This window comes from Oryctolagus cuniculus, chromosome 2 (assembly GCF_964237555.1).
Source record: "Oryctolagus cuniculus chromosome 2, mOryCun1.1, whole genome shotgun sequence".
In the NCBI taxonomy this organism is placed as follows: Eukaryota; Metazoa; Chordata; class Mammalia; order Lagomorpha; family Leporidae; genus Oryctolagus; species Oryctolagus cuniculus.
Genome location: NC_091433.1, coordinates 32,528,951 through 32,640,734, shown reverse-complemented (window position 1 = coordinate 32,640,734; position 111,784 = coordinate 32,528,951). Strand labels below are relative to the sequence as shown.

Below are 111,784 nucleotides of genomic sequence, written 5' to 3'. Positions count from 1 at the left end.
CGGAAGAAGCTCCTGGCTCCTGGCTTTGGATCTGCACAGCTGTGGCCATCTGGGGAGTAAATCAGCGATGGAAGACCTCTCTCTCTCTGCCTCTCCTCTCTTTGTGTAACTGTGACGTTCAAATAAATGAATCTTTTTAAAAAAAGGAATTAAGGTGACTGAATTTCTTTAATTCTAATTTCAAACATCTCAATGCTGTCCAACTTAGAAATTCTACTCCTGAGAGCTTATCATAAGGAAATAATCAGAGGTATGTGTAGAGATGTGTATAAAGGTATGAACTGCAACATGTTAAAGACTGAAAAATCATAAAAACCCAATAATAAAGAATTGATATAGTCATTCACCAAAAGGCAATTTGTTTATTAAAAGTGATTGTATATGTATCTTCTATGTATTTGTCTATTTTCTAATTTTTGTCTATCTCAAACATTGTATTTAGGTAAATAAAAGTGAGAAAATTTACCTAGCTCAGTGCTTTGTCAAATACAATGTTCTTTATTTGTTTTTCTTACGCTTTTTTTCACATCGACAATTTTTTAAAAAGATTTTTTTATTTATTTGAAAGGCAGAGTTACAGAGGGATAGGGAGAGACAGAGAGGGAGAGAGAGATCTTTTATTCACTGGTAGCCACAATGGACAGGACTGGGCCAGCCTGAAGCCAGGAACCAGGAGCTTCATCTGGGTCTCCCAAGTGGGTGCAGGGACCCAAGCACTTGGACCATCTTCCACTGCTTTTCCCAGGTCATTAGCAGGGAGTTGGATGGAACGTAGAGCAGCCGGAACAGGAACCGGAGCCCATATGGGATGACAGCATTGCAGGCAGTGGCTTAGCCTGCACCACAATGTTGTGCCCGTACTCTTGACAGTTTTGATTAAAATAACTTGATAGCCAATCGAAGTTCAGTATATGCCAATTCTATATTTTATATTTTATTTTTAAATTATTTACTTTATTTGAGAGAGAGAAAGACAGGGATGTACTATCTGCTGGTTCACTCCCCAGTTGCACCAGCTGGGGCTGGGCCAGGCTGAAGCTGGGAGCCAGGAACGCAAAATCGGTCTCCCACATAGCTGGCAGGGAACTGAGTACTTCAGCGTCACCTGCGGCCTGCCTCCCAGGAATGCCTTCCTGTTGGAAGATGGAATTGTGAGCAGGGTCAGGACTCAAAGTCCAGATCTTAAGCACTAGGCCAAACGCCTGTCCCTAAGTTTTGGGTCGTCTTTTTTATTATTTATTTTAATTTCAACATCTTCAACTTTATGTAGTTTCTCTTAACTTTAATACCTGAAAGTGAGTGCTGTAAATCACACACAGTCATTTGCGTTTTGAACATTGCCACTCCTACAAGGTCCTATTGGAGGCCTGCACATTCTAATTAAACATCAACAGGGCAAGGATCACCAACTGAAAGGTCTAGAAAACCTTTGAAGAAATCAGAGTCTAAATAATTCTTTCTCTAGATGCAATTGCATCTCAGCTCACAGCAGGAATGTTGGCCATGGGTTTGCCAGGGAAAGAGTGCCCTTAGTGTCACCAGCCCCGGAGTGCTCCCCTCGGGAGAGGAAGACAGCAGGTGCCTGATGACGTCATAGCCATGCCTGTGTGTGTGTGTGTGTGTGTGTGTGTGTGTTTGGGGGAAGAGGTGCAGGTGTCTTCAATGCTGTGTCAGGTTGCTCTTTTAGAGCTCTTACAGCCTCCAGTGGTGCTCCTTCCTGGTAATTGTTCTACTTTTAAATAAATAATGAGTTGTTCAATGCCCAACTCTAGTATGTTAGAGACATGAGGGCAGGAGCCATGTCCTCCCCTCAAATCCACCAACTTCCCTGATACCTCGCATGGTGCCTTTTCTTCATTAGAGAGGATTTATGAAAATTTTGGTTGAATAAATGCCCGAATGGGTCTTAAATACCCTTCCTTCCCTTTCCTCCTTCCCTCTCAACCTCCCATCCTCCCTTCTTTCATTCCTTTATTTAAGGCTAACAGCTTTTATGGCTGCTATAGCTCTCCTTCCTTCCCCCAGCTGCTGAGTGGACAGTGAGAGAGAGAGACAGAAAGAGAAAGGTCTTCCTTTTCCTTGGTTCACCACCCCCTCAATGGCCGCTGCAGCCGGCACACCGCGCTGATCCAAAGCCAGGAGCCAGGTGCCTCTCCTGGTCTCCCATGCGGGAGCAGGGCCCAAGGACTTGGGCCATCCTCCACTGCACTCCCGGGCCACAGCAGAGAGCTGGACAGGAAGAGGGGCAACCAGGACAGAATCTGGCGCCCCGACCGGGACTAGAACCCGGTGTGCCAGTGCTGCAGGTGGAGGATTAGCCTAGTGAGCTGCGGTGCTGGCCACCCAGCTCCTTCTTAAAGCCATTCTGGAAGGGACCAGTTGTCAGCCTCCATGAGGTGGCTGTGGCCTCTTTGTCAGCAGGAGGACAGGCCTGGCCTCCACCCTCTGCCCTGCACCCCATCTGAGCCTAACCAGGCTGTCAGACTTGGCATGTGCTCTCCTCTTCCAAGCTGCCTCCTCTGAGCTCTGTGGCAGAGCCAAGCGCTTGTCTCCAGGTCTGCAGTATCACAGGGCTGCACTAAACACAGTTGCCTTTTTAGGACAACTCCTTTGGATTGGAGCATCGCTGTGGGGAACTCCCGCTCCTTCATCAGCAATATATGCACCCATCGCTGTGCAGTCAACTTGCTCTTCTGGAAGAGAGCTTGGGGAAGGCAGAGACTATCACTTACTGTTTCATTTGCATCCCTCAGGACAGCAAGTGAGTGGCCACTCGGGGGACGCTCAGTAACTGTTGAGTGAGCCGACCAAGGATGACATGTCCTTAACGGCTGTTGAATTTCATCTGTGTTTGATGTGCTATCACTCACTCGGCTAAAAGTTTGAAACATTGTACTGCTTATGAAGAGGGTGGCCCTTGCTTCATTCAGCCCTCAAAATCATAGTCTCAGTGCTCTGCCACAATCCTTGTAAACTGGTGCCAACTTTCCCACTTCCCTTCACTAAACATGCAACTGACTGCTACTAGCAGCCGTGAGCTCGATGGAGTGCTGTCAGAAATATCCCAATCCTCTGATCAACCAGACTTTGCAAATACAGCAAATCAGATTATTATTTTTTGTATAACACTATACATTTTAACCAATATTTTCTGTAAGCATACTTGTTTTCCACTACCTTTAGAAATTAGAGAACAGGGGACAGCATTGTGGTGTAACAGGTTAAGCCACCATCTGGGATGCTGGCATCCCTTGTGGGAGCTGGTTCCAACTGCTTCGTCCATCCATTTATCCATCCATTACAGGTAGAGAAAATGAGACAAAGCTGGTGTGTGATGGATCTAGATTCAGATTCTAGCCATCTGGCACTCCAAGTTCTTGCTTCTAGTCTATGATGGGGATAGAGGAATTTTTTTTTTAAAGAATCTAACCCAGGGCAGGTATTTGGCACAGCAGTTCAGTCACTGCTTGCCTTCCACATCTGAGTGCCTGGGTAAGTCCAGGCTACTCCACTTCTGATCCAGCTTCCTGCTAATATGCACTTTGGGAGGCAACAGGCACTTTTGGGATGGCTAAGCACTTGGGTGCCCTGGCTGTTGCAGGTGTTTGGGGAGTGAACCGGTGGACAGATTTCTCTCTGTCTCTTTCAAATAAAATGAAAATAAATACATATTTAAAAAAATCAAGCCTAACCAAAGTGCAAAATTGTACAGAGCCTCTAGTCCAGGAACCTGTGTTTTGTTTAATTAATGGATCATCGAAAGATGAGATTTTTGTCAATCTTTAGAGTGCAGGCACGCTACAGGCACTGTTCAAAGGCCTCACTGGAGAGGGGAGGAGTTCAAGCACAGAGCAAGGGCTCAAAGTGGGACCCAGACTTGGAGCTTGCGTCTGATACCCAAGGAAAAGAGCCCGACCTGGGCGGGGTCGGGCGGGAGGCCGTGGGGTTGAAGTCCTGTTTGGCCAACTCGATGTGGGACAAATCTGCATTCTCACAGGAGTCCTGCTGGGCTTCATTCATGGCTTTCACAATATAAGAAAGTAGGTTTTGTAACATGGGTGTCCTTATAACACTGGCCTGACTGTTTACTTCTGCTCAGTCCCTGAGCGTATGAGCAAATACTTCAGGCACCATAACGAGCAGAAACTTGAGACAGAGCTTATCTTGTAATGCTGGGCTTTGCATCATATCCAGGGTGTGGTGCGACTTTAGAAGGCAGGTTAAATAATTACGTGTTTACAGATTGGGCCAACCGAGCACATGTGCTGTGAGGGCTGAGGATCCAACCTGATTTAGCTGGGGAGCAGCCTCAGAACCCGGCTGTGGCACATGGTCTCAATATATTGTATATTGCATGCACACACACACCTATACATATGTAGATCTATGTATGGAGGATCTTGGAAAAGTTTGTGCAGGAAATGGAATTAATGGATGTTTATTTTGGTGAAAACAATTTTGAGAGACATAATTTTCCCATAATTTTGTCTAAAGAAAACAGATGGGAGAAAATAAACTTCCATGAATTTTTGAAGACCCCTTGTATGCATGTATACATATGTATGTATGTGTACACATACATACAAACATATATACATACATATATATATATATACACACACACACACACCCATGAAAGCACTTCAAAAAATTTATGGGAAATGTATATTATGAAAAAACATAGACTTGAAAAAATTTTTGCACCAAAATAAACTTATTTTAAAGTTCTCTTGTCCTTGAGTTTTTGGAAGTCCCTTTGTGTCTATGCTTGTATTGAATATTTATGAATCACCTTGTATGAATCACATTTATTTCCAAAATAGCCCAGGGAAGCTTGCAGACGTTAAGCCCAGCTCCTTGATCACTGGGTCCCTTCTTGGTTATATGTGATATATTAAGCTTAATGCTTTGTGTTTTTGATATTCTCTAACAATATAATGAAGAGACAAAAAGTAACATATAAGCATTAGTGCCACCCTAAGCTGTCCTCTTTAGAAAAGAAAAATGCAGGGGCCAGCATTTTGGAGCAACAGGTTAAGCAGATTTCACGAGGGCTTGGTTTCAAGTCCCAGCTGGTCCACTCTAAATTCAGTGCCTTGCTAATATGCTTGGGAAAGTGGCAGCAGATGTCCCAAGTGTTTGTGCCCCTGCACCCACATGGAGGACCCAGAGGAAGTTCTAGGCTCCTGGCTTAGGCCTGGCCCAGCCCCAGCCATTGGCCATTTGGGGAGTGAACCAGCAGATGAAAGACTCTCTCTTTCTCTTTCTCTTCCTTTGTAAATGTGCCTTTCAAATAAGTAAAATCTTCCCCAAAACAACCCCAGAAGATAAAAATGCAAATTAGGCTGTTACATGTTTTTATTTTCTTACTCCACTATTTCTCTCTTCTAGAAGAGAGATTGGAACTGTATTCAGTTCTTGGTTTTTGTTTTTTTAATTAGTAAATTCACTTGAGAGGCGGAGAGAATGAGAGAGAGAGGGAGACAGAGAGAGAGTGCTCCCCTCTGCTGATTCACTTCCCAAAGAGCCTTGACAACTGGGACTAGCCCCGGTTAAAGGTGGGAGCTGGGAACTGAATCCCAGTCTCCTATTGTGTGGCAAGGATTAAACCACTTGCATTATTGCTGCTGTCTCCAGGGTCTGCATTAGTGAGAAGCTGGGATTGGGAGCAGAGCAGGATTCGAACCCAGGTACTCAGATATGGGTATCCCAGCTGCTTAGGTCAAACATCTATTGCCTCCATCCCCCTCATCTTTTTTTTTTTTTTTTTAATTTTTTTTAAAGGCAGAGTTACAGAGAGGGGGAGAGACAAAGGGAGAAATCTTCCATCAGCTGTTCCACTCCCTAGATGGCCACCAAGGATAGAGCTGGGCCAGACTGAAGCAGGGAGCCAGCAGCTTCTTCAGGAGCACCTGGGCCATCCTCTGTTGCTTTCCCAGGCTCATAAGCAGGGTGGAAGAGGATTGGAAGAGGAGCAGCCAGGACTCGAACTGGCACCCATATGGGATGCTGGCACTGCAGGCGGTAGCACTACTTGCTGGGCCCCAGCCTCCCCACCTGTTACTAAGGACTATTCAATTGTCATACACTAAAGGTCCATAAGCATCGGTAATAATGATCCACACTCCATACCCTCTCTGGTTTACTGCTTAGTTTATTGCTTTCAGATAATTTCTCTTTTTATGTTTGCATTTTCAAGGACAATGCAAGGCATACTGTTTATCTGATTCAGGGCTTTTTACATACATTTAAAAAGAGGCAGTCACTTGTCCTCCAAGCTTGAGTAATAAACCTAAATGCCAACCATCAGTTGCTGATTTGTCGGTCCTCTGCTCATTACAGTTACTGTGGACTGAAAGTGGAGCTCTTGGAAGTTGTCTGTTTAATTGCGTTGCATGTCACTGCAGTCTAGGTGGCTTAGGCTGCAGGATCTTTGCCGTCCTTTGCTGTGATTCTACAAGTCTTATTTTTCTTCCTTTTTCTTTTTTTTTTTTAAAGATTTATTTTATTTATTTGAAGAGGAGACAGAGAAAGAGAGAGAGAGAGAGAGAGAGAGAGAGAGAGATCTTCCATCCACTGGTTCACTCCCCAAATGGCTTCAATGGCTGGGGCTGAAGCCAAGAGCCTGGAACTCCATCAGGGTCTCCCACGTGGGTGCAGAGGCCCAAACATTTGGACCCAGGTGCATTAGCAAGAAGCTGGATAGGAAGTGGAGCAGCTGGGAATCAAACTGGTGCTCATAGGGGAATGCGGGCGCTGCAGGTGGCGGCTTTACCCGCTGTGCCACAAAGTGGGCCTTTCTGGTTTTCTTTGTTGTGCTAAATTCCTAGACCCAGCAACACCCTTGCCTTCCCCTGGGGGCCAGCAGCGAGGGACTCCTCTGGAATGGCTGTATCTCTCTGAGAGAGCTGCCGCCTGCACTTGGCTCCCTTTGCTCTGGTTTTCAGGTGTTCTGCACTGAAGGTTTTACTTTTGGAATAGTCATCAGTTATCTGCTTAGAGCCTTCTGGTGCATGCAGTGCTGTTAGGGAGAGCCTGAAATGACTTCCCAAAGGCTGTGTTTCCTGGCCCCTCTGCGCCGGAGCCGGGAAGGCCACAGCTGGACCAGTATCCCACTCCATCTGACTCTGTTTCCTTCTTTGTGAAGTGTGAGGGTCAGACAAGACTGCCTGCAAGATCCTTTCCTGTCAGTGTTCTACGGGCCAGAGAAGGCCACGAGCACGTGTAGACGGACTATCCTGTCATTTCAAGAGTCAGCTGGCGGGGCCAGTGTTGTGGCGTGGCGGGTAAGGTTGCCACCTGTGATCTGACTCCAGTTCAAGCTTTGGCTGCCCCACTCCAACCCTGCTAGTGCATCTGGGAAAGCATCGGAAGATGGCCCAAGTGCTTGGGCCCCTGCACGCACGTGGGAGACCTAGAAGAAGCTCCTGGTTCCTGGCTTCAGCCTGGCCCAGCCCTGGCCGTTGCAGCCATTTAGGGAGTGAAAGACAGATGGAAAATCTCTCTCTCTGTAACTCTGACTTTAAAATAAATAAATCTCTCTTGCGCTCTCTCTCTCTCTTTTTTTTTTTTTTTTTTTAAGAATGAGCTAGAAAAATGGGACTCTGGCACAGCCCTGAAAGCTGAGATGAAGACTTTGCAGACGGTTCCTGGCTCTCAAAAGTCTTGCAAGTCACTTCTCTCTGAGCCTTAGGTTTCTCATCTTTTTGTTAAAGATTTATTTATTTATTTGAAGGGCAGAGTTACATAGAGAGACAGAGACAGAGACAGAGAGAGCAGGATCTTCCATCTAGATGCTGGTTCACCCCCCCCTCCCCCAATGGCTGCAAAGCCTGGGGCTGGGCCAAGCTGAAGCCAGGAGCTTCTTTCAGGTCTCCCAGGCGGGTGCAGGGGCCCAAGCACTTGGGCCATCTTCTGCTGTGTTCCCAGGTGCATTAGCAAGGAGCTGAATTGGAAGAGGAGCAGCCGGTAGTAGAACCAGTGCCCACCCAGAATGCGTCGGCTTTACCTGCTACACCAGGGCACCGGCCCCAGGTTTCTCATCTCTGAAGTGTAAATTCTACTATCTACATGGCAAGATTGTTGTGAAGATTCAATACCCGCACATAACCCATCTTCAGAGCTACAGGCCTAGTTGGCACACAGCAGTCACTCTGCAATGATACAAGTTACTGTGGTTTTTAGGTTTGAAGCAGATTGGAAGTAGGATGGCATGCAGAAGTCTGAAATTGAAGAATGGCTGAGAATGACTTTGAGGATAGAGGAACTCACAAAAGAAAGGATTTGGTAAAAAAAAAAATTGAGGGAACGGGGCTGGCGCTTTGGCGTAGTAGGTTAAGCTTCCACCTGCAGTGCCTGCATCCCATACGGGCACCTGTTTTAGTCCTGGCTGCTCCTCTTCTGATCCAGCTCTCTACTATGGCCTGGGAAAGCAGTAGAAGATGGCCCAAGTCCTCGGGCCCCTGTACCCTCATGAGAGACCCAGGAGAAGTTCCTAGCTCCTGGCTTCGGATCAGCTCAGTTCCAGCTGTTGCGGCCATCTGGGGAGTGAACCAGCGGATGGAAGACCTCACTTTCTCAATCTGTAACTCTGCCCTTCAAATAAATAAATAAATCCTTAAAAAATTGAGGGGAAGGCCTCTGATAGGCAAGACCATTTATTACTTTATTCTTGCGATTGTTACTGGAGCAGGTTTTTTTTTTTTTAATTTTATTTTTAAAGATGTATTTATTTGAAAGGCAGAGTCACAGAGAGTCAGAAGCAGAGAGAGAGAGAGAGAGAGAGAGAGAGGTCTTCCATCTGCTGGTTCACTCCCCAGATGCCCACAACGGCCGGAGCTGCATTGATCGAAAGGCAGGAGCCAGGAGCTTCTTCCGGGTCTGCCTTGTGAGTGCAGGGGTCCAAGGACTAGGGCCATCTTCTACTGCTCTCCCAGGCCACAGCAGAGAGCTGGATCAGAAGAGGAGCAGCTGGGACTTGAATTGAGGCCCATATAGGATGCCAGCACTGCAGGTGGTGGCGTTATCTGCTATGTCACAGCACTGGCCCCAAGTTGCAGGTATTTTTGATGAGAAAACCTCATTGACAGCCCTGATCTTCCAGACACAGCTGTTCTTTGTATTCAAAGACAAGAGTATGCCGATGATTACTGTCTTACTGTCAGTCTTGTTACCTGTACTAAATATGGGTGTATCTGAAAGGACTGCCCAGGAGCAAGTTTTTTCACCAATAACTAAATATAGATTGGCCTGATTTTGTAGCTCCTACCCATGTTTACAGCACCTGTCACTTTTACTGTTTGTGCAAATATCTGGATTCTAGGCTCCCCACCTTGCTCCAGTTCTCTTTAACCTGGGCTCTCAAGGTCTCAGGGGATTTTTGAAGTCCTTGAGGTGCTTTGCATAATTGCATGTATATGTGAACATATTTACATTTTAGGCCAGAGCCAAGGGGTCACTCTGGCTGAAAAAAAAAAAAAAGCCAAGAACTGCTGCTAAGAGTGGCTTGGACTACAACAGAATTAAAATGGCTTCACAGGGCGCCTGGCGCTGTGTCATAGAGTACCGCTGGCACCTGAGCCTTTGGATCTCTGCCACTCACATGGGAGACTGAGAAGAAGCCCAGGATTTTGAGGCCATTTGGAGCTTCCACCAGCAAATGGAAGATTTCTCTCTTTCTCTCTCTCTCTGTAACTAACTCTGATTTTCAAGTAAATAAATAAAGTCTTTTAAAATAAATAACTAAAATGGCTTTGCATGATGAAAAAGGAACCCGCCACTCACAGAGCGGCCTCCGCACACCTACCGGCCTCGGCAGCGCTGGTGCTCCCCCAGTTCCCCTTTCTCCGCCCGCCAAGGAGGCGGAGTCTCTCGGCCACGGGTTTCGAGAGTTCAGACCCGCTCTTTCTGGCACGGCCGTGGGTCTGGTTAGGCGGTCTGGAGGGCTTCTGATGAGGGCAGGAAGAGATCGCGCGCTTTCTGTTTTTTCGCCATCCCCCACTGCCCCTAAGCCTGAAGTGTTCAGGGGAAGAAATGAACACTGGTTTTGACACCAGCAGCCCCAAAGTGCGAAGTGGTAGGATAACATGTTTTAGAAGAAAGCCTAGGAAAGCACTTGTTTCCCAGCTTTCATTTGCAATTAGAATAAGTCTTTTGTGCTGGCCTTCAGCCTCGGGCCAGCAGGGCCACACCCCAAGGTGGATTTTGGCTCCGTTCACTTTCCTCCTCCTCTTCCTCTTCCTCTTTCTTCCTTCTTTCTCTCCTTCCCTCCCAACCCCCCCACCACACCCCCCATTTCTCTCTCAAAAGAGCAGTCCTCATTATCACACTAATGTCAAGATTTGGAACATCTTAAAGAGATGTTAATGGCCATAAACCAAGTTTGGGAAGGGAAGCGGATTTTAGCTGCACCGTGTTGAACATACAAAGCTTCTAAGAAAGGAAGGAGATAAATCGATAGAATTTGCTGAACCTCATTTGAACCCGAAACTGCCGCGAAACTTCCTGAGGCAGTTAAAAGTCCAGTCTTTTGATTCCGACATTTATTACGTTGTGCATGTCCATAGCTGGACGTGGAGTTCTGGAAGTTTACCTGCTGGACTGGGAGACAGATTTCCTACACCTGAAACAGTCAAGGAGCAATTATGTGCAGTTGGACTTCTGGGACTGGAAAGATTAAGTGGGCTGGGAAATGTACCAGATCACCAGCGACAAGCGCGCATGTCCATCAACAGTGGAACAGCTCAGTAGAGCCGGGGCTCTCCAATGGTTCAGTGCTTTTCAGCACCCAAAAGTAATGAACTGAATCTGTGCATTGCCACATGGACAAGTCTCCAAATCTTTGCTGAGTGCATAAAACTAGTTGTCATACGTGTATAGTATCATTCCCAATATGTGAAAGACACATAAAATAACGTCATTTATTTTATGTGTGTGTGCACGTGTGTGCTTACAGATTTGGAAGGGGGGCTGCATTGTTGAACAGCAAATTAAGCTGCCGTCTGTGATGTCGGCATCCCATATGGGCGCCAGTTTGAGTCCTGGTTGCTCCACTTTGGACCCAGCTCTTTTCTAATGGCCTGGGAAAGCAGTGGAAGATGACTCAAGTCCTTGGGCCCCTGCACCCACAAGGCAGACCTAGAAGAAGCTCCTGGCTTTGCCCTGGCCCAGCTGTGGTGCTTGTGACCATTTGGGGAGTCAACCAGCTGATGGAAGATCTCTGTGTCTCTCCCTCTCTCTGTAACTCTGCTTTTCAAATAATTAAATATGTCTTTTAAAAAAAATAAAAGGATCTGGAAGGAAACACACTGAAGTCACGATCATGATCGCCCTTCGGGGAGAGAGAGGTGACCAGGTCTCGGCTCAGTTGTGTGCAGGTGACGGCACTCGTATTTAGTGATTGGCACTGGTGTTGGGGTCTGGGGTTGCAGCTTTTCTCAGCAGAACACAGTGGAAGTTTCCGTCTATACCCTGCTTGCTTCAAATAAACCACTTGGCTCCCAGGTAGCCGAGGCCCTCTGAGGTCCAGAGAATGGGGTCCATTGTTTGGAAATTTCTAGCACAGTAAAAAAAAAAAAAAAAAAAAAAAAAAAAAAAAAAGACTGTTATAGCCAGAACAGTCTAGTTTGAGTGTTTATATTTAGCCATTAAAGTTGTGTGAAGAAGTCTTCCCTTTTACTCTGTCTACATCCATCTGTGATACCTTCCCTCCTTTATTTCCTCCGAAGAGCTTTCCTGCTGGCCCCAGGGTAGAGAAAGCCTTGTACAAAACAGGCTGGCGGATGAGCAGGCCATTGGAGGTAAATGTCGGTGCCTTCAGCCTGTTGCCTGGGCTGTAAATTCTCTCACAGCCTGGCAGTTGGATCAGCAGCTTCTCTCCTGCAAAAGGGTTGCAGAACTATACAGTGGTTCACGCCAGCGCTGTGGTGTAGTAGGTTAATCCTCCACCTGAGATGCCGGCATCCCATATGGGTGCTGGTTCTAGTCCTGGCAGCTCCACTTCCGATCCAGCTCTCTGCTCTGACCTGGGAATGCAGTGGAAGATGGCCCGAGTCCTTGGGCCCCTGCATCCACGTGGGAGACCTGGAAGAAGCTCCTAGCTCCTACCTTCGGATCGGTCCAGCTTCTGCCAGTGCGGCCATCTGGGGAGTGAACCAGCAGATGGAAGACCTCTCTCTCAGTCTCTCCCTCTCACTGTCTGTAACTCTACCTCTCAAATAAATACATAAATACAAATCTTAACAAAAAAATATACAATTGCCCTGCAATATTGCATGAAGGACGCCTTACCTTTGCAGCCAACTTCCCCTTCCTCCTCTGTCCAAGGCATTTGAGGTCAACGTGCTTTCGGCACACACCCAGTGCCAGCCCAGCCCAGCCCTGCCTCCCCATGCCCAAGGAGAGAGCTGGGGCCAAATGTATGGCCACGGTTTAATAGCCCTGAAAAATACAACCATTTTATTTTTTGAGTAGGAAGTGTTCATCCAAAGACAATTTGCAGACAGACATAAAATATTAAGATTGTGCCTTTGTTTCACTTTTTTGAAGGGGAATGAATGTCATTTTAAAGTCTTTACTTCTGTGCCTGGTGAAATTCTTGCATACATATCTGGAGGAGTTAGCAGCTTTAGCCAATTATGAACACACTTTAAAAATGTTTCAGAGAGGTCTGTCCCTCCAGTCTCCCTCTTTTAACATCATATTAAGAGTTTTGTACAAAGCGCTCCACGCTGTCATTTAAAAGAATACATTCATCTAAACAAACACACTCCAAAGGGAACCAGTCGCTAATGCACATTTTATTGGATGAAAAGACAAACAATATAATTATGCTTGAATTTCAGGGGATCAAAGGTAGTCAAACAAAGTGTGCACCAGAGCCCAGTGCAGGCCTTGTCAGCCACGCACGCACGCACGTGGTCCCTCTCCCAAGCTTGGAAAGTTTGTTAATGTGAGCTCAGGGCTCCTGAGCCAGGCGAAAATGAGGAGAATGTCAACCAGTTTTTCTTTGTTCTCCCTGATGCTGTTCCTGTGTACGCTGAGCCGGCATGTTCAGCGCAGAGCTGTGGAGCATTTGCAGGAACACGGCACGCGGGGTGGATTTCTCCTGGAATGTCGCCAGGGATTTTGATGCTTCTGTGCTGGGCACTTCTTGAAAGTTGTCATTTAGTCAAGCGAAGAGTGTTTGCCTAAAAGATAGGAAACATTAAAAAAAAAAGTTCTCATTTGTTGAAAGCTGGTTGAGTAGATCTCTCCGATGAAGGCAGAGAAAAGCATTGATTTCCCTAAGTGATCTGAATAGACTATTTAATTTTTTCCCTTTAAACAGACTCATGGATTTCCCCAACATAGTGATATATTAATACAGTCTTTTGGAAAATATCCTACTGCATACTTCTGTTTGATGTCAGCTGTTTTCCAAAGCTGAATTTTCTTTACAGAGATTTCTCCTGTTTGTGTACATCAGGGCACTAGTAATAGCTAAGAAAGTTTTGAGGTATAGAGAAAATGCTAAAATAGAACTTCTTTTTCACTTTTAATTCCAGAACTCTGCTGTAAAAAATAAAAGAGAAAACATTAACATGCCTTTATATTAGGCAAATAACATTTTCAATGTTAAATTCAATTATAAATTCCTAGCTTCAAATTTGACACCTAAAAATACAACACATTACTATCTTCCCAGAAATTATTCTTTAACAAATAGTCAAATCTGACCACAGGACACCTTGCTGTAACAACTTTCGGTCAGTACCAAGTTTCTTGTATTTGCTGTGATACCCGTCTCTCTAAATATGGGAAGAAAAAACTCCTAAATAGAAGAACTTGAATCTTGTCTCTGCCTTTCACAAACTGTGTGATCTTGGGTAAGTGACTTAGCTGCTCTGAGCTTCAGCGTCTTACACTGTCAGACAGGAATGATATGGTACCTAGCTAACGGACAGCCGTGAGGATCACAGATGTCTGCGAGGTATCTCACTGATGTCTAGACTAATGTGAAGACTGAAAAGGCATTCGTTTCTTTTTCACTGGCCCCAGTTTACTCCACCAGTACAATTCAATCTGGAGATTAAAGTAAGCAAAACTGGGATCTGCGTGAAGATGGTGTTGTTTTAGTGTTAGGGCATCTCTGACTGCTTCATTTTATGCTTGTACTTTACAGAAACAAGTTTCTGTAAACATCCTTTGAACAAAACAAATCTGCTTTTATTTTGATGCACACTGGCCTGACTCTGGTATAATGTTTGGAGAGCTCAACTATATGTAGAAGGATTTTGTTTCTGCAGAGCCGACGCTATCATGAACGTGTACCCTGTGAAAAGTATGATGCTATGCTACTCTTTCCAAGTCAGTATTTAAATGAACGCATGCGGGGAAACCTGGCAGTTTCCCTTCTGGGTTTAAATCCTGTGGATTTGCTGCTGCCTCTCCTCGAGTTCCGGGTTGTGAGCGATTCAGCTCGGCTCCGCTCCCTTCAACTGAGGTTTGTTAGGTACTTGGCGTGTTCCCACCCACGGACTTGCCATCTGTGGCCTGCACCTGCAGCCCGCTCGCCCCGGAGTCAGCCGAGAGGGCTCTGTGCTTTGGGGCCATCAGGTACCCACAAGTGCCGGCTGTTAGACTAGAACCCTTGGCTTCTTGGCCAGTGTGGATGTTGCACAGCTACTGGGTGTTGCCGATTCCGGGTTCTTTCAAAGCAGTTCTTCCCCTAGCCCTGGCACGTGCGATGGGAACAGTGTGCCTGCCATTTGCGTTCCAGATTGGCACTCCCAGAGTTCAGATTTTTACAACCCTCCCCACCCCCATACCACGGCAAACAAAAGAGGGAATGAGATGATTTTTTTAAAATGCAGAAGTGGCGATTCCAGGAGATGCTGAGTTTCCCTCAAATTTCCTTCAGAGTTGTTTATAGCAATGCTGGCCCTGATCTGTAAAAGATAGGAAGAAAATATGAATTTGGTCAGGGCTGGCACTGTGGCAGAGCGGGTAAAGCTGCCACCTGCAGTGCCAGCATCCCCTCAGGGCGCCGGTTCGAGTCCCGGCTGCTCCACTTCTGATCCAGCTCCCTGCTGTGGCCTAGGAAAGGAGTAGAAGATGGCCCAAGTCCTTGGACCCCTGCACGCATGTGGGAGACCTGGAAGAATCTCCTGGCTCCTGGCTTCAGATCAACCCAGCTCCGGTTGTTGTGGCCATCTAGGGAGTGAACCAGCAAATGGAAGACCTGTGTGTGTGTGTGTGTGTGTGTGTGTTACTCTGACTTTCAAATAAATAAATAAATAAGTAAATTTTTTAAAAAAGGAAAATATGAATTTGGTGAGGATGGGGGGAGGTGTGAGAAAAGGACTTCTTTCTCATTTCCCATGAGGCACCGAATTCCAGACTTTGCGTTGTGGGTGCGTGCCGGGTTAAGTCGTGGAGCCGCCGGAGGTGCACTTATGCAGACCTAGCGCTGTCAGCTTTTGTGGCTCCGCCCTCACCCCCGGTTCAGTGTGGGTACTCTTCCAAGGCAACTGTCACTCTGTGATCCTTACCAAGGGACCAAGATCGCTGGGTAAAGATGAATGAATCTGATAAATAAATTCATAGCTGTGAGCAATTTTATAGTAATTAATTTGAAAAACAGAGCAATTGAGAGAGATAGGGGGAGAGACAGAGAGAGAGAGAGAATGAGAATTTTCCATCCAATGCTTCATTTCCCAAATTGCCTCAAAGGCCAAGGCTGGGCCAAGCTGAAGGCAGCAGCCAGGAGCTCCATCCAGGTCTCCCACATGGGTGGCAGGAGCCCAGGCACTTGGGCCCTCTTCTATTGATCTCCCGGAAGTATTAGTGAGGAGCTGGATCAGAAGCAGAGCATCAGGGACTTAAACAGCACCCAGATGGTAAACCGGTGTCACAGGCAGCAGCTTAACTCACTGTGCTACAACAATTTAATTAAAAAAAAAAAAAAAGTTCTAATAGAGAATGTCAGGAGAAGGTGTGGCCAAAACAGCGGTCTCGCTCAAAGGAAATCTGGGTTGAGGCAGGTGTCATACAGCATACATGGGAGTTCTTAAATATTTTGACATATTTCTTGGGAAGAGAATTCCTAGGTCAACATCTACAGATTCTTTGATACCCAGAGGACAGGTTAGGGCTGGGGAGTTTTCAGTTCTTCTTCCCTTCTTTCTTCTCCTCTTCTCTTTTCCAGTGTGTATGAGGCTTGTCTTCTTCAAGATGCAAACAAGTGCAGGTAGCTCCGAGTGGAAGGGGCTATAGAACGGGAATGCACCTGCCACCAAGGGAATTCAGAACAGTCCGTCCGGAAAGGCTTCACTGAGGGGGTGTCCTATAGATGAGCAAACAAACAGGAAGCCAGAAAGCAGTGGTGACAATGGGATCACGCAGGATGAGTGCAGGCGTAAGCACAAAGCATGTGGAGAGAAATAATAAGGGGCCCTGGTATTTGTTGAGAGAGTACTAGGCACAGCTGCTTCGCTAACTATTGTACCTGGGCTATCTCATTTAATTCTCACAAAATGAAAGGAGGCAGTGAGACAGAGATATCTCTCTCTCGCATCACTTATTCATTCCTCAAACACCAGCCAGGGCTGGGCCAGGAGGAAGCCAGGAGCTGGGAACCCCTTCCGGGTCTCCTACATGGATGGCGTGCACTGAATTACTTGGCCCCTCACCTGCTGTCTCCTGGGGCGTGCATTAGCAGGAAGCTAGAGTTGACCGGACTTGGACTCAGCCACTCTATATGCACTTTGGTGTCCCAAACGGCTGCTTGACCAAGCTAGACCAAATGCCTGCCCTGGGGCCGATTTTTAAATTCCCACAACAATCAAGAGAGAATGGAGGCAGAGCAAGACTCTGCTCCTTACTTACAGTTGCCTGGCTAATAAGTGGTAGAACCAGAATGTGACGCTGGGAGTGCAGGCTCGAAAATTGTTTGCAGAAAGGATGTGCTTTGTTTGAGTAATACTGAGTGGCCACTTCCTGAAGGTGTGGCCGGGCACTGTTGTATTTTTGCCTGGGAAGTGACAGGTTTCTCAATCACGAATCTGATCAGAATTCACAGCTGGGGTTTTCTTCAGCGGAAGGAGAACAGTGCAGTTTGGGCAGTGTGGGTGGACTTTTAGTGAGTGACTGTTTTCCCCCTTTGCTTATGTTTTGCAGAAGGGGAATTTTTCCTGAAGTCTCCTTTGTTTTTCTTCTAGGCCTGTATGTTTGTGTGGAAGGTGACTTGTGGGTGGCCAGGGTAACTACTTGTGTGTGTGTGTATGTGTGTGTGTCTGTGTGTGTGTTGGGGGGGCATGCTTGGGGTGATATGAGCACTTACCCACAGTGAAACTCTTGTGCCACTTGTGTTCTTGTTTAATTCTCTCCACGAGAGGACAGGTTCTCAGAGGTGAAATGACTTGTCCAAGGTCACACTGCAGGCGAGAGGCAGAGCCAACATATGGATACAGGTCTGTCTGATTTCAGAATCTTAAACCTTAAAAGCAAACAGCAAGGGCCGATGTTGATGTGCCATTTTCAACAATGGCAAATAAAGAAATAAAGGCAGAGAGAGAGAGAGAGAGAAAGAGAGAGAGGGAAAGAGAGAGAGAGATCTGTTGGTTCACTTCCTAGATTTCTGCAACAGCCAGGGCTCCTCAAGCCAGGAGCCAGGAACTCCATGTCCAGGTCGTCCATGTGGGTGGCAGGGGCCCCAGTACTGGAGCCACCCTCCACTGCCCTCCCAGGCACATTAGCAAGGAATTGGATCAGAAGCAGAGTAGCTGGGACTTGAACTGGAGCTCATATAGGATGCCAGCATCACAGGTGGCAGCTTAACATGGTATGTCACAATGCCAGCTCTAGTAAGTCTTTAAAAAATGCTGAAAACATTCTGTAGAGAGAGAAGCAGGTATATCCATGGAGGTGTGAAGATTCTTGTGGTGTGTGGGCATGGAGATGTCTAGGGAAAAAATATTCCAAGTACAGGTTCAGTATCCTTTATCTGAAATACTTAGGACCAGAAATTAATTTAAAGTTTTAGAGTTTTTTTTAATTTTTAGAATATTTGATAGAATTGATGCTCAAAAAGTTTTGGACTATTTTGGACTATTTTGAAGTTTCAGATTAGGGATATTAAACCTGTATATACCTTGGACAACTTGGGATTGGGCACGTGACAGCAGAGTGTCTGGGACGAATGTTGGATGAGGATGGGGCCCTGGGGACCAGGCCATGGAGGGGGAAGACGCTGGGAATCAAATCGCTTTGGAAGTGCAGATGGGAACGAAGTCCCTGGTTCCGGCTCTACCACTTACCCACCCTCTGTGTCTGCATCTCTGACACTGAGGACAATAATCTATTTTCCCAGATGACCTCCTAAGACGTGGTCGTCATCCACGAGGTGTGCTTTAAGAACTACAAAGTCCTTCACAATATAATGTGGAGGAAGGTGGCAAGGGAGCAGAGCAGGGCTCTGAGCCCAGCTAGTGGGGCTGGGGAGGCTGAGGACCACAGGGCAGTGAGCTTATGTTAATAAGATGCTCCTGTGGGTGGGGCCTGGATGGAGACCTTGGAGGAAATACTCCATTAGAAAGGTTCAAAGAGAAGAGGGAGACACAGAAAGAGCTAACCTCTGAGGAACGTAGGTCAAGAGCTCTGTGCCAGTGGGGCCCTGTCTCACCTGTCAGTCAGGGATCCCTGCCCCAGCTCGGACCCCAACAGGTTCTTTGACCTTCACCACGTGGCTTCCACTTTCTGGGCCTGTGTTCACCTTTGCGGCTGAATCCGACAGCCCTAGCTGGGAATGACACATCGTGGGTCTCACCCCAGGCCCAGGGCTACGTGGGAAGAAGTGTTCAGAAGAGCATGAGGCCAGAGGAGCAGGTGTTGGGGCGATGCGTGGAATATGCCGGAGGTGGTGTGTGATGATGCGGGAGGTGTCTCCTCTGGGGCTTGCTTTTGTCTCTTCTGAGCCTAGCCTGAAAAAGCAGGGGGCTCCCAATCCAGGGGGCCATGAGGGTCAGAGGCAAGGCCTTGCCGGTGCCCTGCAACTCTGGGGCAGGCCCGGACCCTGCTTGGTGAGGAGGCTGAGAGAGGACCAGCAGGGAGTGGCAGGAAGAAGAAAGGTGACTCCCAGGGTCTGGGCCAAGGAAGGATATGGGACAGGAAAGGGGATTCTCAACAGGGCACGCTTGAGGGAATTTGTTTAGGGCTTTAAACGCTTGCCAGGGCAAGTAACCTGAGATGGGACCTGTGAGTTACTTCAGCTATATATATAGTGTGTCACCTGAAAATGCCTCCCCCGGCAGCACTTGTGTTTCTGGGTCCCCGCTGGGGAGGATGGTGCGGGAGGACGGATTCTGCTGGGGGACAGACAGAACTGGGGGAAGTGTTGGCTTTGAAGCATTCGCTCACTCTCTGGGCCCGAGGTGTAACCAGAGACCAGTGTCAACAAGGAATCTGGCTGGGGAGCGCTTTTGTCTGCAGCCCTCCTTGGGCCTTGGCTCGCTTTGTCCGCTTTGTCTGCGCTCAGTGAATTGTAAATTGTGTGATTTCAGGTTTGGCTGAAGTGGGGGTAGGGGAAGACTTTGAGGGGGCAGGTGGGAGGAATGGTGGGTGGGGGTGTCGCTCAGGCATCTGGGAGAGTGAGCCGAGAATATACAGGGACTTGGGGTGTTCCTGTTGAAGGTGCTGCAGCAAATGATTGGAAGTCAAATCTCAGAAATCAGGGAATCGCCTAAATTTGGAGGAGCAAAAGCAATGGAATCAGTCATTTGGTGCACTGAGGACACATCTGTTGCCACTGCTTATGTTTGTTGTGGTTCCTGTAGGAATCCGCTCTGTGCCAGGGGAGAGGTACCCATATGGGAGCTCCAAAAGGTTGGTGCTGAGTCTCAGACTTTTTTTTGTTTGCTTGTTTAATCTGCATTTCCCTTCCCCCACACTGGACTGAGCAAAGGGCCTGCCTTTTAATCATGCACTCAGCCAAACTTTCGTGGGCATCTGTCTTAGTCTGGCTACCTCGGTTAAGTGCTAGAGACACCGACGGGCACGAACCAAACACGCTCTCCTCTCTCAGGACTTACAGGGCTAAGGGGAGGCACAGAAAATATGAACGTATTGCATTATATATCAGGCAGTGGGATTCACTCCAAAGAAAAACAAAGAGGGGTGCCGGAGATGGAGAGGGGCATGGCGGGGAGCAGCATGAAGCAGTGGGCCCTGTGGCAGGAAGCATCCATGGCTGAGGGGGTGTCACCCAGAGGCTGAAGGGAAGTGGTAGGAGGTGAGGTCAGGGGCAATCAGAGGCAGAGGCCCTGCAGACTGGGGTGGGGGAAGGGGGTCTGTGCCTCACTTCCAGGACTTTGAACTGTGCTCTGGACAAAAAAGGAAACTTGTGCAGGGTTTTCAGGAGTGACATGGGATTCTTCAGGCTGCTGTTTTTAAAATAAATTAAGAGGGGCCGGCGCTGCGGCTCAATAGGCTAATCCTCCGCCAGCACCCTGGGTTCTAGTCCCAGTTAGGGTGCCGGATTCTGTCCTGGTTGCTCTTCTTCCAGTCCAGCTCTCTGCTGTGGCCTGGAAGGCAGTGGAGGATGGCCCAAGTCCTTGGGCCCTGCACTCCATGGGAGACCAGGAGAAGCACCTGGCTCCTGGCTTAGGATCAATGCGGTGCATTGGCCACAGTGCACCGGCCGCAACGGCCATTGGAGGGTGAACCAACGGTAAAAGGAAGACCTTTCTCTCTCTCTCACTGTCCACTCTGCCTGTCAAAAAAAAAAAAAAAAAAAATTAAGAGGGCAAAGATGAACCCATGGAGACAGGTACAACAATCTAAGCCAGAGGTGGTGGTGGCTTGGACGAGGGAGATGTTTAGGAAGAATAGCTGGCAAGATGTTCTGATGGATGGGAAGCAAAGCTGGCCTCAGTCAGGGCAGCTGGGGGATGGGGTCCTAACCCACTGGTTGGCCTGGAAGCAGGGAACAGAGTAGGGCCAGATCTCAAGGAGGGCAATGCCATTTTGTCACAGTCACTGTTGAGAGCTGAGTTTCACCCAGATCCGGAGAAGAGAATGGAGGCCACATTCAGGCTGTCAATCCAGCTCCCTGCTAATGCATTCTGGGAAAGCAGCAGAAGATGGCTCAAGTGCTTAGGTCCCTGCACCCACATGAGACACAGATGGAGTTCCTGACTCTGGTTTTGGTCTGGCCCAGCAGCCAACACTGCAGCCATTTTGGGGAGTGAACCAGGTGATAGAATGTTTCTCCTCTCTCTCTCTCTCTCTCTCTCTCTCTCTCTCTCTCTCTCTTTGACAGGCAGAGTTAGATAGTGAGAGAGAGAGACAGAGAGACAGAGAGAAAGGTCTTTCTTCTGCTGGTTCACCCCCAAAATGGCCACTGATCCGAAGCCAGGAGCTAGGTGCTTCCTCCTGGTCTCCCATGCAGGTGCAGGGCCCAAGCACCTGGGCCATCCGCTACTGCCTTCCCAGGCCACAGCAGAGAGCTGGACTGGAAGAGGAGCAACCAGGACTAGAACCTGGTGCCCATATGGGATCCCAGCACTGCAGGCAGAGGATTAACCAAGTGAGCCATGGCACCGGCCTCTCTCTCTCTCTCTCTCTCTCTCTCTCTCTCCCCCTGCTTTTCAAATACATAATTTTTTTTTTAAAAAATCAATCAATACAAGTTCCATAATTTAAAAAATGCCGGACTCCTCCATAGAGTTTGTTAGCATCTTTTCACCGTGTAAGGACACAGTGAGACGGTGTCACCTATGAGGAAGCCGCCCCTCCTCAGACCCTGACAGTCCCTTTGTCTTGGACTTCCCAGCCTGCAGAACAGTTAGAACTCAGTTTCTGCTCTCTGTAAGTTATCCAGTCTAGGGTACTTTGTTTTAGCAGTGTGTGCATAATAACACACTGACTGTAACTTCAAGGTATACCAGGTGACGACTGCAAATCGTTCAGTCTCCCAGGAGAAAAGAGAGAGCACTACAGGACTGGTAATTTTGTAACTCTACTTTTCCCATCCTAGGTCCTGTTCCCACCACATACCTCTAGGTCCATAAACACATCTCTGCCGTGCAGTGTATTAGTACCTGTATTACACTTTTAGTGAATTACATAGCTAGAAGTAGAATTTTTGGTTATACAGGATGCATGCATATGTGTGTGTGTGTGTGCACATATATGTATATATGCTCATGTATATATGCATGTTTAGTAGACACCACTGCTTTTCCAAAGTGATTGCATAATTTATATTTCTACCAGCAGTGTGGGGCCTGTCATCCCCATTACCTTCTGGGATTGTCAGTCTTGAGTTTCAGTTATTATTGTGAATTTGCATACTGTGAAGTGTAACCTGCCTGCACTTGATTGTTAATGAGAACGAGCACCTAATGTAATGAGTAGAATATAATAAGTATCATACTTGCCATCGGGTTTGTAAAGACACTTTCAGATGAAGGGAGTTCAAGGCTCTCCAGTTTCTTAGCTCAGCTATAGCTTCAACAAACAAATTTTGATTTGTCATGCTTCATAATTCTGAAGTTCAAGATGCTCTCTAGCTTCCATTGCAATATTTTTACAGAAACAGTGGGTTTATTTCAAAGTATATTTTTAAAATTCCAAATCTATGAATATTTTCTGAGCATCATTTTGAAATTGACTTCTACCCTAAATTCCACTGTGACTGAGTAACTTACTCTGCATGATGTCATTGCTTTGAAATGTGTTGAACTTGCACTTGGGCCCAGTGTTTTGTAATTTTGATGTGTGAAATAAGTGTGTATTCTGCAGATGTTGAGTGCAGTGCTCTCACTGTAACGAATTACATGAGATAGGTTATGGCTTATTTAGCTCACAGTCTTGGAAGTTCAGAGACATGGCACCGGCATCAGCTCAGTTCTGGCAGCCTCCATCCCGGCTTTGTCTCAGCATGGTGGATGGTGATGGGGGGAGCGCGTGTTGGGGAGTGAGTGATCACATTGCCAGGCAGGAAGCAAGAGACTGGGTAGAGCCTGCCTCAGGCTTTTGTAACAATCTTCTCGGGATCCCAGGAGAAAGATCTCAATTCCTTTCGAAGGCACACCCCAGTCCATCCAAGGCCTCACCTCCCAGAGGTCCACACCATCTCTGACCCTGGGAACCAAGCCTCTAACACATGAACCTTTGGGAACACTCAAACCATACCCAACCACAGCACAGGCCCAGCACATCAGTCTTATAAATGTACGCTTGTGCAAATACGAACTGACTTCTGTTTTTATCTTTTTTTTTTTTTTTTTTTTTTAAGATTTATGTACTGGGACCCAGCACTGTGGCATAGTGGATAAAACCACCACCTAGGTTTGAGTCCTGGCTGCTCCACTTCTGATCCAGCTCTCTGTTATGACCTGGGAAAGCAGTAGAATATGGCCCAGATCCTTGGACCCCTGCACCTGCGTGGGAGACTCCTGGCTCCTGGCATCAGATTGACTCAGCTCTGGCCATTGCGGCCATTCGGTGAGTGAACCAATGGATGGAAGACTCTCTCTTTCTCTCTCTTTCTGCCTCTACTTCTCTGTAACTCTGCCTTTCAAAAAAATAAATCTTTTTTTTCTAATAAAAAGATGAATATGTTGTTTGAAGGAAAAAAGTAAAATATTTTGTTTAAAAAAGTTATGTATTGACTTGAAAAGCTGTTACAGAGAGCAAGCGAGCAAGACAGCACAAGCTTCCATGTATTGGCTCAATCCCCAAATGTCCACAACAGCCAAGGCTGGGTCTGACTGAAGCCAGGAGTCCAGAACTCAGTCCAGGTGTCTTATGTGGCTGGCAGGGGCCAACTACTTGAGCTGTCACTGCTGCCTCCCAAGGTGTGCATGAGCAGGAAGCTGGAATCTGAAGTGGGTTTGGGAGTCAGATCCAGGCACATTGATTCAGGACACAGGCATCAGGCAGTGTCTTAACCACTGTGCCATACGCCCACCCCGACTGAGGATTTTAAAAAGTTACTTCAGTCCTGTAAATTCTTGTAGTGAAGACACTAGGTAGTGCAATACACATATCTGACATAAGAATACAATATTAGGTGGTTATTTTTTCTCTTCCTCAGCAAGGTAAACACTTTAAAACAGTATCATTCTATTTCCCTCTTACTTAATGTGCTTTCATAATTACATATCTTTCTATATAATTCTCCACATTATTTTTATTGTCTTACGTGTAGTCAACATCTACTTATATTTATCATTCCTTTCTGCATTTCTGACCTTCTTCCTTTTGCCTGAATGACGGCCATATATATCCACATATTTATGTGTATGCCTCCTATGTCTATCTATTTATTTATCCATCCACGCATCTATACTAATACATATTGGTTCAGGCATACTGGGTCTGAATTCTTCCAGTTTTGGTTTGTCTGAACATGTTTCTATTTATTTCCATCCTTTTTTTTTAAAAGGATTTTTATTTATTTATTTGAAAGGCAGAGTTATAGAGAGGTAGAAACAGAGAGAGAGAGAGAGAGGTCTTCCATCCACTGGTTCACTCTCCCAGATGACCACAACGGCCGGAGCTGCACCGATCTGAAGTCAGGAACCAGGAGCTTCTTCTGGGTCTCCCACACGGTTGCAGGGTCCCAAGGATTTGGGCCATCTTCTACTGCTTTCCCAGACCATAGCAGAGAGAGTTGGATTGGAAGTGGAGCAGCTGGGTCTCGAACTGGCGCCCATATGGGATGCCAGTACTGCAGGCCAGGGCGTTAACCCACTGTGCCACAGTGCCGGCCCTTGCTTTCTTTTTTAAAGATTTATTTAATTATTTGAAACTCAGAGTCACACACACACACACACACACACACACAATCTTCCACCCACTGATTCACTCTCCAGGGGCTCAAGCACTTGGGCCATCCTCTGCTGCTTTTCTAGGCGCATTAGCAGGGAGCTGGATCAGAAGTGGAGCAGCCAGGTGTTGAACCGGCACCCATATGGGATTCCAGTGTCACAGGTGGCGGCTTTACCTGCTCCACCACAGTGCTGGCCCCAGCTGCGTTCTTTCTTAATAATAATAATAATGGTTGGAGCTATTATTCCAGTGTGTCTTCTAGTTGTTGAAGAAGCTGTAACTCTAATTATTGCTCCTTTGATGGCAATCTGTCTTATTTCTCTGGTTGTGTTTAAAATATTTGTGGTTTTTTTTTACAGGTCTACTCAAAAGTGCCTCTGTTTTACTTTATTTAACCATTTTTTGGTTATTTGGCTCTGCCAATTGATGTATTTAATTAGTTTTGGAAATATCTCAACTAATTACTCTTCAAGTCGTATTCCTGTTCCTTTATTTCTGTCCTCAAAGAAACTTTATGGATCTTTTATGTCAGTGCCATGGTATGAAAAAAAAGAGAAGCACAAAAATTGAGAGTAAGGATTTTGGAGGCTTTATAGCAATTGGCAGAGTAATTTTTTTCTTTGAATTTAACAAAAATTTGGGCTTATATTTGGTACGACTTTGTATAATTTCATTGTTCTACTAATTGATCCAAATTGCATTTTATAAGTGCGTCATTTATGAAATTCTGGATATTTCAGTTGTTTTGGATGTGCTTTTCTATGTCTCACATACTTTTATGATTTTTCCCTTTGCTTTCTTCCCATGCATCATTCTGGATATTTTATTTCATATCACAAATTCTCTCTTCAGCCATGTGAAATTAACTATGAAACCCATTTTTTATCTTAGTTGATAATTTGTATTTTTTATTTTTTTAAAGATTTATTTATTTATTTAAAGTCAGAGTTACACAGAGAGAAGGAGAGGCAGAGAGAGGGAGAGAGTCTTCCATCTGCTGGTTCACTCTCCAAATGTCTGTAACAGCTAGGGTTGAGCCAGGCCAAAGCCAGGAGCCAGCAACTTCATGGGCGTCTCCCATGTGGGTGCAGGGGCCCAAGCACCTGAGCCCTCATCCACTGATTTCTCAGGCACATTAAAAGGGAGCTGGATCGGACCAGTGCCCGTATGGGATGCTGGTGCTGCCTATGAAGGCTTACCCAGCCACACCACAGCACCAGCCTCTATTTTCACATTTTATAACTTGCTTTATTTATTTGGTTTACTGTTGCATATGCCATGAAAGACAAAGCTGTCTGCAAGGCAGACTTAGCTGCCTTGGTCTCTCTCCTCCCCCAGATTCTAAACCAGCAGTTCTTCCATTATCTTATTATCAAACAGTTAAAAACTTTTTCTTTTGTTTTACTAATTGTTCTCAGTGGGAGAGTTAGTCTGAATTACCTTGTTCTCTATTAGAGCAGGAAATCCCAAATAATCTAGATTTAATGAAACATCTGTCTAAATGGATAAATAAAAAGATGTTTTAAACAGAGAGACTAAGTCCGGAGATTTCCTTGATACCAACTCGGTTGAACAACAAGAAAAGACAGAGCTGACACTTCTCTCGCTTCTCAGGTGTCTTCAGTCCCATATCTAGAGAAAGCCATGGACAGAGGGATCTGGCTCTGACAACATCCAGATAGAGGTGATCCTTCAGCAGCAGGTGTGGAAGTAACTTTTTAATGCTGCTATGGTGTGTGTGAATGTGTCTCCCCAAAAGCAAACTTAATCCCCAGTGCAGCGGTGTTGGGAAGTGGGGCCCAGTGGTGGCGTTTAGGTCCTGAGGGCTCCACTGGTGTGAGTGGATTAGCGCTGTCAGAGGGCTTGAGGTGGTGCCTCTGGCTCCGGCTCTCTCATCGCCCTGCGATGCCTCCCACCCTGCTAACAATGCAGCAACAAGGCCCCTGTTGCATGCAGGACCCATGACAGACTTCCTGGCCCTCAGGACTGTAAGAAAAACATCTCTGTACTTTATAAGTTTCCCAGCATAGCAGCACAAACAGACTAAGACAAATGCATTTGGAAAATAGGTATTTAGAAAATTGCAATAGTTATGCAACCCTATTGCCAAAAATGTGGTAAGTACATCTCTTTAAAAACTCTTTTTTCTGCATAGTTATGTTGGAAGCAGAATTTTTAACCTTTCAAAAACTATTAGAAAGTACTTCCAAGGAGCTTTGCATCCATTTCTTAGTCACTTCTATGAACAACTAAATGACACTAAGGAAAGATGGAAATTTGCCAGTCCTTTTTTTCTCACTGGAAACTACCAAATCAGTAGATTCAGTTGAAAAACAAGTATCTTGCTTTCATAAGATAAGCCAATAAGACTCTTCTCTCATTATAATCAAAAGGTATTTTTGAAAGATATCTTTTCCATGTCTGATAGCTATTAAAACTAAGCATTGAAATCATCGAATTTAGAATCAGACTTTTGGGGTGGAGTTGTGCGGCGGTTAAGCTGCTGCCTGCGATGCAAGCATACCATATTGGAGCACTGGTTCAAGTTCCAGCTGCTCCACTTCTGATCCAGGTCCCTGCTTATGTGCCTGGGAAAGTAGCTTGGGCCCTGCTACCTACACGGGAGACCTGGATGGAGTTCTAAGCTCCTGGCTTTGGCCACTGCATCCATTAGGGGAGTGAATCAGCAGATGGAAGACCTCTATCTCTCTCTGTGTCACTCTGCATGTCAAATAAATAAATCTTTTTTTTAAATCAGACTTTTTATTCACAACGGATTAAAAAATGAAGCACATTCACATAGCTCCATGAAAATATTATTAAGAAGAATTTCAAAGGTGAGAGCAAAATCATTAAGAGCTTTATACAAAAAATTTTTAAAAAGATTTATTTATTTATCTGAGAGGCAGAGTTACAGACAGAGAGAAGCAGAGAAAGAGAGAGAGAGAGATCTTCCGTTCGCTGGTTCCCTCCCCAAATGGCCACAATGGCCAGAGTTGAGTAGATCTGAAGCCAGGAGCTAGGAACTTCTTCCAGGTCTTCCATGTGGGTGCAAGGGCCCAAGCACTTGGGCCATCTTCCACTGCTTTCCCAAGTGCATTAACAGAGAGCTGGATTGGAAGAGGAGCAGCCAGGACACGAACTGGCACCCAAATGGGATGCCAGCACCACAGGTGGAAGCTTAACCCACTATGCTATGGCGCTGGCCCCTTTATGCAAATTTCAAAAATTTTATTTTTCAATTCTAGTTCATCTTTCTACTTTTCAAATTTATAAATTTATCTTTTACCATTTATATTTTAAAATATGTGTTATATAGCTCATCTTCCTCTATAGGAAGCACATAGTGCTTATATTGTGCATCTATGTATATGTACAAACATACTTCTTTTTTTAAATTATTTTTTATTTTTTATTTTTTGACAGGCAGAGTGGACAGTGAGAGAGAGAGAGACAGAGAGAAAGGTCTTCCTTTGCCGTTGGTTCACCCTCCAATGGCTGCCGCGGCCGGTGCGCTGCGGCTGGCGCACCACGCTGATCCCATGGCAGGAGCCAGGTGCTTCTCCTGGTTTCCCATGGGGTGCAGGGCCCAAGCACTTGGGCCATCCTCCACTGCACTCCCTGGCCACAGCAGAGAGCTGGCCTGGAAGAGGGGCAACCGGGACAGAATCCGGCGCCCTGACCGGGACTAGAACCCGGTGTGCAGGCACCGCAAGGTGGAGGATTAGCCTAGTGAACCGCGGCGCCGGCCTCAAACATACTTCACACACACACATATATATAATATAAAGCTAAATAAATATATATGTCTTGGGGCGACTGCTTAAAATATGTGCAGAAAGTTTGGAGCCTCTTATTGAAGGTTGTCTCTAGAAGGTGACTTTCTGGTCTTCAGCACTGTGGACAAGTAGGTCTCTACCACCCACTTCCATTTTCTTTCAAAACACTCTGATTATTGAGTTAATAGTCTTAACCATAAATTATATATTTATTTGTTTGCTGACTTATGCAATAGATTATAAGCTCCAGGAGGACAAAGAGTACGTTTATTTACTTACCAACAATACTCAGGGCCCAGGACAGCATCTGGAACTTGCTAATTACTCGCTATTTATTGCAGGAATAGATAGAGTTGTATGTTTCAAAGTGAGGCTGACTTGGTGTGTCTCAGCAATTCAACCTCCTGATGCCCAGGAGTTTCCCCCGGGGTTGTATTAGGGTTGGTGTAAATGATCAGAAGAATGTAGTCAAAGTGGTCGTCTGTTACTTCAAGGATCAGGTTAGGTAAGACACTGGGTGCTTCCAAGTTGGTCTCTCTGTCTCTTTCCCATCACTTGCCCCGAGGGAAGCCAGCTACCATGGCACGGGCTGCTTCTTACGGATGGAGCTGAAGACTGCCAACAGCCATGTGCATGAGCGTGGAGGGGGTCGTCCAGCCCGTCCCGTGACTGCAGCTGGACACCGTCGATGAGCGACCCTGAGACAGGGCACAGAGCGAAGCCACTCCTGGATCCCCGACTCTTAGCAACTGTGTCAGGTCATCAATGCTTGCTGTCTTAAGCTGCTTAGCTTGGAGCCATTTGTTACTCAGCAATTGCTAACCAACACACTGCATGTACTTGGACATATGACTTCATCTCTTGGAGCCTGTTTCTTTTTTTTTCCCCCAAACTGTAATAATATCCTCTTACAGTGCTGTTGAAGCATACTCCCTACTTTATTACGTTTCTTAAGTAAAGGGAAAGCTTAAGAAGAAAGCTACAGAGCAGCTGTAACAAGCAGGCACACAGAATGGGCGCTTGTTAAACTGCTAAGCCCCTGCTTAGACAACCACATCTCACGTCGGAGTGCCAGTGCCTGGGTGTGAGTCTGGCTCTGCTCTCCACGCCAGTTTCCTGCTAACGTGCATCCTTGGAGGCAGCAGGTGATGCATCAAGTTCTTGGGTCCTGGCCACCCACCTAGGAGATTCGGATTGAGTTCCTAGCTCCTGGCTTCAGTCTGGCCCTGCTCTGGCTGTTGTGGGCATTTAGGGAGTGAACCAGCAGATGGAAGATCTGTCTGTCTCTCTGGAGTATGATATCCTCAGAGAAATAAATATTCAAGTAAATAAATAATGTTTGAAAAAGCAAGCAGGGAAAAAAAATTAGAGAATAGCCATGTTGGGCCCATTAAGTGTAGGGACCACTGCCTCTATCTGCTTTTGTCCTAGACCCTAAGAGTATCATGGTGTCACAGCCCACAGAATGAGGGTCACAGGTGTGAGACATATATCCTTGTCTTCCTTAAGAGCACGTTTGCATTTAAGGAGGTTGCAGCAATCCAGAAAATCCTTTCCTCTGGAACAGGGGCTCTCAAACTTTACCAAGCATCAGAGTTAAACACCAATTGCTGGAATTCAAAAAATTTCAAGCCCCAGAGTGGTGGGGCCCAGGCCTTCCAACTTTGTTTTTTAAAGATTTATTTTATTTATTTGAAAGACAGAGTTATGGAGAGAGGTAGAGACAGAGAGAGGTAGAGAGGTAGAGAGGGAGAGAGGGAGAGAGGGAGAGAGGGAGAGGGAGAGGGAGAGGGAGAGGGGGAGAGAGAAAGAGAGAGAGAGAGAGAGAGAGAGAGAGAGAGAGAGAGGTTTTCTATCTGCTGGTTCACTCCCCAAATGGCCACAATGGCTGGAGCTGAGCTGATCCTGGCCAGGAACCAGGAACTTCTCCTGGATCTCCCATGTGGGTGCAGGGGCCCAAGCACCTGGGCCATCCTCCGATGCTTTCCCAGGTGCATTAGCAGGTAGCTGGACCGGAAGTGGAGCATAGTGCCCACAGGGGATGCGGGCACTGCCGGCCAGGGATTTAATCCGCTGCAGCACAGCGCAAGCCTCCTTCACATTTTTAACAGCTTCCCAGAGTGGTGCTGATGGTGACCGGTCAGGGGACCACTGCTTTAGAACACTGTAGTTTCTGATCAGTGAAGCATCATAGTGCAGGATAACAGGGAGTACTAAAGTTTAGGCAAAGTGTGGGGTAAAAACCAATTCCAAGTTCTTTACTGTAATAAACAATGCCCTGCATGATGTAACCCCTCTTTGCCTCATGCTGGGTTTCGTTTCTCTCTCTCTCTCTCTCTCTCTTTTTTTTTTTTTTTTTTTTTTTTGTGGGTATCTGTTTGATTTAATGAGAAAGTGATCATAACTGCAAGAGAAACAGGGACACTTGGAGGAGGCTCAAGCCGAGCCCATTTCTTAATCCTCACTGGGAGAGGGTTAACAACCATTGGACAGATTCCGTAAACCAGCAAATCAGCGGTTCCACTGCAAATGAGCAAAAAGGGGGACTGTCACCTGCCCCAAGGCCAGGGTGAGTCTGGGAGGTGGAACCCTGCCAAAGGCAGCTGTGACCCGGGATTCTGGGTTGGCCCCGCTCCCTTCCCAGGCTCTGTCTGGGCAGTGAGGGATGGCGGGAAGTTGGCTCAGGAGAACACTGGAGGTCCCCAAATTGGGGCTGGAGCCTGCTGAGGGGCAGTCCTACTTAGAGCGTTTGGAGGAAAGCTTCCTCATGGATGACCTGCGGCTGCTGCCCCACGGTGAGGGTGATGTTCGCCTGTCACAAACAGGTCATCCAGCTTGCCCCATGACCCCAGCGGTCTGTGCGGGGAACCTAGGCCATCTGCTCAGCCATTCATGAAAGCACCGACGTTGTCTGTGCGTCCGTGGGCCACACTCTCGTCCCGCAGACCACAGTGGTCACCCGGCCCTGTGGTGATGGAGATGGCCGGCTCTTTCACTGAGTGGCTCACTGTCATTTTTCCACACCAGCAGCTGACGGCTTGAGAGCAGTGGGTACAGTGATGCTGCACTTGGTGCGTGGAGAAGACTTGCATCAGCCCTCTCCCCCTTCTCGCCCCCTGGCCTCCCGGGATTCACGGTCCTCCATGCCCCGCCCCCTGACCCGGATCTGCTGCATCGGTTTCCTTCCGGGTCAAGATGGCTCCCGGGCTAGCCTGCGCCCAGCCCGGCTTCCTCCCCGGGGCTGCAGTGGGCCTGAGAAGCTATGCAGCCACATCCCAGCGGCCAGGAAGTGCAGACACGAAGATGACCGAGGATCCCAAACTTTTTTTTTTTAACCTTCTCCCAGGGAGGATTATAAAATGGGATCAACTTGCAATTTTGGATTTTACCGTGGCACAAAGGTGATATGTGTTTGAATTTTGATCTTATCCTGAGCTAGTGGAATGCAGTCTAATACTCTCTCGGGATGCTGGGCAGTGACCGCAGCCGCAACAGCTACAGGGACTAACAGCTGACTCTGCAGTGTGCCGAGTTGTTGAACGACGATATTAGGTAGGCCGGATGTAGTAAATGCATTTTAACTTAACGATGTTTTCAACTTGTGATGGGCTTATCGGTAACCCAATAGTAATTTGAGAAGCAGTTCTATTCACTTTGGCTTGCTTTCTGTTCTTCAAAAACACCCAGCCTATTTCTGTCTGTGCACTTGTCTTTCCAGCTGCCTCCGGTGCTTCTCGCCTAGGTGATGGCAGTCCGTGTGTCCTCATGACGGCCCAGCTGCAAAGGACTCCTTCCTGGCTTCCCACCCGAAGAAGCCATTCTCTACTACACTTGCCGCTCACCTTACTTATCGGGACCTGAAACTGTCTCGTTATTTGCTTTTGTTGGAAAATTCCAATGTAGCAGCTGCCTCTTCTCTTGGGTTCTTTGCTGTCTCCTGCACCTGACACAGGGCTTGGTATATGGAGGCACCCACTAAATGTCTGCTGGTTGGACGTGTGGGTTTCTGGTGTGGGTCTCTTGCATTATAACCTAGTTTTGGGGGAAAATAAAGAACATGGAGAAAGGAATATGGTAGCCCGGTGACTGTGGCCCCGCCCCTACCTGCCTTCCCACATAGTATGGCTGCTAGGGTTCTGCCTGGCTTGTGGTGTGTAGCAAAGGGGTTTGCACTCTCCCCTGCTCCCTGTCTTCCGCACCCTTGGTTGCCTCATAGGAAGACAACATGGGGACTTGGGCAATGCTTTTCACTCTCGGGATTCCAGAGAGTTGTTATACCGGTCAGTTGTTCATGCATCTGGAACACTCTTGGCTTGTATGAGTTATTCCCTTGGGACTGGCTGGCATGTGCCAAGTTGTCCTTGGCTATGGCAAGGGAAGGAGAGCGGCTCCTCCACTTCGTCAGGTGTCCGGTGGGCTCTTGTCTGTATGTTTCCCCAGGGATCTCCAGCGGTTGGAGGTTCCTGGTTAGTAATGGAGCTGATACATCTCATCAACAAGGATGTGCAGACACTAAGATGAACAGAGAAGCAAACCTACTTAGATAGCTCCAAGTTATATTTGTTTTCCTCTCAATGGTTTACTCATTAAAAGTTGAGTTCCTGTGCCAATGTTGGCAGTACACAAGGCATGGACATTCTCTTCGCAGACAATTGCTGGTGGTCTGAGTGACTCACCCTACACTCTCACCTCCTCCTGGTTCTGCCCTTGGCGCCTGGTCTTGGGAGGTTTGCATTCTTGTAGTAATCTCGGGCTGCTGCCCGGGGCCAGGGGCAAAAACAACAGGACTCTCTCCAGGGCATTTGGGAGTGAGCCTCATTGTCTGGTCCTTGCTTTGACTGTTGATTGCATGAGGCTTGGGGGAGGGTTTCCCAAATAAGGAGACTGGAGCGGCCTCTTGGTTGGGGATGCTCCTGACCTCCTCAGCAGTGGGCTGGAAATATTTACATAGACACATTTCACATTTTATCTGTCCTTTGGCTGGGCACGTAGAACATTCCAGCTATACTAACTTCTTTCACTTCTGCCCTTTATCCATAGTAAAGCCAGGTCGAGGCACTGATACTTGATTAGTGACTTTGGCATTGCTTGCACACCTTGTTGTGCCAGGAACACACTAAAGATGGATTTGACAAGAAGCAGAGGTCGTGGGCGGGGAGGCTCTGACAGCTCCCAGAGGAGCTGCCTAGGGGGTTTTGTCAGGACAGCTCCTCCTCCTCTACAGCTTTGCCGTGTTTGTGTGGGAGTTCAGTTCAACAACAACTGCGGAAGCACCTAACTCCATAGCAGGCACCATTCCTAAGTGGCTACGGGGGATACCAAGGCTAATGGAATTCTGTCTTTGCCTTCAAAGAGCTCGGAATCTTGTTGGGTGAGGAACATGTGATGGTGGCTTGAAGATGGCCACAAATTCTTCCTACTCTTTTCTTTGAATTGAGGCTGGCTGTGTCACTGGTTTTGGTCCCCAGAACATGGTGGAAGCCATGTTGTGTAATTTCTGAGTTTGGGCCTTAAAAGTGACACAGCTTCTGCTTGTGTCACTCTTAAAATACTTCTTCCAAGGAGCGTTTGTCGCCTTCTAAGGAGTCTGACGTCCAAGAAGGCCACCATGCTGTGAGGAAGTCCAGGCTAGCCACAGGGACTGAGAATGCGAGAGGACACTGAGGCACTGCATGTGTGAGTCCAACCTTCAGGGGCCGCCTTAACCCCGGCTATGAGCTGAACGCAGCTGAGTGAGGAACCTCCTCCATGCTGCGTGGAGCAGAACTGCCCAGCCAAGTTTGCCTCAGTTCTTGAGTTATGAGCAAATAAAATGGATTTTGCTTTAACTCATCAAGTTTTGGGATAGTTTGTTATGCAGCGATAGGTAATGAAACCTGCACATGTATTCTTAGATCCTGATGGAGGTGTGTATGGGCTGCCATAGGAGCCTGGAAGAGAGGGCCCTGGTCAGCCTGTAGCGATGACACATGGTTATGGAATGCTTCCCAAAGGCTTGCTTGTGCCGAATACCCTCCCTGAAGATCTGATGTGAGCCAGGGGAGTAGAGCAAGAAAGCCTGGAGGTGATTACCAGCGTGGCACACGGGAGAGGGGTCTTCAGGCAGGTGTAAGAGATGACGTAATGGGTAAATTTGCAAAGGTGTTCATAATAATAATAGTGATAATTAATCTGAGTGCGGACTGCATGACAGATCAAAAGTCTTATACGTATCAACTTACCTGATTCCCTTATTATCTTTTTTCCTTTAGAAGAAAATGAGGCATGAAGAATTTAAGCAACCGGCTCAAAGGCACTGAGCCAGCCGGGCAGGGGAGGGATTTGAACCAAGGCAAGGGCTTGAGGCGCTTTGAGTGCCCCCTTCAACAGCTTGGGATTTGTTCTACAGATAATGTGGAGTGACTGAAAGGTGGTAAGTCAGGGAGTGGTGGGGTCACAGCCAAAGATTGTGTAGTTCTGTAATTTACCCCGCTTTGTGCATTTGCGGGTCCAAGGCCCATTTCTCAGCAGTGCCCGTGAACTCCTCTTGGTGCTACAGGGAAGGAGGGTGGTATGGGCGATGCGTGCTACTCTGCATCTGGTCGTGGCGGTGGAGGGGAGAGCATGGGTGTGGCGGCCACCGAGAGGGGAGAGTGGGTCACATCCTTGACCTCACGGAAGAGGGGAGAGTGGGTCACATCCTTGACCTCACGGAAGAATGTGACGGGAAGCGGCAGCATGTGGGAAGCAGCCTGTCGGGAGGTCTGCTGAGCCGAAGCACAGACAGGCTCCTGGGCTTCATAGACATTCTGCCTTTTCCTTCTTCATCCTCCCCATGGCCATTCAAGCGATTAGCATCAAATTATTGAAAACAGCTGTCGGGTTCCTAGGAGCCTTCGGCAGCCAAGAGAGAATTCACAGAAACTCAGAACCACTCGTCTGGCCCTAGCTTTGGCTTTCTGAGGGGCTCCCCGTGGGCTGACCGCGGGGGAGTTGCTCCGGCACCTGTCTGCTTCCTCTGTCCCCTGCACCCTCTGCATAGCTAAGGGCAGCCAGGCAGACTCAGGAGAGCCACAGCCTCACTCTAGCAGCCTTGTGTGTAAAGAAGGTAGCAATCGAGTGTATGAGGGCTCTTCATGGAAAACGTGCTTTACGAAAAAACTGCGCATGGATTTCTATTTCTTTTTTTACATCAAAACACACTTACCTTTTAATTCCGTTTACAGTGAGCCCTCATATAACCCATTTTGAAGGATCCCCATATAAAAAGAAAGAGGCCTGGCTTAGGGTCCAGGAGAAGGTGGGCGATTCGGCATTAGACTTACCTTGCGGGACGCTTGCGCTGGGTGCTGTGTGCAAGTGTCCGGAGTTTATCAATTCCCAAGGTTCTCCTCTGTACTATGAGGGTGTTGGATGAAGGGTAGTTTCATCTCCAATAACAAAAGCAGGCATCCTGAAGGTTAACTGCACATGGACCGAATGTCTAACCCTGCGCCAGGGCCTATGTTCATGTTATTTATTTAATCCTCACTGTAACCCGATCTCAGGGATGCTCTCTGGAACCTTCCTTTTCCTAGTCAGAGCTTTCTGTATGCACGATCTGTTGCCGTGTAGCACATGGTCTCGAATCTTGGCAGTTTAAACCAACAATCCAGGCTTAGGTGTCACGGTTTCTGTGGGTCAGGAATTAGGAGCAGCTTGGCTGGGTGGTTCTGGCTTGGAGTCCTTTTGTGAGTTTGCTGGGGCAGCACTCAGCTGAAGCCGTGACAGAGGTTGGGGGATCACCTGAAACATGGCAGGGTGGCATTGCCTATTGGCAGGGTTGGTGCTGGCTATTGGCAAGAGGCCTTTTGTGTTACTACCTTGCCAGAGGGCCGTCCGTGGGATTACTTGAAGGTCCTTACCACGTGGCAGCCGGCTTGCTCCAGAGTGAGTGATGTGGCAACTGCTGTGTTTTTTGCGCCCTGTCCTTGGGAACCACACCCCACCATTTCCACAGTATCCTGTGGTTACCTTGATCAGCCTGTTCAGTGTGGAAAGGATTCATAAGAGAACATGAATACCAGGAGGTGAGGAGCATGAGAGACTGTCTTTAAAGTCGCCTCTTACCTCTTTCCCCTAAATTTCTACCATGCTAATGTCTTATGTCTAATAGTACTTACCTGAAATTATCAGATTTTTTGTTTGTTTGTTTGAGACCCATTTTCCTCCCTGACCAGAAGGTAAGCTTCCTAAGGGCCAGAATTTTTTTTTTTTTTTTTAAATTGCTTTTCCCCCTGCACCTGCAATAATGCCAAGTGCAGTCCATGGTCAGTATCAAGTGTGATGTAGATACTGTTGTTGTGCCAGTTTCAGGTGGAGAAAAAGAGGCCCAAAAAAGTTAATTTGCCTGACATCATTTTAGAGAGTAACCGATGGAGCTGGGGTTCCAGCTGACGCGTAGCTTATCAATAGCTTACCTGGGTAACGCTCGTTGACGCCAGTGCTGCCGTTATGGTGGAATGATGCCTGGGTATAGAGGGTGGGACAGCAGCCAGCAGAAGGGCTGGGAGAATGCCAGCACCATTGGGAAATAGCAGGAGGAAGTGTGTGAGTGAGGGAGTGTGTGTATGAATGAACATGATGGTTGAGCATGTGCACCTGTGTGATGGAGCGAGCGAGGAAGAGAGAGAGTGTGAGAATGTATGATGTGTGGGTACAGTTGCTGGATCTTTGAAGGGAAGATAATGTATTCTGGACAACTCTTCTGACACAGACCTGGAGATAATGCTTTGACCTTAGTCTTTTTTCCCCCTCTACGTTCTTGGAAAAATTTGTCTCTAAGGAATATCCTTATTAAAATGACTAAGTAGATTTTCCTTTTAAAAAAATCCCATGAGCAATTTAAGTCATTATTTGACTAGCAACCATACTGCCAAATTGCACATGGATTGCTAACTTGATTATGTTTGTGGGAATTAGCCATTTTCTGGATTATTTACCAGCAAAAGAAAAGTACTATGTTTTGGCCACCCACTCTCCATTCTCCTTTGCAGCCTCCTCTGGGAGGGTCCCAGCTATTCATCAAACAACAATGCCTTACCCACCCATTTTCCTGGCCTGGGAGGTAGAAATTTGGGGGAGGAGTGGAGGGACAAGGTTAGGGAAAGTTGCTCACTTATTCTCCCTCCATGAGGCGTTCTGGGTGCTGAGGTTGGGAGCAAGGGGTGTGTCTCTGTGTGGGAGGGACCTTTGGTCTTTGAGTGGGACCAGTGGGACACCCATGAGCAGGATTACAGAAGCCAGCTGCTGGGGAGGCTCTGATTTCGCTCTGAAGAGAGGGTGATGATGGTTTCTGAGTTTCTTTCTTTCTTTCTTTCTTTCTTTTTTTTTTTTTCTTTTTTTTTTACAGGCAGAGTGGATAGTGTGAGAGAGAGAGACAAAAAGGTCTTCCTTTTTGCGCTGATCTGAAGCCAGGAGCCAGGTGCTTCTCCTGGTCTCCCATGTGGGTGCAGGGCCCAAGCACTTGGGCCATCCTCCACTGCACTCCCGGGCCACAGCAGAGAGCTGGCCTGGAAGAGGGGCAACCGGGACAGAATCCGGCGCCCCAACCGGGACTAGAACCCATGTGCCGGTGCCGCAAGGCAGAGGATTAGCCTGGTGAGCCACGGCGCCTGCCGGTTTCTGAGTTTCTTCAAAGCTTATCTCAGTGCACCAGGGAAGGAACGCAGAGGGACACTGTACACAGAAGGCCTACTGAGGAAAGAGGCAGGGTTCCCATTTAGCTTGAAAGTCTCCCCAGGGACCTGTGGATGCTCAGCTGGGCCGAACCTACACCTGGCTGCAGGATCCAAATGAGCTTGGCCCTCCGCTAGGAAGCATGTCTTCATCAACAGTGTCTAGACAGGGAGTGCAACGCAGTACGTCAAGGAAACTGGCATTCTCCCTGTGCTCACTGAGCCGGCCAGAGTTCACTGGGGCAAGATTCTGCTAGAGCCTCATCTTCCTTGCCCCACCCCGACCCCCCTTTGAGGGGCTGTAGCATAGTAGTTAGGGCACGGATCTCGGAGTTTGTTTCAGTTTGTGTCCTGGCTCTGGCACCGACTGTGGCTGTAGGTCCTCAAATGTAAAATGCAGGGGACCAGCGCCGTGAATCCCATGTGGGCGCCGGGTTCTAGTCCAGGTTGCTCCTCTTCCAGTCCAGCTCTCTGCTGTGGCCCAGGAGTACAGTGGAGGATGGCCCAAGTGCTTGGGCCCCTGCACCTGCATGGGAGACCAGGAGGAAGCACCTGGCTCCTGGCTTCGGATCAGCGCGGTGCGCCGTCCGCAGCGGCCATTGGAGGGTGAACCAACGGAAAAAGGAAGACCTTTCTCTCTGTCTCTCTCTCTTACTGTCTATAACTCTACCTGTCAAATAAAAAAAAATGTAAAGTGCAGATAACTATTCTTACTTCAGAGAGTAGTTGTGAACATGAAATTGGGGCCAGGCGTATGTTGTATTCAATAATTCTTTCCACACATGCACTTGGAACAATGTCTGTGGAAAATATAAATTAAATTTGTGGAAAGTGGGATTAAAAGATAAGTTATTTTGGTGTAAATTTTTTTTGAGCCTTATACATGAGGGGATACCTGCATGCCACATCAGAGTGCCTGGGTTAGAATCATGACTGTGCTTCCGATTCCAGCTTCCTGCTAGTGCACACTCTGGGAGTCACGTGGTGATGGCTCAAGTACTTGGATCCCTGCCACCCACCTGGGGGACCGGAATTGAGTCCTGGGCTCCAGACTTTGGGCTGGCCTAGCCTTGGCTGTTGTGGACATTTGGGGAGTGACCAGTAGATCTTTCTCTGCCTGCTTCTAACTCTCCCTTTCTATCCCTCTGCCTTTCAAGTAACTAAAATGAATACATAGAAACTTGTAAAAATGGATGGAAAATGTATATTATGAAAACACTATGCATGGATTTCAAAAATGTTTGTACCAAAAGAAACTTATCTTTCAAATCTATTTGCCGTGAACATTTTGAAGTAACTTCATACATTGCTATGCACCAGGCATGGGAGGGTGGTGAAGAATACTTGGTCCTGGCCCTCATGAGACTTGCATTCAAGTGTATGTGTATATGGGGTAGCAGGCAGGGTATTGGTATTCCAAAGACATCCATGTTCTAATCCCTGAAAACCATGAAGGTGTAGGTTACATGGCAAGAGGAACTAAGGTTGCAGATGGAGTTAAGGTGGCTCATAAGCTGACTTGAAAGCAGGAATAGTATCCTGAAATACCCAGGTGGGCTTGTACAATCCCAAGAGTCCTTAAGAGATGGAAGAAGGAGGCGTAAGAGTGAGTGCCAGAGAGAGGCCATGTGTGGAGGGGTTGGCCTGCTACGTTAGTCAGTTTTCCATGGCTATAACAAAATATCTGGGGCTGAGCAACATAGGAAGAGAAGAGGCTTATTTAGCTTACAGTTTTGGAAGCTGGAAGTCTAAAGAGCATGGCATTGGCTCTTTTTGTTTTGTGTTTAAAGATTTATTTATTTGAAAGGCAGAGTTAGAGAGAGAGAGCGAGAGAGAGAGAGCCTCCATCCACTGGTTCACTCTCCACATGGCCAAAATGGTCAGCATTGGCCAGGCTGAAGCCAGAGCCCAGAGCTTCATCCAGGTCTCCCATGTGGTTTGCAGGGGCCCAAGCACATTGGCCATCTTCTGCTGCTTTCCCAGGTGAATTATCAGGAAGCCGGATTGGAAATGGAGCAGTCGGGACTTGAACCGTCCCCCACCCTATGCCACAGTCCTGGCCCCAGCATTGGCTCTTGTGGGGACCTCATGGCAGGGAGTGTTACGGTGCAGAGATCACATGGCATGACAGGAAGCCAGAGAGCTGGGGAGGGACCAGGCTTACTCTTTTTTTTTTTTTAAGATTATTTTATTTGAATGGCAGAGTTATAGAGAAAGGTAAAGACTGAGAGGAAGGAAGGGAGGAAGGGAGAGTAAGAGAGAGAAATCTTCTATCTCCTGGTTCACTTCCCAAATGGTCACAATGGCTAGAGCTGGGCCTGACCAAAGCCAAGAGCTTCTTCTGGGTCTTTGACACAGGTGCAGGGACTGAAGCACTTGGGCCATCTTCCACTGCTTTCCCCAGGCATGTTAGCAGCGAGCTGGATTGGAAGTGGAACAGCTGAGACTCAAACGCGCTCATATGGGATGCTGGCGTTGTAGGCCAGGGGGCTTTACTCGCTATGCTACAGTGCCAGCCCCAAGGCTTACCCTTTAGAACAACCTTCTTATGAGAACTCAGCACAGTCTCCAGAGAACCAGCTACTACATAAGGAGCATGCCCCTGGCAACCTGATGACCTCACACTAGGCCACACCTCCTAGAGGTCCCACTATTTTTTTTAACCCAAAAACCTTTTACTTAAGGTATACAAACTTAGTGCATTTCGTAAGTACAATTTTAGGAGCATGGTGATTCTTCCCACCCTACCAACCCTCCCACCCTTCTTCCTCCACCCTCTCCTATTGACATTTTAATTTTTTTACTAAGATCTATTTTCAATTAACTTTACATACAGAAGATTAACTCTAAATTAAGTAAAGAGTTCAACAAATAGTATTAAAAAAAAAGATTGGCTGGTGCCGTGGCTCATTTGGCTAATCCTCCACCTGTGGCGCTGGCACCCCGGGTTCTAGTTCTGGTTGGGGCACCGGATTCTGTCCTGGTTGCTCCTCTTCCAGTCCAGCTCTCTGCTGTGGTCCGGGAAGGCAGTGGAGGATGGCCCAGGTGCTTGGGCCCCTGCACCCGCATGGGAGACCAGGAGGAAGCACCTGGTTCCTGGCTTTGGATTGGCTAGCGCCAGCCGTGGCAGCCATTTTGGGGGGTGAACCAACAGAAGGAAGACCTTTCTCTCTGTCTCTCTCTAACTCTGCCTGTCCAAAAAAAAAAAAAAAAAAAAAAAAAAGATGGTTCCTCAACAATTGAGACAAGGGCTGTTCAAAGTCATTGCTCTCAAAGTGTCAATTTCATGGCTACAGATCACCTTTTAGATGCTCTCCATTAGTTACCACAAATCAGGGAGAACATATGGTATTTGTCCTTTTGGGACTGGCTTATTTCTTTATTTTCTTTATTTTTTTTAAAGATTTTATTTATTTATTTGAGAGGTAGAGCTACAGACAGTAAGAGGGAGAGACAGAAAGATCTTCCATCTGCTGGTTCACTCCCCAGATGGCTGCAAAAGCCAGAGCTGTGCCAATCTGAAGCCAGGAGCCAAGAGCCTCCTCCCAATCTCCCATGTGGATGCAGGGGCCCAAGGACTTGGGCCATCTTCTACTGTTATCCCAGGCCACAGAAGAGAGCTGGATTGGAAGAGGAGCAGTCAGGACTAGAACCGGTGCCCATATGGGATGCCAACACTGCAGTTGGAGGATTAACCTACTGTGTCATGGCACCGGCCCTGGGACTGGCTTATTTCAATAAGTATAATGTTTTCCATTTGCATCCATCTTGTTGCAAATGACAGGATTTCATTTTTTTTGTTACTGCTGTGTAGTATTCCACAGTGTACATATTCCATAAAGTCTTCAGTTGATGGACATTTGTGTTGATTCCATATCTTAGCTATTGTGAACTGAGCTGTGATAAACATAGGAGTACAGGTAATTTTTCATATGCTGATTTCATTTCTTATAGCTAAGTTCCCAGGAGTGGGCTGGCTGGGTCATATGGCAGGTCTATATTCACATTTCTGAGGCATCTCCATACTGTTTCCACAGTGGCTATTACAGTTTACATTCTCACCAACAGTGGATTAGGGTACCTTTTCCCCCACATCCTTGCCAGCATTTGTTGTTTGTTGATTTCTGTGTGAATGTCTTTCTAACTGGGGTGAGGTGAAACCTCAGTGTGGTTTTGATTTGCATTTCCCTGATGGCTAGTGATCCTGAGCATTTTTCATGTGTCTGTTGGCCATTTGGATTTCTTCTTATGAAAAATGCCTATTTAAGTCCTTTGTGAATTTATTAACTGGGTTGTTTGTTTTGTTGTTGCTGAGTTTCTTGAGCTCTTTATATATTCTGAATGTTAATCCTTTATCAGCTGCATAGTTTGCAAATAATTTCTCCCATTTTGATGGTTGTCTCTACTTTGCTGAGTGTTTCCTTTGCAGTGTTACCTATGCAGAAGCTTCTCAGATTGTTGTAATCCCATTTGTCAATTTGGGTTTTGATTGCCTGTACCTGTGGGATCTTTTCCAAGAACTCTTTGCTTATGCCAGTGTCTTGCAGGGCTTGCCCAATGTTTTCTAATAATTTGATGGTATTGGGTTATAGATTTAAGTCTTTGACCGATTTGGAGTGGATTTTTGTGTAAGGTGTAAGAGAGGGGTCTTGCTTCATGTGGAGATCCAATTTTCCCAGCAGTATTTGTTGAAGAGACTGTCGTTGCTCCAAGGATTGACTTTGTCAAAGATAAGTTGGTTATAGATGCATGGGTTGATTTCTGGAGTTTCTATTCTGTTCCATTTGTGTATCCATCTGTTTTTGTGCCAGTACCAGGCTGTTTTGATTATAACTGCCCTGTAGTATGTCTTGAAATCTGGTATTGTGATGCGTTCAGCTTTGTTTTTGTTATATAAGGTTGCTTTAGCTATTTGAGGTCTCCTGTGTTTCCATATGAATTTCAGGATTGTTTTTTCTATATCTGAGAAGAGTGTCCTTGGTATTTGGTTTGGCATCACATTGAATCTGTAAATTGCTTTTGATGATATAGATTCTTCCAATCGTATGCATGGAAAATTTTTCCATTTTTTTGTGTCTTCTTCTATTTCTTTCTTTTTTAAAAAATATTTGTTTATTTATTTGAAAGTCAGAGTTACACAGAGAGAGGAGAGGTGGAGAGGCAGAGAGAGAGAGAGAGAGAGAGAGAGAGAAGTCTTCCATCTGCTGGTTCACTCCCCAGTTGGCTGCAATGGCCAGAGCTGTGCCAATCCGAAGCCAGGAACCAGGAGCCAGGAGCCAGGAGTTTCTTCTAGGTCTCCCACATGGATGCAGGGGCCCAAGGACTTGGGCCATCTTCCACTGCTTTCCCAGGCCACAGCAGAGAGCTAGATTGGAAATGGAGCAGCCAGGACTCAAACCAGCACCCACATGGGATGCCGGCGTTTCAGGCCAGGGCATCAACCCTCTGCGCCACAGCACCAGCCCCTTTTATTTCTTTCTTTAATGTTCTGTAATTCTCCTTGTTGAGATCTTGATGTCCTTGGTTAAATTTATTCCAAGGTACTTAATTTTTTTGCAGTTATTGTGAATGGGATTGATTTTAGAAGTTCTTTCTCAGCCATGGCATTGTCTGTATATACAAAGGCTATTTATTTTTGTGTTGATTTTATATCCTGCCACTTTACTAAACTCTTACGAGTTCCAATAGTCTCTTAGTGGAGTCTTTTGGATCCCCTAGATATAGGATCATGTCATCTGCACATAAGGATAGTTTTGCTTCCTTCTTCCCAATTTTTATCCTTTTGATTTTTTTTCTTGCCTAATGCCTCTGGCTAAAACTTCCAAGACTATATTGAATAGCAACGGTGAGAGTGAACATTCTTATTTGGTTCTCGATCTTAGAGAGAGTGCTTCCAACTTTTCCTCATTCAATAGGATGCTGGCTGTGGGTTGGTTTAAATTGCCCAATTGTGTTGAGGAACGTTCCTTCTATACCCAATTTGCTCAAAGTTTTCATCATGAAAGGATGTTGTATTTTATCAGATGCATTCTCTGTATCTATTGAGATAATCATATGGATTTTGCTCTTCGTTTGTTAATGTGATGTATCACATTGATTGATTTGCAAATGTTGAACCATCCCTGCATACCAGGGATAAATCCCACTTGGTCTGGGTGAAAGATCTTTCTGAAGTGTTGTTGGATTTAATTGGCTAGAATTTTGTTGAGAATTTTTGCATCTATGTACATCATGGAAATTGGTCTATAATTCTCTTTCTCTATTGTATCTTTCTTTTTCAGGTTTGGGAAATAAGGTGATGCTGGCTTAATAGATGGAGTTCAGTAGGATTCCCTCCCTTTCAGTTTTTTTGAATAGCTTGAGAAGAATTGGAGTTAGTTCATCTTTAAATGTCTGGTAGAATTCAGCAGCGAAGCCATCTGGTCTTGGGCTTTTCTTTGCTGGTAGGGTCTTTATTATGGATTCAGTTTCTGTCATGGTCATTGGTCTGGGTTTTCTGTGTCTTTATGGCTCAATTTAGGTAGGTTATATGCGTCCAGGAATCTACTAATTTCTTCTAGGTTTCCCAACTTGTTGGCACACAGCTCTTTGTAGTAATTTTTGATGATTTTTATTTCTGTGCTGTTTGTTGCTACATTTCCTTTTTAATCTCTAATTTATTGACTTGGTTCTCCCCCTCCCCCTTTTTTTGGTTCATTGGGCCAGTGGGGTGTCAATTTTGTCTATTTTTTCATAAAACCAGCTCTTTATTGCTTGTGGATTTTTTTTGTTTGTTTCAATTTTGTTTATTCTCTAATTTTAATTATTCCTTTTCTCCTACTAATTTTGTGTTTGGTTTGCTATTGTTTTTCTAGGTTCTTAAGATGCATTGGTAGATCATTTATTTGTGCGTTTGTAATTTCTTGATTTAGGCACTGATTGCTATAATCTTTCCTCTTCACACAGCTTTTGCTGTATTCCATTAAGTTTTTATATGTTGTATTGTCATCTTCATTCATTTCCAGAAATATTTGATTTCTCTTTTGATTTCTTCTACGACCCACTGTTCATTCAGAAGCATGTTGTTCAGTTTCATTGTGTTTGCCTATGTTCTAGAGATTCTTTTATTTTTATTTTTTGACAGGCAGAGTTAGACAGTGAGAGAGAGAAAGAGAGAGACAGAGAGAAAGGTCTTCCTTTTTCTGTTGGTTCACCCCCCAAGTTGCCACTACGGCCAGTGTGCTGCGCTGATCCGAAGCCAGGAGCCAGGTGCTTCCTCCTGGTCTCCCGTGCAGATGCAGGGCCCAAGGACCTGGGCCATCCTCCACTTCCTTCCTGGGACACAGCAGAGAGCTGGACTGAAAGAGGAGCAACTAGGATAGGATCTGGCGCCCCGACTGGGACTAGAACCTGGGGTGCCAGTGCCGCAGGTGGAGGATTAACCTAGTGAGCCACAGCGCCGGCCTAGAGATTCTTGAGTTGTTTATTTATAGGTTCATTCAAAAGATGCATGGTATGATTTTGATTTTTTTGAATTTGCTGAGACTTGTTTATGGCCTAGCATGTGGTCTATCCTAGAGAAAGTTCCATACATTGGTGGGAACAATGTGTATTCTGCAACTATAGGATAAAAAGTTCTGTAGATATCCTTTGGGTCCATTTCGTCTATAGTGTTGATTAACTCTGTTGTCTCCTTGCTGATTTTCTGTCTAGTGGATCTGTCCATTGCTGGAAGTGGGATATTGAAGTCTCCCATTACTAATGTATGGGAGTTTATGTCTCCCTTTAGATCCATTGACATTTCTTTTAAATAGCCAGGTGCCCTGTAATTAGGTGCATATACATTTATTATAGTCACATCTTCCTGTTGAATTGATTCCTTAATCATTGATAGTGCCCTTCTTTGTCTCTTTAACAATTTTCATGTTAAGCTCTATTTTGTCTGATATTAGGATGGCTATACAGCTCTCTTTTGGTTTCTGTTAGCATGGAATATCTTTTTTCTATCCTTTCACTTTCAGTCTGCATGCATCTTTGTTGGTGAGATATGTTTCTTGTAGGCAGCATATAGGTGTGTTCTGTTTTTCAATCCATTCAGCCAGTCTGTATTTAACTGGAGAGTTGAGGCCATTTGCATTCAAGGTGTCTGTTGATAAATAACGACCTGACCCTATCATTTTTCCATAAATATTCCTATTGTTTACTTTGGATTTCCTTTTTACTTTTACTGGGAGATTTCTGCCTTCATCTTCTTGTATAGTGATGACCGTGTTTCTGTGTGTAGAACATCCTTAAGCATCTTTTGTAAGGCTGGCTGAATGGTGACAAATTCTTTTAATTTCTTTTTGTTATGGAAGATCTTTATTTCACCTTCATTCATAAATGAGAGCTTTGCAGGGCATAGTATTCTGGGTTGAAAGTTTTTTTTTTAAAGATTTTATTTATTTATTTGAGAGGTAGAGTTACATACAATGAGAGGGAGAGACAGAGAAAGATCTTCCTTCTGCTGGTTCACTCCCTAAATGGCGTCAACAGCTGGAGCTGCACTGACCCAAAACCAGGAGCCAGGAGCTTCTTCCGGGTCTCCCATGTGGGTGCAGGGGCCCAAGTACTTGGGCCATCTTCCACTGCTTTCCCAGGCCATAGTAGAGAGCTAGATTGGAAGAGGAGCAGGCAGGACTAGAACCAGCACCCATATGAGATGCTGATGATTCAGGCTAGGGCTTTAACCTGCTGTGCCACAGCACCAGTCTCTTTTTTTTTTTAATTTTTTATTTTTGACAGGCAGAGTGGACAGTGAGAGAGAGACAGAGAGAAAGGTCTTTCTTTACGGTTGGTTCACCCTCCAATAGCCACCACGGCCGGCGCACTGTGCCGATCCGAAGCCCGGAGCCAGGCACTTTTTCTGGTCTCCCATACGGGTGCAGGGCCCAAGCACTTGGGCCATCTTCCACTGCACTCCCTGGCCACAGCAGAGAGCTGGCCTGGAAGAGGGGTAACTGGGACAGAATCTGGCACCCCGACCGGGACTAGAACCCGGTGTGCCGGCGCCGCAAGGTGGAGGATTAGCCTATTGAGCCACGGCACCGGCTAATACCAGTCTCTTAAGACTTGGGATATATCTTGCCATTGTTTCCTAGCCCAGGTTTCTGACGAGAAGTCAACTGCAAGTCTAATTGGAGATCCTCTAAAAGTAATCTGGCATTTCTCTTGTGCACATTTTAGAATCTTTTCTTCATGTTTTACTGTGGAAAATTTGAATACAATGTTTTTGTTGTGAAGATCTTTTCTGGTCATGTCTGTTAGGAGTTCTATGTACTTCCTGTGCTTGGATGTCTTTTGCTTTCTCCAAATTAGGGAAATTTTCGGTAATTATTTCACTAAAAACCCTTCTAATCCATTCTGCCTTTCCATGCCTTCAGAAACTCCTTAGACCCATATGTTGGGTCATTTGATAGTATCCCATAAATCTCCATCACTGTTTTTCAGTTTTCTAATTTCTTATTTTCTTTCTTTCTTTTTTTTTTTTTGGGGGGGGGTGTCTGGCTGTAAAATTTCCAGGGATTTTTCTTCTATTTTGGATATTCTTTCTTCTGCCTCAATGAGTCTGTTGTTAAGGCTTTCCATTCCATATTTTATTTGATCTATTGAATTCTTCATTTCCAATATTCCTTTTTGATTTCTCTTTAAAATCTCAATTTCTTGGGGAAAATTTTCATTCATGTCATGTATGGGTTTCTTTATTTTCTTATTTTCTTTATTCAAATATTTGTTTATTTATTTGAAAGGCAGAGTTACAGAGAGGCAGAGTGGGAGAGAGAGAGAAAGAGAGAGAGAGAGGTCTTCCATCCGCTGTTTCACTCCCCAGATGTCTGCAATGGCTAGAGCTGTGCTAATCCAAAGCTAGGAGCCAGGAGCTTCTTCTGGGTCTTCCATGTGGGTGCAGGGGCCCAAGGAATTCGGCCACCTTCTATTGCTTTCCCAGGCCATAGCAGGGAGCTGGAACAGCTGGGACTCAAACTGGCGCCCATATGGGATTCCGGCACTGCAGGCCGGGGCTTTAACCCACTGTACCACACTGCCAGCCCCCTGGATTTCTTTAATTTGTGGGTTTGCTTCTGATTACTTCTAAGTAATCCTAAGACCAATTTTTTGAATTCCATTTCTGGAATTTTGTCGATCTCTTCATCTTCACATTCTAGTATTAAAGTGTTGTTGTGTCCCTTTGGGGGCATCATGTTGTCTTCCTTATTCTTGTGTCTTGAATTTCTGTTCTTATTTTTTAAGATGTATTTATTTATTTATTTGAAAGGCAGAGTTACACAGATATATAAGGAGATAGAGATAGAGATAGAGATAGAGATAGAGGGAGAGAGAGAGAGAGAGAGAGAGAGAGATCAACCTTCCATCTGCTGGTGCATTCCCCAAATGGGTCTAACAGTCAGAGCTGGACCAATCCAAAACCAGGAGCTTCTTCCAGATTTCCTACATGGCTAAAGTGCCCCAAGTACTTGTGCCAACTTCTGCTGCTTTCCCTGGTGCATAAGCAGGGAGCTGGATCAGAAATGAAGTACCAGGACTCGATCTGACACCCATATGGGATGCCAGCGCTGCAGGTGACAGCTCAACCTGCCATGCCACAATGTTGGCCCTTCTGTGTTTATTTTTAGGCATTTGTGGAAATACTTGTGGGTTTTGTTTTTTTCCCCTGTGATGGGTTTTATCTTTGGACTGTGCCTATGTGGCTTAGTGGAGTATCTGCTTTTTCAGTGTATATTCAGAGGCGTATGCTGAGTATGGCCTGGGAGCTCAGTTCAGTGCTCCAGAGTGAGGGGAATGTCCAAGGTGACACTCAAGTTTAGCATGGTAAATCTCTTGCTTTTTTTATTCAGAGGGGAGGGTTTGATCAGCTCTGTTGGCATGATCTCATGCTCACCTCCTCTCTTCCAAGGAGACCATTGCCTGGGCGTTAGCCCCAGTGGATGCAATATTCATCTGCACTGCCACAAGAACCACACAAAGGATCTATGCAGTCCTCAGTGTGAGTGTGGATCCTGCAGCAATGACTCTCACCAGGCAATCAGGGAGCCCTGAGTGTGTGGAGTTGCCCACAGTGACTGCTCAGAGACCTAGCCACGCCCTGCACCCTCCCACGCAGCCACAGTGTTTGCACAGTCCCAGCACACAAGGCTCCCACAGTTGCGAGTGCCCAGCCCCCTGTGAGTTCTCCCAGCCAGACTCAGGCGTCTCCTCTCAGCTGGTTGTTGGGCTCGCAGACACAAGCTGGCCCAGCTGTTAAGTATGTCCACAATGGTACCGGTACCTGCCCTCTCTCAGCCAGTTACAGGATGCCGGCACTGGGTGGTCCGAGAGAGAGAAACATGCTTTCCCCCTTTTTTCCCTCTAGGTTGTCAGGTACACTGTCCCCCTCTGGGCTCTAAGCCAGACTCACACCAGGCTCTGCCCGCAGCTTTATTGCCAGTGGCTTGGGCTGCAGCAGTCTGGTCTCACCTCACTCCAGAGCTGGTACTAAGGCTCTCGCTTTATGGGGTCCTGTGTTGTGTCTGTTTGTGCTGGGCGTCCACACCCTCCATGTGGATCCGCAGTGTCCCTCTAATTCGTGTGGTGTTTCCTCTGCAGTTTTTTCCCTAGCTCTGCCTGAGTTTGCGCTCTCTCCACTTTAAAAAAAAAAAAAAAAAAAAAACTGTCTCTCTTGCACTAGAGCGGTAAGCTCCCTCTTTATTCTGCCATCTTGGAATCTCTCCCACCACCAATAATTACCATCAACACACTGGGGACTGAGATTCTGACCCATGAGTCCTTGGTGGAACCCATCAAGACTGAAGCACCTGCTGCAGCTGACATTGGAGAAGGCCGAGGGGATGCCAGGAATGTGGAATTCCTTTCCAGAAGATGGAAAAGGTGAAGAAACTCATGTCTTCAGGAGGCTGGCCCTACTGAGAGTGATTTTAACCCCTTGATGGCCATTTCTTTCTTTCTTTTTTAAAAAAGATTTACTTACCTATTTTGAAAGAGTTACAGAGAGACAGAGAAAGAGAGAGAGAGAGATCTTCCTTCTGCTGGTTCATCCCCATTTGGCCATAGCAGTCAGCACTGGGCAAGCCAAAGCCAGAGCCTGGAGCTCCATCTGGGTCTCCCATGTGGGTGGCAGGGACCCAAGCTTTTGGGCCACTTTCTGCTGTGTTTCCCATGCCATGAGCAGGGAGTTGGGTCAGAAATGGAGTAGCCAGGACACGAAATGCTGTCCATACGGGATGTCTGTGTCTCAGGGAGCAGTTTTACAACCTACACACAACACAAGCCCTGAGACCCATTTCTTGAAAAATTTTTTTTTAATTTATTTGACAGGTGGAGTTAGACAGTGATAGAGAGAGAGAGAAAGGTCTTCCTTCCATTGGTTCAGCCCCCAAATGGCTGTCACGGCTGGCGCGCTGTGCCGATCCGAAGCCAGGAGCCAGGTGCTTCTTCCTGGTCTCCCATGTGGGTGTAGGGGCCCAAGGACTTGGGCCATCCTCCACTGCCCTCCTGGACCACAGCAGAGAGCTGGACTGAAAGAGGAGCAACTGGGACTAGAACCAGCGCCCATATGGGATGCCGGTGCCGCAGGCAGAGGATTAACCAAGTGAGCCACAGCACCGGCCCCCCTGAGACCCATTTCATGACCTCCAGAACCGTAAGGTGTTAAGTGTGTGCTGTTCAAGTCACTATGTTTATGGCAGCAGTAGGAAACTAACACCAGTATGGACAAGAAATAAGTGAACACATGGATCTGTTGTGTAATTTCAGGCACTTAGCAGAGTACAGGAAGAACATGAAGCAGGAGAAGGGGACAGAGAATGATGGTCAGGGAAGTCACCTTCAGGGAGAAGACATTTGAATGAATGAGAAGGCAGCCATGGTTCCCCATGCTAGACAGGGGCAATAGGGCCCACAGAGCACTTCTGGAGGGAAAAGTTTGGCAAGTTAACTAAGCGTTAAAGGTCAGTGTGGCTAAGGCACAGCAGGCAAGTGAGACAGAAGTGAGAGACGAGAGCACACAGTGCAGAGGTGGGTCCTCCAAGCCCTTGGAATTTGGATTGCATGCCCAGCCTGCCAAGAAACCGCTGGTGGTCCCCTTCTGTGGAGGGCTGTTGGAAATCAATTTAGGTTTTGCCAAGCTCACTCAGGCTGCCATGTGGAGAACACACTGGGGAAGGTTAGGAGTGGAGGTGGCCACACACAGAGAGGAGAACACTGGGAGGACGTGGACCAGGCTCAGCTGGTGGTGGTAGAGGAGGTGACAAGGAGCTGGACTGTAGACATAGCTTGGTGGTTAGAGCTGGCTGGTCTGTACGATGGTTTGGATAGAGGATTTAAGGGAAGGAAGGCAATCAAGGCCATGCCACTTACGAACATGAAGAAGGAAGGAGAAGGCCATATTTAGAAGTGAAAAATCAGAGCGTTCCCATAGTGCATACTTACAGATTGTTATCAGTATCTGGTGCTCCTGGCAGGCTGGTCTGTTGCTTCTCACCTCCGTATCTGTGCTCATGAGATTTCCTCTACCTGACACTTCGTCCTCCCACTCTGCTGTTGAGGGGTTAAGTCATATGCATCCTTCAATGTCCCATTCCCACCCCAGGACAGATCTCGGTTTGCTTTCACAGAGTCTAGTATGTAAGTCTTTTTAACAGCTTACTTTCAGACTGCATTTATTTAAGCACCTCAGCTTCCCCACTGGGTGGTGAGCGCCTTGAGTGCAGGTGTATTCACTGCCCTTTCTGAATCTCCTGATGCATAGTGAATGGAACATTATGAAGAAACTGACTATGTTATGTGGGGATTTGAACTCTCCTCTGAGGCTAATTTCTGCTGTAAAATTTTATGATTGATTTGACTTCAAATTAGTTTCTCCCACCACTTCTTACAAGACTTCCAAGTTGCCTAGTTCTGCACTAGATTATAGACAGCATGAGGAATACAGTCCGCCTTCTATGCTAGCCCAAGGGAAGAAGGAAGATGGGGTTTATGAATGGATACACAGTTTTCTGATGGGGAATAGAAATGGTTGCAGACCGTGCACAGTTTTACACCACCCATCCTTACTTCCCATTCCTTCCTGTCAGTTATTGATAAAGACAACCTTACGGTAGATCAAGAATAGGAAATGATGGTGGGATGCCAGTATTGCCTTCAGTTATTCCATTTTCACAACTGTGCAAATATCTCACTTATGTATTTATTTTTTAACTTTTATTTAATAAATATAAATTTCAAAAGTACAATTTTTGGATTATAGGAGCTTCCTCCCCATAACTCACTTATATATTTAATGACTGAACTTTGGCAGCACAGATATGTATGTATGTAAAATGCTAAGATATATGTATGTATATATATATGTATATTCAATGATTGCAGAATGAAGCATAAAGTTAAGGGAGATTGTTGATCTTAGCCATCGCCTGTATTTTTACTTTTATTTATGTATCTGTTAGCTTTTGCTATGTAACAAATAATCCCACAACCTAGTGGCTTTAAGTGACAAGCATGAATTTAACTCTGAATTCTGTAGCTGGGCATTTTGGGCTGAGATTCCCTGAGCAGTTCAGCAGTGGACTGGCTGGACTGGTATTGGTTGTGTTCCCTTATGTGTCTGTGATCAGCTGGTGCACTGACGGGGCTGGATGCTTTGTTGGCATCCGCTGAGGAGCTGGGAAAACTGGGTTACTCTGCACAGGGTCTTCCCTTCATAGTCTAGCACAGTCTTCTCGATGGAGGCATCAGGATTCTACAAGGGAGAAAGGAATGATGCAGACCCACACACTCGATTTTCCAACATTGCTTCTACCACATTCTACCGCTCACCACAAATCACAAGCCCAGCCCAGATTTGAGGGATGGCTACATTGCCTCTCTCTCTCTCTCTCTCTTTTTTTGACAGGCAGAGTGGACAGTGAGAGAGAGAGACAGAGAGAAAGGTCTTCCTTTTCCCATTGGTTCACCTCCCAATGGCCGCTGCGGCAGGCGCGCTGTGGCCGGCTACATTGCCTCTTGATGTCAGGGCAGCCAAGTTGCATTGCATGCACTGTGGATACAGGGAGGGATGAAGAGCTGTGGCCATCTTCACAGCGTGTCACAATGAATTCAGGTGCCTCTGGCTTAAGTAACAGAAAATTTACGTTGTAAGAATGGTAAAGACACAGAGCAGTCTGGAGGAAAACTGATGTCAGTGTTTCAGTGGCTCAGCATTGCTGTTGTGGTCCTGGGTTTTCTTCCATCCAACTTTCCATTCTTTCACTCCCAGCATGTTAGTCTTTATCCACATTTTAACAAGATGTCCAAGGCCATTTCAGGCTTTACTTATACATGACAAAGACCAGAGGAGAAAAATGGAATGTCTCTGTCTTGTGTCTTCATTGTGAAATGAAGAAAATCTGCCTAGAAGCACTTGCAGTATTCCCACTGGGTCCCATTATATCAAATACCTGCGTTTGAGCATAAATGGGTTGAAAAACTCACCTTGACGGCATTTGAGGTAGGAAGGTAGGAACAGAGGTGAGGAACTGTGTCTGCATTTCTCTCAAGAAATCTAGCAGCTTGGGAGGGTTGAGTGTTGGCTAAGTAGCCCTACTCAGGGCAGTAGCTTTGTGTTTATCCTCGATGTTCCTATGGTTTGCAGTATTTTCTCTGATGATGATAATGACAAGAACAGCAGCAACAAGAATAGATGGCAGGAATCAGTGCAAACATAACACTAAATCACCTAGCGGGAGATGATTCAGGTGGAAGAATTTCAAGTATTGTAAATTAAAACAAATCATTCAAAAAATTCCCATTGCGTGATTCTTCTTTTGACTTCTTATGTCTGCTGCTTGAGCCATGCAGGGCACAGCATATTTCTTTAAATCTTAGTGGCCACTGTGAAATCTGACTTTCATAGTTTAAATGGTCAAATAAAGAGTAAAAGGATGAAAAACAGCCCCCAGCCAGAAAGCTTTAAAGCTTTTGCTTACGGAGTATGTTTGTTCTTAATTAAATTAAGCCTCACAAAATCTATTAGTTCTCCTGTCTTTAAAATCTGACCTGGACTGACATATATGGCAAAGGCAAGGATCATTTTTCTAGAAATCTCATGTAGAAAGTGACCCTCCTTTAGCTCTTCTCCATAAACAAAGTGTCTTGTAAAAAGGCCGTCACCTTAGCAACTGTCAACTAAATCAGCTTCATGAAGACAAAGCAAAACTTGGAGTCACCCAGTGCGCAGGGCCTGAGTAATTATACTCTTGTGAAAGAAAGTGAAATTTTAAGAAAGGAGACTTCTGACCATGTTTTGAGAAAGATTAAACTATGTAAATTTGAAACAAACAGTTTAAATGAGAAAAAGAGGAAGTTGCTTTGAAAGGCAAGTTTGAAAATTGCATTGTGCTATAGTTTCCTTCCATTTATGATTTGTTTAAACATCTATTCTCTCTTCTTGTTAAACTGCTTACACTTCAAAAGCTTTTCCTCTTTCTCTAAGTATCACTATTACGGTGAAGTCAGCCAATGGGTCTAGTGAATTCCACACCCTGGGTTTCTCTTAGTGTATTTTTGCTGATCCTTGAGTAGGCATCTGTCCTCAGCATGTGTGTGGGTGTGGGGGTTTGATTGTCAATCTTCCAGCCTCCAGTAACTTAAATAGCCACAATAGGATTCTCACAGGCAAGCCGGAAAGAGATTTGAGAAGAGTTAGTAGAGGAGATGATTGGTCACTGTCTGAATGTTGATAATAAAAGCATACGTTTAACATGTGATTAGTAAAAATGTTTCATTTCCTGGAATTAGCGGTGATGTAGGTCAAATATCAGGGCACCATGCTGGTTAGAAGTTTGGAGTACATTTTACCTTAGCATGCTGGGTATTTTCTATGAACCAAAAAACCATCCCAAGAAACATGAAGTCATTTTTGTACACTGACCCAATATTCTGCATGGAAGAAAGCCTGGAGGGAGTGCTTCCAAACTGTGCTAATTGTGATGATCTCTGTGGTGGCTCCTTTGTGGGGGCAGTCTGCCATTGTGTGCTGTCTTGGCAGAGTGCCTTGCCCCAGTTGTCTGTGGGAGCTGAAAGGGGAAACCCTTCCTTGCTCACTGCATAGCAACTTTACATGTGGTCACTTGCTCTAGGCTTGGACACTGATGCTGCCCCCTGAAACACATGGGTAGATGGCACAGGACCTGGACAAAGTGAGGCAAGTCCGGTATCCAGAGTTTCAGGGTGTGGATTTTAAGGAGGCAGCCATCTCAGATCATGCAACTGCTGCTCGGGCCTTTGTGCCAACCTGAGCGTGAGTGCCTCCTTAAACACTGTGTCCTAGGTTGCTGTCTTGCCTCTCTGAGTCCCATGGTATGACACTTGGGAAGTCAGCAAGCTGATCATCACAGTGGCAGTGCAGGTGAAGGTGGCACAGGTGTTAGGGACAGCGGAAGCAGTGTCAGTGGTGGCAGTAGCTGTGCTCCTCTGATTTGATGGTAGCACCTTCACTGCCCTTCCACACTAGGAGGCTTGGCTCTGGTTCCCATGGGAAAGTGCCCTTGGAGTTTTGCCAGCTCCTTGAGAAACCTTTCAGTGCATTCTTTTTTTCTGCCTAAGTGAGCTTGAGTTGGGTTCTGTTGCTTGGAACCAAGTACATTGACTAATACGATGGGGTTGTGAACAGTTCTATTTTGCTCACTTTTATCCTTTCCTGTGTTTTTGACTTTCACATATCTATAAGCAGGCTGTTTTTTCAAGGGGGGCCAAATATTTCTGTCCACAGATGTTAAGTAGATCAAAGTGTACAAGGTGGTCTCCAGACTGAGTCAAGGCAGCAGTTCGGTGGCGTTAACATCAAGGACCTGGATTCTTTCCATCTCTCCACTGTTCCATCATTGACACTGGCTTTATCCTAGGGTTGGTATCAACCTGGCTGTGGCAGTTCTAGAAGTTACATGCGGGAATGACAATGTCTAGGAAGATGAGAAAGAGTGTCTTCCTATGAATGCTTTCTTAAGAACAGGAACAACTTCCCAGGAGCCCTACTATAGATTTCCTTCAAATTCCACTGGCCAAAATCAGGTCACCTGCCTAAGATGGGCAGAACCACTGACAAAGGCAATGGAATTTTCTTTAGATCAATCAGATCTATTCCTAGAGACTCATTCCTTGAAAGACATGACTCTGCAGGGAAGAGGAGACCATCTGAATAAAATTGGGGTTCTCTTGAGAAAAGAAAAGAACAGAAAGGAGGTTGGATAATCAACCTACAGAATCCATAAATTATTTTGGTTGCTTAGAGAGTGTTTTTGCTCACTTTTGGGTGTCTGTCGATAGGCTGTGTACTAATGTATATAATTGGTTTACTGCTTTTTAAAAAAGATTTATTGTATTTATTTGAAAAACAATTAGAGAGAGAGAGAGAAGAAAGAGAGAGAGAGGAAAAAGAAAGAGACCTCCATCTGCTGGTTCACTCCCCAGAAGTCCATAATGGCTCAGGCTAGACCAGGCTGAAGCCAGGAGCTAGGGGCTTCTTCTGGGTCTCCCACATGGGCGCAGGGATCAAATTACTTGGGCCATCTTCTACTGCTTTCCCAGGCCATTAGCAGAGAGCTGGACCAAAAGTGGAGCAGCCAGGACTCAAACCAGTGCCGATGTGGGATGCCAGTGTCACAGGTAGACACTTTACCTGCTGCTCCACAACACCGGCCCCTCCCGAGTGTTCTCTAACTCAAGTCTGCAGTTTGCTTGCCTGCCCTCTAAATTTTGTACTTTCAGCCCCTGTAACCCCATAAGCTTATCCCTTGGTGTAGTAAATTTCTCTCTCTTGCTCTTGTTCTTTTTCCATTTTTATTGATTCTCTTTCTCTGGAGATCCCTTATACACCCATGTTTCTTTTTTAAATAAGCATTATATGATATCTACAAAAATCTTATCATTAAACAAACGTGCTATTCTTGGTACCAGAGGATGTGGGAAATCTGACGTCTCAAAGCTGTTTGTTGGACAGCAGCCCTGGACCAACTAGATGTTCATGGAGTAGGTGGAAGTTGTACAGGAATAGCTGAGGACGTGTAGTGTTGGGAAAACCCCACAAAGCTTTTCTCTTGGCTTGGAATTCTCTTCCCCTACACAGTTCCTGGTTTATTCTTTATGAAACCACTCAAAACAATGACTAGTACCACAAGCACTCTAAACACGATTCCTGATGCCAGCACTGTGGTGCAGGGAGCTAAGCTGCTATCCGTGAAGTGGGCGTCCCATTTTGGAGCACCAGTCTGAGTCCTGGGTGCTCCGCTTCCAATCCAGCACCCCGCTAATGTGCCTGGGAAAGCTGTGGAAGATGGTCCAAGTGCTTGGGCCCCTGTGCCCATGTGGGAGACCCAGATGGAGTTCCAGGTTCTTGACTGAGGCCTGGGCCAGTCCTGATTGTAGTGGTCACTTGGGAGTGAACCAATGGATAGAAGATCAATCAATCAATCTCTCTCTCTCTCTCTCTCTTTGTCACTCTCCCCTTAAAATAAAAAAAAAAATCAACAAACTTTTTTTTTTTAAATCACTGACTTTATTTATTTTTTTAGTGGAATATGTGCCTCCCCCACATTGAATGTTTCCTTGCCTGTGGAGGAAGCCTCACCAGGGGAATATTGTTGCCTCCTCCTCCTGTCTCTACTTAAAGCTTGCTGGGTTCTGGAGAACCCGAGTGTTTTAGTTTCTTAGGGCTGCCATAACAAGTGACCACAAAGTGGGTGTCTATAAAATAATACAAATGGATTCCCTTGCAGTTCTGGAGGCCAGAGCCTGCAACCTAGGTGTGCGTAGAGCTGGTTCCCTTTGCAGCCTACAAGGAAGCACCCACTCCATGCCTCTGTCCTGGTTTTGTGTGGTCACTCCGAACCCTGCATGGTCCTTGGTTTGCAGATGTATCCCTGCCATCTGCTCCCACCTCCACATGGCTTTGAAGAACACTCGCCATTGGTGTGGAGGCCATGCCGATCTGGGATGGGCTTATCTCAAGATCCTTAACCTGACTACACCTGCAAACCCCTTTTTCCAATTCAGGTCACATTCACAGGTTCTAGGTGGACATATTTTAGGGGAGCCACATTCAACCAGGTCACTACCCTGAGCCTGTACGTTCCGGCTTCTTCTTTTCTTCTTGGAGTGAGCCTGCCTTCTGAGCACATGTGCCCTGCTCTGATTCTCCTGCATGGCTTTCACTGGAGCCTTGGCCTCCCTCAGATAGCTTGCAGTGGCCTAGCAATAATTGTGACTGCATGGATAAATCCAAATGTGGGTTCAGAATTGGAGACCCATTATTCACCTGCAGCTGCAAAGCCTACTGTTCGCTATCAGCTGTATCAAGTAAAGGTGATAGTTCGGTTTTCCATCTGCCCTGTTTTTGGATATTATTTCTCAATTAGTTGAGAACTCAGGGATGTGAGAAAGATGGCTTTTTCTTTGACTCCCTTGAACACTGAATAAACAGTACTTAGAGCCCAGCTCCCTCATACTCTTCTCTTCCCCACTGTATCACAGATGTCTAAAGGCCACGTCCCATTTTTGCCTCCACCTGATGGAACCATGGCTTCACAACTCAGACATCCTCAGCACAGGAACCACAGCACAGGACGCGAGACGAGGCACCATGCGTCCGTTACTCTGTCTTGCTCTTGATTTCATCTTCATCTTTGTGTTGTTTGCTATTATGGATCATGAATAAGAAAGGAAACATTGCTTCTCCACTGGAAGTAGGATCCAAAGTACCTTATGTTTTTTCTTTCCATTTTATTTTTTAAAATATCATTTAAGGTATGCACATTTCCTGAATTTCATACATACAGAATTAGGAACCTAGTGATACTTCCCACCCTACCCCTCTCCCTATCTTGTGCTTTTTGTCAAATTCATTTATGGTCTTTGTCTACTAAGAAAAGGTGTTCTTATATACTGCTTTATCTTATAATTAGGAATTATTAGTATTTTCACTTCTGAAAGGTTAAGCAAGACACAGAGTGAATAAGAAAGTACGTGAGACTTACACCTCATCCCACCACCAAGAGTTGCTGTCAGCTTACCTTCCCAGCTTAGTCTCGCTCAGCTCCACATGTGAGCGTGCGCGGCTAATTCACTAATGACACTAGGTAGTCTGTGTGTACTGATTTTTATTTCCCATCATGTAAGGGAGCATTTCCCCCTCTGGTGATAGTCTCCAAGAGATTATTCTTTTGGAAGGCTGTATAACAATTCTTGTAAATATATCATAATTATCTCAAGTATTTTCCTTTTGTATGGGCCTTGTATTGAATGTGTGGTTATTTTAAATAACTTAGGCAATTTGTTTTCAAAAATCTGTTATAACTTGGACATTTGTAGCAAAGTTGAAAGGTTGGCAACAGTCAAAGTCAAGAAAATACAGTGGGACATGGTGTTGGAAAAAAGGCTACAATGGTCAGCACCAGCCCCAGCCCAGCCCTCTCCTGAGGAGAGCTGCTGTGGACAGTGCTCCAGGCGTGGGCGATGGTCTCTCCCAGAATCCTGCTCCCCTGGCTGTTGCGCTGAGAACGATGCTGACCCACAGGCAGCCACAGAAGAGATCCAGATGCTGATGAGGGAGGCTGTTCTGAGAGCTCCTCCCCAGGTGGCCCCGGTATCCTAGGTGACGACCAGCCAATCAAACAAAGCTTCTTTCACAGAATTTGAATTTGAGACCTACTGGGGGACTTAGACAAAAGCCTGGGCAGAAATGGGCAGACAGCTCCAAAGGCCATAACCACAAGGCAGTGGGCGTCGCGACAAGGCGGGATTCATGGAATAAGGGGGAAAAAAATGCAGGGAAGATTTAGCAGCCTGGGCAAGGGCGGCAGAGCCAAGTGTGGCTGAGTCATCACGCCAGCAGAGCACCAGGGCAGGAGCAGCAGATGCCGGCTGCTGAAGCAGTGTCAAGAGGAACAGGTGGCCTGAGGTATCCTGTGTCCTGAGCGACATTCCTGGCTCTGCCGGGCCGCCGGGCAGCTGCTAACACTGCTTCCTGCCCTTCTCTACTTCCTCGCGTAGCCTCACAATGAACCACAGTGACCCAAGTCACCAGAGCACGGCTCCTTTCATGGCAACTTGAAAGAGCCTCATCAATGCCATGTAATATTCATGGCTCCGTCACAGCACCTGTCACATGGCGTGATGCTGATCCACTTTTTATAATTTTGTTTTTCCGTTTTTAAAAAATTTATCAGACACACACACACACACACACACAAGGCCAGAGACAGCCCCCTTCCACTGGCTGATTCCCCAAGTGCCTACGAGGGCCAGGGCTGGACTGGGGTCAAAGCCAGGAGTCAGGAACTCAATCCAGGTCTCCCACAAGGGTGGCAGGGACCTGACTCCCTGAGCTACAGTGGATGCACTTTTTTATGATTCTCCCTGACCAGATTCCTTGAAGTCTATTTAAAAATACCAGGGCTGGGGCCAGCGTTGTGGCATAGCAGGAGAAACCACCACCTCTGATGCTAGCACCCCATATGGGTGCCTGTTTGAGCCCCGGCTGCTCCACTTCCAATCTGGCTCCCTGCTGGTGTGCCTGAGAAAGCAGCAGAAGATAGCCCAAGTGCTTGGGCCCCTGTACCCATGTAGGAGAACGGATGGAGTTGCAGGTTCCTGGCTTCGAACTGGCTTGGCCCTATCTATTACAGCCATTTAGGGAAGTGAACCAGTGATGGAAGATACCTCTCTGTAACTCTGACTTCCAAAATAAATCTTAAAACAAACAAACAAAACCAGGGCTGTTGTGAGCACTGGATGAATGAGCTACTGAATGGGAGCTCTTTTCCTGTCTCTCTATCTCTGTCTCCTTGTCTCTCAAAAATTATCTTTATCCACTGGGTCAGTGTAGTAACACATAATATGTATGTACTAACTATATTGTGAATGGGTAAGAAACATGTGGTCTTACAGCCAAAACAGCAACTGGAAAACATTTTCTTAAAGGAGATAAGTTTTTGATTTATTTTTGTTTGATAAGAATTTTATTTGAAATGATGGTTTGGTGAAAATCCCCCTTTAATTTGATTTTTTTAAAAAGATTTATTTATTTGAAAGTCAGAGTTACACAGAGAGAGGAGAGGCAGAGAGAGAAAGAGAGGTCTTCTATCTGCTGGTTCACTACACAGATGGCAGCCAGGTCTCGAACCGGGGCCCATATGGGATGCCGGCGCTTCAGGCCAGGGTGTTAACCCACTGCGCCACAGTGCCAGCCCCTAATTTGATTATAAATTAAATGGTCAAACACGAGCTCTTGTGTACCATACAAATTACACCATTAGTAGACATCCCTTAGATTTAAGGGGAAAAGCACAGAGGGTAAGAGTCCTAGCCCTCTGGGGACTTTCTGCCGTGCCAGCTGCACCAAGGAAAATAAATGCAGGATACCCACAGCGGTGCAGAGGGCTAGGGAATTTGGTTGCTGAAACGTAATTTGAACAAGACCCAGCAAGCTGCACAGAGAAGCAATAGCTATCAAGGAGATGTGAGCATCATTTAAAATAGCAGTTGGGGCAGGCATTTTGCACAGCTGTGAAGTCACTACTTGGGATGACCGCATTCCATATCATAGTGCCTGGCTCCGCTTCTGATCCAGCTTCCTGTCAGTGTGCACCTGGGAGGCACAAGATGGTGGCTCAAGGTCTTGGTTTCTTGCTACCATGTGGCAGAACTGGATAGAGTTCTGGGATCCTGATTTTGGCCTGGCCCAACCCAGGCTGTTGCAGGCATCCGGGGAGTGACCCAGTGGATGGAAGATCTTTCTGTATCTGCCCTTCAAAAAAGAAAAAGAAAAAGAAAAACAAAACAAAAAAAAAATGGGTGGCCAATGATGCCTGTTACATTGGAAACTTAATAAGACATGTTCTTGAGACTTTTTCCATTTTCTGAAATGTAATGGGAAGTGAGTTTCAGAGTTTACTTTTCCCTAGTAGCACTTATCAACTGTCTTAAGGCAAGGTGTTGTTATTACTATTCCAAACAAGACAAGGAGACTAGAACTCACTAATTGTTTTTTTCCAAAACAAGACTTAGCAAATAGTACCCTGATATGACAGAGTTGCCTCAGCTTGCAGATGTTTTTTAATAAGCCGAATGAGTTCAGTTTGGCAATTGGAGTTGCAATATCACCATGCTTACACTTGCTGATAACATGTCAGCAATTAAGTTCAAACTTGACTTTGTGATTCAAAGAGTCACACATGTATCTTACTATACGCACGCCTTGGCCATTGATTATGGAGGTGTCCAAGTTTTTAAAAATGAGATTGTTAAACTTCTCGTCATAAATTACAGATATATCCTGGTCTGGGACATGGACAGAAAGCTTGGATGATATTCTTTGCTTCCCTCAGCCACCCAATTCCTGAACCCCAGAACCCTCCTGGATTTATATGAGTAAAAATCTCCTAACTTTTTTTTGCCCAAGTCAGTTAGAGTTGGGTTTTTGCCACTTCCATACCCACTCTCCCTGAATCTTGAGTAATCTGCAGTTGATTAGAATTGCAAGGTTTAATTTAAGAATGTGCCCGTGTGATGAAGCTGAGATGATAAAAGTCAGCTTGTGCTAACCCAACACTGCTTCTCTTTGTCCTGCACATTAGTTTTCCATGTAACAGTTCCTTGGAAAAAAATACTGTTGAAATATAAACATTTAAAAAAATATTATCTCAGAAAAATATAGAAGTTTTTCTTTTTAAAGATTTATTTTTATTTTGAAAGGTGGGGGCGGGTCTTCTGTCTGCTGGTTCAGTCCCCAAATGGCCACAATGGTTGAGGCTGGGCTATGCCCAAGCCAGAAGCCGGGAGCTGCTTCCTGATCTCCCACGTGGGTGCAGGGGCCCAAGCACTTGGGCCATCCTCCACTGCTTTCTTTCCCAGGCACATTAGCAAGAAGCTGGATTGGAAGTAGAGCAGCCAGGACTTGAACAGGGGCCCATATGGGATGCCGGTGCTGCAGGCGGCGGCTTTACCTGCTATGCTGCAGCGACAGCCCCAAATATCAAAGTGTTACAATCCTTTGACCTATAAAATAGGGTCAAGCGCACGTGCAGCCAGTCCTTGCAGACAATTTGCCTCCTGTCCTGACCCACCTGTCTGGGCTCAGCTCTTTGACTTTCCACCTGCTAGAATCCAAGTGCTCGCTCTGCCCCTGCACCTCCATCCGGAATTTTCAGTCTTGCTCAGCATCTGTGCTCTGCTCAGAAAGCTACCTTTTTTCAGTTGTGGTGTTTCCCCTCTTTTTCTTTTAAGGATCAACTGAATAGTGCCTCCGAGAGCAGCTTATAGAAGTAACTGCTTTTCCTTCTGCTTAGCTGTCCTCACAGTCTGACCTGTATTACTGCCAGCGTGACTTAGCTGCCTTCCACCTGGTCTGGAGTCTCGTGGGCAGGTTCCACATCTTACTCACCTGTGGATGCCTGTGCCGGCTGCATAGCAGGTGTTCAGTGTCCCGGCTGGGGGATGCTGTCACTCTTGTTTACTCTGGTCGGTGTGACAGGCCCTTCGGCTCTGTGGTGTGAAGAAAGCTCCATACACTTAGTAGCAGTTTTGTTAGCATCCACGGCCACGACATGACCATGATCCACCCATTCCAAGAGTCCTAGTCTAAGGGTGAACTTTTATTAGCTTCATTTATTGGCCCAAACATAAACTTTTGGGTTTTAATGGGGCCTTGAGTTCAATATAGAAATGCCCAGATCAAAGAGGTTGCAAGGTCATTCAGTACTGTGGACATTACAGGTATTTAACAAGCTGATTTTCAGTTCAGAGGCTTAGTCCTTTTTTCCCCCTTGGTAGTTTCCATTTAGCACAAGAGTGGGAGATGCTTACCCAAGGAGTCGCAAGTATTGCCAAACACGTTCAGCTATCAGCTTGCTTTGTACTCAGCCACACTGGGCGTGTCACCTTCTTTGGGCATCACTCACGCCTGCCTCATGTCCCCTTCATTGGGCTGCTTAATTGACTTGTGTGCTTTGGGCCGGCTGACCTGGTACTGACTTCCCATATTGCTCTTCTGAATAACTAATGATAGATATTATACCTGCAAGGATTAACCACTCCCGATTTCAGTGGGACCAGTTGGACGACCTTGAACATTCTCAAACTGGCCACCTTTTCCTGATGGACTTTGCTGGGGGTCAAGCATTCCACCCCACTCCCTCACTACTGAGTCCATGAGTGCGGGCACTGCTCCCTGTGCCAGTCAGGTCACCCTCACCCTCTGTCTAACAGAGCTTGTCTAGCAGAGCTCGCTCTTTGAGCCAGTAGGTAATTGGTGGTGATGACCCAGTTCCTACTGAATGATCGGGAATGCTTTGTGTGTGTGTGTGTGTGTGTGTGTGTGTGAAAACTACCACGCCAAGAAGAGGTGCTGGGATGAGCTAGATCCCATCCAGAGATACTACATCTAAACTCCCATCTTTGGGACTGAGTTCTGTTGGATTGTTAGTGGGAGGAGAGAAAGGGGGTTGGCAAGGGAGGTGACAAGGTTCTATGCCCTTGAAGTTCATTTTTGGGTCATAAGGCAAATCATAGGCTGGGGGGACACTATTTGGGATATGTTAAAAAGAGATGCCTAGGGGCTGGCACTGTGGCGCAGCAGGTTAAAGCCCTAACCTGAAGTGCTGGCATCCCATATGGGCGCCGGTTCTAGTCCCAGCTGCTCCGCTTCTGATCCAGCTCTCTACTGTGACCTGGGAAAGCAGTGAAAGATGGCACAAGTCCTTGGGCACCTGCACTCACGTGGGAGACCTGGAAGAAGCTCCTGGGTCCTGGCTTTGGATCAGCCCTGTTCTGGCCATTGATGCCATCTGGGGAGTAAACCAGTGGATGGAAGACCTCTCTCTCTCTCTCTCTCTCTCTCTCTCTCTGTCTCTACCTTTCTCTATAACTCTGTCTTTCAAATAAATAAAATAAAAATCTTTAAAAAAAGAAGAGAGATGCCTACTCTGATATTCTAGTGGTCAATTCCATCTTCAGCCATTTTATTTTCAATTTATCTTCTTCGTTGATTTGGTCATCTATTGCCAGCCTTCTCTGGTTTTTCCAATTGCTCCTTCTTGGCAGTTGGGTTCAGGGAGATGTTACAGGAGTCAAAAGATCAAAAGAAAGAGAGCATTTTTCTAATATGCTTGCTGTGGGTGGTGACTTTTAGTGATTAAAACATGAAAAATTCAGAAAATAGAATTTACCTCTTTAGATGCGGTGTTGTTTTCCTGGTAATGTAGAATGACACATAGTTTAGAATGTAGACTCGAATCATTTAATAAATGGTCCTAAAGGTTACCCCCTAGAATTTGCAGGATGGCCCGCTGGTAAGGAAAGGGCAGGAATTTTGGAGTCTGTTATCCTACCACTGGTTCTTTCCAGAATGAATAGTAGAATCCTTATGAGGCTCAGAAAAAGGGACTGTATTCCTGAGGTAGCCTTCGGCACAGTGGTTTAGATGCCAGTTAGGACTCCCACGTCTCCTATCAGAGTGCTTGGGTTTGAGTCCTGGCTCAGCTTCTGATTCCAGCTTCCTGCTAATGTAGCAAGTGATTGAATCCCTGCCAACATGTGGGAGACCTGGATGAAGTTCCTGCTCCTGGCTTAGGCTCCTGCAGGCATTTGGGGAGGGAATCAGCAGATGGAATTTCTCTCTCTACTGTCAGTCTCTTTCCCTGTCTTTCTAGAAAAATGAAAATAAATACATTTTTAAAAAGTACCCTATCCCTGCCCGTTTGTTTGTTGTACAGTAAGGACATTTTTAAAAGTAAAACTAAGCAAAGGATGTTTTGCTTGAGCCTTTGGAAGCGTGAACGGTTTCCTATCCCCGGAGATTCTGCCATTTTTATGAGAGAAGGTGGTGGTGGATGGTACTTCCCTTTGCTTGCAGATCTGCTCTTGTTGCATTTTGATGTTGAGATTGGGAGATGTCTTCCTGTATCCTCAAAGGACTTATGGTTTAGTGGACACTGGGAGTAGCAGCCACTTGTTCCTGCAGAGATTGGAAACAAGGGGCTCATTGGCCCACTCTCTCAAAAGGCCCTGGACAGGGAGAAGGAGAAAGAGGAAGTCAAGAGATTTGGGAGTTGGAAGGAGATGAGTGCTCTCTGTATCTGCCTGGCAGAGTCGCAGCTCCTAAGTGCAAGAAACATAATGACTGCCTTTGTTGGCTGGAAGGTTGCTGGTGCCCTTGGTTGTCAACTTTCCGCCTGCTTCACAGAAACAGGCAGAAAGCAGAGTTGCTGGATCCCCCAGGGCCCAGCAATGTACAGCACCTCGATATTAAAAATTATTTTAATTCATTGAAATGCAGAATCAGGAGGAAAACAGTTGCATATCACATTTTATTTTATTTTTTTAATTTGAAAGCAGAGAGAGAGAGAGAGAGAGAGAAGAGAGAGAGATCCTATTCCCATCATTAGTTCACTCTCCAAATGCCTGCAAGTGCCAGGGCCAAAGCCTGGAACTCAGGTTGGGTTTCCTATGTGGGACCCCACCAACTTGAGCCATTACTGCTGCGTTCTAGGGTGCACATTAGCAGGAAGCTGGAATGGGGAGTGGAGCTGGGACTCAGACCCAGGTACTCCTTATGGGATGCCGCTGTCCCTAGCAACATCTTTATTGCTGTACCAAAAGCCTGCCCCCCCCCCAATATTTTTAAGCCTGATACGTTAAAAGCATTATACTTTTGTGAGAAAGCCGAAAACCATGGGGCATGTTCATGTCACCAGTGTAGTGACAAACGTCGTCGTAATCATCGCAACGTGCACTAGGAATACCACAGACGCTTATGTTCTCTCAACTCCACATTTGCAAAAAAGTGTGGGGGAGGCTGTTTTCCTGTATGTGTTAAAACATTTTAGTGACCACTTTTGTGTAGTCCTTTATGGTATTCGGGCTAAGTGTGCGGAATCTGCCTCGGGTTGAATTTCAGCTCCACCTCTTATTAACCAGCCCCTGACTGTCTCAGGGAGAGGTTTCTTGTAACACAGGGTAATTGTGCAGATCAAGTGCGAGCTATATGTGATGTGCTTGGCAATTAGGCATTATAGAAGTCTAACCGTTCTCCGGCTTCTGAAACTCTGCATTTCTCCGCACAGACGTTTTGAGAAGACGAAGCAGGAGTCACTAGTGTGCTCGCCGGGAACATAAAGCTTGAAACGACCAAGTCCCTCCTTCAGGGTCCAACATGTAGGTTGCTACCTACAGAAGCGGGACTCAGATGCAGGCGTTTGTCTCTGCACCACGTCTCCCCCTATTACAGGAGACTGTGTACCTCCGCTTGGCCTTCTGAGTGCTCACAACTCTTGATCGATTAGGCCTTCTTTCAATGTATGTTTATTCATTGAATAGAGAAACTACAAAGCAGGCAGTTGCATGAAGTGGTATTGGGCTAACTCCCCCTGATAACGTATTGTACACATGCCAGCGTTTTAGATATTCACTCCCCTATCATAACTAGATGTTTTGTTATTATTATTTTTTAGTTCAGACACAGTAAAAATAACAGTGCTCGCACCATTATAATGCCAAACTCAACAACTAAGTGTGAACAGGCCCGCACGCCTGATGCTGTAACACAAGGGCCGTGTTACACATGATGCAGTCACTGAACACGAAGCATTTGCACAATCCAAAAGTATGATTACTCGCACAAGAGATCTATTTTAGGCCGGTGCCGTGGCTCACTAGGCTAATCCTCCGCCTTGCAGCGCTGGCACACCGGGTTCTAGTCCCATTTGGGGCGCCGGATTCTGTCCCGGTTGCCTCTCTTCCAGGCCAGCTCTCTGCTGTGGCCAGGGAGTGCAGTGGAGGATGGCCCAAGTGCTTGGGCCCTGCACCCCATGGGAGACCAGGAGAAGCACCTGGCTCCTGGCTTCGGATCAGCATGGTGCGCCGGCCACAGCGTGGTGCGCCAGCCACAGCGCGTTGGCCGCGGCGGCCATTGGAGGGTGAACCAACGGCAAAGGAAGACCTTTCTGTCTGTCTCTCTCACACTGTCCACTCTGCCTGTCAAAAAAAAAAAAATCTATTTTCATGTCTTTTGTCCACAGCACAACATGGCTATCATTATTTTTAATCAGAACACTGGGGGCTGAATCACCCTGATAGGACAGGGAAAGACATTTAGGAAGGAAGCCTGCATCTTGTTTGCATCTTCCAGAGGGCGGGCGGGTGAGGACGAGGAGCTAATGGTGGTGAAGATTGTGGGAGAGACATAGATGGGTGAAACTGACCCCAACACGGACAGAGAAAAGCTGTTGTTAGGAATATATCAAGTCTAAAGGGAAGTTTATATATATGCTTCTGTGTTTGTGTGTGTGTCGGTTTTTAGCAAATATTTATAAGTCGGTTTAACAGGATTTTATAACTGAGGTTCATAACTAAGAGGAACTTGAGTGCTACAACTTTTTCTATTGGTCGAAGAAAGGCCATTGAAACCCAGAGAGGCTCAGCCATTCTCCCAAGGTCACACAGCAAGTTAAGCATAACCAAGTTGAGACCGGGTGTCTTGACTCCCTTCTTCATGCAGCAACAGCCAGCTCACTGTGGCAGCCTGTCACATTGTTAGCCTCTGTCAGGATTTGATGATGCGGAGGATGAACAGACCATTTTTTGTACCCCAAATTGGAAAAGAGAGAGGAGATTGCTCAGACCCGCTCTGCAGCTGGGCACACAGCTTGGGAAAGTCAAGTTTCCACCTCCCGTACAAATTCAGATACCAGGAAAAAAAATGACCCCACTCCTTTATTCTTTTTTCCATTTGCTGAGGGGAATAGTTCAGCAGAGGTGTGTCTGATGAGAGTGCCGGATTCTGAATCAGCCCAGGGGATCCCAGCACATCAGAGCTGCCCCGAAACGCTCCCCGGGGAATGTGCCATCCGAGGCTATGCCACCGCAGCTCAGTTCTCCCTCCATCACGGGAACACAGGGCCGCTGGCTTGTTTGAGCACCAGACAGCAGTCGGCTTGCATTTCCGGTCACGTATATGACACATGTGTATTTTAAGCAAGGACTGCATGGTGAGTGGTCTCTGGGCATGGAGACAGGATGGGCAGAACAGATCCAGTTCTGAAGCTCGCTGTGGGCTATGTGCTTCTAAAGACTAGTGTCCACTCATTGTGTCTCCACCTCCCTCTCATGTATATCCACACACTTGAACTTCCCACAGATAAATGCATGGATAATGCATCCCCACTTTTTTACCCAATCTATGGGGAAGACGGAGCAAAGGACTAATAAAGGTATTCTAGACTGAAAATTAACAATATTTTGTTGGAGTTTCTTAGATAAAGAGAATGCATTAGTCTAGAAGTTGATCAATTCCCTGGCAGTGCTGTGATTTTTTTTTTTTTTTTAAACTGTGGACTCTTAGAAAAGAAGACAAAGAGGAAGTTTTGGTATGGGTACTCCTGGGAAGAGAAGTTAAACTACTACTGACTTCAGCGATATGTTAATACCAAAGGAAATCTGCTGTAGGCCCCTCCCATCTCTTAATCAACAGAAAACAAAGCCCAGCAGCGCAGGTTTAGCCCTCAGGGCTTGGGTCAGGCATCAAAGCCAAGCTGGCTGTCAGTGTCCTCAAGAGGCGGCCTTCGCTTTTTCTGCATTTCTCTCCTTCTTCCTCCCTTTCCCTCTGTCCCTTCTCAATCCCCAAATCCCTACTCCCACCCTTGTTTAAATTGCAACCTCACAGTGCACGCAGACCCTGGGGTGGTGGAGGCCTTTGAAAGAATGTATTAGACTTTCTAGGCGGATCGACTCCTACAGACATCACAGAGGAGGCTGTGGATGGAGACTCCCAGTTGGTTTCCTGGAGCATTACCTAGGGAATTGTTTTCTGGCTCCGAGAGAATGATATTTTAAGTTGTTATATATTTGCTGATCTTGGAGAGATTGTTGGAACATCCAGCATGCACAGGAAGCTTGGGCTCTTGGCCCAGTCAGCTCAGAGTCTAAATATTTGGAAGATGAATACTTGGAAATGCATTTAAACATTTAAAGCATTTTATTTGTTTTTCCAGTAAGTCTCATTGTTAGTGCGATACAATTCTGCAGCAAGACTGTATCTGCCGAAGACATGAACCCTGTGGACAAGTCCAGGCCCTGGCTCCACCTCAGGTCTTGGAGGGAAGCCAGAGGTGCATGTCTCCTGGCTAAGGGCCACACCCCTGAAGTGGGTTATTATTACAATTCCTTACCTTCAATGGCTACGTTGTAGAGTCACACTAGGGGTCTGACCTAGCTCTGCACTGAAACCAGGAGTGGACCACACACACATGCACACACACACACACACACAGGATTTCAGACCAAATGCTATGATGTTTCCTTTCCTTTGTCAATGCCAAACCTATGTTATAATTGCCGACTCTCAGCCCTGCATTGACTTTGCTCTGTAGTCAGTTTTTCTCTTTAGCCCACCAGAATGCACGCCTGTTGGCCAGTCCAGGCTTGGAAGATACAAGCGAGTATGAATGTGTTAGATTATGTAAAGCATCACTAGAGAGACAACTTTGCTATAGAAGCAGCCTATGTGTTTCTAGAACTCAGAAGCCATTCTAAACTCTGGTGGGATTTTCCATGTTTGCTGGACCCACAGAGAGACTCCCGGGGCCTCCATGATATGCATTGTTTGCCTTTCCCAACCCAGTTATCTAGATAATTGCAAAGTACCTACTTCGCTGAGCTGGAGAGTCCCAGGCTCAGGCTGTCTCAATGGCATAGCAGTGAGTGTCAGCTTCCTTTCTGCAATTTGAAGGAGAAAAGGGTGGGGTGGGGTGGGGTGAGTAAGGGAGTGCACCTGGCCTTGTTAATTGCCATGGTAAGGTGTCTTAGACAACAATGATAATAACCATCCTGATAGGATTGGGATGCAGTAGCAACAGTAAAAATTATATTAAACTGGGCCCAATGCCCGGACTATCAACCTCAAATAAACAAAGTGCAGGGAAAACAGTTCAAGAGGGACCGAGCTGTGAATCAAGGAAGTGAAACAAGTTAGCGAGGTGCTTGCTTAAAGAGACAATGCTTTCGCCTCCTTGAAAAATCTTTGCCCAACCTAATTAAGATGCCCAATCTAATTAAAAATCTAACCCTAATCTCACCACTCCCCCTGTGCTCCACCCCTTTCTATTGTCAAGATGCTCAAGAGGGTCTCCTCGGCTGACAACGTATTGAGCCAAAGTCCATTTGAGCGCACAGGCACGATTCCCAGCCTACTGAGCTGGAAGCAAAGAGGCCGGTGGTTTGCTGAGTGGGTGGCAGTGTCTCACCCAGCAATGACGTGTGACACAGAGGAGGGCAGAGTGGCCATCTGCTGTTGGGGAGGGTGACAGACAGAGTCTGTTCCACTGTGGCAGATGACTCCTCCAGTGCTGGCCAGCTGGCTGAGAGTGGGCCAAGTCGCACAGGGCAAGGGGTGCCCAGCAGCCCTCTGGGGAAATAACTCAATGTCCTCTCCCTTACGTGTCTACTACATTTAACCCCTGTTTTTGCACTCACTAGAGCTGATAGAATAAATGACAAATTGGAGCATGTAGAAGAGGGGAGACCACATGCCCACCCAAGGATTAAAGGGTGTTGCTCTTGGAGTGGGCATTTAGGCTAGCGTTAAGACACCTGCTTCCCGAAACGTCAGAGTGACTGAGTTAAATTGCTCACTCACTCTGGCTCCTGACTCCAGCTTCCTACCAATGTAGAGCCTTGGAAGCAGCAGTGATGGCTCAAGTAATTGGGTCTTTGCCATCCATGTGGGAGACCTGGGATTATCTTCCTGGCTTCTGGCTCCAGCCCCAGCCCAGCTCCAGATTTGTGGGCATTTGGGGAGTGAACCAGCAGATGGGAGCGTGCTCTCTCTCTTTGTCTTTCTTTCTCTCTCTGTCTCTCTGCCTTTCAAATTAGAAAAAAAAAAAGTCACTGGTCTTGAGCATGAGATGTGCCTTTGAGTTTCCTGGTAGCCAGGCAAGAAGATAAAACACACAGCTCATGCTCTATGGGAAAGAGAAGAAAATCAGTTTCCTAGAAAGAATGAAGGTTTTTCTTAACAACTGTTCTAAAACCATTTATTTCCACCTTTAACTTGACAGAGGGGAGAAAATGAATTGCTCAGGGTGTATGTAACAAAATTTCAAATTGTGCCTGGCTATTTTGAGAGGGAAAGGACCAAAAGTTAGATTACTCAGTGCCTAATGAGACACAGGCAGCCCTCACCCATCCCTTGGGGCAGGCTGATTTAAGCTTACCTCTTAAGAACTCATAGGACTGTGATTTTTCCCTTGTTTTCTTTGCATATCTGTATTTCCTAAAGCTTCCACAGTGACCACGGATGACATGTGCCATGCTGGCTCTAAGACTGGTCTGAGAGCCGCACCCCTCCTTTGCTGGCTCTGTGCTATGGGGAGCCTGATCGCTTCAGCCTCCCGCAGAGGCTTCTACTGGCATTGGCCCACGGGAAGCTCTGGTGGAAGTTTGGGGAGCAAGAGGAAGGCAGAAGTCGGGGTGGTTTCCCCTCTCCCACTAGGCCCGGGTGGCGTCTGGCAAGCTGCTCCCTCCATCCTGGGACTCCAGTTCCCACAGGAAGCCTGCCATGGTTCCAGCTTCCTCTGGGTAATCCCAGTCCCCCAGCTCTGGTGGCATCACCTCCTCCCTTTGTCCCTGCAGCCACTTCCTGCTGGTCCTAGTCTTTGCATTGCCTCACTGTCCCTTGCTTGACTTTTGAGTATCTTTCATCTCATTACATTACATTTCCTCTGTTTAAACCTCTAGACTGGTTTCTGTCTTCCTGTTTGGACTCTGATACAAACCAACAAAAATGTGTTAGGAACAAAAATGAATGGGACAAGAGCAGTTAGTGGAACACGAGAGGAGAAATCATGGAAGGGACTATAGATCCAAGGATTCTGGCAGCACACACAGAGAATGTCCAGCTGTGGCGCACACCAGTTGGAAAGGACTTCTGGTCACCTAAGGGCTTCTTAGGTGCACCCAGAGCCATTTTAATTGGAGTCCTAAGCCCCTGAGGTGATGGCTAACAACACATAAATATACTAAGAATCATAAGGCATGAATTCAAGTCCTGGCTTGTGTGGGTACCATGGCTGACTCTGCAGTCTGCACCCCATCTCCCACACAGTGTGGCAGCCTTGAGGTTAGGATGGGCCTGGCCCAACCTTCAGTCCTGGGTTGTGGCCTTGATCCATACAGGCACTGGCTCATGCAGGGGTAGGTACCCCAGGCTGAGCCTATCGGCACCTGGTATTCTCCTGACTCCCGGTGCAACAGAAGTTAAACCCATGCATCTGTTTGATGATCGGGGCAAGAAAAGTCTTCTCTTCTCCAGATAGCATAGTGGGTCCTGATGCTTCAACATTTTGCTAAAATAGGGAAAAGCCCGCGAACAAAGCTGGCACAAAAGGTGGGGTGAATCCAAGATCATCACCATAAAGTAGTGCTGGATTTCTGATTCGACTGTGCCTAACCCCCACCATGATGCTCTGACTTTCCTGTTACATGAGCTTATACACCCCCTGGAGGGTTTAGTATGGTTTGATTTGGGTTTTCTGTTGCTTGCAGCAAGTACATAGAAGTGTTACTCTAGTGGCTGTGTGCTCTTGGGTCAATCACTTAAGCTTTGGGATCCTCAGTTCCCTCATGTGTAAAATGAGAATAGTAAGAAAACGTAGCGTATAGGAATTTTTGTGAGAATCAAATGATGTGATAAGTAATAAAGTGCTTTGTAACATAAGCAGTAATTTGGGTCTTATTCTATAATTTGAGTCTTAGGATACAATTTATTTCAGATGTTCATGCAGTTTTATGTCTCTCCTACATACAAAGAATTAATTTGATCAAATGTGCACTTCTGTAATACCTGCTTCATTACTGGGTCATCACTGGTAATCAGCAATAAGCATTCATTCACTGTGTGCAGCCTTAAAAAATTACTTTTGAAGTTCCAAGTGCCCTCTGTCAGCTTGAAAGGGTTTGCCGCAGGACTCTGAGTCAAGTGAAAATGGCTGATCACTTGTAACCCACTTGTAAAATGCGTGGTCTGAGCTGCCTCTGGAGCAGCTGGTGAAAGTGGGTGTGTGGCCTTCCTCTCCCCGCCCAGGGAAAGAGCCCCCAGAGCTCCCAGAGAGGACCGGAGGGTCACTTCTGCCCTGGTGTCTTCTTATCCTGGCTGCCCCGGTGCGCTTTGGGGACCTGAGAGGGTGGATTAGAAATGCACCTCTTAAAGGACTGCACCACACGAACCCCTAGGGAAACAGCGCATGATGTTTATGTCTGTGAAGTTACAACGTCTTCAGGAAGGTAAATGGCTCCCTATAGCAGCGAAATATGGAGGGTAATTTATAGGCCTGGCCACTGTGGCCCAGCAGGCAGAGCTGCCATCTGCAGCGCTGGCATCCCATATGGGGGCTGGTTCAAGTCCCGGCTTCTCTGATCCAGCTGTCTGCTATGGCTTGGGATAGCAGTGGAAGGTGTCTCGAGTCCTTGTGGGAGACCCAGAGGAAGCTCTTGGCTCCTTGCTTTGGATTGGCCCAGCCCTGACTGTTGCAGCCATTTGGGGAGTGAACCAGCGGAGGGGAGATCTCTCTCTCTCTCTCTCTCTCACTCTCTCTCTCTCTCTCTCTCTAACTCTACCTTTCAAAATAAATAAATAAATCTTAAAAAAAGAGGGTAATTGATCCAGCCTGATAAGATAAAGTCTAAAAGTACAATAGAGGTATTCTATACATATGTTTTTCTTTTAATAGCCTCCCTTAGGCTAGGGCTGGGTATGCCCTTGTTATCTGTGGCAGCTGAAGACAGACAGGATGATTGGGTGGAGAACCAGGCAAGCACAGGGGGCCAAGAACTTTGAGCCCTGCTTTGATCCATCCCATCAAGCCTTGTTGATTCTACCGCCCAACCAGGCTCCCCTGCTCCCCTTCTCTGTCTTGCCACAAAGCTGGATCACATTCCCATCTCAGGTCACCTGGGCTAATCTGTCTCCTAACCTCAAGCCCCTCACCTTGACCCCAACCTGGCTTTGTTCATCATTTGCCTGCTTTAGGATTCTTTTGAAATGATCTCATGCTGTCCCTGTCCCTCCTCCACCCTAAAACTTCTCACTGACTGCTTGTAGCGCGTCCTCAACGGCCCAGACCCCTTCTGATTCCTGTTAGCTTTTCTGCCATATCCCTTGCCCACACTCTTCATTTGCCTTACAAATCAAGTCAGAGACTAATGGGTATTACTTCTCTGTGACCATAAAAGCGCTTGAGCTTGTATCAATAGATTCCTAAACCACATTCTCACAAGATTGTGATCCAGGGGGTCAGGGCTGGGAATATGAAATTTCACAAGTACTTCGGCGTAGTCAGTGGCAGTAGTCCTATCTTCAGAGAAATTCTGATCACGATCACATTTTCCCACCGTAGCCACGCCACGTAGCCACGTTTTGCTTTCACCTCTGCCTTCAACTAGAACGTGCCAGAGGGCAAGTGTCAGGCCTGGTGCAGATTCCTTTCCCCAGGACCTAGCACAGCTCGGTACACGCTGAGCTCGCGTGCGTGTGTCTGTTGAGTGAAAAAAAGAACCACCGCAGAGCCAGCATCTTGGGGCAAGGGAGGCACAGGAGCCATCAGAGACAGGGCCCTCAGCCCATGGATTAGCTGGCCCAGAGCGTAGTAGTTCAGTGCAAGGGTGCATGGAGGGAGTGGCCAGCAAAACCCCGGGCACTGGGCCTGCAGTCAAAGGAGGATTCTATTCCCCGGTGTGGAAGGGAGGGTGGTTAACAATAGGCCCATTAAGGGAGTGGCTCAGGCACCAGGAAGGGGTGGGGGTGGGGGGCTCTAGTTAGCATAAGAGAAGAAGCAGTGGGCTATGCAATCAGCATCTGACTAGAGGAAGGGTGACTTGGTACTGAGTCCCAGTGAGGGCTTTAGAGAACTGCAGTCGCCAACTTTGTGCACAAAGTGTATTCACCTGGAGCAGCATTTTGGAAAACAGAAAGAACAGATCAAAGTTGGATTTTCAGGTTCCACCCTAGAGTTACCAAATGAGACTGGATATGTGTGTTGGAGATTTCAGAGCCATCTATGCCTGGCAGTTCTGAAACTTTACGGCAGACCTCCCCCCACCCTCCACCCCCCACCCCCCTCATCATAGTATGCAGTGGGCCATTTCTTTTTGAAGAATAACATTCATTTTTTTAGCTACAAGAAAAAACATTTAAAAACTGATTTATTTATCTCTTTCCCTACATCTCTCTGGTCTCTTTGTAACTTCTGTTAGATGGGAGGTAGAAATTCTGCATCTAACTTTTATGTCTCCAAATTTTTATTTTAATATTTGCAAAACTTCCCTTTAGTGGTCTGGAACAATTTCTCAGGATTCTCTGCTAGCTAAGTACTTAACTCTTTACTTGTAGTCATTTTGTCATTTAGCACATCTGTCAAGATTTTTATTTCAATGATTATATTTTTCATTTCGAAGCTATCTAAATGCTTGTCATCATAACAGTCTTTTCCTGCTTCAGGAATGTGATATCATCGCCTCAGTCGTGGAAAGATTCAACATTGAGTTCTTTCTTGAAAGGTTAATTCTGTTTGCTTTTTTCCTTCTGTTTCCACAGATGTTGCTTCTCAGATTTGTTTATTTTGATTTTTCCATTTATGATGTTGGTTTCTCTTAAATATTTGTTGATTTTCAATTGTGTTCTCATCTTTGTATTTGGTCATTTTAAAAAAAATTATTGAAAAACAGAAACAGAGTTTATATGATTAATCATCCCATCATGACAGAGAGACAGACAGAGAGAAAGAGAACTCTTTTTTTTTTTTTTTTTTTTTTTGACAGGCAGAGTGGACAGTGAGAGAGAGAGACAGAGAAAGGTCTTCCTTTGCCGTTGGTTCACCCTCCAATGGCCGCCGCAGCCGGCGCACCGCGCTGATCCGATGGCAGGAGCCAGGATCCAGGTGCTTTTCCTGGTCTCCCATGGGGTGCAGGGCCCAAGCACTTGGGCCATCCTCCACTGCACTCCCTGGCCACAGCAGAGAGCTGGCCTGGAAGAGGGGCAACCGGGACAGAATCCGGCGCCCCGACCGGGACTAGAACCCGGTGTGCCGGCGCCGCAAGGTGGAGGATTAGCCTATTGAGTCCTTTTTTTTTTTTTAATTATTTATTTATTTAAGAGGCAAAGTTATAGACAGAGAGAGGGAGAGATACAGAGAGAGAGATATCTTTCATCCACTGGTTCACTCCCCAATTGGCTGTAATGGCTGGAGCTGCGCTGATCCGAAGCCAGGAGCCAGAATCTTCCTCCATGTCTCCCACGTGGGTGCAGGGGCCCAAGGACTTGGGCCATCTTCTGCTGCTTTCCCTGGCCATAGCAGAGAGCTGGATTGGAAGTGGAGCAGCCGGGACTAGAACCAGTGCCCATATGGGATGCCGGCGCTTCAGGCGGAGGCCCAACCTACTAGGCCACAGCGCCAGCCCCAAGAACTCTTAAAAATTGACTCTCCAAATGTCCGCACAGCAGAGGCCAAAGCCAGGAGTCAGGAGCTCAATCTAAGTATCCCCTGTGGGTTGCAGGAATTCAACTTCTGGAGCCATCATCTGCTGCTTCCCAGTGTTTCCACTAGCAGGAGCTGGAGTCAAGAGAGGGGCTAAGAATAGAAGCCATGGCTGGCGCCGTGGCTCAATAGGCTAATCCTCCGCCTTGCGGCGCCGGCAAACCAGGTTCTAGTCCCAGTTGGGGTGCCGGATTCTGTCCGGTTGCCCCTCTTCCAGGCCAGCTCTCTGCTATGGTCCAGGAGTGCAGTGGAGGATGGCCCAAGTGCTTGGGCCCTGCACCCCATGGGAGACCAGGAGAAGCACCTGGCTCCTGGCTTCAGATTAGCGCGATGCGCCGGCCGCAGCGCACTGGCTGCGGCAGCCTTTGGAGGGTGAACCAACAGCAAAAAGGAAGACCTTTCTCTCTCTCTCTCTCTCACTGTCTACTCTGCCTGTCAAAAAAAAAAAAAAAAAAAAAGAATAGAAGCCAGGCACTCTGGTCAGGGATGTGAGCATCTTCAGCACTAGGCCAAATGCCCACCCCCGATCATCTTTAGTTCACAAGGATCAGGGGATGCCAACTGTGACCTACAGATCAAACTTGGCTGTTTGCTGTTTTTAAAATAAAGTTTTGGCCGGCGCCACGGCTTACTAGGCTAATCCTCCGCCTAGCGGTGCCGGCACACTGGGTTCTAGTCCCGGTTAGGGCGCCGGATTCTGCCCCGGCCGCGGCGGCCATTGGAGGGTGAACCAATGGCAAAGGAAGACCTTTCTCTCTGTCTCTCTCTCTCACTGTCCACTCTGCCTGTCAAAAAAAAAAAAAAAAAAGTTTTATTGTAACACAACTATATTCACTCATAAACATGGAATCTATGTTTGATTAGATATCAATCAGATATAACTGTGCTGTAATGGCACAGTTGAGTAGTTGTTTATAAAGTCTAAAATATTGGGCTGGCACTGTGGCGTAGCGGGTAAAGCCGCTGCCTGCAGTGCCAGTATCCTATATTGGCTCCAGTTCAAGACCCGGCTGCTCCACTTCCAATCCAGCTCTCTGCTGTTGCCTGGGAAAGCAGTAGAAGATGGCCCAAGTTCTTGGGCCCCTGCACCCACATGGGAGACCCGGAAGAAGCTCCTCGCTCCTGGCTTCAGATCGGTGCATCTCCGGCCATTGCAGCCAATTGGGGATTGAACCAGCAGATGGAAGACCTCTCTCTCTCTCTCTCTCTCTCTCTCTCTCTCTCTCTCTGCCTCTGCTTCTCTTTGTCTCTGTGTAACTCTGGCTTTCAAATAAATTAAATAAATCTTTTTAAAAAAGTTTAAAATACTGACCCTTTTGTCCGTTACAGAAAGATTTGCCAGTTCTGCTCTAGATCTAACCATCATTTTATAGGAAATACAATATGTGGGAATATGGTAAGCAATGCTGGCTGACATCAATTTAAGATAAAAAAAAAAACTCAGTTAATTCACACGTAAATATCATTAAGATGTATAAAAAGACCAATTCATGTGAATTAAAAATAAATAATAGAAATATAGGTCAAATAAGCTTGGGGTTTATTTAATTTTTTTTTATGATTCATTGATTTATTTGGAAGGTAGAGTTACAGAGAGCCCAGAGCAGAGAGAGAGAGAGAGAGAGAGATCGATCTTCCATCCACTGGTTAACTCCCCAACAGCTGGAGCCGGGCCGATCCAAAGCCGGGAGCCAGGAGCATCTTCTGGGTCTCTCGTATGGGTGCATGGGCCCAAGGACTTGGGTCATTTTTTACTGCCCTCTCAGGCCATAGCAGAGCGCTGGATCAGAAGTGGAGCAGCTGGGGTTCAAACTGGCGCCCATATGGGACACCTGCACTTCAGGCAGTGGCTTCACCCATTATGCTAACTGTGCTGGCTCCTATTTTAAACAAGTCAGCCATAAAGACCAACTTTTGAAACAATGGGGAAAATTGAGCATGAACCAGCATTTCCAGTTTTTACTGGTAGGAAACAAACCACCCGGCCATAAAATAACAGGCACACACATGGTTCACGGATTCTGTGGGCCTGGCATTTGGGCAGGGTACACGGATGGAGGCAGCTGCTGTGCCACACATCATCTGGAGCCTCGGCTGGGAGGGCTGAGTGTACATGTGGTCACTCCATGTGGTTGGGGTCCTTGTGGTGTGTGGCTGGAGTTCCAGAGACGCCGTCTTGAGAGGAAACCCTGGGGAGAGAGTGTTCCAGGAGGACTGGCCGGGGCTGGGGGCCCTCTTCATCTTGCCCCAGGGAAGCACCTCCACTGTCACTCTCTATTGCTCCAGTGAGCAACTCAGGCCCACCCAGAGTCCAAGGCAAGTCAGACCTTATCTCCTGATGGACGCACAGTAAGCTCGCTCTGTGCAAGACAGCAGGTGCTGCAGTCACCATATTTGGAAAACACAATCAACCACAACTGGTTATTAGATGGTATTGATAAGGTGGTGTGTGTGTGTGTGTTTGTGTGTGTGTGTGCGGTAATGCTGTGTTTATTAAACAGGCTTTCTGTGTTAGACACTCACACACTAAGTGTTTATGCATGAGACACTAGGATATTTGGGATTTGCTTTCAAGTACCCCAGGAGAAAATGAAAGGTGGTGGTATGGTGGTGGCGGTGGTGGCAAAGGGGAAACAGGAGTGAAAGGACACTGAGGGTTGTGGAGGCCAGGCAGGGAGCGCCTGTTGGTTTACAGCATTCTCTTTCACTTTTAATTATTTGAAGTTTTCCTAAGTTATAAAGAAAAAGAAAGAGAAAAGGAAGTGCGAACTGTCTTTCCTGTTCATGGGGGTTCTTCCTTTTCACAGTGTGGGTGAGTCAGACCTGGTGCTGAGTGGCTCACGCAGGAGATTCAGGGCCTCCTTATCCTGTGGGCCTTGCCAGCACCCTGGGGCGCTTTCCTGCCCCTTGCATCCAGGTGCTGACACTCACTGTTCCAGCCTGGGGCAGGCAGCCCTGCAGGCCTACTCCTTGGCAGAGATAAGCGGAAGGTAGAGACCTACCATTTAGTGACCAGGATTTGGCTACTATCATCCCCCTTGGGCAGCCCCATAGTTGCCTCCTGTTCACCCTGTGTTTGGAGCAGACCAGTGGCCTCTTCCCCATGTGCACAATGTCTCCTTTGCACCTGTTTTCAGATTTAATTTCCTTTGCCGATTTAGTCCTTTCTGCTTTCTCTAGTTGAAAGATTACTGAAAATGTCTGTTCTGATGATACCATGTTCCCCATTGTTTAGTGTTATTCTTAATTTAATCTCACAAAAGAATTTTTTACGTGGCAGTTTCAGAGATGTTGATTGGAACAGAAAAATATTCGTACGTGCTCAGCCAGTCTTTTGCAATCAGTACACCCACACTTTTCCAAAGCACAATAATCAAACTACACACACACACACACACACACACACTATTTTGCATTTTGTGGGTTTTTTGAAAATGTACATGTTTTCCATTTTGTTAAAAATTACTTGCAATAATAAGCAATCATGACAGCATAATGCCTTGTCTTATATGCATGAGGATGTTTTCAAAAGTTTGTGGAAAAGTTGAATTTAAAGATAGATTTACTTTGGTGCAAAATTTTTTTGAAATCCCTGCATAAGTTTTCCAAATACACATTTTCCATGAACTTTCTGGAGGCCACTGACACCAGAATTTCTAAATATTTACATTACAGCATTTCCAGTTTTTCGATGCTAAATGTAATTACTGGAATAAATATTTTTGCTTCAATTTTAGTGTCCATATTAATTTCCTTTCCCTAGAATGTGTTCTAAAGTGTGCAATTCCAGTAAGGAACCCTGATCTGTAAAACGACTATTGACACATGCTGCCAAAGTCACTTGCAGAGAATTTCAGTCCATTCGTGGTTTTCTTCCCCACACGTGCAGTGAGACCTCCTCTCTGAAACACTGTCAGAATTGTTTTTATGCTTATTCGTTTGATTGGCTATTATTTTTCCAAATAACTAGTGTTTCTAAATAGTTTTCCTAAAGAGAGAGTGATTGGGGGTGGGATGGGAGTGGGGGTGGAGGAGGAAGAGAGGGAAGAAGGAAAGAAAAAGAAAAGTATATATTCTTACCATGATTTATATTGGGTTAAAGATACTACTTACAGTGATGTATGTAATAAATGGATGCACAGCTACTTAAGAAACCAAGCCAATCAGAAATGATGGAGGAATAAACTTCACAGTCTCCTCTCAGCTTCCCATCGCCTCCCTCTTCAAAGGTCACTTCAGTGCCTGTCATCTCGGGGGTTAAACTATCCTTATTTTTATATATGTCAGCATATGTCATTTCTGTCAGACTAATTTTTCTACTTCGGTGTTAAAAATGTTTTGTTTCAAATTTGCACAAGGAAAATTGTAGGGTAGTAATACAAAGAGACAGAGAGTTCCCATATACCCCATCTCCTCCTTTCCCCTATAGGCATCTGGTGCTGGTAACCTTGTCACAATGAATGAACCATATCCAGCTTCCCCTATTTTTTTTGTTTTGTTTTGTTTTGTTTTGTTTCCAAACTTCTTTTATTCCAGCCTCCAGTAATCAACATTCTGTGTTCATATTGATTTTCTTTTTTTAAATTTTAGCTCTCACATGTAAGGGAAGCATGTAGTATTTGTCTTTTTGTGTCTGGGCTTATTTTATTCAACATGATGTCCTCTGGTTCCTTCTGCTTTGTTACAAGTGACAGCATTTGATTTTAACAAATGGTTGAATAGCATTCCATTGTGTATGTTTACATTTTCTTTGATTCTGTATTTTGGCTATTGTGAATCACACTGCCATAAATGTGGTAGAGCAGATACCTCTTTGATATAATGAGTTCATGTCTTTTGAGGGTATACCCAGAAGTGAGATTGCTGGATCATATGGCAATTCCATGTCTAGCTTTTAAAGAAATCTCCATACTGTTTTCTATAGTGGCTGCTTCTGACCAACAGTGTATAAGAGTTCCCCTTTCTCTACGTCTTAGCCAGCATTTGTTACTTTCTGCCTTTTTGATAATAGCCATTCTGATAAGGGTGAGGTGATAATTCATTGTGGTTTTGATTTGTATTTCTCTGATGGCTAATAATATTGAGCATTTTTTTCACATATGTGTTGGCCATTTGTATGTCTTTTTTAAAAAACTGTTCCTCAATTGAGACAAGGGCTGTTCAAAGTCATTGCTTCTCAAAGTGTTAACTTAACTTCTAGAGATTAACATTTTTTTAAGGTGCTCCTTATTACAAGTCAGAGAGAACATAGGCTATTTGTCCTTCGGGGACTGGCTTATTTTTTTTTTTTTTAAGATTTATTATTAATTTATTTGAAAGGCAGAGTTACAGAGAGGCAGAGGCAGGGAGAGAGAGAGAGAGAGAGACAGACAGACAGACATCGATCTTCCATCTGCTGGTTCACTCCCCAGATGGCCGCAAGGGCCAGAGCTACATCGATCTGAAGTCAGGATCCAGGAGCTTCCTCTGGGTCTCCCACACAGGTACAGGGGCCCAAGGACTTGAACCATCCTCTACTGCTTTTCCAGGCCATAGAAGAGAGCTGGATCTGGAGTGGAGCAGCTGGGAATCGAACCAGGGGCCACATGAAATGCCAGCACTGCAGGTGGTGGCTTTACCTGCTATGCCACAGTGCAGGCCCCTGTATGTCTTCTTTTGATAATTGTCCATTCAGGTCTTTTGTTAATTTCTAAATAAGATTGGTTGTTTTTTTGTTGTTGAATTTTTGAGTTGTTGCTATATTCTGTATATTAATCCTTTGTCAGATAAGTAGCTTGTCAGTATTTTCTCTCATTCTGTCAGATATGTGTTTACTCTATTGATTGTTTCCTTAGCTGTGTAGAAACTTCTGAGTCTGATATAACATCATTTGTCTAGTCTATCTTGGTGAAAATCTTTTTGAGTATGTTTGGTAAGGATGTTTTGAGCTTTCTGTATCTGGATGTCCAAATCTCTTTCAAGACTTGGAAAATTTTCAACTATTTTTTTATTCAGTAGATTCTCGAGGCCTTTTTCCTTCTCTTCTCTTTCAAGTATCTGTATACTATGAATATTTGTTGGCTAAATGGTATCCCATATATCGTGTAGACTTTCCTCGTTCTTTCTAATTTTTTCTCTTTATTTTTGTCTGACTGGGTTATTTCAGTAGTCTTGTCCCTCAGATCAGAGATTGTTTCCTTCTGTTGATGTATTCTGCTGTTGAAGCTATCAATTGTATTTTTTATTTTATTAATTGAAGTTTTCAGCTCCAAAATTTCTGTTTGGTTCTTTTGAATGATTTCTATCTCCTTATTGAATTTCTCATTCATGTCATCTATTGTTTGTCTCCTTTCTTTAAACTGTCTATCTGTATTCCCTTGCATCTCATGAAGTTTCCTTAGGATGGCTATTTTGCATTCCTTTTCAGATATTTCATAGGTCAGATCAGGATCTATTTCTGGAGAACTACTGTGTTCCTTTGGAGGTGTCATGCTTCCTTGCTTCTTCGTGTTTGCTGTGGCCCTACATTAACTTCCGTGCAGCTTATGTAACAGTCTCTCCCTTTTGTTAATGGAGTAAGTTTCATTGGAAAAGAGCATTTTGGTTAGGTGGAATGTGAGGTGCACTTAGGTTATTGATTTGACTGGTCTAGATGAGCCTGGAAATGGAACCTCTGAGTGATTTCTTGAGCAGTACCAGTGTTGGAAGTGTCTACAACAGCCATACTTGTCTGGTCCTCGGCAGATTGTGGAGGTGGTATTACAACTTTAAAGTGGAGATGAGCGTCTAAAGGTGTGTGTCTTTAGGCTCCAGGGAGTTGGGTGTTCATCACACCAGGATTTCTGATGTCTGTGGCCATGTTTCTGGTGCTGTGGGAAGGTTGTCCCCTTCTCCTGAAGGGCAAGCGTGAGTGATGCTGGAGTACGTGGCACCCACAGCCAGGGCCCCCAGAGTATATGATGTGGATAGGAGCTTCCCCAGACTCTGCTGTGTGGGTGTGACTAATGCTGAGGCTCAAAGCACCATGAACCCAAGTCCCAGCACTGGGACATGTTAAGGGGACCCTGCCCCAGTCCCACGGGGTGAGTACAGGCTGTGGTGAGGACTGTACACTGGTAGGTATGGGACACTGGAGCGGGTAGATTCTTCCCTAGGTCCCACAGGGTATGCTGCAGTTACTCTGAGGAATATGGTAGTAATAGTCACAGCCCTGGAGCTACAGGCTACAGTGGGGTCCTTATCCAGGTACCACAGGGTGAGTGCCAGTTACTTCAGGGGTTATGGGCTAGCAGTCAGAAATCTGAAGCAGAGGAATCCAGGCATAGCCCTCTGGATCCCCCACGTGAGTGTGAGTTACTCTAAAGTTATAGCATCAGCATTCAGAATTCCAGAGTTGCAGGGCACAGAGGGGACTGGCCCAGCTCTCGCAGGGCACGCGAGGGTGATGCCGGGGCTTGTGTTCTGGGCCTCCAGCACCCTGTGGTAAGACCTGCAGAAGCAGCTTCCTCAGGTCTGGTCCCCTGGGGTTGTTGTCCCGGCTGCTGCTGGTGAGCAGCCTCAAGAAGCCACAGGGAATTTTCCTAGATGACACAGAGCAAGCAAGTGCAGCCCCAGGGCCAGTGCCCAAACTCCCGAGGCTGCAGGACTCACAGGGGCCTGCTTTCTCCCTGCCAGGTGCCCTGGCTGTCCCTCGGGGCTTCTGGAAGTGAAGGGGCTGCTTGCTTCTCCTGGCACAGGTGGAGTTCAGCAGCTTCTTGGCAGCAGCTCGGGTCTGGCATGTTGAGGTAGCGGAGGGGAGTGTGTGGGTCCCTCTTTAGAGCAAAGCGGGTGCCCAGACCCCAGTCAGCCCTCTAGACTTGAAGTCGGTGGGGACTGAGGAATCCTCCCACGGGCATGGCTGCCCATCTGCAGGAGCGGCAGGGTTCCTACTTCCTGCTTTCCTCTGCCTGCAAGGTGGAAGGGGGCTGGGGAAGGAGCGCTGGGCAGCAGCAGGCGTCCTGTTTGTTCCTCTCTCTCTGCTGCCTTCAGAGTCTGTGTTTCTGCAGATCTCATGAGTTCTTTCCTTCGGTTTTTCCCTCAGTCAGTCTCCTTATGTGTATTTTAGACATAGAGTGTTTTCCAGACAAGATGGCGTCTCCTGACCAGGGGGCCAGGGTAGGCGTGGTGGCGCCAGCAGCGGCGTGCTGTGTTTCTCTCTTCCTGCTGACGCTCTGTCTCTGAGCTGTTTGCAGTTACCATCACTTTTCAACTCGTGCCTTCCCTCAGACAGTCTTGAAATGTGGTACTTCCCTCCTTGTTCTAAAACTTTCTCCGGCTGAGGTGGATGGAGATCCCCCTCTATTCAGTCTTCTTGGGACTTCTTCACTTTTTTTCTGTTAGTTCTTTAGAATGATATACCATGTTTCTGTCCTCTGGTAGTTACTGTTAACAAATGTAACACATTTGCTGAAACATATCATTCTCTTGCAGTCTAGTGTGAAGCCAGGGCTGTAAGCCTCTCAGATAAGACAACTTCCCCTTTCTCCATCTCCTATCAAATAGAAATCTTTAGGGGTTTCAGTTCCGGATGGATTAGTCCTTTCTCATGGTCTATGGTAATTGTTTGGATGTAGTTACTCTTATTTCTGCCCCAGGTTTTTTTGTGCCTCACCCATTTTCTCTTTCCCTACAATGAATTTCATTTTGCTGGAAGACATTCTCAGGGAACCCCTTCAGAAAGGAGCTGAGGATGATAAACTTTTTGACCCCTTCCGTATCCCAGAAGTCTTGATTTTCTCCTCTCATCTCCATGCCAGCTGGGTGTCCTCGTCTGTTTTGTTTCACTATAATAAAATACCAGAGGCTGGGTACTTGATGAAGACAAGAAGTTTACTGGGCTCCCGATTCAGGTGACTGGAGAGTCCAGACAGCCTGGTGCTGTCCTGCTGGTGAAGGCCCTGGGTGGGAAGAGGCCAGGACAGAGGGGACACAGTGTGAGCATGGAAACAAGACAGCAGGAGGGGCCGGGCTCCCTCTTTATACTAACCCTCTCTCCTGGAACTAATCCACTCCTGCCAGACCTGATCCACTCTTGGGAGACAGCATTCTCCGCACATGACCATGGAACTCCCCATGACATAATCACCTTCCACTAAGCCCCTCCTCTTAAAGGTGCCACCACCTCAATGCTACCACACTGGGGACATGAACCGCTAGGGGATGAACCACAGTCAGACTATCACAGAGGATGTATAATTTTAGGTTAAAATTTTTGTTGTCTAAGACTTTAAAGAATTGCTTCATTTTCCATATGGTCAACAAGAGGTGCTCTGGATTGAATATTTGTCCCCCTAAATTCAACACGTTTTGTTAATGGTACTGAGGGTGGAAATGTGCCCCAATTATGGTAGGAAGGGATGAGATTGGATGAGGTTGGCTGTTGGGAGGGGTCCATGTGGTTGAATCCTGGCGGCTTCCTAGGGACCACACAGGTGCACACACAAGCCGTGTGCTCCCCATCCCTTTCACATGATGCCCAGTGCCACCTGGGGAGTCTCAGCAGCGGCATGGTCACCAGAGACCAAGCGTCAGGACTGAACCTCCAGAACGGTGTCCAGAGTAAACCTCTTTCATCTGTAGTCAGGGTGCCTCAGGTGTTTCACGGGAGTAAGTGAGAAACTGACGTGTTTTAGATTCCTGCCAATCAAATCACCAAGTCTTTCAGAAATAGGAAGTTTCTCCCTTTCTATAATCTTTTAGGTTTTTCCTCTCATGGAATAAGCTTGACTCTGCCTCAGGCATTTTTCTGGCCTCACCCTGACCTTAGCCCTGAGGCCAGGTGCTGCTGCTGCTTTAGAAATAACCTAGTGAACAGGCTTCTGCTCATGTGGGCTCCCACCACGGGGCAGTAGCCCGGGGTACAAATCCTCTTGGGCACCAAACAGGGGGACTTGGTGTGTCTACCATAGAGACAGATCCAAGAAAGGGCTATAAACTTCCACGCAAGGTGGTAGCTGCCAGTTCTCTTTCAACTACACGGGAGGACTGATCATTCAAAATGTGTGGATAACATCTACGTGACTTTTGACTGCTGGCTTACAAGGAATTTAAAGAATTGAGAGATGTTGCCTTAAAAAAAAATCCCTTTCCATTTCCACATACTTACATATGTGAGCTAATGTTTTTCAGAGTTTACATGTATTAAAGATTTTAAAAAGGAATATAGTTAATGATGAAACCCTATCTTATTGATAGAGTGCCCTAATTACTAATATATTAAATTATATAATTGTTTAAATAAAAGGTTTATTCTAAATCTATTGTCTAAATTATTTACTTATTAATTTGTTGCTAATTGCCATAAATACTAACACTAATTTTTAAAGTTTTATATCCATTTTCTTAAGCTCTTTCTAGTAGAATTTTACTCTTTACCTTTGACATTTATCAAAATTTATAATGTATTTTTCGATAAATTGTACACTAAATAATAGCTCAACCTAGAGTGATTACTTTTATCACTTAAATCTTTACATCAAAATTTAAAAATTAAAATGTCAATTTACTTACATATTTGGGGCAGAGTCATATTGTACTGTCACCAAAAGTCTTATAAGCATAAACATATGAGTATTATATTTAGATGAAAGTTCTGCAAGGAAGTGGAATAGAAATTTAAATTGAAGGAGAAACAAAAGCAATGTAAAATTTCTCATTGTTCAAGAAAAGGTCTGAATGTATTTTTAACAAAAGATGTTGGTGAGTAATAACCGTATGTGACATTTGTAAACCATTAGCTACATTTAAGAAAATATTATTATAAAAACTTTATTCTGAAGTGTCAATGTTACATGCCAGAAATTATACTCTTTGCAACAATTTAACCAATGCTAAAAATTTAGATGTCAAATTAAAATTGTGTGAGAGGTGACAGAATTCAATGCAGTATTTTAGGGAGTACACAAGCTGAGACACTGGAGACTGAAATCCTTCAGGGTTGGGGCAGGACCCAGGCATCTGCATGTAAAAGCCCTCCCTGGGGACACTAAGGGCCAGCCTGATTGGGAATCTGGCTGTCATTTGATTTGGCTGGGTGTGGTGGAGCCACTGACTCCTTTTCTTTGAACTCCATACAATCTTGCCCCTTCTGTTTTTAGTAACTTGAAACATAGGTTTGCAAAAAGGCCCTGGTGTATTATAGGTTATGCATAATTAAACCACCTCACACAATCATCACTCACAAAATTCATCTGAATTTCCCCCCAGGGGATCTGACTCCAGGAAGCTCTTCAGGTGGTCTTTGAAGACAGTTGCTCCAAATGGAAATTTCCAGGATGCCAAATAAGAAGGTTCCCCACATTCTATGAATGCCAAGAGTGTGCAAAGCTCCCACCCGGGGTGCAGGTGCTTGGGCCCGCCCCCAGGTCCGTGTGAGTACCTTCTGTTATAGAGTTTACTCCCAAGTCCCTTTTGTACATGCTCTGCCACTTGAGTTATTCTCTGGCAGTGCAACAATAATGAACCACACCTATGGGAGGGCCTCTCCCTGTTCCAGAAAAGCAAGCAAGGACTTTCAGAGACGTGGAGGTGGCCTCACGAGGGGCGGTGGACAGAACCCAGGATCATGGCCGAGGCTCAGGCCAGGGTGATCGTGGTGACAAGGGTGAGAAAGCACTGGGGAGGAGCCGCTGGGTGGTTTCAGGATCCTGTGCGTCTCATCTTAATTTTAAATTGCTTATGCATAGGGGTGTTCCCACACCCCACACCATGGTTTCCATGTGACCCCCCCCCCCCCCCCATCCCCAGAGCTCCTGCGCTGGGAATGGAATCCCCAGCACAACAGGGTGGAGGGGTGGGGTCTGGAGAGTGTGATTAGGTCACGGGCACTGCCCTCATGAGTGGATTCGTGCCTTATCTTGGGAGTGGGTTAGTTTTCCAGGGAGTAGGCGCCTGATAAAACCATGAGTCCGACCCCCTTCTCCCCTCTCTGGGTTGCCATTGCACTTTCTGACCTTGGGATGCCTTTGCTATGGAATGCTGTAGCGCCCAGGCCCTCGCCGGATGCCACCACCACCATGCTCTTGAACTTCCCAGCCTCCAGAACTGTGAACCGAACATCTCTTCTTCACAGCATTCCCAGTCTGTGGCTCTCCACCATAGTAGCGGGAGATGGTCCAAGACAACCCATTATCTCCAGCCTCCAGTGGATCTGCAGCCCACATTTGTGTTCGTGGAACTTAAGGAGGAGAGAATTGAAGAAGAGGCAGCAAGACGTGTCTTTGGTGACCCAGAGGGGCAGAGAATATAAACCACACCATGCAGTGTTGACCAGGGCAAGCGCATGCCCTTGAGACTCCATGAAGGTCAAGGATGCCTGTTGTACTATAAGCCATTGTATGTGACAGAAATGGGAAACCCAGCTGCAGAATGACAGTGAATGCTTTTCCTCTATTTTTATTTAAAAGCTAACACATCAGGTAAATATTTAAGCATTATGAACAGTCTAGGGAAAGGAAAGAGGTGCATAAATGTATCTGTTTTTTCCTTTAGCAAATGAGAACATTATGTGTATTCTCCAGCAATCTTTTTGCTCTTCTGGTATGAAAGAGAGGGATGATCCTGGAAGGTTGAGGGACCTGGGATGGGGGCAGAGCTGACACTTGGAGTTCTCTGAAGTAACCATTTACTTGAATCTTGTTGAATGGATGAGGAAGCGCAGGCTCCAAGATGTTGTCCATGGGCGGCAGAAGAGAAGGTGGATGTCATTTGACTTAGAATTTGAACTCAAGCATATCAGGTGCCTAAGCCGAGCTTTCCCCACTCCACCGTCCTCACTCTCGTCCTCTGAGGTCACTGGGATGAAGACTGAGCCGCAGGCAGGACCCTGCACTCAAATGCGTAGCCTAGGAGGCAGCACAGGGAGTGTTCGCACTTCGGAGGGGAGAGGGAAATCACACAGGAAGTGATGGGGGTTCTGTTCTCAGTGCTGAGAAAGGAGGGCGGGTGCGCAGTGACAGGGGAGCTGCTGCAGGGTAGGGCCCAAGACCCTTGGCATGGGTCGGGATGGCAGACTCCGATGGGAGCCCATAGCTGGAGCTGGTCAGCGTGTTGGGAGAATGGTTCCCACCTTCTAAACAGCTCCCCTCTACTGTGGGAAATGCATTTCCTGTGCCTCAGACATCAGATGGGGCTTTCCTGGCCGGCTCTCCCTGAGCCCTGGGTGAACGCTGGAGCAAAGCCAGCCAGAGGACGCAGCCCTCCTGGCTTCTGTGGGGTTTTACCGTGTCCATGGGGCTGAATCGGATACAACCAGATGCCTACCTGAGATTTTTTTTTTCCTCCAAGGGACAGCAGAGAGGATTTGCAGCTTCTACTCTGAGGAGGGGGCTGTGGGCTGGTGTTGTTGGCAGCCATTTTGCTTTTTCCATAAGTGGCCTTGTGTAGGGGCCAGTGCTATGGCATAGTGGGTGGAGTCTCCACCTGCGATGCCAGCATCCCTTATGGGTGCTGGTTCGTGTCCCGGCTGCTCCACTGCCAGTCCAGCTCTCTGCTAGTGACAGGGGAAAAGCAGCAGCAGATAGCCCAACTGCTTTGGTCCTTGCACCCATGTAGGAGACTCGGCTGAAGCTCCTGGCTCCTGGCTCCTGTTGTGGCCATCTGAGGAGTCAACCAGTGGATGGAAGATCTGTGTGTGTGGTTGTCTCCTTCTCTCTCTGTAACTCTGCCTTTCAAATAAATAAATCAATCTTAAGAAAAATACATTCATGCATATGAATGATGGTGAATTACTGAGCTTTCCTGAGCTTTTTTCTTGTGCATTTTTAAAAATTTATTTTATTTTATTTGCAAGACAGAGTTATAGAGAGAGGTAGAGGCAGAGAGAGAGAGGTCTTCCATCTGCTGGTTCACTCCCAGATGACTGCAATGGCTGGAGCTGCGCCAATCTGAAGCCAGGAGCCAGGAGCCAGGAGCCAGGAGCTTCTTCCGGGTCTCCCACATGGGTGCAGGGGCCCAAGGACTTGGGCCATCTTCTGCTGCTTTCCCAGGCCACAGCAGAGAGCTGGATCAGAAGTGGAGCGGCCGGGCCTAGAACTGGCGCCCATATGGATGCTGGCGCTTCAGGCCAGGGCTTTAACCTGCTGCGCCACAGCACCAGTCCCGTTGTGCTTTTTAAGTGTTCTACATGCGACTGTGAGTTTGGTTTCTGAAGCGATAATCTGTGTGGCGTCTCTGTTTCTCTGGGTTGCTGCAGAGTCACATGCATCCTGAGCGTGGCCAAGCCCTCCTGCTTCGGGAATTGTCTCTGTCACCTACAGAAGCAGCCCCAGGGGACCTTGCTGCTGGCTCTCTGACGTTTCACTTGGCAGTGACACGTTTTCCTCGCGTGTGGAACAGTTCTGCCTTCTGCTGTCCACCTTCACTCCCTGCCCTCATCAATCTGAAATGCAGTGGTAATAGTCTGTTGGGTGGGCTTTCATTCCGCCTTTTATGTTTTCACTCAACCATTTCCCTAGAACCAAGCGAGCAAATGTTCTGCACAGGGGCTTCAAGCACGGTAGCTCAGAGGGTTTGGACAAAGGCAGTGAGTCGGGGACAGCGGATGCCAGTGAGGCCTCTACCTGTGCCCAAACCTCCTGATAATCCAGGAACTCCCACGGAGGGGATGCCACAGGTGGTGGTGCAGAGCCAGCAGCTGCTTTGTCTCCGGATTTTATTTTATTTTTAAAGATGTACTTATTTATTTGAGAGAGAGAGAGAGAAAGAGAGACAGACAGACAGACAGACAGAGAGACAGAGACAGACAGAGAATCTTCCATACCCAAATGGCCTCAATAACCAGGACCAGGCCAGGCTAAAGCCAGGAGCCAGGAGCTGTCTTTTTTTTTTTTTTTTTTTTTCCCAAACACGAATGACCACAGCTTAGATGTTAAGCAGGTGTGGGTGCGTCACAGCAGTGGAAGGCTGTGAACAACATAGAGAACTCATGTTTGCATCCTGCACGAGCTCTCTCGAGCGTCCAAGCAGGAAGGGACCCAGGGAGCTCCTAGTCCGAGGCACTCAGACTGTGCCCCTGGGTCCCTGGGCTTCCCTGTAGGTGCTTCTGGGTCTTCCTGGGGAGGATGGAGGGAAGCCAGACGGAGGGTTCTTTTCCAGCCAGATCACCTCCAGTTTCATATGAGCTCTCTCTGAGCTTGGTACTCTTGTAACAGTTAATTCAGGATGAGAAGATGGGAAAGGTGTATGCTGTCAAATTAGGTTTAAAATTACTTGTTGAGTCAAAATTCAGTTTCACAATCACCTGTCTATTCAGACACTCTTATTCTATCATAAGGAAGCTGACATCCATCAAAGTCCAAAGTGGTAGACAACAACTGAGTTTTCCAGCACCCTCTCTTCCTGTTTTCACTATATTGTCATTAGGCATAACAATTAGTGCTCTGTTTCCTCAGAGAGAAGGAATTTCTGCCACTCATCTCTGCAAGACTAGATCTCTTTGGAACAACTCACTAACCACACAATGCAATGGGCTCTGGGCCCCACTCACAGAGAAGAAGTTAGAATAAAGCCCCAAATTCCAGAGATCTGTGGGCTTCAGGTTTGGCTCGATCTGGGCTCTCATTCTCTTCCATGGGTTAACTTAGTCTGGTTCCCCACATGACAGTTACCTGTGGAGACAAGCATGAGAATCATGAAATAACCCTGCCCTTTGCTCTGATTGGAATATCCATGAACTGACAATTGTTCAAGCTCTCTTTGCTTCGGAGGACAGCTGCCGTGGGTGGGTTCTCGCTGTCTGCTTATTCGCGGTTTTAACAGTCTCTTTCACTTAGCTGTCTCCTATGAGCTAGTGCCACTTTCCTTACTTTTGTATCCCTCCTTTATTGGTAAAGCATTACCCGAGTTCTTTCTTCTATGGCCTCCTGAGTCCAGGGTTCCACAATTATGTCCCCTTAGTACTGACTCCAGATTGGACTTTGTTCACCTGAAAACCCGAGTGGAAATAGCTCAGGTTTTGCAGCCTTCTTCAAAGAGACCTGAAAATTGTGGTCTTCGTGTCTTCTACTCGATGAGGCTGAGGTTCTCTTCTGTCTGCAGCATTTTTTTTTTTTTTAAGATTTATTTGTTTATTTGAAAGTCAGAGTTACAGAGAGGCAGAGAGAGAGAGTGAGAGCGAGAGCGAGAGTGAGCAAGCGAGAGAGATCTTCCACCTGCTGGTTCACTTCCCAGATGGCTGAAATGGTCAGGAATGGGCCAGGCTGAAGCCAGGACCCTGGAGCTTCCTCCACATGGGTGCAGGGGCCCAAGGTCTTGTGCCATCTTCTGCTGATTTCCCAGGCCTTAGCAGAGAGCTGGATGGGAAGTGGAGCAGCCGGGACTCAAACTGGCGCCCACTGCAGGCAGCAGCTTTACCACTATGCCACAGCGCCCACTCCTCTGCAGCAGTTTTGACCATCCTCTGTGGACGACTGAGACAGGGAGGTGACTGAGACAGTGAGTCAGGGATGCACAGAAGCGTGAAGAGCCCGAGAGTGCGCTGAGGCTGCTCCGAGCAGTGAATGTCAACATGTCTCTGGCCTCAAATACTGTGTTTGCAGCTCCTCTGCATCTCCGGCCGGGGGGAGGGGAGAGGGGGTCTGGTCCAGACAGCAAGCTTTTGGACCATCCTTGAGCTTTCTCTTTTGTCTGGAGTAGTAGCAGTCCCTTGGATCTAAATGGGCTGTGTCTTTGCTTCTAAGGACAAGGCACAGGGAAAAGCTGGCCTGGGGCTGGTGCCGCGGCTCAATAGGCTAATCCTCTGCCTGCGGTGCTGGCACACTGGGTTCTAGTCCCGGTTGGGGCACCGGATTCTGTCCCGGTTGCCCCTCTTCCAGGCCAGCTCTCTGCTATGGCCAGGGAGTGCAGTGGAGATGGCCCAAGTGCTTGGGCCCTGCACCCCATGGGAGACCAGGAGAAGCACCTGGCTTCTGGTTTCGGATCGGCGCAGTTCCCCAGCTGCAGCGCGCCTGCCGCGGCGGCCATTGGAGGGTGAACCAATGGCAAAGGAAGACCTTTCTCTCTGTCTCTCTGTCTCTCACTGTCTAACTCTGCCTGTCCCAATAAATAAATAAATAAATAAATAGCTGGCCTGGGGGAAAGGAACACGTCCATAGGTGTGAGATGGTGAGGACGGGGTGGGGGTGAGGGGAGAAAAAAGGCAGAGAGCGGCCCCAGCAGAGGACTTTGCAGTGTCTAGCTCCCTAGGGTGTATCAGGAGAGGATAAAGGGGAAAGGGAGACAGACTGAGCCTCTTGGAGGGTTTTGAGGAATATCTCACTCAAAACATGACCCAGTTGTAATTTTATTTGCAGGATGTTAAACCAATAAATCAAAAGAAGGAAAACAATAGAAGCAACAGTTTGTATAGCAGTGTGTATAAATCTGTAGCGAATACTGTATTTGCTGTAATAGCAGAAATGAAAAGCACTCTGAATGTTCAAGGACAGAGAAACCATAAAGCAAGCCGGGCCATCAGCACAATGCAGTCTTAAGGGATCTGCTGTGTGAAAGAATGAGGTCTCTTAGAAGCCTGTGGAGGCTTACAGAGGTCTCTAGCCCTAAGTGCCTGTGTGAACTTGCATTTGAATGAATTGAAATGAGATAAGATAAAAAATGCAGTTCCTCAGTGGCCCAGCCCCACTTCAAGTGCTCCCGAGCCGAGCCACACGTGGCCAGCAGCTACCATCCTAGCAGGAGTGGCGAGCATTTTTGTCATCACAGGAAGTTTTATTGGCCAGGCCTGCTCTGGAAGGCTGGGCAAGTGTTCACACATGGCTGTCGCAACGAAACAAAAAAGTTATATGGCAAGCAGCACGTGTGCTGATTATAGCAATGTAAAATGTATGCATCCGCGTAGATAAAGATCAGTCAAGATCAGGAAGCATTAAGATTCTTGCTACCAGGGAAATGAACTCACAAGATGGATCTACAAGTTTCCTCTTCGTGTGGTCCAGAGTTCCATTGCTGACACACCAAGTTCTGGGGAGCAGCCTGCAGGAAGCCAGTTGTATCTGCAGATCCTGGGCTAAACAGAGAAGGCATCTGCTGGCTCTGTGTGCTTGCAGAGTCCCGCCAAGGCACTTGGCTTCTTTTGTTGCATGGTCTCCCAGGTCCCTTCCTACGTGAAGAAACGGCAGTGCTTGTTTTCACGCAGAGAGAAGGCTGTTCACGGGAATGGAGTGACAGGAATGAGGTGTCGGGTAGTGGGGTGATCAGCAGGGTCTGGTGACCGCAGTAGAGCCTGGGCTCCAATGGCAGATTCCAGGGATGAGGTGAAGTGGACGGGATCCTCAGGAAGGGAGAATCTGACCAGTGATAAAATGGAGAATTTGTATTCCAGACACCCAAGGCCTACCAGGAATATGCATCTCTGTTTATAGAATGCTAAAAATGACTTTTGCTGGCATTGTGGCACGGCAGGTTAAGTGAAGCAAGCATCCCGTATCAGAGCCAGTTTGAGTCCCAGTTGCTCTGCTTTTTTTTTTTTTTAAAGATTTATTTTTAAATAAATAATTTTTTAAAGATTTATTTTTAGGGCCGGTGCCGCGGCTCACTAGGCTAATCCTCCGCCTTGCGGCGCTGGCACACCGGGTTCTAGTCCCGGTCGGGGTGCCGGATTCTGTCTCTGTTGCCCCTCTTCCAGGCCAGCTCTCTGCTGTGGCCAGGGAGTGCAGTGGAGGATGGCCCAAGTGCTTGGGCCCTGCACCCCATGGGAGACCAGGAGAAGCACCTGGCTCCTGGCTTCAGATCAGCGCGGTGCGCCGGCCGCAGCATGCCAGCCGTGGCGGCCATTGGAGGGTGAACCAACGGCAAAGGAAGACCTTTCTCTCTGTCTCTCTCTCACTGTCCACTCTGCCTGTAAAATAAATAAATAAATAAATAAATAAAGATTTATTTTTATTTATTTGAAAGAGTTAGAAAGGTAGACATAGAGAAAAGTCTTCAATCCACTGGTTCACTCCCCAAATGGCTGCAATGGCTGGAGCTGCGCCCATCTGAAGCCAGGAGCCAGGAGTTTCTTCCGGGCCTCCCACATGGGTGCAGGGGTCCAAGGATTCGGGCCATGTTCTTCTGCTTTCCCAGGCCACAGCAGGGAGCTGGACTGGAAGTGGAGCAGCTGGGACTCGAACTGGCACCCATATGGGATGCTAGCACTTCAGGCTGGGGCTTTAACCTGCTGCACCACAGCGCTGGCCCCTGCTCTGCTTTTGATCCAACTCCCCTAATGGACAGCAGCAGCAGATGGCCCAAGTACCTGGGCCCCTGCCGCCCATGTGGGAGACCCGGATGAAGCTCTAGGCTCCTGGCTTCAGACTGGCCCAGCCCTGGCCATTGTGGGCATTTGGGGAGTGAACCAGCAGATGGAAGATCTCTCTCTCTTTCTCTCTCTCTGATGCTCTGCTTTTCAAATAAGTAAAACAAATTTTTAAAGATAGAAGATGACTTTGAACTGTACCTAGGTGCACCTGGAAATGGAGCAGAGAAGGTCCCAGCTCTGTCTGGGTCCTCAGAAACCCCACCCCCTCCTCCTCCGGCGGCTGTAGTTACAGGTGGGTCACTAAATGCCCTCCCGCTGGCTCCTTAGTAACGCTCTGGAGTAGAGCAAGTCTTTCATTTGTTCCACTACTTTTCAGGTGTCAGATCATAAAATCATACTTCTTGAAAATCACTTATTCCAGAACATTTCCTCTGCGAATGGATTTTACAGTTACAGCATTTTATCTAAATCATTTCACATGTCTTTTTCAAGTTTGAAGACTTCTTTATATACTTTTCTGTTAAACATTGCACGGGGAAATGTTTCTACTAAATAATGCTATCGTCCACCTTATGATTTCTGATGTGTAACAAAGACATTCACCTGCCTTTGAGATGGATCATATGTATGGCAGAGGGCTTTGCTGTTTATACTTTTGTTGCACACTTAAACGATGCCAATCTCTTCTGGTAAAACCTTTTAGTAATGCAAAAAATAAGCATGAGGGGTGTGTGTGTGTGTGTGTGTGTGTGTCGCGCGCGCGCACCCAAACTACAGCTTCACTGGATAAGGAGCTACTTACTCTCTGCATGCCTTGTGGGAAATCAACATTGCAAATTCATAGACCTGTCTGCCAGGAATCTTAGAACCAAGTGGACATGTGTGTTGATCATTTCTGGATAGCTCCCAAATTAGAAGGATATTGGGTCCCAGAAGTGTGTTTTAAAGCCAATGGCACAGAACTCAAAAAGCTGTTTCATTATAGAAGTTATATATGTTTAGTATACACCCTCCCAAAGCAATGGGCTCTCTGGATGTAACTGCATTTAGTGTAGTTTAACTCAGTTTACCAATACACTCATGGCTTACCTTGTCGGGAACTAGAATTGGAAAATGCGCAAGGTGTTCCTTGCTCTCAGGCAGCCCAGAGTCTTGTAGGGAAGGCACGTGGTAAGCACGTGACTGCCAGCAGGCACAGCCATGTGCAGCAGCTCCGGAGTCTCCATGGAGCGCACCCTCCATGTGTGCCGACACGGCCTGGACTCACTGTCCATGACGGAGCTCTGACAGAGGAAGAAGAAGGATCTGTCTCTTCCTCTTCCCATCTGCTGAGCGGGGGAATGCTGAGTAACACCAGCTCCACGGCCCAGAGCAAAAGACAAATGACTTGTCAAACCAGGACTTCCTGCCTGGGCCGCTCTGTGGGCTGGCTTCCTGCTTCTTCCTTTCCAGGAAGGCCAGCTTGATCTTCTTCCACTGACACCACCAGTGATGACTTTTTTTTTTTTTTTTTTCCATCCTGGCTCCTTGTGCATTTGAGAGTAGCCCAAGGAACCCATTCAGAGCTTCTCACTGCCCGAGGGATGAAAACCTAACCTCCCTTGTGGACTGTTCGGCAGCCACCCCTCAGGCATCCCATAGCGTGGTTCCTAGACATGCCACACCCCAGTCTTTCCACCAATCTCCTGGACACAACAGTCAGCCCTCCATGAAGATATCACCCAGGAGTCCCACATCTGTAGAGTCCACAAACTGGATCAGAGACATTGTGGAAGAACAAACGCAGGTGCACTGGACATATGTGGGTTTCATTTTCTTGTCATTATTCCCTAGACAATACAGTGTCACACCTATTCAGGTAGCGTATGAGATAGTATAAGTAGTGTAGTCTAGTGATGACTGAGTGTAGTAGGAGAATGCGTGCACGTTGTGTGCAAGTTTTATGCCATTTTATGTGAGGGACCTGAGCATCATGGGTTTTGGTATCCTGGAGGGAGTCTGTAATGAAGCCCCTGGGGTACCCAGGGACAGCTGCATCCTCTTCCTCTGGCTGCTCGCACTCTCCCTGCCACGCTGGGCCTGCTGGGAAGGGCAGTCTTCGTTTTCTCAGGGGGAGACGAGGTGCTCCCAGATGACGGAGGACCCCCTGAGCTTAGCGCTCATCGACTTCAGAGTGACTGTGCCCTTCGCTGCATCCCCCTGTGAGTTGCAGAGGGAGGGCACAGCCCACATCTGCTGGCTCAGCAGACACGATTGTACTCCTAGGACCTGGCCATGCTCTGCTGCACGCAGAGCCAGCCGCACGGCTGGGGGCCTGTGCAGTCACACGGGGAGTCACACTCAGAAAGGCGGGGTTAGTGCCGTCACCATCTAGAAAATGCTTAGCTTTTGCTCAAAAGCCCTCATATTCTCATTTTGCACTGACCCTCACATATTATGAAACTGATTCTATGTGGCAGAATAAATAAAGAGTGGAGGTATATATTTACATATATATATATATCAGACCATAAAATATGCTGAATTAAACAATTAAGGCTTCTGAAGTTGTCATTTTAAACAAGATAAAATGATTTAGGAAAAAATTGCAATATAGGCTATAGACGTCATAATGTTCTGTTTTTCAGATGTTGTTTGTTCATGTGAGAAAAGAGAATCCACTCTATGTGATGTATTTTGAATCAGAATTACACCTTATTCAATCACAACCATTATGACTGAAAAAACAGAGTGGCTGGCGCTGTGGCATAGTGAGTAAAGCTGCTACCTGTAATGCAGGCATCCCATATGGGTGCCAGCTCAAGACCTGGCTGCTCCTCTTCCAATCCAGCTTTCTACTATGGCCTGGGAAAGCAATAGAAGATGGTCCAATTGTCCACCTGCATGGGAGACCCGGAAGAGGCTCCAGGTTCCTGGCTTCGGATCATCCCAGGTCTGGCCATTGTGGCCATTTGGGAAGATCTCTCTCTCTCTGCCTCTGCCTCTCTCTAACTCTGTCTTTCAAATAAATAAATCTTTAAAAACAAAACAAAACAGAAAATGGGGCCAGAATGATTTAGTTTGACATGTGCTTCACTCATTATAATTGGAAAGACAGACATAACTTCTTCAAAAAGAAATTCTGCAAATAGTAAATGCTGCCTAGGTTTCTACCTTGATAGGGTGAATGAATATCATTGGGGCCAGGTGCTGTGGCGCAGTAGGTTAATCTTCTACCTGTGGCACTGGTATCCCATATGGACGCCGGTTCTAGTCCTGGCTGCTCCTCTTCCAATCCAGCTTTCTGCTGTGGCCTGGGAAAGCAGTAGGAGATAGCCCAAGTGCTTGGGCCCCTGCACCCATGGGAGACCAGGAAGAAGCTCCTGGCTCCTGATCGTGCAGCTCTGGCTGTTGTGGCCATTTGGGGAGTGAACCAACAGAAGGAGGACCTTTCTCTCTGTCTCTCCCTCTCCTGTCTGTAACTCTACCTCTCAAATTAAAAAAAAAAAGAATATCAATGGATATTCACATGAATCATGGGGCTGATGCTACAGCACAGCTGATTAGGCCACCATCTGCAGTGCCAGCATCCCCTATGGGCACTTGTTCCCATCCTGGCTGCTCTTCTTCTGATCCAGCTCCCTGCTAATGCGCCTGGGAAAGCAGTGAAAGATGTCCTAAGTCCTTGGTCCCTTGCACTTAAGTGGGAGACCCAGAAGAAGCTCCTGTCTCCTGGCTTTAGATCAGTGCAGCCCCAGCCATTGTGGCCATTTGGAGAGTGAGCCGGCAGATGGAAGATCTCTCTTTCTCTCCCCCTACCTTTGTAACTTTGTATTTCAAATAAATAAATAAATCTTAAAGAAAATTAGTCTCAAAGGGAAAGTATGTGGGTTATGGAGCTTCTATTCTTGATACCAAGAATGACATTCAAAAGGGTATTTCTGGTCTTTGAGTTTTTTTTTTTTTTAAAGATTTATTTACTTACTTGAAAGGCAGAGTTACAGGAGAGGCAGAGGCAGAGGCAGAGGCAGAGAGAGAGAGAGAGAGAGAGAGAAAGAGATGTCTTCCATCCACTGATTCACTCCACAAATGGCTGCAATGGCCAGAGCTCTGCCAATCCGAAGCCAAAAGCCAGGAGCTTCTTCCAGGTCTCCCACGTGGGTGCAGGGGCCCAAGCACTTGGGCCATCTCCTACTGCTTTCCCAGGCCATAGCAGAGAGCTGGATTGGAAGTGGAGCAGCCAGGACTCAAACTGGTGCCCATATGGGATGCTGGCACTTCAGGCAGCGGCTTTACCCACTATGCCACAGTGCCGGCCTGGCTTTGGGGTTTTAAACTCTCCAAAGAGATCTTCTGGGAAGCTGTGTGACAGCAGTCCGGGGAGTCCAGTCAGTCTGGGCTGCGGTGACAAAATACCGCAGAAACCAGGCTGGAGGCTGCAAGGCTGAGACCTGGCACCAGCACAGGCCGTGTCTGAGGAGGGCCCCCTCCTCCCAGACAGCAGCTTGTCGCCGCGTCCTCCGTGGTGGGAGGCATGGTGGCCTTCCCTCAGTCTCTTGTAGGGATCCCATTCACGAGCGCTCCACCTGCCGGTGGATGACCTGGCTTCCGGTACCACTCAGCCTGTGAGGTGGGGGGCAGAGGGGGCGACCCGTCAGACCATAGCGGCGCATCCTGATTGATGTGTCAGCGTCTCAGAGCCACCGCCGCCCTCTTTAGCAAGGGGACAGTGACCGTCTCTGTCACCTTTGATGGACTGTGGGGAGGACAGCACAGGTCAGGGAGGACAGTGGGAAAGTGAGTTCCAGCACAGTGGGGCCTGGGAATCCCTGCCATTTGGGAAGTGGAATGTTCCTCCGTTCTGTGAATCAGGGGACCAGATCCAGTCAAGACAAGCCGATCGCCTGCTGCATGATTTGCCTACCCCAGGCCTCAGCTTTATTGTCTGAGAAGCAGGACGTGGATAATGGGGGGGCTGTCTCTCCAGCACCCCCACCCCACTGCAGCAGCTTCCCTTCCCTGCTCCCAGCAGCGTGGAACCTCCTTCCTGATGTCTTGCACGGGCCATGCTGTGGTCTTCGTTCCTGTGTCCTGATGAATACGCTCCCCCCACCCCCATTTCCTTGATTCCTCTCCCTAACGCCGATTCTCCCTGCAGGAGCTAAACTCCACCCTGCAGAAAGCCTTCTGTGGCTGTGCCCTCTGCATTCTGCCCAGCCGAGCTTCCAGACCCTCGTGTGTTCCCACAGCCTGTGCTTTGCTCCGTCCTAGTTCCCTGTACACTGGACGGTCAGCGGCTGTTTCTTGTTTGTTGCCCAGGAGTCTCAGGGGTCTTGGAGGACTCCACCTCTTCAACATCTAGGACAGTCACTGGGACATAAGTGTTCAATTACTACTTGAGGGAGGAACGAGGGAGGATAGAAGGCCTTATTCTCCCTCAGTTGTCCTTTAATTTTTTTAGGAAGATTTATTTTATTTATTTGAAAGGCAGAGTTAGAGAGAGACAGAGAGAGTCCGACAGACATGTAGAGAGAGGCCTTCCGTTTGCTGGTTCACTCCCTAAATGGCTACAATGGCCAAGGTTGGGCCAGGACAAAGCCAGGAGTCAGCAGCTTCCTCCAGGTCCCCCATATGGGTGCAGGGACCTGGGCCATCCTCTGCTGCTTTCCCAGGTGCATTAGCAGGGAGCTGGGTCAGAAGTGGAGCAGCTGGGACACGACCCGGCGGCCATATGGGATGCTGGCATTGCAGGCGGTGGCTTAACACGCTACACCACAGCAGCAGCCCCGCAGTGGTCTTTCATAAAGCAAGGCACAGTGGATATGGAGGGAGGGCCAAGTGGTGGAGATTTGGGCTGGTGGGGGAAAGGTCTGACTGCTGCTCAGACGGTGCCTCTGCTGGGCTGGGACTCCAGCTAGCCTGACTCATGGTATAATTGCGGAGAGTAGCAACAGGAAGCATCAGGAAGCTCCTTAGGGTTTATGGACTTCCTCTGCATTTGCCAGGATCTCCATATCCCATGTTAATGGTTTGGCAGTGGGCAGTGGAGGAAGGGGTCATTTCTCCCGCTCCGTGGAGCTGCTGCAAGGTTGCCTGAGTGCAGAGGCTTGATCTCCCGGCTTGGCTGGAGAGCGGTGCCACCGTGGAGGTCACGTGCTCAGCAGACAGTGCTGGTGCTGGCCCAGGAACGCTGCAGCCATACACGGGCTTGGCCTCGGGAGCTCACAGAGAGCCGGACATAGCAGGGCAGTGGGACGACAATGAGGCGACCTTCCCCCTTGGGATCCAAACAGCCAAATAAGCCCAATCCTTGCTTTTCCAGAAGTGCAGATGTCAAGGTGATATTAGAAATGTCTTCATGAATTGAATCCTTTTCACATACATCATCTTCAGACCTCATAGAAGCTCATGAGTTAAGTATGAGGGTATTTCAAAAAGTTCATGGCAAAACTGAATTAAAAGATAAGGTTAAGGGTGAGCATGTAGCCTAGTGGTTATGGTTCCTGTTAAGATGCCCACAGCCTGTGGGTGTTGGTGGTGGCTCAAGTGATTGGGTTCTTGCCAGCACATGGGAGACCCCGCCATCGTAGGCATTTGAGAAGTAAACCTGTGTACAGGGGAAATCATCTTTTTCTTTCTCTCCATGCCTCTCAAATAAGTAATAATTAGTTAATTTTAGAGAGAAAAATGTTTGGATTTTGATGCAAAAAAATTTTAAATCTTGTGTAGTTTTTTTAGATTAAATATTTTTCCAGGAAATTTTTGAAGACCCTTTGTATGCATGGATTTAAAAAACTTTGCAGCAAAAATAAACCTATCTTTTTGCTTCCATTTTTCATGAACTTTCAACAGTACCTTCATATAATTGTGTTCTTTTCAGGAAAGAAAAGTTGGGTTTAGGGAAGTTAAGTCGTTTGCTTCAAGTCTCCCAATTTTCCGGGGTGTCTTGGGGCCAGCACCGTTCAGATCATCCTTCTCTACACAGCTCTGCTCAGGGATCACCCATCTTCCAGGAGGATTCATGCTGAAGAAGCTGATTCTAAGGCTCTCTCACACCCTGAAGTGCCTTTGAAACGATCAAAGAGCAAGTTGGACTCAATACACTGAAATCATAAGTGCATGTTTTGCTTTTTGATTCTTTGAAAATTAGACTTCTGTGGAAGGCACGTGACATGGTAGCAGCAGGCCTGGGCGTAAAGGCTGGGAGCTACAGCCCACGACGGGGGACTTGGAAAGAGGTGAGACAAGACGCAGGGCTCCTGTGGGTCTGGGCAGTGACCTAGGGCACTTCTCCTCTACGCAGGCCAGGCTGGGGAAGGAGGCTGGGTGGTCTGAGACATAGTGGCACTGGAGGACAGTGCGTATCGGGCCACGTCTGGAGGAGCACTGGCACTGACTGGCATCTCTGATTGCAATCCAGCAACTGGGACTCAGCTACAGTCCCAGGCTGGCGCCCAAAGCAGAGCAGCTGTGCAGCTGGGTGAGCAGGGCAGCCCCGTGGGAGGGGGATCTTGCCCTCCGGAGCAGGAGATGGGCGGAAGTCAGGGACACACGCCATCCTGGGGCACGGGTCTGGATGACCGAGCAGCTTGTGATGTGGGGGAACCAAGGCACCAGAACAGAGCAGGCGTTCACGAACCCTGTGCCCACTGATTCTACATATGTGCTCTGCAGGCTTCCCACGAGTCCTTGGGGAGGTCTTAGTATTCATTCCCACTTCACAGATACCATCACCACTTCCCGGCGCTCACAGGGCTAAGCAGAGCTAACAAGAACACAGGGTTGGCAGGAGCTCCGCGGGGACTCAGGACCGCCAGGGAGCACACCCCAACTCTGGTGGACTTCCCTATTGAGATATGGTGGCCCGCCCGCCGTGGTGTGTCCCAGGCCACAGACCTCTTGCCCTACTCAGAAGCAGAGACACGTCTGGGTCTCTAAGTGGGTGGAGTCAAGAAGGGCAGGGAAAGCCAAGGAAAGGAGGTAGGACCTGACAGTGAACGTGGCAACTTGCAATTAAGTGGAAGAGTAAATGCCTCGGAATACCACATGCCTCAACCGCGCTGAAATGAGTTTACCGTAATTCCAGATAAAAACAAGACTTTCGGGGCAGAGACTCGGAGACGTGAGGCAGGGTTGGTTTATTTATTTTTTTCTACAGTTTCAATATACTTCAGCACTTTCACTTTGTGAAGCTCGCCCTGACCTTTCTGTGGTCTGTGGAACGCTGACTCAACATCGGGGTGAGCAGTGGTGCGCTCATGACCCCGAAACAGGCCTGGCGGTTGTCAGGGCTTTTCAATCGCCTCTCGTGGGCTATCCACAACCTCTGAAAACTGTGCATATCAGCAGCTGAAGTCCTTGTTGAAACGGGGCGGTGGGGGTGTCTGGATAGGCGTCCATTCCTCAGAGCTGTGGTTTTTTTTTTTTTTTTTTTTTCTTGGCTCCTATGAGCTAAGGGGTACGATAGGGTGCTGGTTTATTTCACATCTTTCCCCTTTTCCTACCGAGCGGTGCAGACAACGCCTGGGGTGGGGGGATGGAGGGGACAGACGCAAAAAGAAAAGAGGAAGGAAGAGAGGAGAAAAGAGGAAGAGGGGGTGGGGCGGAGGGATGGCCTGCAAGGAGGGCTCGCTTCTGCTTCCTTGGAAACATTGTTTCTTTTCAGAGCTTGAACTTGATGTTCCCCTGGAAAAATAGGAAGCCTCGGACCCTTCCAGATGCCTTAGTAGGATTTTTTGGTCTGGCTCCACTTTATGGGAGTCCTGTGGACGCAAACGGAGAACTCCATTACGCATGCGAAAAGCTGAGACCAACCTTCTGGCCTCAGCTGCAACACCAAACACAGCACACAGCCCCTCACCTCCACCACACCTCAGAGCCTGAAAGTGACATTCTTGACAAACTTATCACACGTGAAATCTGCTGCGCACACCAGTGAATCGTGCCAGCAAGCCAGGTGTAACCAAATCAGATCTTTCAGCCTTGACTTCCAAGTGTGAGAACAAGGAGGTGCTGACGTAGGGGAACTGCAGCCCACGTGCCGTGCACCTGCCCTTTCAGACAGTGTGGAGCATCGCTGGGGCCGCAGGCTGGAATGAGGAGGCTCTGGGCCCGGTGACCATCCGAGGTCTTGGGGACAGGCTTAGGGGAAGTCTGCTGGTGTTGAACTTCAGAATTTCACCTGACTTCGGGGAGCTCCTGATGGTTTCCTGGCCTTTTCCCTGCAAGAGTGGACGCTGAGTTCTGGTATGGATCATCTCTGGTGCCAGAAATGGCCTGTATCCTGGCTGGTGGGACTCACGCCCCAGCTCAGGCCTCAAGCAGCAGCCTTGATCCCGATCTTGAACTTGGACTCTTCATGAATGCTCCTGGCACAAAGAACCCAGAGAAAGTCATAGGCCATGAAATGACATGAGAATTTTGCCCAGGGTAAAATTATCTACAAGAATCAACCTCAGGGCCGACGTTGTGATGTAGCAGGTGAAGTTACTCTCGGCATCCTATGTGGGCCCTGGTTTGAGTCCCGGTTGCTCCACTTCCAATCCAGCTCCCTACTATGGCCTGGGAAAGCAGTGGAAGATGGCCCAAGTGCTTCGGCCTCTGCATCCCTGTGGAAGATCTGGAAGAAGCTCCTGGCTCCTGGCTTAGACTGGTCCAACTCTGGCAGTTGTGGCAGAAGTGAGCCAGCAAATGGAAGATCTGTGCCCCCCCCCCCCCGCCCCCACCGGCTGCCTCTCCCTCTCTATGGCTCTTTCAAATAAATAAATAAATCTCTAAAAAATAACTCCTGCATTCTAAAGAGTGACAGAGTACCAGAAGGGTATAGAATGGCCACATTATAGGTGGATTTTCTTAACATTTTTTAAAGAGGTTTGAATCTGTCCCCTCACTGTTGGATCAAAGCCATCACAGTTCTAAGCCAAACAGACTATTGCTCTGAGCCTCTGCTGTTGTAGCTGAGTGTTTCCTCGACACTAGGCTTTGAGACGACCCTGCTCCTCTGGGAGGCCATGAACCGGCCCCATGGTGCTGCAAGCGGGAGGGAGGAGGCCACTTCCCCATCCTTCGTGGTCATCATCCTTCTCCTGCTGATCTTCTCGGCTGTCTTCAGGACACTGACATTCAGGTGGCCTCTCTCCACTCTTGCCCTCTTCCCTGTCAGCTCTGTCCTAGGGATTCTTCCAGAGATGAATAAGGCTGTGGCTTAGAGGAGCTACTCATTCTGGAATCCCAGGGTCTGGGATGTGCACTAAGTGGGGCAAGAATCTCCTGGAGGCTCCAAGCCTCCACTGCCTTTGTCACCCTGGGAAATCAACATCCGAGCTCTAGGGCTTCGCCTCTTCCAGTTCCAGGCACCAACTCCTGTCTCCTTTGGCTCTGGGGAAATCCAGTCCAGCCCCTCCTGTTGGGGCCTTGTCTTCGTTTGCAAGGGCTGTCCTAAGAAAATACTGGCAACAAGACGGCTTAAACCATGGAATTGATCATCTCGCAAACCAACCCCAGGGGTGTGAGTTCAAGACGTGTTGGGGCGGGTTCCTTGTGAGGGCTGGAAGGGAAGCGTCTGACCTTGGCCTCTCTGGCCTTTAGAGGGTGGTGGTCTTCTCCCTGTGGCTCTTCATGGCCTCTTCTCTGTGTCCAAGTGTCCCCTTGTATAAGGACATGAGTCTCACTGGCTAAAATCCTGTTGTAAGAACCTCACTTAACTGCACTGCCTCTGTAAAGACCTCAGCCTCAATAATGTCACAGGTGCTAGGGGTTAGGATGTAAAAAAATTCAACCCATGACAGATGCAAAACATAGGATGGGAAGACAATGGGAGGTCATATGTATAGAAAAAAGTACTTTTAAGAATATTATTAGATTCTCAGGAAAATTGAGAAGATGTTAGAGTTCCAGGCACTGGGCCTGGTGTTCCACAGGGCCCACTTTGGGAAACAGTGCCCTTATTTGCATTGTATCCCAGTGGTCAAGCACCTTAGATGCCGCCATGTTGCCTGTGTGACATGTGACAATGGGTGAGTTACTTAATCCCACACTCATCTGTGAAATCACAGTATATATATATTTTTTAAGATTCATTTTATTTATTTGAAAGACAGAGTTACAGAGAGAGGTAGAGCCAGAGAGAGAGAAGAAAGGTTTTCCATCTGCTGGTTCATTCCCCAAATGACCACAACGGCCAGAGCTGAGCTGATCTGAAGCCAAGAATCAGGAGTTTCTTCCAGGTCTCCCATGTGGGCCATCTTCCTTTGCTTTCCCAGGCCGTAGCAGAGAGCTGGATTGGAAGAGGAGCAGCTGGGACTCAAACCAACGCCCTTATGGGATGCCGGCCCTGCAGGCCAGGGCTTTAATCCACTGCGCCACAGCACTGGCCCCAGCCAGTATATTGTTTTATAAGGATACTTTGAGACAATGAGGCAAAGTGCTTGGAATAGTGACCAGAGTATTATAACCCCTCAATAAGCAACATTTGTTATGATTTTTTTCTTGTGTTCTTTTGGGCCACTTCTAATTCTATGGTCTACCAGTTGCAAGGTGGTTTCTTGTGATAACCAAGGCCCCCGTGCCTGGCTCTCTGTGCAAACGTTTTAGACGACTTCCCTGTGATCTCTGCTCTCACATGAGTACGCACTAAAGCCCCTTTGTCAGATTTTTGCTCATTCCTGCAACCTTGGGAGGTTTTCCTGCACTTTATTTCACACTTAAATAGTGCCTCCATTAAAAGAAAACCTCCGGCCAGCGCCAAAGCTCATTGGGCTAATCCTCCGCCTGCGGCTCCAGCACCCCAGTTTCTAGTCCCGGTCGGGGCGCCGGATTCTGTCCCGGTTGCCCCTCTTCCAGGCCAGCTCTCTGCTGTGGCCAGGGAGTGCAGTGGAGGATGGCCCAAGTCCTTGGGCCCTGCACCCGCCTGGGAGACCAGGAGAAGCACCTGGCTCCTGGCTTCGGATCAGCGCGGTGCGCCGGCCACAGTGGCCACTGGAGGGTGAACCAACGGAAAAAGGAAGACCTTTCTCTCTGTCTCTCTCACTGTCCACTCTGCCTGAAAAAAAAAAAAAAAGAAAGAAAGAAAGAAAGAAAGAAAGAAAGAAAGAAAGAAAGAAAGAAAGAAAGAAAGAAAAGAAAAGAAAAGAAAACCTCCATGATGGTTGGGGGAAAAATCAGCTATGCATCTCCCACAGACTGATGGGAAATGGCTCAGGCCAGGGCCGTCTGCCGAGGTGTACATGGTGCCCTTTGAGCAGAGGCCACGGCTTCTTGTTCACGCCTGTGCCCGAGGCTGGGATGGAATCAAGTGACTCCTTGTTTCTTCCCGTTCTCCCATGTTATCTTCAACTGTCTGATGACTGCCCCGTCTGAGCGCCGCCTCCTTTCTCCACCTGGGGGTTACAGCCTAAAAGGAATGCCGTCTTTCAGAAGTAAACCCCGAATCCTAGATTTTGAACCTACTTTATTTATTTATTTATTTATTTATTTTTGACAGGCAGAGTTAGACAGTGAGAGAGAGACAGAGAGAAAGGTCTTCCTTCCGTTGGCTCACCCCAAAATGGCCGCTGTGGAAGCCAGGAGCCAGGTGTTTCCTCCTGGTCTCCCATGCAGGTGCAGGGACCAAGCACTTGGGCCATCCTCCACTGCCTTCCCGGGCCACAGCAGAGAGCTGGAGTGGAAGAGGAGCAACCAGGACAGAATCCAGCACCCCAACCGGGACTAGAACCTGGGGTTCCGGCACCACAGGCGGAGGATTAGCTTAGTGAGCCACGGCGCCGGCCTGAACCTACTTTATTCTTAATTACAAAGTAACACATCACTGTATTCTCCTGCGGCTCAGGCCGAGTGCTCATCAGCTATCAACCCAATCTTGGGATGCTAGTTGGTTTGCACCACACACACACACACACACACACACACACCTGCATACTCCATGACATTGTCTTGAGTTGGCATTGGCATAAATTACATGTTATTTTATTCTTCATGCTATAGCTTTCCATCAGAACACATTTTCATATCTGATTTAAGTGATTCATTGGTCAGCCCTTATCACTTGCAGCTGTAACTCCAAGCCGTGCACACACATTCCACGTACTGATAAATAGCACCGTTAATAGCTGTGGCAAGTTTTCCTGATCAGATTATCTAGGTCGGTGGATCTCAGACTTTGGTCCATCTTATAGTCACCGGTGAAGCCTTCAAAAACATTGGTACTCTTGATTCAACCTGGGCCAATGAAATCAGAACTTTATTATTTTTAATTTTAAAATGTATTTTTTTATTTGAAAGACATAGACACAGACACACACAAACACAGATCTTCCATCAGCTGGTTGACTCCCTAAATGCCCAAAACAATCATGGCTGGGCCAGGTGGAAGAAGCCAGGAGCCTGGAACTCCATCAGGGCCTCCCACGTGGGTGGCGGGGGCCCCTGCACTGGAGCCGCCACCTGCTGCCTCCCAAGGTACACATTAGCAGGAAGCCAGAAGCAGAAGCAGGGTCAAAGGCCTGAGCCACCAGCAGTTCTAAAAGATGGTCGAGTGGCTCCCACATGCAGGCAAGACTGAGAACCAGAGGCTTAGGGGGTGTGTGCATCCCGTCTCCCCAAGGCCCATTCCTGGAGACTCCTGGAACCCTCGCGCAGAGGTTTGAATGCGTCCTTCCTCCAGGTCAGCAGGGAGCAACCTTTGTCTGCTCGGAGCAGTCTGGGGAATGTGCTGCTCTTCCTTCATGGCCACCCCCAGGAAGAAAAACTGGGGGATAGTTTTTTTTAGCTGTAATTTCTTTTCTGATGTTTTGGAAGTATTGCAACAGTTTCCTTCTGAGCTTTATAATTATAAAGCTTAGGGAGTAAGTAGGATCCTTGTAGAGGCTTTAATTTTAAAGATTTTTAGGTTTAAAAATTTACTATTTTTTTTTGACAGGCAGAGTTAGACAGTGAGAGACGAGAGACAGAGAGAAAGGTCTTTCTTTTCCATTGGTTCACTCTGCAAGTGGCTGCCGCAGCTGGCGCACTGCGCCAATCCAAAGCCAGAAGCCAGCTACTTCTTCCTCTTGGTCTCCCATGTGGGTGCAGGGCCCAAGGACCTGGGCCATCCTCCACTGCACTCCCGGACCACAGCAGAGAGCTGGACTGGAAGAAGAGCAACTGGACAGAATCCGGCGCCCTGACCGGGACTAGAACCCAGGGTACCGGCGCTGCAGGTGGAGGATTAGCCTAGTGAGCCGCGGCGCCAGCCTAAAAATTTACTATTGAAATGTACTTCTCAAAAGAGGTTTGTGGGGCCGGTGCTGTGGCGTAGTAGGTAAAGCAGCCGCCTGCAGTGCCGTCATCCCGTATAGGTGCTGGTTCGAGTTCTGGCTGCTCCACTTCCGATCCAGCTCTCTGCTATGGCCTGGGAAAGCAGTAGAAGATGGCCCAAGTGCTTGGGCCCCTGCACCCACGTGGGAGACCAGGAGGAAGCTCCTGGCTCCTGGCTTTGGATCAGTTCAGCTTCGACTGTTGCGGCCATCTGGGGAGTGAACCATCAGATGGAAGATCTCTTTCTCTCTCTTTCTGCCTCTGCCTCTCTGTAACTCTGCCTTTAAAATAAATAAATAAATAAATAAATAAATCTTAAAACAAAAAAAGGTTTGTTGGGGCCAACGTGTAGCACAAGGGTTAAGTTGCTGCCTGTGACATTGGCATCTC

General features: G+C 47.1%; 2 long non-coding RNA genes across 3 annotated transcripts; one reads left to right on the top strand and one right to left on the bottom strand.

Moving 5' to 3' along the window:
* Positions 1–12,787: 12,787 nt before the first annotated feature.
* On the bottom strand, positions 12,788–17,751 carry LOC138848696 (uncharacterized). Its single transcript, XR_011386794.1, has 3 exons — positions 17,321–17,751; positions 13,394–16,324; positions 12,788–13,187 (listed from the first exon to the last, which is right to left on the bottom strand). It is a non-coding gene; the product is annotated as an uncharacterized lncRNA (long non-coding RNA).
* A 12,659-nt stretch (positions 17,752–30,410) lies between these two features.
* LOC127486705 (uncharacterized) lies at positions 30,411–103,930 on the top strand. Of its 2 annotated transcripts, XR_011386858.1 has the most exons (3): positions 30,412–32,144; positions 89,095–89,258; positions 89,960–103,930. It is a non-coding gene; the product is annotated as an uncharacterized lncRNA (long non-coding RNA). The 2 variants fall into 2 exon arrangements; XR_011386859.1 differs by lacking the exons at positions 89,095–89,258; positions 89,960–103,930 and adding an exon at positions 32,311–32,662 and having other exon boundaries at positions 30,411–32,144.
* Positions 103,931–111,784: the final 7,854 nt, after the last annotated feature.